The sequence below is a fragment of the Salvia hispanica genome, chromosome 2 (assembly GCF_029641045.1).
Source record: "Salvia hispanica isolate PSC_SH4W2 chromosome 2, Shi_PSC_v1, whole genome shotgun sequence".
Lineage (NCBI taxonomy): Eukaryota > Viridiplantae > Streptophyta > Magnoliopsida > Lamiales > Lamiaceae > Salvia > Salvia hispanica.
The window spans coordinates 26,590,347-26,734,525 of NC_142693.1; the positions used below are offsets into that span (position 1 = coordinate 26,590,347).

The 144,179-nt window shown below is 36.6% G+C and overlaps 6 protein-coding genes and 6 pseudogenes across 11 annotated transcripts; 8 read left to right on the forward strand and 4 right to left on the reverse strand.

The window, feature by feature from the left end:
• The first annotated feature begins 799 nt into the window (after positions 1–799).
• Positions 800–3,030, forward strand: LOC148931959 (uncharacterized; annotated as a pseudogene).
• A 72-nt stretch (positions 3,031–3,102) lies between these two features.
• Positions 3,103–5,221, forward strand: LOC148931960 (uncharacterized). Its single transcript, XM_089064967.1, has 4 exons — positions 3,103–3,201; positions 3,279–3,749; positions 4,919–5,056; positions 5,213–5,221. The coding sequence occupies exons 1-4, from the start codon at positions 3,103–3,105 to the stop codon at positions 5,219–5,221; spliced, it is 717 nt and encodes a 238-aa protein (XP_088921093.1).
• Positions 5,222–31,088: 25,867 nt separating this feature from the next.
• LOC125200861 (uncharacterized) lies at positions 31,089–31,983 on the forward strand. Its single transcript, XM_048098671.2, has 2 exons — positions 31,089–31,143; positions 31,379–31,983. The coding sequence occupies exon 2, from the start codon at positions 31,381–31,383 to the stop codon at positions 31,915–31,917; it is 537 nt and encodes a 178-aa protein (XP_047954628.1). The 5' UTR covers positions 31,089–31,143; positions 31,379–31,380; the 3' UTR covers positions 31,918–31,983.
• A 535-nt stretch (positions 31,984–32,518) lies between these two features.
• On the reverse strand, positions 32,519–39,229 carry LOC125200858 (uncharacterized; annotated as a pseudogene). Its single transcript, XR_016135141.1, has 7 exons — positions 38,578–39,229; positions 38,367–38,438; positions 37,236–37,385; positions 34,708–34,753; positions 34,364–34,534; positions 34,012–34,300; positions 32,519–33,949 (listed from the first exon to the last, which is right to left on the reverse strand). The product of XR_016135141.1 is annotated as an uncharacterized LOC125200858 (transcript).
• A 4,973-nt stretch (positions 39,230–44,202) lies between these two features.
• Positions 44,203–46,959, forward strand: LOC125200860 (putative leucine-rich repeat receptor-like protein kinase At5g05160; annotated as a pseudogene). Its single transcript, XR_016136023.1, has 5 exons — positions 44,203–44,756; positions 44,839–44,985; positions 45,086–45,230; positions 45,300–45,515; positions 45,751–46,959. The product of XR_016136023.1 is annotated as a putative leucine-rich repeat receptor-like protein kinase At5g05160 (transcript).
• A 6,168-nt stretch (positions 46,960–53,127) lies between these two features.
• On the reverse strand, positions 53,128–53,634 carry LOC125190973 (receptor like protein 27-like). Its single transcript, XM_048088415.2, has one exon. It carries the CDS (start codon positions 53,632–53,634, stop codon positions 53,128–53,130), a length of 507 nt encoding a protein of 168 aa, XP_047944372.2.
• An 8,947-nt stretch (positions 53,635–62,581) lies between these two features.
• On the reverse strand, positions 62,582–98,207 carry LOC148931961 (uncharacterized; annotated as a pseudogene).
• Positions 98,208–99,895: 1,688 nt separating this feature from the next.
• Positions 99,896–103,580, forward strand: LOC148931962 (uncharacterized). Its single transcript, XM_089064968.1, has 3 exons — positions 99,896–100,360; positions 101,731–101,856; positions 102,942–103,580. Exons 1-3 carry the CDS (start codon positions 99,896–99,898, stop codon positions 103,578–103,580), a joined length of 1,230 nt encoding a protein of 409 aa, XP_088921094.1.
• An 8,085-nt stretch (positions 103,581–111,665) lies between these two features.
• Positions 111,666–117,589, reverse strand: LOC125208119 (uncharacterized). Of its 2 annotated transcripts, XM_048107680.2 has the most exons (8): positions 116,890–117,589; positions 115,979–116,122; positions 115,758–115,898; positions 114,520–114,663; positions 113,765–113,980; positions 113,516–113,659; positions 113,275–113,418; positions 111,666–113,108 (listed from the first exon to the last, which is right to left on the reverse strand). In XM_048107680.2, the coding sequence occupies exons 1-8, from the start codon at positions 117,032–117,034 to the stop codon at positions 111,745–111,747; spliced, it is 2,442 nt and encodes an 813-aa protein (XP_047963637.2). In that variant the 5' UTR covers positions 117,035–117,589; the 3' UTR covers positions 111,666–111,744. The 2 variants fall into 2 exon arrangements, with proteins under 2 accessions (XP_047963637.2, XP_047963653.1); XM_048107696.2 differs by lacking the exons at positions 115,979–116,122; positions 116,890–117,589 and having other exon boundaries at positions 114,520–114,686; positions 115,758–115,886.
• A 2,904-nt stretch (positions 117,590–120,493) lies between these two features.
• On the forward strand, positions 120,494–123,751 carry LOC125208172 (putative metal-nicotianamine transporter YSL7). 2 transcript variants are annotated; one of them, XM_089064380.1, is made up of 6 exons: positions 120,494–121,150; positions 121,236–121,399; positions 121,597–121,690; positions 121,883–122,017; positions 122,173–122,323; positions 123,381–123,751. In XM_089064380.1, the coding sequence occupies exons 2-6, from the start codon at positions 121,262–121,264 to the stop codon at positions 123,391–123,393; spliced, it is 531 nt and encodes a 176-aa protein (XP_088920506.1). In that variant the 5' UTR covers positions 120,494–121,150; positions 121,236–121,261; the 3' UTR covers positions 123,394–123,751. The 2 variants fall into 2 exon arrangements, with proteins under 2 accessions (XP_088920506.1, XP_047963711.2); XM_048107754.2 differs by having other exon boundaries at positions 120,502–121,150; positions 121,562–121,659; positions 122,153–122,323.
• Positions 123,752–127,302: 3,551 nt separating this feature from the next.
• LOC125199894 (uncharacterized) lies at positions 127,303–131,051 on the forward strand (annotated as a pseudogene). The gene is made up of 3 exons (XR_016134957.1): positions 127,303–128,645; positions 128,917–128,988; positions 129,600–131,051. The product of XR_016134957.1 is annotated as an uncharacterized LOC125199894 (transcript).
• A 3,014-nt stretch (positions 131,052–134,065) lies between these two features.
• Positions 134,066–134,909, forward strand: LOC148931963 (secreted RxLR effector protein 161 pseudogene; annotated as a pseudogene).
• The last annotated feature ends 9,270 nt before the right edge of the window (positions 134,910–144,179 follow it).

The window sequence follows — 144,179 nt, forward strand, 5'->3', positions numbered from 1 at the left end:
CTTCTTCCATTTTACTTCTTCCATTTTCTCTCCAGCTCGTTTCTTCAGGTTATCCTACATATTTTCAATCTTACCTTTTTATTTCTTCGAATCATAGTAGTCTCTTTGCCCGTTGCCATCTTGCCTCATTATCTTTTTGTTATCTAAAGGTATAATTTATATTTATTAGTTACTCTCTCTAACTTCTATGTTAAATAATCTAAAATATTGTTATATCTGTTTTAATATATAGTATTAATTTATGTTATAGGATAGTAAAATGGATAAGTTACTAATATACAATGGACTTACCTATGAAAATAATAGTTAGCTAACTTAAGAATTTTAATAACTTGAAATAATATTTTTACTCAAGTAATGTTTTGATGATCAAGTGTAATTTTTATTTGCTAATTATTCTCTATAAACTCTTTGTTAATTTATTGAAAGTATTTTTTTTTCTTTGGATTTCATACTACAGGATAGTGAAATGGATAAAATTCTTGGACGAGAATGGATGTATGAGAGAAAGCATCCCACCGGAGAATTCAATCGTGACTTTATCGACGGGTTAGATATGTTTATGAATTTTGCTATGTCATTTCCCTCTAAAATGGATGGTTCGAAAATTAGATGTCCATGTAAACATTGTGATAATAGCAAATTTTTTCCTACTGATACGGTGAAAGAGCACCTTGTGAGAAGGGGGTTTACTCCAAATTACTATGATTGGAGATTCCATTGCGATGTGGAAGCGTCATCCAGTTCAATATCGGTTGAACCTATGCATTTCGATCCATCATCGGATCCATACCAACATATGGTACACAATGTGTGGGGACAGACAGCCATTCACAAGCCTTATCATTTCCAGGCGCAACATTCCGAACAATATGTCCCGCCTACTTACATGCCAGAATCCCCCACCAATGAGTTGCAACAGTTCTATAATTTATTAGAAGCGTCTCAGGCCGATTTGTGGGCGGGTTGTGATTATTCTGAGCTGTCAACAAATGCTCGACTGATGACTATGAAGTCTGAACATCGAATGTCTCAACGAGGTATTGACGAATTGTGCCAATTTATGGAGGAGCGCCTGCCGAAGCCAAACCGTATGCCTAGTAGCTTCTATAAGTGCAAGAAACAAATGCAGGCCTTAGATATGCCGATTCTTAAGATAGATTGTTGCAAGAGAGGGTGCATGATCTACTGGAGGGAAGATGAGAACCGAACTGAATGCAAAGTTTGTGGTCAGACCAGATTTAAGGGTAATGGCACAAGTCCACTCAAACAGATGTACTATTTCCCTTTAGGCTAAAGGTTGAGGCGTTTGTATGCATCCGAAATTACCGCTCAATCCATGTGATGGCATGCAGAGCACATCCAGACTCCAGGAGAGATGTCTCATCCGGCAGATTCTGTAGCCTGGAAAACCTTCGACAAGATACATCCTGTCTTTGCTTCTGAATCAAGAAATGTCAGGTTAGCACTTAGTACTGATGGATTTCAGCCATTTGGTCAGACCGGTTCGCAGTACTCATTATGGCCAGTGATTTTAACTCCATACAACTTGCCACCATTGATGTGCATGAAAGATCCATACATGTTTCTTACAATGATTGTGCTATTGATGTGTTTCTACAACCCCTGATCGCAGAGCTCAACGATTTATGGACCGAAGGAATCCCTGCATATGATATATCAAGAAAACAGAACTTTCAGCTACGTGCAGCGTTGATGTGGACTATCAGTGACTTCCCTGCGTATTCAATGTTGTCAGGGTGGAGCACATCTGGACACCGTGCGTGTCCATATTGTATGGAGGACTCACAAGCTTTCTCCTTGAAGCATGGACGGAAAACCACTTGGTTTGATTGCCACAAGAGGTTTCTCAACAGAAATCATCGATTCCGCAGAGACAAAAAGAACTTTAGAAAGAACACAACCGAGCATTCTGGTCCTCCTCCATTCTTAAATGGAGAACAAATACTTGATCATCTGGAACAATTTGAATTCAAGAGAGTATTTGATGAAGGTGCAGAAATAAACTCTGAGTTGAGCAAGATTTTTGGGTGGAATAAACGAAGCATATTTTGGGATCTTCCGTATTGGAAAACAAATGTGATTCGCCACAATTTGGATGTCATGCACATAGAGAAGAATATTTTTGATAATATTTTCAATACCATTATGAATGTAGAAGGCAAGACAAAAGACAACGCTAATGCAAGAAGGGATTTGGAATTGCTTGGTATACGACCAGAGCTTTGGCCAAGTGACGGAAAATAACATAAGGCTGATTACACGCTTGACAAAGAAAGTATGGAATTATTGCTCAAGTGGGTACAGGGTTTGAAATTCCCGGATGGTTATGTTTCCAATCTATCAAGGTGCATTGATATGAAGAAACACAAGTTGTACGGTATGAAAAGCCACGACTGTCACGTGTTTATGCAACGATTGTTACCAATCGGACTCCGTGAGTTACTTCCACACAGAGTATGGGAACCTTTGACCGAGTTGAGCAATTTCTTCAGAGATCTTACGGCTACGGTGATAAGGGAAATTGATATGACAAAATATCATGAGTCGATTGCAGTTACTTTGTGCAAGCTTGAGATGATATTTCCTCCGTCTTTCTTTGACTCCATGGAGCATCTTCCAATCCACTTAGCATATGAGGCGTTGATTGCAGGTCCGGTGCATTTTCGATGGATGTATCCATTTGAACGGTACATGCGCAAGTTGAAGTTAAATGTCAAGAACAAAGCTGCAGTTGAAGCATCTATATGCAATGCGTATTTGACTGAGGAAGCATCACATTTCTGCACTTATTACTTCGAGTCACATGTCCGTTGCCGAGGCAGAGATGTTCCTCGTAATGACGATGGAGGAGGTTCTACTCACCCCAAAGATATGCTTCCAATTTTCACATATGCTACGAGATGTGTTGGGAATGGACGAAGACGATTCTTGTTAGAAGTGGAATACAAAGCGGCACAAACTTATATATTAGTTAATACTCAAGAAGCAAAGGAATTCGAGCTGTAAGTTTGATTTCCTCAATACTCGTTTATTTAACTGATTAAATGTTAATTTAGTAATTGTTTTTTATAAAACAGTATGTTCATTGCACAATTGCGTGAGTGGATTCCGGGAATAACACCTCCTCAGATAGAGCAACAATTAGAAGATCATTATGCATCATGGTTCAAAGAATATGTAAGTTTTCTATATTTTTTTCTTTGTACTTTATTTGTCGAAAAAATAATTATTCATTAATTGTGTTTGGTACACAGGGCCGTAATAACTTGCCTCGTGATAGTCATCTATACTATTTGTCGCAAGGACCATTAATCGAGGTTACAAGTTACAATGTTTGTTTTGTCAATGGATATAAATTTCACACAGATTCCTATGGAAAGAGTAAATCTACAGTCAATAGTGGGGTATGCATCAGAGGGTCAAATTACAGCTATGATGAGGATGACTTCTACGGCATTTTGAAAGAAATTTTGGAAGTGGAATATCGGGCATTACCAATAAAGAAAGTTGTATTGTTTAATTGTGTGTGGTATAATCCGGCTCCGGCTCCACGCGGTGGTACAATTGTTCATCCGAAGTACAAAATTGTTGAAGTGAATATTCAGAAGGAGTATCCAAAATACGATCCATTCATCTTAGCCAAACAAGCATCTCAAGTTTATTTTGTATCTTTTCCGAGCAAGAAAAGAGACAAGGCGAATTGGCGAGCAGTGTTCAAAGTTCGAGTAAATAAATTTTATGCTAGTCATGCCGCTCCAAAAGAAAAAAATGAAGACACGGCTTTTCAAGAAGATGAAGTGGAAGTTCATGAAATTTCCGATGACGTTCAAATAGACCCTCCACGATGTGATCCTAGTGGTGCAATGATTCTAATTTTGAGAGAAGTTGCCGACAATGATGAATATGAAGATGGAGAAGAAGAAGAAGAAGAAGAAGAAGAAGAAGAAGAAGAAGAAGAAGAAGAAGAAGAGGAGGAAAATGAAGACAATGATGAAACGGTAAACATTGATTTAAATGTTATTTACAAACTCATTACTTAGTCATGCATATTTTGTGTCATTAAATAAATTCAGAAGCACTTACTTGATTCCCAAATTCCCAAATTAATTAGTAAGAATTAATTCCCAAATTCCAATTATTCTGAGTGACTCGAAGATGACTTGATTAACTATTTACTAAATTATTGACTTGATTAGGGATACTAAACCAAAGTCCAAAACATTTCTGGATCCCTCTCTCTCCTCTCGCTCTCTCTCACTCGCCGCTGCCGCTCTCTCTCCCTCTCGCTGCTCTCTCTCCGCTTGGCCGCCGCCGATCTCTCTCTGCTTTATAGTCGTTCTCTCTCCGCTTGGTCGCCGATCTCCGCTCTCTCTCACACCTGCAGGTTAGTGATTTGTCACGCCTCCAATATGCTTTGGAACCTTAGGTTTTCTGCTGTAGGTGTTTTGATTCTATGATTATCGCTTCGTGTGCTTTCACTGAGATTTTAGATTTTAGTTGAATTCGGTGTATTTGGTTTAGCTAGGGTTGGTGTAGGTTTGGTTTTTGTTTAATTTTGTTGCTAATTAGAAGAATTACTAGCACTTAAGGTGCTCGGAAATGTGCTAGGAAACCTCCATTTTTCCTAGCACTTTCGGGGTTTTCCTAGCACTTTCGGTGCTAGGTAAAAGGCACCGTTTTTTGTAGTGATGGCTTTGCTGGAGTGGATAAGATGAAGTTGCCTTGGTTATCTGAAAAGCACATTTCGGCGACTCTTGGCTTCAATGGTGCTTAAATGTTCATTTAGTGTATCACATCTCATGCTTTGCTCTAAGTACGATTATTTTAATATAGATAGATTATTGATTTTGTGTATTGCAAATTGATTTTGTTCCTTATTTTATTGTAGTTTTAGGTGAAGCGGACGACTTTAAAGATGACAAACGAGTTATTTTACTTAGGAGTTTTGTTGAATGATCACCTCGACAAGCAGGCAGTTATAGACCGAGTTCTTAACGTCATCAAGTCCTTCCCCAAAGTCGATTTGTCCAAGGTCTACCTCATTTTCTTCAATTCTTTTTTTATTAACTAACAATTTACTCTTTCTCGGATTTGTATGAGCGGATGTTTAGATATTTGTTTGACAAGGTTGGTTTATGCACCTTCGTTTCTCTTGATCTATTGTTAAATAGATGAATCATAAATGCAGATTGACTGACTTATTTTAAAGTAGCTGGACAAGTGATATCATTTTCACTTTAGTTTTTTGATCCATAGATCTTTTAGGTATTGGTTGCAATTATCCTTAATTCTTTATGATAGATTTTTATCATCCTACTCCATCGATCATTTAATGTTTAAACATTATATTATGTGATTTGTTTCAAATTTATTATGCTTCAATGTTGATTTGTATAGACTTTTTTATTCTCATATAATTAAAATTGTTACTCATATCGTTCATTATTATTATTGATTCTAATTTTGTTTAATTAATTTAAAATTAAAAATCAATGTGTTAAAATTATACTAATTTGTGCATAGCACATATGTGAAACTAGTTAAAATAAAATACAAGGATTTGAGCCCCAAATTAATTAATTAAAACATGAGATCTTTATATTGAGCCCAAAGACTTTCTTTGATTACAATTATGGAAAGAAGAAAATAATTAAATTAAAAATTAGCAAAGATTTCTCGTCCTCCATCTTCACCCCTTTGGCCCTTTCTCACTATCCATAACCGTTACCCACTCTACAGAATTTCTTCCCAAAATAAATCATCAATCAACTATCCATCAAGCAATATATAAACCCCCATACCCTAATTCCTCCATTCTTTCACAATCTCAAACACTCCAACAGTGAAGAATTCGACAAAGAAGAAGCATCACCCAACACCTTCATCTCCTTCCCGTCGCCAACGCTAGACTCCGAAACTTGGAGGAGCAAACGAAAGCGGCAGCAACAGCAACTCGTCCATCCACCAATCTGCTTCACGTGCAACCGGTATACGCCTCTTTCTCCCAATAACCAATTTCGATTTCGTACATTTTGCATCCTCCATGCTTTAGATCGCATAGACCGTAATTGATGAAAACAACCCCAATTCGGAAATCAAATTCGGAAGAAAGACTTTTAATTTAAAAACTTACCAAGATTTGGGAACGGCGACGGCGAGGTCGAACCCGGCGGCGCGACCTTCTGACGGCGGAGAATCGGGCAGCGACGCGCCTCCGGCGAGGCGGCTTCCTCTGGCTTGGCGGCTTCTCAATTGAATCCATCCTTGTTTGCTTGTTTTGATATGAGTTTTGTGGTGACTAATTTTTGTGGGGAATTGACGAGAGTTCAAAGGGGAAAGCTCTAATTTTCTGTTCTTTTTGTGTTGCAAATTTGAGAGAGAGAGAGAGCCGACGGGATTTTCATTTGAGAAGTGTAACTTGAGTTCTTCATCTTTAAATTTTTGTTTCTTTTAATTTAAATATCTTAAAGCGAAAAGGTCGTACGCGTGTTTGTATGTTGAAGTAGGAGTAAATTGTGTCCTTTTTAAATTCTTTTAAGTTCCTTGGATATTGAGTATTTAATTGGATATTGATAATTTTGGTGTTTGTTTTAAAATAAAAAGGGAGACCATACGTGTGTTTTGGAAAATGGAGTTAATGAGTTTTTGTTTTTGGCCAAATAAGTGAGGATGTGTTGTCTTATTTTTGAGTTGGACTGATGTGTTTAATTCTTTGGGTGGCCGAAATTAATCGAAGTACATAAGCTTCTAGTAATCTTGATCGAAAAAATAATTGAAATCTTAGGATGCATGCATCTTATTTTATTTTGATTCCTTGTTGATCTATGTGTTATTTTAAATTCAAAGGTGATATCTTGCAAGTGAATCGTGATCGCAAGGGAAATAATATATTTCGGATTAAGCACTCGAGGTGGGCTCTCTTTTTAAATAAGGACAATGTCCTAACTATTTTATCGATGGGAATGAAATTCAAATTGTTTATCATGCCGTATTTTTGTTTTAACGTGCCTATCTGAAATGGCTTTGCCATTTATTATTTAAATCGAATTCGGGTCCTTGTAGGGCCGCAAACCCTACTTGGATTAGTGTACACCTATGGTAGACCGTTTGTCAGCATATGGGTTGGCCGGTCTAGTGACTTGGTTTTTGGCCACATTCTATGTCATGTAGAGCAGATATGGTAAACGTCTATGAGAAAATGGCTGCGCAGCCGCGATTTTTGATCAATGGAATATTTTGGTGCCTCGGGCCTTTCAAAAGCTAATCCCCCGATGGTTACGTAACAATGGCATGATAAATATAAATATTTTTGATAAATTCTTTTCGGTATGAGTCCACCGAGTATCTTATAGTACTCAGCCCTGCATATGTTTTCCTTATGTGCAGGTTGAGCGGCAACAAGCTTGGGATGGTGTTGAGTCGAACCTTAATCATTGTTGGATTCATTTTGAACTCCGAGGGGCGTCGTGTCTTCATACATGGCGTCACTCTTACTCTTGAATGCTTCCGCTGAATTATGACTATTTTTCTCCATTATGTTTTTGAACCCCTTTATACTCTTGGATTATAAATATGATAATTGTTGACTTTGGTTTTAAAACCTAAGCATTTACTCTGATTTTCCCTCGCTATTTGAATATCAATAATTTTGGTCAAACTCTTCGTTGAAACCCTAGACTATTTCCCTTTCTTAAAGCTCCATTCTTCGCGATCACCCGCATTTATTAACCCTAAAAAGGGCGGTCGTGACACAACATGCTAGTGTTACAAATGAAACTCAAGTAAAGGACAACATGCTTGTTTTGAATCAACTTCTCCTTGTTGCTTTTGCTCTGTCTGTTCTCTTCATCTTACTATTATTATATCCAACCCCAAAAAAGAATTTCACTAACCATCTTGGCCTTCCGCTTCTTATATTCATGTAAACAACTCCAATTCCAACCACAAATCCACATCCATACCCAATCACCACACTTCGCCAACCAAATCCATCTATAAATCTTGACTCTTCATCATCATCTTTTGGAAGGAAACATTGGTTTACCATCAGTTGTTTCACACAGTTTTGCCAATGGAACTCCACACAATCCCAAGTTCCTATATATGACTCATTTTGAAAAGTAGAAAATTGTTTAGATTGTGGTATCGGCCCCACAAGATTATTCATTGATAGGTATAATTTCGAAAGAAACGTCAATCCTGTCAGATCACTTGGAATATTTCCACTTAAACTGTTCCATGACAAATCCAGTGACTCAAGAATGCTTATATTCCCAAGAGACACAGGAATCTCTCCGTGAGAGTGTTACTGGACAAATTCAAGTATCTAAGAGAATTAAGATTGCCGATGGAAACTGGAATATTCCTGGAAAATCTATTGGAAGATAAGTCAATCATTGTAAACGTATCCAACAATCTTTTCAATTCCTGATCCAAACCTTTCAAAGTGACATCTAAGTCTAAATATGTTTGGAGCGCATCCTTCTCAACACGTGTGAGATTATCCTTGGCATCTATCATACCTTCAAAATTCTTGAAATATCTATCAGGTAAAGAGCCAACAAATTCATTTCTTGTTATATCCAAGACTTGCAACTTTGGAAACGGATGCTCGGTCTTTGAAGCCTCCAACATAGTACCATTCAACTTGTTAGACCTCAAGATGAAGACGCGATGTTGAGGAATGTTTCCATCCAGAAGGGAAATGCACCTCGTATTTCATTATCACCAAAATCAATGCTTTCCAGGCGTTGGCAGTTGATTAGGGAATGTGTTATTCCTTCCAACTTATTGCCATTCAGAATAAGGGCCTCAAGACTGCAACCTTTTGCAAATGTGGATTGAAGGGCTGTGATTTGGTTTTGAGCCAAATTAAGAGCCAACAATGAACTATTGAAATTTCTCAAGCACTTTGGAATCTGTCCTTCCAAATGATTGTCTGCTAAATGGAGGAGTGTTAGTAACCTCAAGTCGCAAATGGATGATGGAATCTCTCCAATTAGTTTGTTATGAGGGAGTACTAAATAATCCAGTTCTGACATATTCCCAATGGCGAATGGTATAGGACCTGAAATTGATTTTGAACAGGGATCAAGAATGACATATTGATATATGAGAGAGAGAGAAAGAGAGTATGTTACCATTTAAATTATTGTCGTGAAGCCATAACTCAATGAGGTGTTTCAGGTTTCCAATATCTTTTGGAATAGTACCTACTCGTACAAATTTTGAAAATGACAATCATAACATCCAATGGGTTAATAAATACAGTACAACTTTGTATCCAATAATATATAAAGATATATGAAATCATGCTACTCAAAATATGAAGTTGTGACACTTATATATGTATGTTTAGGGTTCAGTAAAACATGTACACAATGTTTCTTCATCCACCCACAATAAGAGTTCTATTTTGTCATTTGAGTTCATCCCACAATCAGAGATTATTTCACTTTTACCATAAATAGTAAGTAGGCCTCGCATTCCACCAACTTATTCCACTCACATTTTATTATAAAACTAATATATATAAGTGCGACTCATATTTTACTAACTTAATCAACTTACTTTTCTTTATATTTCTTAAAACTCGTGTCATAACTAAATAGGACTCTACTATTGCGGGATGGAGGGAGTACTTTATATAACTCTGTGGAGCATATAACAATGAAAGAGAAAATATTATACCGGTTAATGTATTATTGCAAAGCCTTAAGTAGGAAAGAGATTTCATGTTCCCAATTTCCTTCGGTATGTATCCATTTATTAGGATATTGTCTTGCAACTGCAGCTCCCATAAATTAACAAGGCGACCTAGCTCTTTTGGTATAGGGCCTCCAAGAATATACAAGAAACATTGTGCAAGCTTTATAAACATAGGAATTGCCACTTGACAAGATAATGATTTATTTATAACTAATAAATTATAATTTTCATTAATACCAAGTTAACATCAATATACCCGATTGATCCGATTGATGACATATGGTAGTAGTTACTACCTCCGTTCCATATTAATTGAGACATTTTTCTATCTTGAGAAGTTCCAAGATAATTGAGTTTCTATTTTTGGAAAAAAGTAACATTCTCTTTTCTTTTATTCTCTCTTACTTTATTCACCATCCACTTAACACACTATTCTTAAATTTTGTGCCAAAAAAAATGCCTCTATTAATAAGGAACAGGTGGTAGTATCATATTATGGGAAAATGTGACGCATTCACATTGACACAAAATTGAACGACTTAAACTAATTTTAGTAGCACTAAATGCAATAAAACGTTACGATAAAGTAAGTTATGAAGGGTTGGAATTGTACCACTTAAAGCATTACTGGAAAGGTATATACCAACCATGGCTGTCAAGTTACCAAGTTCTCTTGGCACTGAACCACTAATTTTGTTGCAACACAAGTTCAATCGCTCGAAATTAGTAAGATGACCAATCTCTTTTGGAATTTCGCCTATAGGATTATGATAGAAATCATAAACTTAGCTCAAATTAAGCATCAACAAGTGATTTGCTCATTCCAGTAAGATTATTATATTCAAGGCCTATTCTGAGAAAGGATGTCATGTTTCCAATTTGTGGTGATAATGGTCCACTTAGTTCATTGGAAGCAAAGTCAACATATTGCAAGAATGGCATGCCAAAAAGAGTTGCAGGCAGTGAGCCTTTTAACTTGTTGGAACTCAGCTAGTGACATATAGTAATAGGAAATTTTTATTTCTTAATCTTTGTATATAACATTAAGCATACAATAGCAACTATGCACAACCCTATAATCCATATATATGAGTTAAACGAGTGGGTTTCATTGTTTCATTTTAATTAGTTCTTATGGTTTCCTAACTTATTATAAAAAGTGGGTTTCATTAATGTTTTGAAGTTGAAGTTTGATTATTAAGAATGTTTTCATTTCCAAAAGGTTAAGAGGGCATTCCATACATGTGTTTTGCATCATCAAGAATATCATGTAATAGGGGATTGTGTCATGTGTATGTGTGAGAGAGAATATGATACCATTTAAATTGTTATTGTTGAGCCATCAGTAGCGAAGGTTTGTCATGTTTCCAATCTCTCCTGGCAATGGTCCACTGAAATTGTTTACTTCCAATTGTAACTCTATCAAATTAACAAGGTGACCAATCTCTATTGGAATGAAACCTGGACAACATGAATTTTGAAAATCCAATTTGTTTAATTCTACTATGGTAGATATTCCTAAAATTCAAGACTTGCAAATAAAATGACAAGATCTTACCACTTAAAGCATTGCTGTTAAGGAACAATCCATACATGGTTGTTAAGTTCCCAATTTCTCTTGGCAACGATCCGCTAAACATATTTCGAGACATGCTTAAGCGCTCGAAATTCCTAAGATGATCAATCTCCTTTGGAATATTGCCTAATGTAGCAAAATCATCAGCTCATTTTTAGCTAAGTACAAAATATTTGAGTAGTTTAAGTTCCTGCCCAATCATACCAGTGAAATTGTTGAATTCAAGGCCAATTCTGAGAAGAGATGTCATGTTTCTAATATCTCTTGACAATGACCCACTTAATTCATTGAAGGCAAAGTCAGCATATTCCAAAGATGGCATGCTAAATATAGTTGATGGCAATGGGCCTTTTAACCTGTTGTAACTCAGGCCCAAACCTTGTAAATTAGTTAGACGACCAATCTCTTCTGGTATATTACCTAACAAGTTGAAAATTTATGAAATGACATCAAAAACATAATCAAATGTAAATTGCATCACATCTACATCGAATTATATATGAGTCAATACATGAAGGGCAATATTATAATTATTTCTTAAAGGAATACAGTAAAATTGATAAAGTAGAAGAGATATAGAAAGAAAAATGATTAGAGTATTGTTAGTAGAAAATGAATCTAACCTCGTTAGAACTTAGAAAGAACAACATATCTAAAATGGAGGTTGACTAATTTTGTAGAGGGAGGTCTAGGGTATAAAGTGTATTTCTAATAAGCATTTTTGTGCATCTTATTCGGATCATACGTTTTAAACCATTTCGAAAATAGTTTGTAAAAATCTATCTAGTTCCAAAGTATAGGGAATTGTTAGTATGCCTTGAATCTGTATAATATTAGGTTTCCTAATTGGGATAGGATTATGTTTTCTAGGCCTAGTCTGTCTCATGTGTGCCTATTTATATGGGAGTAAAGCACATAATTCCGTGATCTGAAATCCAATCAGATCCAATCTGTAGCCACAATCTGAAAACACTATGAATAAAATTTGTTCTCCGTTTCCTACCCGTGGACGTAGCCATCGCAACATTGGTGAACCACGTAAATTCTGTGTCTATTTACGTTCTTTTGTTTCTCGATTCACAATTTCCCTATTTGTCATAACAAACTGGTATCTAGAGCCTTGGTTTTCGAACTAGGGTTTTGAATTCCGCTGCGAGGGTTTTGTCCGGTAAATCGAGATGTCTGCTCTGAACGTGAAGGTTGACAAATTCACCGGGAGAAATAGTTTTGGTTTATGGCAGATCAAAATGTGATCTCTGCTGAAGCAGTAGGGTTTGTGGGAGCCGCTCAAAACAAAGAAGGCTACGGAGGATGATAAGGAGTGGAAAACCCTAGATGAAAAGGCCCACTCGACCATCATATTGAGCCTGTCTGATGATGTTATCATCGAAGCTGCGGATCAGGAGGAGACAACTGCTGCTCTTTGGGCGAAGTTGGAGAGTCTATACATGACGAAGTCTCTAACCAACAAGTTGCTCTTGAAGCAACGTTTGTTTCGGTTACGCATGCAGGAAGGTACGCCCCTTCGGGATCATCTGGAAAATTTGAATAAAATTTTGCTAGATTTGCGTAATGTTGAAGTTAAAGTAGAAGACGAGGATGCTGCTTTAATTTTGCTTATGTTTCTGCCTGAATCTTACGAAAATTTTGTTGAGTCTTTTATGACTGGCAAGGAAACTCTTTCGTTGGAGGATGTTCGATCTGCTCTCCACATCAGAGAGGATCGTGAACAGGCAACGAGTTCAGCCACAGAAGATCTGCCATCGGGATTATCTGTTACGGGTAAAGGACAGAAGAAATTCGAACAAAAGAAGCAGAACTCAAAAGGTTCAAAAGGTCCTAAAGGCCCTAAGCCAGATAACATCTGCAGATATTGTAAAGAACCAGAGCATTGGAAGGCTGATTGTCCAAGGATAAAGAAGAAATTGGGCAAGAAGGAAGATGCTAACGGTTCTGCGAATGTGGCAGAAGCTGATGACACAAATTCGGAAGAAGAATTGACCTTAGTTGCGGATGAACAGCCACACTGTAATGATGTGTGAATTTTAGATTCTGGAGCGTCATATCATCTCTGTCCTCACAGGGAATATTTCAACACTTATGAGCAGATAGATGGAGGCAATGTTACCATGGCCAACAGTGTTGTCTGCAAGGTGGTTGGCATCGGCTCAATCAGGATTATGATTCATGATGGGGTCTTCTGTACCTTGAACGATGTTAGGCATGTTCCACAGATGACGAAGAATCTGATATCCCTAAGTACATTTGATAGTAAGGGGTTCAGTTTCAAAGGTGAAGGTGGAATAATGCGTATTTTGAAAGGTTTGAAGGTGGTTCTGACAGCTTTGAAACGAGGTACCTTGTATGTTCTGAGAGGTTCCATCGTGGCAAATTCTGCTGATATTGCATCATCCGAGGTTGCAACCAAGGATATGACCAAGCTGTGGCATATGAGGCTTGGTCATATGGGAGAATGTGGCATGAGAATCATGTCGAATCGTGATTTTCTTTCGGGCCATAAGGTGCAGAAACTTGATTTCTGCGAACACTGTGTGTTGGGGAAGCTTCATCGCAGCAAGTTTCCAAAGAAAGGTGTTCATCGAACGAAGGGGGCACTTGACTACATTCATATGGATTGTTGGGGTCCCTCACGTGTTGAGTCTATTGGAGGACTGATAAGGCTAATTTCATGCATCGGTTATATGGTGAAAAGCACTATATTTTGCTGGGTTTAACACAGTTTTTAAGCCAGGTGTGTGACAGAATCGCTAGATCTAGGAGATGCTGGAGGAAACGGACTAGCGAAGGAATGAAGGAGAAGTGAGCATAATTTAAGGAAAAGAAGGCTAGAAGAAGGGAGTCAATAGCTGAGGGCAACAAAGTTTATCTATACCTCGTTGGGTCCCACTTCAACGCCTATAAATAGAGGAGCATGCAACACACAACAGATACAACTTTTCGCTCTTAGCTCACACACAACACACACACACACTTGGGAAATGGGAGTTCTGGGGTAGTTTAGGTTTTAAGGGGTCCAATCTTCGGAGGAAGTCCGTCGTAACACCGTCCGCGTGAGGGCGAAGATACAATCTATTTACTTTCGGTTCTTTTGCACTCTATTTCGTTCGAACTTCACTTTTGGAAGTCGATTTGGTTGTTGATATTACTGATTATCTATGCATTTCTTAGTTTTTTCTATATTTGTGTTATCTCGTGTTGATCTACGTTGATCCTGTTGTTAAAAGTTTTTATTTTGGCAAAGTTGCATGTTGATCTCTGTTTTTGTCACTTTGGTGCTTGATCTGGGGAATTTGGCTGTAGATCTGCGGTGTTGTTGTTAATCGGAGGTTGTTTGTTGAATCTGAAGTTATGGAATGTTTTTGGCTTGGAGTTTTTGTGTCGGATGCTTGGATCCGGAGTGGATTTAGCATCCGAGGTTGGATTTGAACAGCGGAAGTCGAGTTGTGCATGGATTTTAATTTTTCGGTTTACTTTCTGTTTTGCTTCGTCTAGCAGCCGTAGATCTGTTTAGTTCTTAATTGTTCTTCATTAAATCGTTAAAATCCAGTGTGCTCTGTTTTCCGATTACGTTTCATACCTGTTTCTTCTGAGTTTTTGTGAAATTTGATTTGAAGAAGATGATGTCGTTGTTATTTAGTACTTTAGTTAGTTGTTTTCTCAGCTTTTCGTCCGTACTTGCTTTTTCAGTCATGGTCCCCACCGTCAGTTTATTTCCCAGATCTAGGTAATTTAGAATAGTTTCTTAGATCTAGCGATTGTCTCGGTTCTAGTTTGCGTGCATGTTTTCTGTTTTGCCTAGATCTAGCTGTTAGCGTAGCAGATTTCAATACCAAGTCTAGTTTAATTTCCTCAACCCAAAAATGCGTGGCAGCAGCCAACCCAAAAATAATTTCCAAATCCTTGAGCATGTTCATTACGCATTCATCTCTGTGGGATCGATCCCTACTTCCCTGTGCTAAGTTTTAGTATAAGTGGTTGAGAGTTTTGAAGAAGTGATATGTGTGTCCGACGACCGAGATTTTCCAACGACCAGTGAGTTCCTAGACCTTGTGATCTAGTGGATTTGCTGGACCTAGGAAACTTGTTATTCTTTTCTGTGCACACAAGCTCACACTCGTGTCTTCAAGGACACAAATATTTTGTGTCGATGATTGATGACTACTCGAGAATGACTTGGGTGTTTATGATGAAACATAAAGGTGAGGCATTCAAGAAGTTCAAAGAGTGAAAGACTCTAATTGAAAACCATACTGGGAAGAAGATCAAGCGATTGAGAACAGATAACGGTTTGGAATTTTATTCGTCTGAGTTCGATGAGTTCTGTAGGAGTGAAGCGGTCATTCGCCATCACACCATTAGACATACACCACAGCAGAATGGTGTGGCAGAACAAATGAATCAAACGTTGTTGGAGAGAGCAAGATGCATGCTCTTCCAAGCCAGTTTGACTAGGAGGTTTTGGGCAAAGGCAGTAAACACGGCTTGTTATCTGATCAACCGTGGACCTCACACTAGCATTGACTGCAAGACTCCGTACGAGGTATGGTCTGATTCACCTGCAGATTACTCTATGTTAGAGAGTTTTTGGGAGTACTGTTTACTATCATGTGAGTGAAGGTAAATTGGAGCCAAGAGCTATAAGGGGAGTATTTGTTGGTTATGGAGATGGAGTTAAGGGATACAGAATTTGGTCATCTTCAGAGGGTAAAATTATTCTCAGTCGGAATGTGGTGTTTGATGAAAATTCTATGCTTAACTCTACTTGAAGTCTATTGCTACAGAGGATTTGGATGGTGTTGATAAACAGGTGGAGTTGCAAGTCACTTACGATGTGAGTGAATCACAACTCCAAGGTGGAGAAGATCAACACACTACTGCTGAAGTCGCTGATACTTCTAGTTCGGATGTTCATCCACAAGCTCGTCAGAGAAGCATCGCAACAGAGCCAGGAGGACAGATGTGAAGCCTCTGTTGAGGTATGGTTTTGAGGATATGATGGCATATGCACTGCAGGTTGCCAATGAGGTCTTAGATGAGCCTTCGGCATATGAACCACCTACCTACAAGGAAGCTGTTTCGGGCACTGAGCGTGTCAAGTGGCTCGCTGCAATGGAAGAAGAGATAGAATCACTTTTGAAGAACCTGACTTAGGAATTGGTTCCACGGCCTAAGGGGAGAAAGATTTTCACTTGCAAATGGATTTTCAAGAATAAGGAAGGCACTACACCAAATGAGGGCATTAGATACAAGGCTCGTCTAGTTACAAGATGGTTCATGCAGAAGGAGGGGGTAGACTATAATGAGATATTCTCACCAGTGGTCAGACACACTTCCATCAGAGTGTTACTTGTGATAGTTGCACATTATGATTTGGAGCTTGAGCAACTAGATGTGAAGACGGCTTTCCTACACGGATTGCTTGAGGATGATATCTACATGACTCAGCCAGAGGGATTTGTGGTTCCGGGCAAGGAGGATTATGTGTGCAAGTTGAAGAAGTCCTTGTATGGACTAAAGCAGTCTCCGAGACAGTGGTATAAGAGGTTTGACAGTTACATGATCAAGCTGGGATTCAGCAGAGTCCGTATGATTGTTGTGTCTATCACAACAAAGTTGATGATGGTTCTATGGTCTATCTTGTTCTGTATGTGGATGATATGCTCATAGCTGCGAAGTCGAAGTTTGAAGTAAAGAAGTTGAAAGCTCAGCTTAGTGCTGAGTTTGATATGAAGGATTTGGGTGTTGCGAAGAAAATTTTGGGCATGGAGATTTCTAGAGATAGAGAAAAGAAGAAGCTTTCTCTGTCACAGAAGAGCTACATTGAGAAGATTTTGTCAAGATTTGACATGTCTGCTTCTAAGGCTATTGATACTCCAACTGCCACAAACATTCATTTGTCATCTGATCTTGCACTGAAATCCGAAGTTGAGGAGGAGTACATGTCTCGAGTCCCATACTCTAATGCAGTAGGGAGTTTGATGTACGCCATGGTCTGTACTAGGCCAGATATAGCGCATGTTGTCAGCATTGTTAGCAGGTTCATGGGAAATCCTAGAAAGGAGCACTGGCAGGCTGTGAAGAGGATCTTTCATTACTTGAGAGGTACGTCTGATGTTGGTCTCATTTATGGAGGTGATACTCACTGTTTCGTGACTGGTTATTCTGATTCTGACTACGCTGGAGATGTCGATAGTAGAAGATCTATGACCGGTTATGTTTTCACTCTTAGTGGTTCTGTTGTTAGTTGGAAATCAACTTTGCAGGCTGCAGTTACTTTGTCTACTACTGAAGCAGAGTATATGGCGTTGACAGAAGCTGCTAAAGAGGGAATATGGTTGCAAGGGCTAGTTGGTGATCTTGGTTTACATCAAGATCAAGCTGTTGTGTTCTATGACAGTCAGAGCGCTATTTGTTTAGCCAAGGATCAATCCATCATGAGAGGACTAAGCATATTGATGTGAGGTATCATTTTCTAAGAGATGAGAAGAGAATTGAGGTGAAGAAAGTAGGTACTGTTGATAATCCTGCTAATATGTTCACCAAGTCGGTCCCGCAGAGCAAGTTCCAACATTGTTTGGACTTGCTTAATGTCATGAGCTGTTAGTTGCCCGTGGAGGGCAAATCTGAGGCAAGAATGAAGAAGTTTGTTTGTCTGGTGTTATGATGATGCGTCTGCAAGGGAGAATTCAAGTCAAGGTGGAGATTTGTTAGTATGCCTTGAATCTGTATAAGATTAGGTTTCCTAATTGGGATAGGATTATGTTTCCTAGGCCTAGTTTGTCTCATGTGTGCCTATTTATATGGGAGTAAAGCACATAATTCCGATCTGAAATCCAATCAGATCCAATCTGTAGCCACAATCTGAAAACACTCTAAATAAAATCTGTTCTCCGTTTCCTGCCCGTTGGTGAACCACGTAAATTCTGTGTCTATTTACGTTCTTTTGTTTCTCGATTCACAATGGCCCTATTTGTTATAACAGGAATGTTAGAGCATGAAATAAGATCTTACCATTTAAAGTGTTGTTAGCAAGGTCCAAAATTTGAGGCATTGTCAAATTCCCAATTTCACTTGGCACCGGCCCACTAAAGTTGTTGATACTCATGCCCAAATTTTGTAAACTAGCAAGAGCACTAATCTCTTTTAGAATAATACCTGAGTAAATTGAACAAATCAATCAAAACAAATATGGGGAATGTAAGAGCTTGACATTAGATCTTACCACTTAAATAGTTAGCACCCAAATTTATTAATTGCAGCTATGTCAAGTTTCCAATTTGTGTTGGCACATGTCCACTAAAACTATTGTTGTACAAAGAAAGATACTCAAGCTTTGAACACTGCCCCAAACTCGATGGTATTTCCCCATACAAATCGTTGTAAGAAACACGAAAATACTTTAGTCTATGCACGTTGTGTTTGCACATATCAAGAGGTAAACTACTAAACAAACTATTATTCCTCAAATTCAAAACTTCTAAAAATGACATGTTGAAAATAGAATTTGGAATAGGACCATGAAAAGAGTAATTGCTCATATCTAAAGAAACGAGAAAAGTAAGTTTTCCGATTTCTGAAGAAATGGTTCCTGCAAGACCCATGGATGATATATTTAAGTGAGTCACCCTGTTAAAGCGAGAATCACAAGTAACTCCGATCCAACTACAATAACTGGTCTCACTACTCCAATTTTTGGCTAATATATTGTGGGGATCAAAAGAGATTTGAGTTTTGAAAGCAACAAGGGACGAACGGTCAAGGTTGATATTTGGATTGGCTGAGCTATAATCAATCAACCATTGAAGTAGAAGCGAGAATCACAAGTAACTCCGATCCAACTACAATTACTTGTCTCACTACTCCAATTTTTGGCTAATATATTGTGGGGATCAAAAGAGATTTGAGTTTTGAAAGCAACAAGGGACGAACGGTCAAGGTTGATATTTGGATTGGCTGAGCTATAATCAATCAACCATTGAAGTAGTAAGAATGATGTTATACGGAGGTAGAGATGGGAAGATGTATCCATTAGGCTTGATTTTTAAAAGTAGCTAGATATGTGTGGTGTATATATACCTCAAAAGAGTTTGTGTATGTGTGTAAGTATATCTTTTGTTTTTGAAATAAATGAAACTCTAAAAGTCGTCTATTATCATAAACATAATGGTAAAGATTTTTCATTTACTTTAAAATTATATTCCTGTACACCAAAATTATTTACTTAGAAAAAGAGAAAATGGTTTATGTATACAAAAAGAACTCTACATTATGGACTGTAGATCTAATCTTGAAGTTGTGCTAAGGAAATTGAGGCTTTCAGTCCATTAAATATTTCCATGACATCAAGTAAAAAAATTAATTAAATTATATTCCTATACCTCTAAACTGAAATATTTACAATATTCAATTTGTTAATTTATTCCAAAATGAATTTAATTACAGTTTAACAGGAAAACTATACTACGTCGATCAATTTAATTCATCACCGAATTGATCACCGTTGTCATGTGATTAAAGATTGATAGTTACTTTTGACTTCGACTGCTTTGCATGACTTATGACAGACACTAGACGAAGACTTCTTAAGTCAAGTCAATGACTTTTTTCATAATGTTTCTCTCCATTTAATATTTACGCTAAATTTTTTTTCAATTAAATATATAAACAAGCAATTTTTATATCTTGTACCGATTAAGAAATGTGTCATTTCAGCTCCGACAAAGGCAGTATATCATTACAAATATTAATCAATTTTCAGTATCTTTTCATTTTTTTTTCAAGTATAGTTTAGTAATTTAATATCTATCTGTATAGTGATATTGGATATAAACTCAAATCCTTTAGCCTATGAAATTGGTATAAAATGCGATACTGTATAAAACTTATTCATTGTATGCATTATATATTTGTTTTTTATATTCATTACTTTTAGCTATTAAATCAAATTTTGTACCCCTAATTTACGTGATACGTTGAGAATAAAATACAACTATATAAATACAGAGATTGGATAATAGAAGAAAGAGATGTGTTTATGGTTCAAATCGTATCACCAAAATACCCTTAAAACACGGCATGTCTTAAGATACAGTCCAAATTTAGTGGTCTCAAGTCAAGTCTATGTTTATCACTAAAATAGTCGCTTTATGAATAGAAAATTAGACATATATATATTTATCAACATATAGCTGTGCTGGATTTGGACATGAAATATGGCATATATTGGAACTATACAACATGTTAACGAAAAAAGTATTTACTCCCTCAGAAGATAATCCATTCTTTGGGTGACACGAGATTTTGTGCAGCTTTATTTTACGTGTTAAGTGGAGAGAGAGTAAAGTATAAGAGATAGAATGAATTAGATATAATTGTATTTCCAATTATGGATCTGATTGAAACCGAAAAGGTAAATGAGTCATTTTAGTGGGATGGTGGGAGAGTTTTTTTTTTTTTTTTTTTTTATGGGTGCAATAATTATTGTAGAAATCAATTTTCTGTAGCGGTTAGTAGTTACTCATTATGATGTCCTAGTTCGAGTGATATTTGCTGATAAAATAATCTATAGATCAGTATAATTGACTCGAGTTTATTGGCGAAAAACTATCGTTATGGCTTACAAAGTGGTCCTTCGTAGACAAGTATGAAAATATATCTTAGTCATAGCCTCAATTATATATGAATTTTTCATTGCAGCAGCAAACCAGAACACGTTAAACAATCAGGATTACTTCATTACTTGTAATTAATTACTTAATTTAGAGGTTTAATTAAATAAATCGAGAAGTCTTATTACGTGGATAAATTATACAGGAGATTAATTTCTTGAGTTTCATAACTAAATCTAAAGATTTAATCTTGGACACCTCTTTGTACAAAGAGGCTCAATCACTTTTAAAATAAAAAAAGGGCCATACTCTCAATAGGAATCTCAAATCCAATAAAAAGGCCCAAAACTTCTCTTCTTCTTCTTAACAAAACAGGCCCAACTGAATTATTTAAACAAAACAAACTGGCCCAAAAGAGAGCCAACTCCAGAGAATAAGATTGTGCCTTAACACATACACAAAAATCAGATCATTCTCGCCGCTCCAGCTCTCGGCCGCCGGCGTACGATCTCCTCTGTGCCACCCAACCGCTGTCGTCGGTCACCAACGGGTCCAACTCCATGTACGGTTGTTCCCTTTTAACAATGTGCTTGAATAGATCATTATTTATCATATTCTACAGTGATGAAATAAAATTGTTGGTGATGAGACTTTAATAAAATAAAATTGTCAATTTTGAGCACATATACTGAGGATACATTTGTTTATTTTGGTAAAAGAATAGTAGGTACCATACATGACATGTCCAACTTGCCATTTGGGCCTGAGCTCAGACTTCGCCCATTATCTATACCAAAACCCAGGCTCAGCCCTGACCACCACAGTTATGGGTCTGGGCCAGCCCAAACCACTTGACATAATTAAGTCAAATTATGTGCCTTTAACTACTTTTTTATTCCCTCCGTCCCAAGGAAACCCCTTTCTTGGGCGGCACGGGATTTTATGCAGTTATATTTTGTGTGTTAAGAGGAGAGAGTAAAGTAAGAGAGGGGGAATAAAGTAGAGATAAATGTGTTTCCATTTTAAGTAATGGGTCATCTTAGTTGGGACAAACCAAAAAGGAAAGTGGGTCTTCAATGGGACGGAGGGAATACTTTATTAGATTCCTTACACTCACTGTGTCCCTTGAAAATGCCAAAAACTGCCATTCCAATCTTCGAAGACATATTTATTCTTTTTCCATTCTTGGTATTAAATCATTATACTCATTTTAATATACAATTAACATATAAAAATAGACTTGTAGGGATCAGATCACTCGGGATTCGCTAATTACCGGGACCTCTTTATTGATTGATCTCTGAGATGGCTAGTCTCAGAAATTACAAGCCAGGTACAACCGGTGATACAAGATTACAAGTAATCTAACCCACTGAGATATCTAACAATTACAGGTATCAAACCCTAATTGAGGCCCTAACACTTCCAAGATTTCAACCAATCTTGAATCCAAGTCCTTGCCCAATTAGTACCTACACACTCAAGGAGATATATCAGTAAACCAACACAAGATCCTTTCGGATCTTAGTAGCAACAAACAAATGCAACAAAGACAGAATAGTAAGGATATGACTCAGGTCACAACAGTGACTACACTAGGCCAAGGACCTCCCCACACGCTTCTACCACAAGTCACACGATGAGAAACCTTTGAATACTAGGTCAGAAAACCCTAGCTACACCGAATGTCACCCAAACTATCAGAACACTCCACAATCACCAGCAACTCACAAGATCCTCTCAAGTACTCACTTCTTGACCACTGCTCTTCACCAGATTCTAACCCTAGGTGAGAATCCTTCAAGCACTCTGTTGGAAACCGAGAAAGTCTCCAAACTCAAGATCTAAACCGATAAGATCCACTAAAACAAGGACCAATCGGTGTAACCCAAAGATCTGAGGAGTTCACCGGCGAAGTCACCTGAAAACAAGAGAGAGAAAGCAGAGAGAAGACGGAGAGAAAGTTCTGGTGTGTGAGAGGAGAGAGACTGAATACGAGTAAGTGAGAGGTCGGCCTCTCACTTAACAAACACAACACAGAATCAACGGCCACAAAGCTGGATCCAGGTGAGAGATACACGTGGCAGACATCGGTGCAGTCAAGGCAAGTCATGGATCAAGCCGGGTTGGGCCACCATTACACAAACATTGGGCCACAGCATTTAATCAATTGGGTCAGACCCAATGCAAGATTAAATACTTAAGGTCCAACTAAAAGTAGACCATCAATATTCAACATTCTCCACCTTGGATTACTTTGGGAGCATATGGGGAGAGCCTAAGTCTACTGTTGCTTCATCACAGCCTACAAGGCCTTCCTCAAGACACCAAAGAGTTTTGAAGCTCATTAGTCAAGAGATAAGACCAGGTTGCCTAATAAGACACCAGATGGCAAGCCAATTAGTCTTATAGGACTTTTACTGTCTTGTGATTTCAACTAAGCCAAGACTTAATGAATCATCAAGGTCTTTCCCCCGGGACATGCATATGCACATGCTAACCACAATGAAAATGCAGCCTTTATGCAACAAAACCTCACATTTTTCAACAACATCTCTAATGAAATGGAACCTAACATCTATATGTTTAGTTCTATCATGAAAAACAGGATTTTTGCACAATTGGATAGCAGACTGGCTATCAGAATAAACAACAGGAGTATTATGCAAGAATTTAAGTTCAGAGAGAACTCCCTTTAACCAAATAGCCTCCTTCATAGCCTCTGTGATGGCTATATATTCTGACTCAGTAGTGGAGAGGGCAACTATGTGCTGCAATTGTGATTTCCAACTAATACAAGACCTACACACAGTAAACACATAAGAAGTAATGGACTTTCTCTTGTCCTTGTCATTAGCATAGTTAGAATCAACAAAACCACATAGCTCAACACCATCATCACACTTAGAAAAACACAGACCATACTTGGAAGTATGTTTCAGATACCAAAGCAACCATTTAAGAGCCTCCCAATGCACAGGTCCAGGATTAGACATGTATCTACTTAAGCAAGAAACAGCATAGGCAATATCAGGCCTAGTACTAACCATGAGATACATAACAGAACCTATAGCATTAGAATAAGGGACCTTCTTCATATCTTTCACATCAGACTCAGACTTAGGACACAAGTCCTTACTTAGCAAGAAATGAGCGGCTAGAGGAACAGAAGCAGTTTTAGCACCAAGCATATTAAACTTTTCAAGAATTTTTTGCACATAAGGTTCCTGATGAAGAATCAGAGATGAGGACTTCCTATCCCTTAGGATATTGATCCCCAAAATCTTTTTGGCATCACCAAGGTCTTTCATGTCAAAATTATCACAGAGAGCAGATTGCACATGTTTAACAGACTTCATGCAAGGACCCATAATAAGCATATCATCCACATACAGCAGCAAGAACACAGGCACTTTATCAAGATCTTTCACATACAAACAAGCATCAAAGGAGCTCCTAACAAAGCCTAACTTCTGCATGTAAGTATTGAACTTAATATTCCACTGCCTTGGAGATTGTTTAAGACCATACAAAGCTTTCTTAAGTAAACACACATGATTGGGAAAGTTTGGATCCACAAAACCCTCTGGTTGTTTCATGTAAATGGGTTTATCCAAGTCACCATGAAGAAAAGCAGTTTTGACATCCAATTGCTTTAATTCCCAATTAAAATGAGCACATAAGGCAAGCATCACTCTCACAGTAGTAAACTTAACCACGGGAGCAAAAATTTCTGTATAGTCTACCCCCTCTTGCTGTGTAAAACCCTTTGCAACCAACCTAGCCTTGTACCTCAACCCCTCAATCTCATCTTTCAACTTAAATAGCCACCTGCAGTCAACCACAGAGGCACCAGGGGGCAGAGGCACAAGAATCCAGGTTTTATTAACATACAAGGAGTGGATTTCTTCTGTCATAGCTTTGAACCACATGTCCCAAAACTTGGACTTTTGAGCCTGCTTATAAGATTGGGGCTCATCTCCATCAGACTCATAAACATTAAAGGCAAGATTAACCAAATTAACAAGGCCTAAGTACCTAACAGGAGGATTATGATTCCTTCTGACTCTATCCCTAGACAGGAGGTAATCCTTCAAATCTGGACCAGGGTTAGGAACATGTTCAGACTCAATAACTTGGTCATCATGAAGAGTCACATTTTGGGGTTCAGGCTCAAGCTGAGGCTCAAGCTCAGGTTCTGGGTCAGGGTCAGGGGCTATAGGATTTGTATTCTAGAAGTGCTCCACCTCACTTGGAGCATCATTAGATGGCTCCACCTCAGTGAGAGTGTCAGTGGACTCCACCTCACTAAGAGGCTCATTGTCTGCACTTATAGGAGAGGTATCAGGGTCAGGCTTAAGACAGGGGAACTCATCCTCATTAAAGACCACATCCCTACTTATTATGACCCTAAAACCTGGTTCACTTCTATTCCAAATCCTATAACCCTTAACACCTTCTGGATATCCAAGAAATACCCCTTTCTTGGATCTGGGATCCAGCTTATCAGTTTTAGAGTGAATGAAAGCACTACATCCAAAAACTTTTAAATGGGATAAAGAGATTTTCCTCCCAGTGAATATAGACTCAGGACATTTACCCTTTAAAGGGACTGAGGGAGACCTATTCACCAGGTATGCTGAAGTCAGAAGGGCTTCACCCCAAAATTTTTTAGAAAGACCACTTTTAGACAAAAGACACCTAACTTTTTCCAAAAGGGTTCTGTTCATCCTTTCAGCAACTCCATTTTGCTGAGGGGTATAAGGAGTGGTCTTGTGTCTTTTAATCCAAACTTGGAGCACAAAGAATCCATTTGGGAATTACAAAACTCAAGACCATTATCTGTCCTAATGACTTTAATGGTTTTTCCAGTTTGATTTTCAACAAGATTTTTCCAAGTCAAAAAATTTTCAAAGACTTCAGACTTATTTTTCATTAAAAAACACCAAACTTTCCTGGAGAAATCATCAATTATGGACAGAAAATACACGGACCCTGAATGAGAAGAAACAGAGGCTGGTCCCCACACATCCATGTGGAGATACTCAAGAACACTCTGACTGACATTGTCAGTCATAGGAGTGGGGAAGGTAACTCTGTGTTGTTTGCCCAACACACAAGTGTCACAAAAGGGGAGACTATTTTGAAAATCATTTTCAGATAACAACTCATTTTTCTTCAAAATATTAAGACCCTTTTCACTCATATGACCAAGTCTATTATGCCACAACATGGCCTTATCAACCCTAACCATATTAGCAAAATTACTCACACAGGCCACAGATTGAGCAGAACACACATAGAGATTACACTTTTTCTCAGCTTTAAACAAACACATAGCACCCTTACAGATTTTCATAACACCCTGCCCCCACTTACCCTCAAAACCTTCTTGTTCTAAACATGTACAGGAGAGGTTGTAACACATATCAGGCACATATCTCACATTCTTCAAATTAAGCATATAGCCATTACTGAATTTCAAACACACTGTACCAATGCCAAGAATCTGACACTTTTTGTCATTTGCCATAGAAACAAAGGTATTTTCCACAGGTTTGAAATCAGAAAACACATTTTTGAAAGGAGAGATATGATAGGTGCATCCAGAATCAATTAGCCAGTCATTAATGGAAAAAGAACAGCCAAGAGTAGAGTTAACAGAAAGAATATCATGAGTCATGAAGCAAACACCTTCAGAATCACTATCCTTAGCTAGGTTAGCCATGGAATCCAATTGATTATTATTATTTTTCTTCTTTTTAGGATTAGGGCACTCCTTTTTATAGTGACCAACCTCACCACAGTTAAAACATTTTCTATTAGCCTTAGGATTCCTGCTCTTAGACCTGGACCTACTCTTGCCCTTCTTTTTACCATTCCCATTAGAGTTACTGTCCTCATTACCCCCTCTATTTTTAGATCTGCCCCTAACATTTAAAGCCTTTGACTGAGCAGTTTTAAAAGCTTGATTTTCCTTAAGCTCAATTTCTTTGGATTTTAAAGAACTAATTATTAAATCAAGGGGGACAGAATCCCTACCACACTTAATGGCAGCTTTAACATCATTATAAGAATCAGGGATAGCATTCATTAGGGCAATGCTAGTATACTCATCAATGGTTTTGTCACCAGACCTTTTAATGTCTTGAACAAGCTTTTGAAAAATGTCAATATTATCCTCAATGTCCTTTGAAAGATCAAGTTTAAACTTAAAGAGTTTTTCCAGCAAATACATTCTTGATGACATTGAGGTTTCAGTATACAGAGTATCTAGCTTTTCCCACAGCTCAGAGGCAGACTCAATGGTACCAACCTTTCTGATCACAGAGTCAGAGAGGTTGAGTATAATAATAGACCTAGCTAATTCATTCATTTCTGCAGCCTTATCTGCAGACTCAGTGTCAGGGACTAATCCCTCAACAGATTTGAAAACTTTATGCTGAATTAAAACACACTTCATTTTCTGTTTCCAAATCACAAAATCATTTTTCCCATTAAAGGGGACAATGCCAACTGGCTGAGACATTTTGAGAAAGATTTTAACACAAAAAGTACCAGTAACCCAGAGAGCACAACAAGCAACCCTGCTTTCACATAGAGTGGTCTTAAACACACAACAGTCAAGAAGATATGCAGGGATTTCTCATGCAAGAAACACAGAAGCACTTATACAGCAAAGGCGCACACGCACAGGAGTCACCTCAAAGTGATCTCAGACTCAAGATTCAAGTCCAGAAGGAGTTCCTCCCTATCTGTCACGTGTACCCCGGCAAGAGGATTTCCCAGTTCACAATCACCCAATGTATGGGGGCGCAGGGGTCACTCAAGACGGTTAAGGCACAGGGTGGATAGGTAATTTACTCAAGGACACAGAGTCAAGCTCTGAGATACACACTTTGAGATTAAAGAGACACTCAAAGAAAACAGCAACGGAAGCAAGGAAGCTGTAAAGAGCAACTAGAACATGCAAGACAAGTAGGAGAACAGAGAGCCTAAGCCACGGCCAGTGGCAACTACCAGCAACAAATGCATTGTATGACACATCCATTACTTGCAACTTTGGGAAAGGCTGCTTAGTTTTTGAAGACACCGACATCGTACCATTGAACTTATTTGACCTCAAAACAAGGACGCGAAGTTGAGGGAGTGTTTCCATCCAAAAGGGAAACTCACCTTGTATTTTGTTATCGCCAATGTCCACGATAACCAAATCTTGGCAGTTGCCCAATGTCTGGGGAAGTGTTCCTTCCAATTTGTTTCCATTTAGATTGATTGACTCAAGTCTGCAAACCTTTGGGAATGTTGATGGTATGATGCTGCTAAGTTTATTTGCATTCAAAGAGAGGACAAGCGCAGATGAGCCCAAGTTTCCCAGACAATCATGAATTGCTCCTTCCAAATTATTGTCTGATAAATAAAGTACTTCAACGGATCTCAAGTTGCAAATGGATGGTGAAATCTCTCCACTCAAGTTGTTGTACCATAGTCCTAAATTAAACAGCCTTGATTCACAAAGATGGATGGTATCGAACCTGAAAGTTTATTTTTTTTCGTGTTAATTTCTATTTAATCGATATGAACCAAATGCATTAAAACAAAAAATAATCTATTTTTGCCATAAATTAATGCATCATTATAATATATACAGGAACACGTGTAATCAAATGATAGCTAACTTAAAATAATACCATTGATAACTAATCAACTCAATAATTAAAAATGTCAACATAATTTTGAATTATCCTACTAAATGTGAAATATTAATATTTGTATTTAAATGTCAATACAAAGACACAGTATGTAAATCTAAAATTATGTTAATATACCAATGTTATTGTGTTTGTCATTTTTAATATACGAGTCCATAAGTTATCAAAGATATGAAACTAAGTTAGTTATCATCTCAAGATGACTCGATATTTGAGAAGAAAAGGTTGTAATATAATGAAAGAGTTAGCCAGATCAAATGACAAATAGTAGTCATTTACACTTCCTCCATCATAGTAAGATATAACAAATGGTGTTGAGTGATATAAGTACAAACAGAATAATGTAAATAAATGGAGATAGTAAAATGGAGTTAGCAACATTAATTGTTAAATCAACTTGATTAATGAAATGGGCAGAATTAACATTATGAAAGGAAATAAAAATTCATACCGCTTAAATTATTGTAGGTAAGATCCACATTTAAGATGGTTGTGTTACCAATTTCTATCGGCAATGATCCACCAAGTCGGTTGTAAGAAATTCCCAATTGAAATAAGTTATTGAGAAGAAAAATTCCATTTGGAATATGACCTGTGAGATTATAAATCAGCCACACAAGCAATTAGCTAGTAACATAACAGAGAGATACTATTCATAAGTACACTAAATTATTCAAATTGATAGAGGAGTAATGAAAGAGAAAATATCATAGTACCACTTAATTCATTTCTGTATAGGATTAACTTTGTAATGGATGTGCAGAAAAATGTAGGGATGTGCACTGGGTCCCGGTGGCGCACACCCGAACTCCACATTAGTATGATATTGTCCGCTTTGGGCAAAACCCTAACGGTTTTGCTCTTTCCACCGTCAGAGCCTTGGTTCAGGGGGGCTGGGCCTGTATAGCTCGGGGTTCGGTGGTTGTGCTTGCAAGTTCTCCGATGTGTGAGCTCGATCAATACCTGTGGTGACCTGATGACCTGTAACATGGGGTAGGCATGTGGTCTTTGGTCTGGTCGCCTTGGTTTGAAGAGAGGATTGAAAGGGAGCAAACCATATCCCACATCGGAGAATGAACAAGAGTTGCAAGCATATAAATGGGCTACCCCAACTCCATTAGTATGAGGCCTTTTGGGGAGTACCCCAAGAGCAAAACCGTGAGGGCTTTGCCTAAAGCGAGCAATATCATACTAATGTGGAGTTCGGGTGTGCGCCACCGATACCCAACAGTTAGATAATTTATGAATTACATATCTTTTCCATATCTTGGTTGTCTTGCTCATTAAGTTAGTATTTGTATAAATAGGGCTATTATTATTCTCTTCAATCAATCAATGAATATATGAATATACGTACCTTTCTATTTTATTTTACGCACTTTGTTTAGCTTGAGTTGTCGACGGGATTCCGCCTCCTGGGACTTCTCTTTTATCTTGTTTATCGTCTTCGGCATTGTGATTAGATAAATACCCTTATCATACTCCCTCCCTAGCTGAGTCGTGTTCCTTTTTTGATTGTCCCATTATAGCTGAGTCATTTTCTATTTTGTAAAAAAACACCAACTTTTCTTCTCTCTTACTTTATTCTCTCTTCATCTCTCTACCTTTTTCTTTTCCTACTACAAAGAGACAGAGGGAGTATTATCTACTTATAGATTATATAATTATATGCATTACTCCCTCCGTCCACCATTTTAAGAACCATTTTGCCATTGAGTTGTTCACGATTTACAGAACCATTTACTTTATTCCATTTTTAGTATGCAAATCTCATATTCCACCAACCCAATATAAAACTAATACTTTTAACGGGTCTCTAACATTCGGTTCCTATCACTTTCTCCCTTTATGAGAAAACAATATTTTTATTGCTTCTACAAAATCTCTAGGCAAAGATTCACTTTAAAATCAAACTCCTCACAAAATTCCTACTTGAAAGAATATTAAAAGCAAATTAGCTAAAATACATTCATAAAGAATGATATGCAATGATCCTAATGACGTTATTTATGTTCTTATTTTGCTCAGAAGACTTCAGTAATACATGATAATTAAATCAGAGAATTTAGGATCTCGACTTAAGGCTTGGATTCTCAATCACATTCAAAGATTCAATTACTTGGAATTAATTAATTAATTAAATCTAGAAGACTTATTACTTGGATAAATTATACAGGAGATTAATTTCTTGAGTTTCATAACTAAATCCGAAGAATTAATCTTGGAGACCTCTTTGTACAAGGAAGGTCAATCACTTTTAAAACAAAAAAAGGGCCATACTCTCAAAAGCAATCTCAAATCAAATAAAAAGGGCCAAAACTTCTTCATTCTTCTTAACAAAATGGGCCTAACTGAATTATTTAAACAAAACAAACTGGCCCAAAAGAGAGCCCAATTCCAGAGAATAAGATGGTGCTTTAACACACACATACAAACCATATCCAGCTCTCGGCCGCCGGCGTGCGACCTCCTCTGCGTCACCAAACCATATACGGTTGTTTTTTTAACATTTGTGCTTTAATGGATCTTTATAATTTTTTATTTGATCATAACATGTCACCATTTCATTATTTATCATATTTCACATGACAACATAAGAGGCACTCCAACCGTTTGCCGAAATGCCCGACAAAGTCTGGTGTAGTCTAAGTGTTCTTCATGTCATCAATGACAAAGATTACTCCATATTTTTCTAAACCCTAATCTTCTCCTTCATCAAAATTGTTCAGCCATGGCTCATGCTGATAATTCAAAGTCCAACAATTCGGAGCAGCGACCCTATCTTCGGCTCAATCCCCCGAAATTCAACGGAGACGACCCATGGGGATGGACTTTCAAGGTTGACATGTATTTCGACTATTACGGAATGTCGAAAGTGCATCGTCTACACTTTGTCGGACTACTCTTCGAGCAGCAGGCGCTGGATTGGCTCATTTACCGAAAAAAACACAAATTGCTGAAATCATGGTCTGAGTTCATGGAAGCAGTGAAAGAGAGGTTTGATTCAACATATCATGACAATCATTTCGGGAAACTGTGCAAGCTGCAACAACTCAACACGGTGATCGAATATCAGGACGAGTTCGAGAGGCTTTTGGTCAAGATTAAGGGTGCATCGCTATCGGAGACTCACCTTGTCTCCATATGTGAATCGGGCTTCAAAGATGCTATTCGTTGGGAACTACACTTGCGAAAGCCTTCGTCCTTGTGTGAGACTTTTGCACTTGCCCGCAAATTCGAGAAGATGTACGATGAAGGCTTCAAGTAACAGAGGTGTGTATTTGTTGTTTTATAGTTTTAGGTGTTTGATTTTAGTTATTTTTTTTGAGTTGAATTTTATGGGGATTGAATTTATTTGCAGTTGTTTCCTATTAGTCCTCATTAAAGTTTAACAGAAATTGCTAGTATTGTTAGAAACACACAAACACATTTGAATCATCAAGTTCTGAACAAATACTTCTGTTTAAGAGAAACAAAATCTCAGAGTTATATTTTGGTCTAAAGTCTAAGACAGAAGATTAGAATTTACTACCTCCGTCCCCCAAAATCCCCCAAAATTTGCTACACTTTGACCCGACACGGGTTTTAAGAAATGTAATGGAAAGTGAGTTGAAAAAGTTGGTGGGATGTGGGTCCTACTTTTAAAGTATTAGTTTTATAATAAAATGTGAGTAAGAATGAGTTAGTGGAATATGGGGTCCACTACCAAAAATGGTAAAAGTGAAGTGTATCAAATTTTCAGGGACGGACCGAAATGGTAATATGTATCAAATTTTCAGGGACAGAGGTAGTAACAATTTTGAACATTGAAATATTTGATTTTATTTAGCATCTGTGCAGATTGCAAGCAAGGGTTGCTTAATCACACATTAGAGACAATATGTATAATCTTATAAACAAAAGTAGCCTAACTTAGAAATACAACATTGGATAGTTTAAGATGCATTATTTGCAAAACATCAAACACAAATCATCATAGACACAACCAGCTAGTGTTCCAAATGAAACTCAAGAAAAGCACAATATTTGTCTTGAATCACCTTCTCCTTGTTGCTGCTTTTCCTCTATTTCTTCTCTTCATCTTACTATTACTATATCCATCCCAAAAAAGAAGTCCACTAACCATCTTGGCCTTCCGCTTCTTACAAACATGTAACCAATTCCAATTCCAACTATGCATCCACATCCATACCCCATCACCACACTTTGCCAACCAAATCCATCTATAAATCCTGACTCTTTATCCTCATCTTCTTGGGGAAACATTGGTTTACCATCAGTTGTTTCACACTGTTTTGTCAACGGGACTCCACACAATCCCAAGTTTCCTACATATGAATCATTCTGAAAGGTAGAAAACTGCGTAGATTGTGGTATCTGTCCCACAAGATTATTCATTGATAGGTTTAATTTCGAAAGAAATGTCAACCCTGTTAGATCACTTGGAATTTTTCCACCCAATCTGTTCCATGACAAATCCAATGACTCAAGAAGACTTATATTCCCAAGAGACACGGGAATCTGTCCCGTGAGAGTATTGTGGGACAAATTCAAGTATCTTAGAGAATTAAGAGTGCCTATGGAAACTGGAATATTCCCAGAAAATTTATTGGAAGAGAAATCAATCGTTGTAAACGTATCCAACAATGTCCGCAATGTCTGATCCAAACCTTTCAAAGTGAAACTTAAGTCTATAAATTCTTGGAGCGCATCCTTCTCATCGCGTGTTAGATTTTCCTTAGCATCGATCATACCACCAAAATTCTTGAAATATCTATCAGGTAACGAGCCAACAAAATCATTTCTTGCTATATCCAAGACTTGCAACTTTGGAAACGGATGTTCAGTCTTTGAAGCCTCCAACATAGTACCATTTAACTTGTTAGACCTCAAGATGAGGACGCGAAGTTGAGGGAATCTTTCCATCCAGAAGGGAAATGCACCTCGTATTTCATTGTCACCAACGTCAATGCTCTGCAGACGTTGGCAGTTGATTAGGGAGTGAGGTATTCCTTCCAATTTATTGCCATTCAGAGTAAGGGCCTGAAGACTACATCCTTCTGCAAATGTAGATTGAAGGGCTGTGATTTGATTTCCACCCAAATTAAGAAGCCACAGTGAACTATTGATGTTTCCCAAGCACTTTGGAATTGGTCCTTCCAAATGATTGTCTGCTACATGGAGGAGTGAAAGTAATCTCAAGTTGCAAATGGATGATGGAATCTCTCCAGATAATTTGTTTTGAAAGAGTAATAAAGTAGTCAGCTCTGACATATTCCCGATGGTGGAAGGTATTGGACCTACAAATTGATTCGTAATTAGGAACAAGAATGACATATGAGAGAGAGAGAGAGAGTGATACCATTTAAATTATTGCCCTGAAGCAATAACATACGCATGGCTGTCATGCTTCCAATCTCTTTTGGAATATGACCTGTACAAGCAAAATTGTGTAGCTAAAGATAGTATTCAAGGTCATGTAGCAATGAAAGAGAATATCATACCGGTTAATTTGTTACTGTAAAGCAATAAGTAGGAAAGGGAAGTCAAGTTCCCAAATTCCTTTGGTATTGATCCATTGATTAGATAGTTTTCTTTCAACTGGAGTTCCCATAAATTAACAAGACTACCCAACTCTTTTGGTATAGGACCTGCAAGAATTTCAAATCATGAAAGTTCAATTTGGTATCTTATCAGAATGGTTGGAATCGTACCACTTAAAACATTATTGCCAAGGTATATGCCAATCATGGCTGTCAAGTTCCCAAGTTCTCTTGGCACTGAACCACTAATTTTGTTGCAACACATGCTCAATCACTCGAAATTGGTAAGACGGCAGATCTCTTTCGGAATTTCACCCGTAGGTTTTATGACGAATACATAAACTTTAGCTCAATCTAACCATTATATGATTATAGGAAATGTAGGAAAGTGAGTGGAAAAGATTTGTTGTATGTGATTATAAAATGAGTTCGTGAAATATAAAATCCATTAGCAAAAGTAGTAAAATTTACACAGAAATTATTAAAATGCACAAAAGTGGTGGAATAATTCGTACCTGTTAAATTATTTTCTTCAAGACCTATTCTGCGAAGGGAAGTCATGTAACATCCCGAATTTCCGAACCCTAATTTTAGAGCCCTGGAATTTATTATTGATGACGTGGGAGATGTTAATTATTTGATAGATGAATTTATTGCATGAGTTTCTTTGACCGGGAAGTTTGAAAAGTCAAAATTGTAGACTATGTGATGTGGCATGTGATTTAATAAATTATGAGGTGAATTAATTGGTTAAGGGTGAGTGAGAATATTAGGGAAAATTTTCATAAATACTAGTCAACTAAATATTGAGATTTTCGAACCCTTGGACTTTTGGAGAAGGAATTCTATTTTTCCGGATTTAATTTAATTATTGGGATATTTATCCAAATTAAATCCAAACCCCAATTATTCTTTATTTTTATGGAGAAAAATCGAGCCCCTTATATTCCTAGGTGATTTTCGAAAATCACCTATGTTGGGAAGAAAATATTATTTGCTTGTTTAATTGATTCCTTACTTGATTTCCTTCCATACCTAGAATTTAAATATTCTACCAAATCTTTTCATACCTCAAGAGATCTTACCATATCTTATTTTAGTTGATATTAAAAATCCATGCCTTATTTAAAAGGCTACTACATGCCTATTTCCTTTCCTCCAATGGGAGAATTTTTATTTTATTTTGCTCCGTGATATTTTATTCTACTTCGTAAAATATACCAAAACAAAATCTTGGCTAATTGGGAGCCATATATTTCGAAAATTTCATGCCTTGATACTCTAGTCTATTTTTGTTAATTCTTCTTCCCTACTTCACAATAATTATTTATTTAATTGTGGAGAATAAAATCTTACCAAATATTCTATTTATTTACCTAAAGATTTTATTGAGTACTATAAATAAGAGAACCCCTAACCCTAGCCCCATAATTTTCACCCCCTTTCCCCATAGTACACGCCCCCTCCCTTCTTCACTCTCTCCAAATTTTTCTTCTTCTATTCTCCAATATTTTGTCATCTTTTGAAGAAGAATTGAAGTTTGATCCAAGAATTTTGAAGAACCAAGTCTAATACTTAATTTCTACCGTTCGTTTTTCTCACAAGGTATTTTTATATTCATCTTCTTCGTTCCTACTTGATTCCTCTTCTTTCTAACCGATTAATCGATATTCTTGAACCCTCATACATCTTGTTTGAGTGAAAGTGGGATAAAGGGGATATGGAAATATGTATACATGTGTGTGGCGTGTGTGTGTGTGGCATGTGTGTGTACGTGTCGTGTGTGTGTGTGTTGTGTTTGTGTGGTGTGTGTTTGATGGCTAAATACTCTTGTGTGACATATGTTGATGTTAGGTCTAGATTTGAGATGTGAATGGAACTTATGCGATGAACATAATCTTGATTGATTAATGATACTAAAATAGATCGGTGGGAAAAGGGAAAAACGTTGAGACATGCATGAGTTAGGAGTTTGTATTGAATCTGATTTGTGATATGTGCCTATGTGATTAAAAAGGTGAAACCTCAGTTGCAAAGCCAGATAACAAGGGAAAGAACTTACTTGAAATCTAAGCAGTCGAGGTGGGCTTTATTCTTAAACTCTTTATGTTGCAAATTTATGTATGTGGAGAAATAAGGGTGGTATAATTGTTATGCCATGCCTATGTCTGTTTTGTTGTGATATTGTGCGCCTGATGCCCAGTTTGAGACTTCGCTCCATTGGGCTATAGGGCTATGGATATGATTAAACGAATTCGGGTCTGAGTACGGGGCGCAAACCCTACCAGGCTGTGTACACGAGGGGATCGGGAGCCGTCCTTGCTAGTCGGCCGGTCTCGTGGGCGAAAAGTGTGGCCACACTTTCGTCGCACCATGGAAATGTTGAGTTTGTGGAAATTTGATGAGAAAAATGGGGAGTTGTTTGACTGGCCAGTCTATTGGAAAATATATTTTGTGATACTCGTGATATTCTCTTTTAACTTTTAACTGCTTAAAACTCGAGTTCACTTGGTAAGGGTGGCATAACTTATAAAATATTTTGGCAACGAGCTCACTGAGTATTTCAAAATACTTAGCCCTGCATGTGTTTTCCTTATGTGCAGGTTGAACGATGACGAGCGGTGGCGGGTGTTGAGTATGATAACTAATTAAGATGGTTGTTTTGAACTTCAAGCGTAGTTGTGTCTTCATACATAGCTACTCTTTCTCTTGGTCGCTTTCCGCTGAGTTTTTGATACACTTTAATACTTTTGAAATATTTTGCACTCTCCTTTCGGTTTAGAGGCCTTAGACTTTCGTGTGGTTTTTATCTTGGAAAGTATGTCATACTCTTGAGATTTTTTATCGTAATTTATGATATCTTCCTTTTTCTTATTTAAGCTTCTAGGTTAAGTTGTTGTTTTAAATGCTCTGATAGTTCCTTTAAATATTTTGGTCAAAACTCTTTAAATGAAACCCTAGCCTATGTTGAATTCTTTAAGTCCGTTTTAGTAGCAGTCGTCGCATTTATTGTACCCTAGGAAGGCGGACTGTTAGATGTCATGTTTCCAATATCTCTTGATAATGATTCATTGAAATCATTTAAAGCAAAGTCACAATACATCAACGAAGTCATGCCATATATAGTCGCGGGCAAAGGGCCAGCTTAAACTTTGTAAGTTAGTGAGATATCCCAACTCTTTGGGAATATTACTTGCGTATCATCTCCCGAAATGAGTGCTTACAAGAAGCGTCTCGCTTATAGTGGGACTGATGGAGTAAAAATATCATAGGATATCACAATCTAACGTATGAAATAGTAACATGTGGCCATCTTATCCACTTGATTTTAACATAAAGGATATTTTAATCATTTTTATACAAAATCTTTTATGGGGATTTCCTTGTTTTGTTTACACCGTGAAATTGAACAAGTTACGAAAATTTCCTTTAATTAGATTTCAAACATATACTCGGATATCTTGTGATGTGATCGCGATGAAAGCACCAGTTGATAAGGGTTCAAGTGAAAAAGGTAAAGAAAGTCGTAGAGAAACCTTGCTCTGTCGACAATCGGAATTTCTAAACGAAAAAAAATAAATAAAGATAAAAGACAATAATTACGATTTCATTGATTGAACAATGAGAATAACAATAGGGGGGCATGTTAGGGTGCCACCTCCCCTTAAAATAACACCATACCACCATTCCTAGCCAATCATTTGTACACGTGGACGAATAATAAGCTGCCACGTGGCAAAAAAAAAAAATTCTGGAAAAAGACGGTGTCTTGTCCAGCAATACCCGACACACTATACAACAATCTATAGATTGTTGTGTAGTGTTTGTAATATTGTTGTGTAGCGTTTATAATATTGCTGTATAAGCGGTGTCACGGTGTTATTTTAAGAGGGGTTGTCATTTTAACACAAACCTAACAATAGGTCCTATTTATAATGCAAATATGAAAGATAATTTCGAAGATATAATCGTATCATGATGGCATAGATTCGTCTCATAATGATTTATCTCTCCTATTTATAATAGAACCTCTGTTAAAGAGATGCATAACTATAAAACCTGCAAAGAAACAAAATGAATAATACCTCCGAAAATAATTATTGAAATGACATTAAAAAGATAATTTCAATGCAAAACAAGCCAAAATATAAGAGAGCTTGAGATAAGATCTCACCACTGAATTTATTGTCACCAAGGTCCAACAATTGAAGCATTGTTAAATTCCCAATTTCCCTTGGAATGTTACCTACGAGTAAATTGCATCAAATTATCATAAGATAAGTCAAACTAAACGGTAACACGTGACAATCATATCAATTGATTTTAACATAAAAGCATATTTAGTCATTTTGCAAAATCATTAAGATCATGATGTTATACCTTACCACTTAAATTGTTAGCACCCAAGAATTGTTCTTGAACCAATGTCAAGTTTCCAATTTCGGTTGGCACGTTTCCTCTAAAACTTTTGTTGTACAAGAAATATACTCAAGCTTTGAACACTGCCCCAAACTCGATGGTATTTCCCCATACAACTTATTGTAAGAAATACGAAGTCTCTTAAGCCTACGAAAATTATGTTTGCACACATCAAGAGGCAGACCACTAGACAAACTATTATTCCTCAAATTCAAGACTTCTAAAATTGGCATGTTAAAAATAGATGTGGGGATAGGACCATGAAAAGAGTTTTCGCTCATATCTAAAGAAACGAGAAAAGAAATATTTCCGATTTCTGGTGGAATGGTTCCTACAATACCCATGGACGATATGTTCAACTGAGTGACTCTGTGATAGCGAGAATCACAAGTAACTCCCATCCAACTACAAATACTGCTCTCTCGGCTCCAATTTTTGGTCAATATGTTATGGGGATCGAAAGAGATTTGAGATTTGAAGGCAGTAAGTGAAGAACGATCAGTGTTGAAATCTGAGTTGGCTGAGCTATAATCAATTAACCATTGAAGTAGAAAGAGTGATGTTATAAGGAGGTGGAGATGGTAAGATCTATCCATTAGGCTTGATTTCAAAAGAAGTAATGTGTGGGTGGTTAAATCGAGACATTAAAAGTGTATATATATAACTTAAAATTGTAAGCGTGTTTTTTTTTATGATTAATTAGGGAGTAATGACTGACTCTTGACCACGTAAGTCAAGTCAGTGCAATGTGGACAAAATAGTGATGATTTTTCACCCAAGTCAAAAATTTGGACTTCTACATTCGATGCTGAATAAATCAACGATAATGAACGTGGACAATCTTAAATATATGGCCGAAATACGAAGTTGGTCCAAAACAATCACATTTTGAAATGCGAATCCTAAACAACATAAAATCGTCGTGGGATCGGTCCTTTTATGACGGTTCCGTAAAAAACTAACGATCAACGGATGATTAGTGTAATTTTGACTAAAATACACAAAAATAAAAATTCACTTTGTCTCTATTTTATTTTAATTTAATTAGTCATGAATTTTTCTTTAGAAACCGTATAGAGAATGAAATTAATAACATAATTCTTCGTTATGTTAAAAAAAGGACTTCACACGTACAAGAAGATCTTCTATAAAAACCAAATCAAATACTAACCCTATGTAAATGTAAATCAAATCAAATCACCACAACTATATAATAAAGCATAAAATAAGTAAAATAATTATACAAATATATTATTAGCTCCCTTTCTATTAAAGGGTTACGACATTTAAGCTCTCTCCTTATGGGGAGTGATCAATTGCTAACTAATTAACAATCTCAAATTAAAACTAAATCTGAGCCATTAGACTAGAAGATTAGTGGTTAAAATAATGTCACATAAATTATATTTTTAATTAAGAAAATTATTAAATAAAAATTAGGGGTATTAATGTCAATTCCCTCTCATTAAAATCATCTTAAAACTTTAAATTTACGTAACTCTCTCGATTTAAATTATTTTTTCGCAAAAAATATATCAAATTAAAGATAATTTTATAAGGATTCTAACGAGATCTCAATTGCATATGTTCCAACGACGTTCGGATGATGAAATTTGATATTTTTTATTTTAGTTTTCGTAAATGTTGTAACCAGATTTTTATCAACAAATACATAAAAAAATTTCAATATAATGCATATAAAATCTTAATAAAATATGTGTTGATATTCTTATGTGATATTGTTGATATTTGTAATACACGTAGTGATATATGATAACATAATGACGATATTACCCTTTTGTTGATATTTTATCTACTATTTATTGAAATTTGTAAGGTTCATTCTCATCCACTCATTTTAAAATCTAAGGATGCAGATTTGGTCTTAATTTTGGATTATAATACTATAAGTAATGGAAGATGACCCCTCTCTCTATATATATAACTCAAAGTTGTGTTGTGTTTCTTTTTATGTGGAGGGAAGAGGGTTTGAGCACATAGGGAGTGACACTTGTTTGAAAGTGAAATAAGTGATACATGTACAGTTTAAATTTTATATAATAATTAATTAATGAGCACAAAGAAAAAGTCTTCGAAAAAAATCTTTAATATCATAAACAGAATAGTCTAGTGATTTTTCATTTGAATGGTAGTTGTAGAGTACTCTCGACTCTAAAAATGTCATGTTCAAACGAATAAGTTAAAATTTGTAATGATTGAAAAAAGTTATACACATCATAATAATAATGATCGATAGCTACATATATCTGTGATACATGATATCATATCTTAAATGAAGACTTTGTAATTCAAGTAGCCAATTGCAAATAACTGCATTAATTATTGTGGAAAATGTTTAATCATTTGGCGAAACAAACTCTTTCAAATACTAGAATATTCAGCAAGAGAGGTGGATCGATCCATCATCCATAGATGTATCACAATTCAAGTCAAGTAACTATAAATTATTGGTTGGAGATCTAATCATGAGAAAAGTATAACTTCAATTTAATGGAAGGAAGAATGGTGATTGAATATTTTCCACAGTCGTTAGTCATGACGATTAACTAGCAATTGGGGTATGACACCTATATTAAGTAACTGTTTGAATGTTAAGTTTACTTGATATTAAATGGCCAAGGTTTACAAATGGGGCACGATCAACATATACAATTTGACTTATACAGGGGACTCCATTTTTTTAAAGGTAAACAGCCGTTTAAATTACAAAGTTTGGTTAGAATTTGATTCATCCCTCAAAGTTTAATTGAAACCAGCTAATTAAATCACGTAGTTTAACGCAAGAAGTGAAGAACGATCGGTATTGATATCGGTGGCTAAGCTATTATTCATCAAATAATGAACTGACAAGAGTAGAGTAAGGAGGAGAAAATGAGAAGATTTTACCATTTTCGACTGCAGTATTTTTGTGATTGGGCTACGATGTATATACATGCATGTGTGTGATATTTATTATAAGAAGATTGTAACAAATGTGAATACATTAGGTAAAGTCAATGCTATATTTAGAGTTGTGTCTATCTGATTATTGATGATGCCGCGGCGGCTTCACTGATTAACAATTTAAGAATTATTTACTAAGTCAATGAAAGAGATCTCAATTTTTAAGGTATGTATCCACCAATTATTATTTTTGTCAACAGATTTTGTCATCAGATCTCAATTTTCTTGAACGATCTCATCAGATTTTGTCAAAGATTGAATTGTAAGAGATTGAATTAAATAGATACCACTAGTCTTGGTTACCACCTTCTCTAAATATGACGATTCCTACCGGCGGAACTACATGTATAGAGGGAGGGGCTTTAGCCCCTAACGAATTCATTTTTTAAACTTTTTTCATTATAAAATTCTATATTTTATACATATTATTATATAAAAGTCTCTATTAATAATCTAAATTACCTACACATTTATTTCTAAGATAAATTTTAAAATTTTAGCCCCTACTTACGTTCATTTCTGCGTATACCACTGTTGATTCTTAGTATTTAAGTCAAACTATATGAATGTTGACATCGTTAATATTTTTATGATAACTGAAGTGACATTTTAACAAGTTGACAGAATATTTAAACACGCAAAAGGGATGTAATCGTTTTTTATTTTTTTGTTTCAATTTATTAGTTGCATATGTGCTTTCACATCTTTATATTTTATTTATATTTTTGTTAATTTCCATTATTTGAATAACAGTTTGTCATCATGTACAGTGTCCATAAGTTGTGACTATTACGCTCCAACTTTTTGCTGAATTATTTGCTATTTTTTAGAAATGTCATTAGTGGCGTAGTTAGTGTGTTAGTATTTTAATGGCTTATGCAGATCGTGTTTAGTGGATAGCTACTACTTTTTCTCTGTATAAAAAATTGGGTGATTATCATCGATTTGATATTCAAGTTTTTTCATTCGGCCATCTGCTTCTTCAAGAGTGTGAGATTTGTGAGTTCGAAACAACACAAACAATTGAGAAAAATGCAGCTGATATGATTTGTGCGTTTTGACAACACCCCAAAACGAACAGAAACAGAATTTAGCATCAAACGGCTTCGATTCAACGAACGGCAGCTGATGTGTTTTGTTGGGATAATACGTCGAGATGTTATTTTGTTCAATAGTTGCGTAGGAGTAGCTTCGGCTCGGCAACAAAACCAAACACATGCTACTTCTATTCAGATCCAAGGAATTCATTGAAGCAATAGATCAAACAGCTTGCATTCATTCCTTCAGTTAGTTTTCAAAAAATATACACATACGTTTTTGTATATTTAATTGGATATTTATTGGAATATTATAAAGTCTTTCTTGTAAAATATTTATGTATTAAATCAACCCCTACATCTTCCACCCTACGGCCATCGGAATTCCATATTTCCGTCGTCTAATTAAGCTTTCCTTTCTCCGTCGGTATTTTTTCCTTTTCTCCGCCGCATATCCAATTTAGCGCCTCTTGTTCGGTTAACAGAATCCGCGATGTTAGAGCAAGTGCGAAATGCCTCGAGGTTATTCCCTGCTATCTCGATTTCTCATTGTGCTCCAATCGTCAATGAAAAAATTCAATGCTTTATGGAAAGTCAATTTCTCATTAAGGCCGAAAGTTTCTCAACGGGTGGCGGGGTTTGAATCCGTGACCTCAAGGTCACGGGAAAACTGTGCTATGACCCATTGGTAGTATCATTCTTCTTTCTTTCCCTTTTCTTCAAAATACTCACTCCGTCCCCCATAATTTGTCACCATTTGATCCGGCATGGGTTTTAATAAATGTAATAGAAAGTGCGTTTGAAAAAGTTAGTGACATGTGGGTCCTACTTTTATATATTAGTTTTATAATAAAATGTGAGTAAGTGTGAGTTAGTGGAATATGGGATCCCTGCTAAAAATGATAAAAGTGAAAGGTGACAAATTTTTAGGGACGGACCAAAAATGGTAATTAATTTTTGATAAAGAAAGATTACACATTATCTTCTTCCTTTTGCTGCATCTTATCACTTTTCTTTTCCACCTTTCTCCTTTCTATCCATTTTGATTTGGCTGGCTTAATGGTGTAAACATATTTTCCCTTTGCTTATTTTCCTTTACTTCTCCACCTTTAGCTTTTTCTTTTTGCCGCTTTGATTTGACTGGATAGACACAATTTCCCTTTATTTTTTCACCTTTAGCTTTTCATTTCCACTTTCATATGACTGGATGATCATCTGGTTTTACGCTATGTAATTGACTTGACTTGGAAATATTTTTTTAGCTTTGAACATAAAGAGTTTTCTATATACTCCCTCCGTTTCTTCATATTTGAGTCATTTTACCATTTTGGAAAGTTTCTTCATAGTTCAGTCATTTCCTTATATGGTAACTTTTTCCTCTCTCTTACTTTACTCTCTCTTACTTTATTCTCTCTACTTTATTCACTTTATACTTTATTCTCTCTACATTTTCCTGTCTCTTACTTTTTTTATCTATTTATTTAACACACCCAACATTCATTTCTAAAACTTCGTGCCGAAAATTTCTGCCTCAACTGTGAAGAAACGGAGGGAATAGCACATAACTGCAATTAGCACTGCATTGACAATATGGAGAGAGTTTCCCCATTTTTCCTACTTTCCATCCTCATATTGTTTCCTTCTCTTAGCCTTGCTATTACTCATCAAATCAATACTGATGAGTCTGCACTTCTTGCTTTCAAACCCCTCGTCCCTTCAGATCCTGACAATATTTTGAAAAAGAATTGGACCGCGGGGACCTCAGTTTGTACATGGTTAGGAGTTACTTGTGATTTGCGTTATAATAGGGTGACTTATTTAGATCTCTCGTGTATGGGATTCAATGGAAGCGTTCCACCATAAATCGGAAATCTTTCTTTTCTTGTTTCTCTAGATTTGAGTTGGAACCATCTTCATGGAGGCCTACCAAAGGACATTTGCAGCCACAACAAATTTTCCAAGACTCAAAGAACTTCACCTATCATTCAACGACTTGGAAGAAGAGATACCATTGAGCTTGGGTGAATGCCAACAACTCGAGTCTCTTGACTTGTCATACATCAACTTTGGTGGACATGTGCCTCGAGAAATTGGGAACATCACACGGCTTACGAAATTAGACCTTCATTGGAACAATCTATCAGGTTGGAAACAAAGTTTACCCTATACTAGTTTTATTATCATCAAATATAAATGTCTCACGACTTCATTATAATTATTGTCCAGGTATTATTCCAAAAGAGATTGACCATCTTAATAATTTAGAGTTCATGGGTTTAGGGTCCAACAAACTTAGGATCAATCCCAAGAGAAGTGGGGAACTTGACGGCTCTTATCTGCTTATGGCTTGACATGACAGTAATAGTTTAAGTGGTATGAAACTTGACCTCATTTGGAGGTGGTTTAACTTTGTTATCAATCAAGTTTTATTGACAAACTTATCCGTTTTGCTCATGATTTCATTATTCTACAGGTACTATTCCTAGAGAGATGATGTGGTCTGAATAATTTGGAGATGATGTGGTCGGATGATAACAAACTTAGCGGATCAATCCCAAGAGAAGTGTGGAACGTGACGACTCTGCTCCAGTTACGGCTCAAGAATAATTCTTTAAGTGGTATGATACGTTGAAGGTGAATTGCAATACTTTGCTATCTCATAATTATGCTAACATTTTGATTCATAGGAGTTTTTCCGCAAGAGATTGGTCGTCTTGATCATTTAAAATGGTTAGACCTGAGTTTTAACAAGTTATCAGGACCATTGCCGCCAACCATTTTCAATGTGTCTACTTTGGGAGGGATTCACCTATCAAGCAACAGACTTAGCGGGTCATTGCCCTCAGAAATTGGGAACATGAAACTACTGCTAGATTTATACCTTGACAATAATGTTTTAAGCGGTAAGATTTCTAACTTATTCATAAATGACTAATTACAAACTTGATAAGTAAAATAGAGGATAAGTTTAATCTTACTATTAGAATATATACCAATATCTGATGCACAATTAAGACATGTGATTATAATCAGTAAAATAGTCCATGACGCCAATATGTTTATGCATGTGCATTTTAAGATTTTACAAAGGAAATTTGAAATATATCCATCTTTGTAATTCAAATAAATTGTTTGAAGGTCCAATACCATCCTCAATTGGAAATCAATCAAGTTTGGTGGCCTTATTGCTCTCCTCCAACAAATTTGAGGGTGAGCTCCCATCCTCCATCAGCAACTTGACTTCATGGTTTGAGATACTTATTGTCTCAAACAATACTTTGGAAGGAGCAATTCCTCAATGCTTTGGAAACTTTAGCCAGTATATGAAAATCTTTCATTTAAATGCGAATAATTTTAGTGGTGTACTTCCGTGAACATTTAGCAATGATTGTCGGCTTGTGTCCATCAATTTGGGAACTAACAAACTGGAAGGACGATTACCTAGATCCTTAACCAACTGCAAATATCTAATGGGCCTCGACATTGGAAACAATAGAATACAAGATGGATTTCCGCTTTGGATGGAAGGCCTTCCCGATCTTTGAGTTCTAGCGTTGAGGTCTAACAAGTTTGGTGGTAACATGTCACTTCCTTCGTCAACCAATACTTCATTTCCTAAGTTGCAAGTTTTAGATGTATCCTATAATGAATTCGTGGGCAATTTACCTCAAAGATATTTTAATAATTTCATAGCAACGATGGAGACAAATAGTTCTTCCCCCGACAAATTCCATAAGAAATGTTAAGATTCTCAAATTCTTGAACTTGTCTCACAATATTCTCACGGGACACAGTCCTTCATCTCTTGGAAATATGAGTGAAGTCGAGTCGTTAGACTTGTCAACAAACAAATTGGATGGAGAAATCCAAAGTGAATTGATAGGGTTGACATTTCTTGCGAAATTGAACCTTTCAATGAACAATCTTGTTGGAGAAATACCGCGATCTAATCAGTTCTCCACATTTGAGAATGATTCATATATGGGAAACTTGGGATTGTGTGGACTTCCGTTGATAAGAAAATGCAAAGATGATAATGGAGAATCGATGCAGCCTGCTGAACAAGAAGATGATGAAGATGAATTCATAGATGGATTTGGTTGGAGAAGTGTGGTGATGGGGTATGGAAGTGGATTCGTAGTTGGGATTGGAATTGGATACATGATTATAAGGAGTGGTAGGCCAACATGGTTAGTGGAATTTTTTTTGGCAATGGATATAAATATAAGACGAAAAAGAGACGCAACAAAGCTGCACCTGCACCTGCACCACCACTCAGGGGAACTTTATTCTAAGCCAAAATGGAAACAGTGTGTTTTTCTTGTGTTTATATGAACTTCTTGCTTAAGTTGAGAGCTTGTGTTTGAATTGTGCTATCTCTTTCTTCGTAAATTTTGAACTGCTGCTTAACGTTACAATGAGTCAGGTTCAGGTTTTATAAATAATCAATCCTATTTTATTTCTCTCCATTTAATTTATTAAATATATTATTTTCTTGAATCTCTCTTTCAAAAGGATCGACTCAGTGCAATGTGACGGTATTTCTTTTATTATACTTGGGCTCATTTATATTATTGACGTTTCTAATCTCACAAAAGCCCATCAGTGTAAGAAATTAGGCCCAAAATGAAATTCTAATTTCTTCACCAAATATTTTCTCCAGGCCCAAAAAGCCATTTGTATAGAGGTCAAAATTAGAAGTTATTGATAAACTTGTTTTAATGATTAATTTGTTTTAATGATTGGCAAACATCAGCCTGACTTTCTAAAATGATGGTGTTTGAGCAGTATGCATTGCATAGAGGTCAAAATTAGAAGTTATTGTCAGCAATAAAGAGCAGAGTTGTGTCAAATAATGTGTAACTATTAAACACCTAATTAATCTAGATTTTATGTGCTTCGTAATTCATATATGTGCTCCAAGCCTCCAAATATCAAATTTATGGTATACTTGTCACAATCAAAGGTGGAAAAGCTTATAACAAAATAATGATTTGTTCAAACAAGTCAAATAATTTGACCTTATGACTTGACTTGTATATTGTCACTTATTGCTTTTGCCTAAAAATTCTACCTTTTCATATGAAAGTAGCCCCAATTTATATAGTTTTCACTTCTAATAGGAGAGACTATTTTTCGCTTTCTTTATCTAGATAGACAATCCAAAAGCCTATCAAACTTGAATCAGAAAAAATATATTTTAACTTTAAATAGTTACAACTACAATTATCACATAATATTGCAATTAATAAAAACGACATACGCACAATTATAGTAATTAGCACTCTATATTTACAGATTAGAGAGAATTTCCCCATTGTATCCTACTTCCACTACTCATATCGTTTTCTTTCCTAAGCATGGCTACTACTACTAATTAAATTATTTCAAATAATACTCAACATTTATCATCTAATTTAATTAGATTCATGCGGTTACTCAATGTTTATAACTTGTGTCTTTTAGGACCATAATTTGTATTTTCTATTTACATACACCACTAAATAAAGTATTTAACGTTCTCTCTTAGAGTCAATAGATTACTCAACATTTCAAGTGTTTTTAAACATCACAAAAAATCCCACTCCACTCATATTATACTTATGTAAAAATTACAAATTTTTATTATTTTGAGTTTTCAACAACACTAACACCAAAATATACTAATTGATGTTTTAGGAAGTAGCCATCCATTATATACGAGCTGTCACGACCACAACTCCCTAGTGTTAGTCAGCGTAGCTATTTCGCGACTAAACAATTCTCAATAATCAAGGGACATCATAAAAAGGGGTGAAATCACTTAAAGCAATAATAGTCTCAAAGGCATATAGGTACTTAGTCAAAAAGAATTCAGCGTATCAAGACTAAGTTCATGACTTTCTAGAACATAACTCTAGATTGCAGCGGAAGAGTCCAAGACAAAATAGCACGTATGAAGACATGCTACTTTGGGCTACCTAACTACTTATTTAAAAGTCTTGTCCCAACACCTTCGCCTCCTCGTCCACGTTCAATCTGCACATTTGAAAATAAGATGCAGGGCTGAGTATTTGATATACTCAGTGGGCACATTGCCAAAAACAGTTCTATTTTATTTGTCAAGCCATAGTTGAGTGATACGGGGTTTTTATTAAAAAGACCCGAGTCACTAAATCCTTTTCTTTCATAAAGATTTGATTGCGCAATCACGTAACATAGATATACCATATCTGAACTTTGTGTGTGAATCGGGAATGTGGCCACATTCCACGACGATCACTGGACCGGCCAACTCCTTTGTTAGCTCACGATCCCCTTATGTGTACACTAGTCCGAGTACGGTTTGCGGCCCTACTGGGACCCGAATTCGATTTAACTTAAATTGGCATAGCCAAGCAGATAGGTAATCATAAAACAAAACATGGCATGACAACATACTTGAGAAAAGATTCACATTTTCATACTGAAATCACGTTTTGAAAGAATGCCCACCTCAAAGACTATATCTTAGCCGAACAAACTCCTTAGCTTGATTTTTAGATGACGCGCGAAGACGCCTCATTAGTAACATGGAAATAATACTTAATTAGGCTTAAGAAGCCAAATGAACTCAAACGTGAATACATCCTAAGTGTGTGCTCTTTTTCTATTCTCTTTCTTATTTTTCTAGAAAAAGTTCTAGAATTCTTGAACATTAATTAAATCAGTAGATTTAATTTATTTGGAAAAATTATTCGCTTAACTAGAGAGTGTTACCTCCTATGCCATTTATTCAAGCACTAAAATAACTCGAGGTTTATTGAACGTTAGCGTATCAATTCTTATCATTAATTATTCGAGCACTTAAGCTAAGGTCCGGAAATTAAATTTATCATCGTGGAATTAATTAGCGGACCATTACTTAACCTCAATTATTTGATTGAGCAACATAGGTGGGCTCATGATTTAATTAGGCTAAGGCCCAACTCCTACTTTATTTTATATATTAGCCCAAGCTCATTCTCTATTTAAAACCTTAGCCATACTTTTAATTAAATAGGCACAGCAACACAAAATAAAATCAGGCCCAACACATTACTCCTCCCTTTTCCATCGGATCTTCTATTCTTCCTCATTTTCATTTTACTCCCTCTGTCCCACAAAAGTTGAGACAAAACTTTTGGGCACGGAGATTAAGAATTTATATTAAATAAATAGGAGAGATGAAAAAAGTAGAAAGATAAGAGAGTAAAGTAAATGATGGAATAAAGTAAGAATGATTAGATGTTTTGTCTTTAGTTAAAAAAGGAAATGACTCAACTTTGTTGGGACAAACTAAAAAGGAATACGATTCAACTTTTATGGGACGGAGAGGGAGTACAAGTTTTCCCCCAAAATTTAAAATGGAAAAATCCCTAGATTTCTTTTCTCTCTCTCTCTTCGCCTCATTCTCATCGCCGCTCGTCGCCATTCGCCGCTCTCATCCTCGGCGAAATTTCGGAGCTCCGTCGGTGGGAACTCCCTTCTCCAACGTGTCTCTCTCTCCGTCGAGTTCGGAGAAGTCCCCGGCTGCCCGACGAGCAGGGCTGCCGCCTGCTGCGTCGCTCGGCGCCAGCTCCAGCCATCTCCGCCTTTCCTCTCTTCTTCGGCGATTCGCCGCTGCCGTGTTCACCTCAGGAGCTTGGGCTCGCCGTGGAGTCCCCGCAGCTGCCCTCGTGGCTCCGCTGCTACCGGTGATCTCCGAGGCCCGCCGTCGCACCCTAGCCTCCAGCTTCGGCGAGTAGTGCCGCTGCTTGTGCCGTCTCCGGCGCGTCGGCGCCTCAACCTTAAGCTAAGTCCCTTCCCTTATCCCCCGTACTTATTCCGTTAATTCCCAGAGTTTTCGATTTATGATTCAGTTTGAACTTGTTTGTTCTCTAATCACTGGAAATGGCTTGTTGCCATTTTTGCTACACTAAGTCTTGCTCCTATGATTTAGATAACTTGGTTTTACTGATATGAGGTTTATTCCACTTGACTAAGCACTGATATCAGCTATTTATGCTTACTCCATTCTTTGCTACTGCTGAAATTTCCCATAGCTACGATTCTATATTTTTGTGTTGGTACTTTTGTGGGTTTGCTACTGAAGTTGAGCATTAAGGCAGCCTATTGTACTCTTATTCCATTTGTTAAGGCTCTAAGAAAGCTACTGTTGAGACTTATATGTTGAGGTGTTTCTACATGATGCTTGAGAAAAGATTGGGAATGGAGGGAAATACCTCTTGAGCTGGTTGCTTGAGAAAAGATTGGGAATGGAGGGAAATACCTCTTGAGCTGGTTGCTGCTTGAAATCAGCTCCTAAGGCACCAAGCTTTCTAACTCTCTCTAAATTTTTGCTGATTATTTTTAGATGTGTGGGAGGGAGTCCGAATGTGGTATGGAGGGGATCTTTATATGAGAACTTGGGGTACTTTGCTGCATTAAATGGTTGACTCCTCATTTGTTTTCACTCCCAACATATCTCTCTGTCTTGATCTTCAAAACAGTCTTTTACTTAAGAGGCTTGGTGTTATTAAACAGCCTTTTACTTAAGAGGCTTGGTGTTATTTATAGTACTAGGTGTTTGACCCATTAAACATTCTTGTCCTCACATGGCCTCATGGTGCTTGCTTAATAACTCATTTGTTTGTAAGCTGCAGGAGCATGTAGGGTGCACCTAGGGGGATTGAAATGGCTGCCCAACCTCTTTGTTTTCATGCTACAGAAAATCTCTTACTTTCTTGATCTCCACTTCTTTTGATTAAAATCTATCTCATTAACTGATTCACTTCTTTCTTGCCCTAATCTTCTCTGGACTTCTTCTCTCCCTCACATTAAATCATGACAACTCAAACTCATTCAAATCCCAGTTCTCAAGTAGAAACCCCTAATCTTCTCTTAACTTCGCCTTCACCCCTTCAATCATGGCAACTGAAACTCATGCTGATAATTCTCAAGAAGAGCTTCTATCCGCCATAAAATGTTTAAGGTTGGAACTTCACAACCACAGAGAAGAATATGCTGCCTTATCAGCATTGGAGGGCAAGGAAAGGCGGCCCAATCTTCACATCGATCCTCCAAAATTCAACGGAGACAGACCCATCAGTCTGGATTCACAAGGTCCAATCCTATTTCGACTATTTCGAAACGTCGGAAAAGGACCGTTTACGCTTAGTCGGCCTACTGTTTGAACACCGCACGTACAATTGGTTCCTCCACCAACATGATCACAATTTGTTGAAAACATGGCCTGAATTCTTGGAGGCCGTGAAGAGGAGATTCGACCCTCTCCGGACGTTGAGAATGGGAGGTGTGATTTCGGGGGAACATGTCGGTACCTTAATCAGTGGCGGCAGTACACATAATTTTATCCATTCCGATGTAGTCAAGAAATTAGGATTGAAGGTTACGCCAACGAGTCCTCCTTTTCGTGTTTATGTGGGTAATTGTTATGGGGAGTCATTATTTTGTAAGCAAAAGTGTAACAATGTCAAGTTTTCACTTCAAGGGCATGAGTTTGTTGCTGATTTATTTGTGATCCCCATTCATGATACAAAGATGGTCTTGGGAGCTCCGTGGCTGAAGAGTTTGAGTGAGATTTACCGAAACTATGATGAACGCACGATGGAATTTATGCATAACGATAAGATGGTTACATTGCGCGGCGGTTGGGAGAAAGGAAGACATATATTTTACAATACAAAGTGATTAGTATTGATCAAGTCACTTTTCCAAGTTTATCTATCATGGTTGATTTATTATTCCATTTGTTATCTTTATTTGAGATTGTCTTTTGAGTAGGACTAATCATTTAAAGTCACTAATCGTTGTGAATTCTCTTTTATTTGTTTTAAGAGTTACTGAAATTGGATTAATCCTGAGATTAGGATTTTTTTTTTCTTGGTTTGAATAATTGATCCTTTCTTTTTATCTATTCACGTGTTTTATCATCTTTATATATTCTGTTTGTTGTTTTCTTACGCAAGATCTCGAGTAGTAATTAACAAGGTAAAAGAAATAGAAATACAACTCTAATAAAAGCTCTCATAATATCCAAAAACGGAAAAAAGTGTAACATACTCGAAACAACTCAAGAAATAGTTCCAAACGAAACACAAGAAAAAAAGCATACAATCTTCCATTTTGTCTTCCAATCTAAGTCCCCCTTCGTGTTGGTGCGGCTTTGTTGCGTCTCTTCTTCGTCTTATGTTTATATCCAACCCCGAAAAAGAATTCCACTAACCATCTTGGCCTTCCGCTTCTTATAATCATGTAACCGATTCCAATTCCAACTACAAATCCACATCTATATCCTATCACCACACTTCGCCAACCAAATCCATCTATAAATCCATATTCATCATCATCTTCTTCGTCTTGAGGAAACATTGGTTTTTGATCATTCACCTTACATTTTTTTGTCAATGGAAATCCACACAATCCAAATGTGGAAAGTTGAGTAGACTGTAGTATTTGTCCCTCAAGATTATTCATCAAAGGTTTAACTTCGCAAGAAATGTCAACCTTGCCAATTCATTTGGAATTTCTCCATCCAACTTTTTTTGAAGACAAGTCCGACGACTCGAGGATACTCATACTTCCAAGAGATGACGGTATATGGCCTCCAATGGTATTGTGAGACAAATTCAAGTATCTAAGACATTTAAGGTTCCATACAGAAGGTGGAATGCTCCCAGAGAATCTATTGGAGGACATATCGATGGTTGTAAATGTAGTCAGCTGTCTCCCAAATAATTGTTCCAAGCCCTTCACTGTGATCTTCATCTCCATGAATCTCAGAAACCAATATGCTTCATTATCGGACATGTTTTCCTTCGCATCTATCATACCACAAAAGTTCTTGAAATATCTATCAGGTAGAGAGCCAACAAACGCATTATAGGATACATCCAATACATGCAGCTTTGGGAAAGGTTGCTCAGTTTTTGAAGACACGGATATCGTACCATTGAACTTATTTGACCTCAAGACTAGGACGCGGAGTTTAGGGATTGTTTCCATGCAAAAGGGAAACGCCATAAGCAAATTTTGGCAGTTGGCCAAAGTCTGGGGAAGTGTTCCTTCCAATTTGTTTCCATTCAGACTGATTGCCTGAAGACTGCAATTCTTTGGGAATATTGATGGTATGATGCCAGAAAATTTATATGCTTGCGAATTGATGATAAACGCAGATGTGCCCAATTTTAAACACCCTCCCTCTCTTCATTAATTACGATTAACTCTCTTCAATTTATTTCCATTATATTTGCTGTTTTTAATAAAACTATATACTACAGTTTCATTTCTTCATATTTAATGCTCACTTCGTCCATGAAAAGTATACACTTTTGAGTTGAATATGAGTTTTTATAGTATAATTGATAAAATCAGAGAGATGGTAGTGTAAGTAGTGTTACTGAAAAATGAAATCCACATTATTATTATCATAGTTTAAGTTTCAAAACTTAAAAGTCCATACTTTTCGGGGAGAGAATAAAAATAAAATAGTTCATACTACTACTTTTAGCAACAGAGGAACTATAACTCTTCAATTTCGATTTTAGTGTCTTTAATTTACATTTTTTTAGTGTTTTTAAATTATGATGAGCTTACAATTGGGCCTCAAAAATCTATTTAACTCATTTTTGTGAATGACATGTGATATTTCCATGGAATCAGTTCGAGCTCAATTGGCTAACATGAAAAGTGTGAGAGGATCAAACCGAGCCCGTTAGGGGTGGATTATAAATTTTTTGTCGAGTGATGATTATAATCTATAACTATCCGGGTCTGTTTGTTTTTTAGTAGGATCCTACCCTTAGAAAGTAATCGCATTCCAAAATTTTTAAATTTCAGAATTTCTTAAATTTTTATCAAACATGTAAAAGAATCTTAAGAAAAGTTATGCGGCAATTCTTATTCCTAGTTTTACTTAGATATTCTTTATTTATAACATTATTTTAATATTGAACACAACAAAATAATTAATGTTAATTTTTATTATAGCTAGTACTACTATTAATATCATTACTAGTATATTATCTATTACTAGTAAATAATTAAGAAAATTATAACTTAATTACTACGTGCTATTATTATTAGTAATTAATTAATTAGTTTCTCCACAACTTAGTTCAAATATTAAGAATAAAGGGGAGTGTTATATTGCTAACCCAATGCTTAATTGCTAACTACAACTCAATAATAGTTATTAGTTATTCAAATTAAAGGCCTAGATCATCAACCACAAAATGTCAATACTATCAATAAAAAACGTCAATAAGGCTATAGGATTAATTCCAATAAAAATCAATAGGGGTATTAATGTCAAGTTAGTTATAACTAACTTTTAAAAGAAATTCCAAAACTTTAAATTCATATAACATATATCAAATTAAAGATAATTTTATAAGGATTCCAACGATATACTACATGTATATGTTCTGACGTCAAAATTTGAAAAAAAAAATCTAGAATTTTCGTATTTTTCGTACACAGGTTAATGTCAATGCAGCTAAGATAATATGTCAATATAAAGCATATACAATGTCAATCCTAAATCTGTGTTGACATTCTCAAAGCATTGTGTTGATATTTTCGAAACACTATATTGACATTTTCATCCAAAACCCTAATTTGACGTTTTTTTTTATCTTTTTCGATTTAATTAATAAAAACGAAATTTACACGTGGCAAATTGTAGACCACACATTTTTTAAAATCATGTGGCCTTAAATTAGTTGTAGTTAGCAATTAAATTATGAGTTAGCAATTGATCACTCCCCTAAGAATAAATCTCTTTTCTTAATTTCTTGCGTCATATAAATACATGGCTATTCATATCATCAACGAGCACAATTAACTATTCCAAAACCCTAATCTTCTTCACCCTTGCCGCTCTCCCTCATGGCAAGAAAAACTGATCATGCTTGAAGAAATTCTGTCAGCCATAAAATCTTTAAGGTTGGAACTTGGATTGGAGGCCAAGGTAGACGGAGACGCAATTTCTGCCGCGAAGAAGGCCAAACTTCAGATTGATTCTCCAAAATTCAACAGAGACGACCCATTAGGTTGGATTTACAAGGTGCAATCCTATTTTGACTATTTCGAAACATCCGAAAAGGACCGTTTACGCTTAGTTGGACTACTTTTTGAACACCGGGCGTCCAATTGGCTCCTTCACCAACATGATCACAATTCGGTGACAACATGGCCTGAATTCTTGGAGGCGGTGAAACGGAGATTCGACCCTCCCCGGGCGTTGAGAGTGACAGGTACGATTTGGGGGGTTAATGTCCGAACCTTAATCAGTGGAGGCAGTACACATAATTTCATCCAACCCAAAATTGCCAAGAAACGTGGGCTGATGGTTATGCGAACCAATCCTTTCCTTGTTTCTGTGGGCAATGAGTCGACATTCCTATGTAAAGAAAAATGTTTCTACTCCACGTTATTACTTGGAGGACATGAGGTGGTTGTTGATTTATTTTTGCTACCCATTAGTGGTGCTGAGTGGTCTTAGGAGCTTCGTGGCTGAAGAATTTGGGTGAGATTTACCGAAACTATGACAACCACATGATGGAATTTACGCATAACGATAAGCTAGTTATATTGCCCGGCATTTGGGAGAAGGGACAGCATAGTTTTTACAATGCAATCAAGGAGTAGGAATATTGTTTCTAAGGGATATAGATCAACTGTGGAAGAAGGCATTTTGAGTAGTATAAAGTCATTTTTCCATTTTTGTTGTAGTTGATTTATTATTCCATTTGCTATCTTTATTTGAAATTTGGACTAATAATTGGTTAGTTAATTTATTCGAAGTACGTTTGGATTCGATTTTCGTTTTTGTTTCTATTATAGTTATTGAAATTGGATTAACTGATTATATTACATCCTCTGCCTGTGAAAAAATGTTTAAGGTATGTGGACCACACTCAACCAAATCATTACTCACATTCTATTATAAAATTCAATATATAAAAGTAAAGTTGAGCCCACGTTCCATTAATTAATTTCTCCATTTTACATTACAAAATTAAATAATTTTTTTAAAATATGTGTCAAGTCAAAATAACACTATATGTGGCGGATGGAAGGAGTATAGTTGGGGAAAGTCGTGACTTTGAAGGAAAATAGGAGAAATGGAAGGAGTATAGTTGGAGAAAGTCGTGACTTCGAAGGAAAATAGGAGAAATCGGCTTTCTCAGGGAAGAATTGAGGAAAAACAAATCAAATCTTAGTAAATACATAAAACAAATCAAATCCTAACAACAATATAACAATAAATCATAAAGTACAGTAAAAATGAATCTAACTTTTCTTGATATCTTCAAATACTACTATGGAAAAAGTAATCCACTAAAAATCATATTCTAAATAATCATATTTTCCGATAATATTTACTTTTTGTATTAGGTTTACATATCTTGCCTCCTATAAACACACGGATATTCATACCATAATGACAAAGATTACTCTTCATATTACTAAACCCTAATCTTCTCCTTCATCTCTCCGGTTGGTTTTATCTTCTTCAAACTCTATCAAATTCAGCAATGGCTAAAAACACGACGTGTCTTAATAGTTATCTCAAGTAAGTCTATATTTATCACTGAAAAGTTGCTTTTTTTAATACACAATTGGACATAAATATTAACATATTCGTGATGGATTTTGACATATAATATGACACATTTGGAATTATATATTAATGAGAAAAGTACTCCCTCTGTCCACCATTTAAAGAGCCATTTTGCCATTTTGGTTTTGTCCATGATTTATAAAACCATTTGCTTTATTCCATTTTAGTATGCATACCCCACATTCCACCAACTTTTTACACTCACAATCCAATATAAAACTAATATTTTAGATGGGTCTCACATTCCACTCACTTCCACCTTTTTCTTTTCTTCACAAAATCAAACAATTTCTAAAAACCCGTGCCGAGTTAAAAGTCTTCTTTAAATCGTGGACGGTGGAAGTATTAGTTTTATTTATATAATTATCATGGAAATTATCTATCAATTGACTTGAGTTCACTAATTCATTGGTATTCATTTCTCTTGCACTAAGTAATATTGTGAAATATGTTTAATCGCTTGACCAATCAAATAAAATTGAAGAAAAAGTTTTTGGTGAAATAGATAGCAATGTGATGAGAGTAATCTCTTAATTATTGCACCGGCAATCAAAAACCATAGTAAAGATTCTTGGAATCAAAACAACAATAAAATAAAATCCAAAATAATTAATCTTGAAGCTTTTCGTCATTTAATTTATTGCCTTGTTGCACCAAAGCCCGATTTCAATTTCCTCCATTGGAATAGCAAGCAGATAGGGATCTCAATAAAACAAAATATTTCTGAGAAAACAATATCTTATATATCACTCCCACAAAATCTCTGATCCAAGATCCACTTTAAAGGTCAAATAAAACTCCTCACAAAATATCTTTTTGAAAGAATACTAAAAAATAATTAGTTAAAGAACATTCATAAAGAATGATACGCTATGATCCCAACGTGGTTAATTTTGCTCAGAGGACTTCAATTCTTCATTGATAATTAAATCAGTGAAGTTAAGATCTCGACTTAAGGCTTGGATTCTCAATCACATTCAAAGATTCAATTACTTGGAATTAATTAATTAAATAAATCGAGAAGACGTAATCTTGGAGACCTCGATCTTTGTACAAAGAGGCTCAATCACTGTTAAAATAAAAATTCTCAGTTCAAATAAAAAGAGGCCCAAAACTTCTTTCTTCTTCTTAACAAAATAGGCCCAACTGAATTATTTAAACAAAACAAACAGGCCCAAAAGAGAGCCCAACTCCAGAGAATAAGATTGTGCCTTAACACACACAAATCAGAAAAGCCGTGGACTGCGGCACCAAACCGCCGTCGCCGGTCACCAACTCCATGTACGGTTGTTTCCTTTTAACATTTGTGCTTTAATACATCTTTATATTTTTTTATTTGATCATTTCATGTCACCATCTCATTATTTATCATATTTCACGTGACATCATAAGAGGCACACCAACCGTTTGCTGAAATGCCCGACAAAGTCTGGTGTAGTCGAATAACCGTATTTTCCAATGATATTTACTTTTTCTAATAGGTTAAGATATCTTGCTCCATATTTTTCTGAATTGTGATTTCATCTTCTTTCAGCTCTGTCAAATTCACCCTCACATTCAATCATGGCAACAGAAACTCATGCTGATAATTCTCAAGAAGAGATTCTGTCAGCCATAAAAAGTTTAAGGTTGGAACTTCACAACAACAGAGAAGAATACCTTGCCTTATCAGACCGGGCGGATCGGCTGTTTTCGGCATTGGAGGCCAACGTAGACGGAGACGCAATTTTTGCCAAACTTCAGAGGCCAACAACAGAGAAGAAGGCCAAACTTCGGATCGACCCTCCAAAATTCAACGGAGACGACCCATCAGACTGGATTTACAAGGTGCAGTCCTATTTTGACTATTTCAAAACGTCGGAAGAGGATCGTCTACGCTTAGTTGGACTACTGTTTGAACACCGGGTGTCCAATTGGCTCCTTCACCAACACGATAACAATTTGGTGACAACATGGCCTGAATTCTTGGAGGCCGTGAAACAGAGATCGACCCTCCCCGAGCGTTGAAAGTGACAGGTATGATTTCGGGGGTGTATGTCCAAACCTTAATAAGTGGCAGCAGTACACATAACTTCATCCAGCCCGATACTGTCAAGAAATTTAGGATGTTGGTTATGCCAACCAATCCTTTCCGTGTTTCTGTGGGCAATGAGTCGACATTTCTATGTAAAGAAAAGTGTTACTACGCCAAGTTATCACTCGGAGGGGATGAGTTTGTTGTTGATTTATTTGTGCTCCCCTTTCGTGGTCCTGAAGTGGTCTTAGGAGCTCCGTGGCTGAAGAGTTTGGGTGAGATTTACCGAAGCTACGACCACCAGGCGATGGAATTTAAGCATAAAGATAAGCTGGTCACATTACTCGGAGTTTGGGAGGACGGACAGAAAATTTTCTACAATGCAGTGAAGGAGTAGGAATGTTTCTAAATCAACTATGGAAGAAGACATTAATATTTATCATAGTTGATATACGTATTATTATGGAGTATTAAGTGTTCGAAATATAATATGAGAGTCTCAAGAATATTAGATGGTCACTTTAGAGTTTCAAGAAATATAACATTAATAGTGTTATATAAGTTCGGATTGTATAGTTCCTATGTGCATTTACTTTTCTAGTCCTATAAATAGAATGTATCGCAAAGAACAATTCAAGTCATTCACAGGATAGTCTTCAAAGTTCTTTAGTGTCTTTTATTTTCCGCATTTCACTTTTCAAACATTAAGTATTGGAGAAAGTCGTGACTTTGAAGGAAAAAAAGGAAAAATCGGCTCTCTCATACGAGAATTCAGTTCTCTGAATGATAAATTATTAGTTTAATTCCTCATTCTGATTTTAATCAAATCCTAATGAATATTGAACACAGATCAAAACCCAACAAATAATTATAAAATACAGTTAATTAGCTTACTTTCACAATAAATAGAGTAAAAATGAATACAACTTTTGAATATTGAACACAAATCAAATCCTAACAAATAATCATAAAATACAGTTAAGGGGAGTGTTGTATTGCTGATCATAACTTAATTGCTAACTCCAACTAAATAATAGCCATTAGATATTTAAATTAAGAGCTTAGATCATCAATCCCTAAATGTCAATGCGATCAATGAAAAACGTCAATAAGGCCATAGGATTAATTCCAAAAAAATATCAATAGGATATTAATGTCAATTAACTACACGTTTAGCTATAACTAACTTTTAAAAGAAATCCAAAAACTTTAAATTCATATAACATATATCAAATTAAAGATAATTTCATAAAGATTCCAACGATATCCTACATGCATATGTACCGATGACAAAATTTGAAAAGAATTTGAAATTTTTTAATTTTTTCATACAGCAAAAATGTCAACATACTATATAAAATATGTCAATATAATACATGTAGAATGTCAATATAAGCATTGTGTTGACATTCTCAAAGCATTGTGTTCATATTTTCGAAATACTATATTGACATTTTCATCCAAAACCCTAATTTGGAGTTCTTATTTTTATCTTTTTTATTTTATTAATAAAAACGAAAATTACACGTGGCAAATTGTAGACCACACGTTTTCTAAAATCCTATGGCCTTAAATTAGTTGTATTTAGCAATTAAATGATGAGTTAGCAATTGATCACTCCTCATAAAGTTAAATAGCTTACTTTCACAATATATAGAGTAAAAATGAATCAATTTTTCTTGATATCTTCAAATACTACTATGAAATAAGTAATCTACTGAAAAACATATTCTCAGTAACCATATTTTTCAATAATATTTACCTTTTCTAATAGGTTAAGATATCTTCCCCTATAAACACACGGATATTCATATCATCAATGACAAAGATAACTCCATATTTTTTTAAACCCTATCTTCGGCTCGATCCCCCGAAACTCAACGGAGACGACCCATGGGGATGGACTTTCAAGGTCGACACGTATTTCGATTATTACCGGATGTCAGAAGAGCATCGTCTACACTTCGACGGACTACTCTTCGAGCAGCCGGCGCTGGATTGGCTCATTTATTAAAAAAAAAAAACAATTTTCTGAAATCATGGCCTGATTTCATGGAAGCGGTGAAAGAGAGGTTTGATCCAACATATCATGAGAATCCATTTATACGACTTTTGGGAGTTTAATGAGTTTGTTTAGATTGTGCTAAGAATACATGTGAAACCGGCATGAAAAGCAAGAAAACGGACCTTGGATGAGATTCAAGGAATCTCACTCGAACCGAGTGATCGTGGTCTAACATTACCAGTTTGTGATGCAAATCATGCAACTAATCTATTTATTCATAAAGGATAAAAGCATTCATTATATTTAATCAAATATTCAGTTACAGTCATAGTAGTCTACGTTAAAGTTTAACAGAAGTTGCTAGTATTGTTAGAAACACACAACACATTTGAATCATCATCAAGTTCTGAACAAATACTTCTGTTTAAGAGAAACAAGTTATATCTTGGTCCAAAGTCTAAGACATAAGATTAGAATTTAACAGTTTTGAACATTGAAATATTTGATTTTTTAGCATCTGTGCAGATTGCATGTAAGGGTTGCTTAATCACACAATAGAAACAATATGTATAATTTTATAAACAAAAGTAGACTAACTTAGAAACCAAACATTGCATAGTTTAAGATGGCATTATTTGCAAAACATCATACACACAACATGCTAGTGTTCCAAATGAAACACATGAAAAGCCCAGTGCTAGTCTTGAATCACCTTCTCCTTGTTGTTGCTTTTGCTCTGTTTCTTTTCTTCATCTTACTATTATTATATCCAACACCAAAAAAGAATTCCACTAACCATCTTGGCCTTCCGCTTCTTATAACCATGTAACCAATTCCAACTACAAATCCGCATCCATATCCCATCACCACACTTTGCCAACCAAATCCATCTATAAATCCTGACTCTTCATCATCTTCTTCTGGAGGAAACATTGGTTTACCATCAGTTTTTTCACACTGTTTTGCCAATGGAACTCCACACAATCCCAAGTTTCCTATATATGACTCATTTTCAAACGTAGGAAATTGCTTAGATTTTGGTATCGGCCCCACAAGATTATTCATTGATAGGTTTAATTTAGAAAGAAATGTCAATCTTATAAGATAACTTGGAATTTTTCCACTAAATCTGTTCCATGACAAATCCAATGACTCAAGAATACTTATATTCCCAAGAGACACAGGAATCTGTTCCGTGAGAGTATTACGGGACAAATTCAAGTATCTCAGAGAATTAAGATTGCCTATGGAAACCGGAATATTCCCAGAGAATTTATTGGAAGAAGCAATGAAAAGCACACAATCTTCCATTTTGTCTTCCAATCTAAGTCCTCCTTCGTGTTGGTGCAGCTTTGTTGCGTTTCTTCTTTGTCTTATATTTATATCCAACTACAAAAAAGAAATCCACTAACCATCTTGGCCTTCTACTTCTTATAATCACATAACCAATTCCAATTCCAACTACAAATTCACATCCATATCCCATCACCACACTTCGCCAGCCAAATCCATCTATAAATCTATACTCATCAACTTCTTCTCCGTCTTGAGGAAACTCTAGTTTGTCATCACTCCCCTCACATTTTTTCGTCAATGGAAATCCACACAATCCCACATTTCCAACATATGATTCGTTACCAAATGTGGAAAGTTGAGTAGACTGTGGTATTTGTCCCTCAAGATCATTCATGGAAAGGTTTAACTTCGCAAGAAAGGTCAACCTTGTCAATTCATTTGGAATTTTTCCATCCAGTTTGTTTGAAGACAAGTCCAACGACTCAAGTAACTTCATATCTCCAAGAGATGGCGGTATACGTTCTATGAGTGTTGTTGGAAGATATCACGGAAGATACACCGAGATTAGGGAATAAATTAGAATGATCTCACATTAATTGTAAATTATCTTTTCCTAATTTATAGCTAGGGTAAATCATACCATATGTACATGATTCTCAACCTATTTAGGCGTGTATTCTCCTCACTATGAAATACACTTGAATGAATATATGAAACAATAGCAAACATGGCTTCAGAGCAGGAGATTCAGAGGCTCAGAAAATAGTTCATCATCGCCAATACCTTGTCCCGACCAGAAGGCGACGGAAAACCGAACCTGCAAAATGTCAGGGGATGAAGATGATGTTAAACCCGGTCAGACTCAAAACCATCAAGAATGTGATGGTAGTATTCAAACTAAATGGGAGAAAGTTGCCATTGGATGCAGACGGGCGTCGAGGCACATCACAGGAGTGTCGGCGCCCCCAGACCCAACAGATAAGGAGTATCTAGAGTGAGAAGAGACCGATTTGGTGGTCTTTTCTTGGTTGGTTGACAATATGGAGATCGACCTCGTCGAAGATTTCGCACATCACCAAAGTGCGAAGGCGATTTGGGATAGCTTGGCTTTGACGTACCAAAGTACGTTGGATGCATATCTGATATACAACCTAGAGGAGAAGGTCAGTCGAATTGTCCAAGGGGACATGGATCTGGAAACGTGCTGGAGAACCCTGCACGAAGTATGGGTGGAGATCAACAGATGCCAGAACAAAACCATCACCTGCTGCGACAAAGGAGTGTGTCAGTATCGAGAAATCATCAATACACGCGGATTATACAAGTTTTTAGCCGGATTAAATTCTCAATACGAAGGAGTCAGAAAGGATATCCTCAAAGATAGCCCAACACCTCCAGTGGACGTCGCATACGGCTGGGTAAAACGGGAGGCTATACGACATAAAATCATGCCGCTGGCCTACCCGAACCAAACTGGAGCGTTGACTGGAGAAGCGCCGTCAAGAGGAGTGGGCTTCGGATTCAGAGCCCGAAACCAGCGATCCTCATCCCAACTGGCGCCGCCCCGCCAGCAGACCCAACACCCCGCCGCCACCAACAACCGCCGCGGTGGAGCCAACAAGCCAGACAAAATCAAGTTGTGGTGCTCTCATTGCGGGATGAATAAACATACCAAGGAAACTTGCTTCAAATTAGTGGGATTCCCGGAATGGTGGGATGAAACTCAAAAGGGGAAGGCATGATTGGCCATCGGAGTGGAGGAAGCCGGTGGAACAAAGACCAATTACCGTGGGAGAGGCGCCGACGAAGACACTCCACGCGGTGGCGGCGGCGGCAGCAGGCAAGGCGAAGAACTCAGGCAGGCAGCCTTCGCCGGACGCGTCGGAGGAGAAGAGAGCGGCGGCAGGATTTTCCCAGGAGGTAATGGGCTGGGTTTGAGAAACCCTAGCCCAATTTTTAATTTTCCTGCCAGCCTCTCAATTTTGAATAAATTACATATTATACCCCATGTCTCACAATCTGACCCCCATAGTTTGAGTATTTCGAAAAATGACCCAATATTATGTGATAATGCATTTGTCAACCCCAATAGATTTGAAATCTTGCACAAATTGCCTATTGCATGTAATGTAGAATGTAAGCCGAGTGAAAAAGATAGAGGGTGGATTTTTTATTGTGGGGAGACTAATACTATGACTCATGATAGGAGGGATTTTTTGGATTTTTGTGGGAAAATGAAAAGTCAAATACGGACTGCAGATGGCGAATTAACATCAGTAGAGGGTAGTGGAACAATTGAGATTTCTCCCACGCTAAAATTGTCGAATTGTCTCTATGTTCCCAAATTATCTCACAAGTTGATGTCTATTAGTCACGTGATGACGAAATTAAATTGTACGCTACTAATGCATCCTAATCTCTGTGTATTACAGGATATCAGGACGAGGAGGATAATTGGGCGTGGCACTGAGCGTCAAGCCCTCTACTATGTTGACGAGATGGCTCACCAAGGGAGTGCTGCAATGCTGGCTCACGGATCTGCGACTCGAGAAGCTGTTAGGTTTGGTATACTGAAAAGCATGTTTCGAGCAAGTTTCGCGCGAATAGAATCTTGCTTGTATACGTAAAACTCTACAATTCATTTTTAACCCGATTCAGTATTATTCGAGCAGTCTCGCACGAATAGAATCATGATAAGTCGTATTCTAAGCCTTGGTTACTGGTCAGTATGTCGTGAAATGCATGCATTATCTGCAAAACAGTTGCTCAAGTGTGCAGGATTAAAAGATCCAAGTCAGTAGGAGACGATTCAGGTGACGCAAGTGAAAAGGGCGCCAGAAGGGTGCGATACTAACCAGGATGCATGCCAGAGAAAAGGCTCGAGATGGAGAAGGAGGATAGCTGGGATGATCATTGACAAGGGCAAAAAGGTCAAAACGCGGAGGAAGTCTACCCTAAAAGCAAGGGCAAGCCTCTCTATAAAAGAAGCCACTTGGAGAGAGAGAAGAGTTCGCCTTTAGAGTCCAGCCACCACACTTAGTTAGAATTCTCTCTAGAAGATCAGGTCCTTCAGCATTATCCAATCTCTCGTTCCTCGCCACAGCCATGGTCACTTGACGTCTAGAAGTCTGCCGGAGAAGTCATCAGTCCGCCGTTCCAGCCAGTTATCGCAGTAGTATAGTAGTATCATCGCCCGGAGTGGCAAAACAATCGTTACTTTGCTTTCTAGTTTAATCTTTACTTGTTTTCATCATTGTTTTTGTTGCAAACACTCTCGTTGTTGCCTTTTGAAGTACTTTGTTATTTTCCAATATTCACGTTATGAAGTTTCTATTTCGCATGTCACTTTGGTTCGAGTTTGCTTCATTCTGCCTAGGAAAGTTAGATCTAGTTATTGCTTTTAATTTCTGAGCGTTTTTTTATCTGGAGTTGTTGATTCGAAGTTGTAGCTATGTTTAATCAAGTTTTCTGTGCATGAGTTTCTTTTCTACGCCGTGATTACCACCTTGCATGTCAGTCAGTAAAAGTAAAGTTGCTTTACCGTTTAATTTAAGTTTAAGCATTTTAATCGATGGATCTTGAGTTTGAATTTATGAATCTGAAGTTTAGTTATGGTGTTTGAGTTTACATGATTCTTGTCAATACTTGGTGAAGAAGAAAACGTCAAAATCAACTTTAGTTGGACCACTTTTACTTTTAAGTTACTTTTGCTGTTGTTCCCTACTTTTCAGTTGTACTATCCAGACCTGTCAGAAAGCCCCCAGCCATCAGATATACCTTGTTGTCTAATTTTCCTCTTTTAGTAACTGTCTACTTTCCATATGTCTCTGATACACCTTGTCCCCTACTTTCACGAACACCACCACATGCCTGTTATTTTCACGCCTACTAGTCAGTAGAGTACCACCTTTATTTCTTGTCTAGGTAAAATCTCAACCCAAGCGTGGTAGCTAACCAAAAACACCCAGGAAAGTCACCACAGTTATCAAAACGTGTCCATCCTCGTGGGATTCGACCCTTACCTCCATTATACTAATCAGTAGAAGTGGGTTGAGGAAACTTGTTTGAAGCCAGATCCCGGTTATCGTACCAACGACTCAGCTGGGTCGGGAATCTCTTCCTGATCAGTTGGATACACTCCAAATTACATAGGAAAACCACCACACAAAGGGAAAAGGGAAAAGACCTGGACCGTCAAAATGGCGCCGTTGCCGGGGATGGATGGCGTTCATACCTGTTATTGTGTGTGATCTTTTTGGTGTACATACTGTTTATAATTTTTCTTTTCTTTTTGTTTTCAGTTTATGAGAAGGGGCTCGGCTCCTGGCCAGTGGAGACCAAGGATACTTCCCCGAGGAACAATACTCGTTACCACTCGTTCTGGCCTGTCGACAGCACTGTCCGACCTAGGCACGAGTAGCGACGAAGAAAAAGAGGAGCTAGAGTACCAACTCCCGGAGCTTCCACCCCAACCAGTAAGAACACTAGTGAGAATGGCTGACCAAGGTGAGGACGATCCCGAGCTCGCAACACTTACCGCGCACGCCAACGGAGATCCTCCACAAGCCATAGTGGTTACCCCAAGCCAGACCGCCTGTGATGTGAAACCCCACGTTATCGCAATCCTACCGACGTATTGTGGGAAGAGTTATGAAGGACCCTACGAGTTCTTAAATGAGTTCTGCAAGATCTGTAAGGCGCAGAGGTGGCCCGCAGGAGCAAGCGAGGACGATTATAGACTGAAGGCCCTACCTTTTGTCCCAAAAGGGAGAGGCCAACACTTGGTTCATGCGCCTTCCAGCCGACTCCATCAACACATGGGCCGATTTCAAGTCAGTTTTCCTGGCCGAGTTTTTCCCGTCTTCAAAGACAAGCGCATTGAAGAGGAAAATATCGTGCATAAGGCAAGAATATGATGAAACCCTGAGCGAGTACTGGGAGAAGTACATGAGCCTTCTGGAGTCATGCCCCAACCATCGCATGAAGGAGATAGAGGTGCACCACACCTTCTATGAGGGGATGAACAAGGAAACCAAGGATCTGTCGAATTCATCATCTGGAGGCGATTTCACCCAGTTGAGAGTAAGTGAAGCCAAGAAGGTGTTACGCAAGCTGTTGAATGCGAAGAAGACGTACGACAATGCGAGAGATGGGTACAACAGAGAAAGGGTAGCAAGTGCTTCGGCTACTGACCAGGAGGAGCGGATGGATTTGAAGATGGAGGAATTAAAGAAGGAATTGCTGACTGCAATCAAGCAGAACACTCCACCACCTTCTCCGGCTGGAGGCCAAGAGGCCCCAGCATTACCATATGATCAGCCGAACAACTCTCTGGATGTGGAGCAAGCAAATGCCGCAGGATACTACAATTCCAACGACAATTGGATTCCGAGGAAGCAAAGAGATGCACCATGGAGGGACCACCAAAATTTCCGATGGGGAGATGGAAATCAGAATCAGAACCAAAATCAGGCTCCAAATCAACCCAACCCCCACCCGAACCAAAATCCCAACCATGGCCTAACAAACCCTGACTACCAGTCTAACTGGGTAGGAAGATACCGGCATCCTCAGAACCAAAACTCTCAAAACCAGAACCCGAACCCTACCTATGTGCCACCTCATCAGCGAAACTCTCAAAACCAGAACCAGAACCAAAACCAAAACCAGAACCAATTTAACCCAGGGCCTCAACATAACACCCACCACCAAAACCAAAGTCAGTACCAGCATAACCACGACCTGTATAACCCTCCTGCCCAGTATAACCAGTACCCACCGAACCAAAACCAACAAAATTTCTCAGGCTACCAGTCAAACCCACCACCTTAGTATAACCAGCACCAGAGTTCGAACCAATTCCATTACCCAAACAGGTCGAGGAGGTCCATGGAGGACATGATGGGAGAGATGCTTGCCTCGCAGCAAAGCATTAAAAATGACTTGCAGTCCAGTAATGAAACTATGCAAGGAATGCAAAGTGCTCAGAAGGAGCATAGGGCAAATATGGATATGATGAACAGGCAGTTGGCCCAGCTCGCTAACTCGGTGGGCGAAATGAAAGGGAACTCAGGGAAACTCCCATCTACAGTCCATGTACCTGAAAAGGCAAATGTGAGCAAGATTACACTGCGGTGCGGAACAGCTTACAATGGACCTCAGCTCAAGAACCCTGTTGGGGAGTCTAATAGAGAAAGGGTGCTGGGCGACACCATCTCAGCCGAAGAACTCAAAAGGCCTCTGCCTCAGATGGAGGATCCGTTTTTTCTAAACAAGGAGCCTACCGTGGAAGGAAAGGGGGGAGAAACACAACCTGGAAATGAGCGACCGGAAGGAACAATGCCCACATCGGAATCTCAGACCCAGGAGGCACCAAAGGAAAATCCACAACGACTGATTGGAGAGGCTAAGGGAGAAAAACCGTTTCCATATCGGTTTGTGACGAAGAGGAAGAAGGAAAACCCTGTGGATTTCATGTCAATCTTTGGGAAGCTGGATGTCACCATACCATTCCTCCAAACCATGAGACTGCCCCCTCTGGGAAAGTTTATAAATGAGTTTATAGCCGGGAAGGCCCAGGAGGACGGAAAAATCATGGTGGAAGGAATAGCGTCAGCCAGTGTACAGGAGAAACTACCACCCAAGAGAGCCGACCCAGGTATGTTTACCCTACCCATAACGATTGGAGATGTGAAAATCGAGCATGCAATGTGTGATTTAGGAGCATCTATCAATGTTATGCCGTTATCCATTTATAATCAATTAAAGGGGGTAAAATTGTCGAATACTAGGGTGTTGATCCAACTGGCTGATAGGTCATGTATCAATCCTGAGGGTGTGTTAGAAAATGTGTTGGTCAGGATACAGAACTTTACTTATCCCGCTGATTTTTATGTCATTAAAATGAGTGAACCAGAAGCTAGGGAGTCTAGCGGGATATTGTTAGGAAGACCATTTTTAAGGACGACTAAGACAATTGTGGATATGGCTGAGGGGACAATATGCATTGACTTTAATGGTGAAAAATTTGTCTTTGACATCAATGAAGCCATGAAAATACCAATAGATTCTTAAAATCTATGTTATGTTGATGTAATTGACCCATTTGTCCAAGAATTTCTTGAGACCGAATTATTGCATGAAAAGCTCCAAGCCTTGGATGTGTGTGCCCAGGCTGATGTGGAAGCAGCTGCATGGTGTGATCTGATCAGTAGTCGAGGGTTGTCTGACGAAGAGATCGAAGAAGCAATTACGGAATTTTGTCAGAAGTCAGAACTAGCAGGATCCGCAGGGGCCGTGGTACCGGCCAGTATGGAGGAAAAATCAGATGCTGAACAAGAACAAGAGGAGGATTCAAAGAAGAACCCTCTACCTACAGACACACTGCCCCCCCGCAAGTGGAGTTGAAGAAGTTGCCAGCGAACCTTAAGTATGCCTACCTAGGGGAGGAAGACTCATTCCCTGTAATCATCAATAGCGGGCTGATTGAAGAGCGAGAGGCAAGACTACTAACGGTGCTGGGCAAAAACAAGAAGGCTATTGGATGGAGCCTTACGGACTTGGTAGGTATAAGCCCGGACGTCTGCATGCACCACATTAGGCTGGAGGATGGAGCCAAGGCACACAGAGACTCTCAAAGAAAGGTGAACCCAAACATGCGGGAAGAGATACTGAAGGAAATCTTGAAGTTACTCTCACTGGGCATTATATACTCGGTACCAGATAGTGAATGGGTCAGCCCAATCCATATGGTCCCCAAGAAATCAGGGATCCAGGTGGTCAAGAATGAGAGAAATGAGCTAGTGCCCACCAGACTAGTTACTGGGTGGCGAATGTGTATAGATTACAGAAAGCTGAACACTGCAACTAGGAAGGACCATTTTCCCCTGCCATTCATCGATCAAATGCTGGAGCGACTGGCTGGGAGGAAGTACTTCTGTTTTTTGGATGGGTTCAGTGGTTACTTTCAAATTTATGTGGAACCGGAGGACCAGGACAAGACCACATTCACATGCCCATTTGGAACCTATGCGTATAGGTGTATGCCATTTGGTCTATGCAACGCCCCCGGTACTTTCCAACGGTGCATGATGAGCATATTCTCGGATTTGATTGAAGATTGTATAGAGATCTTCATGGATGATTTCACTGTCTATGGAGACTCTTTCGACTCGTGCTTGCAACATTTGGATGTGGTACTAGAAAGGTGCCAAGCAAAGAGTCTGGTTTTAAATTTTGAGAAATGCCACTTTATGGTTACAGAAGGAATTGTCTTAGGACACGTGGTGTCAGAAAAGGGGATCCAGGTGGATCAAGCTAAGGTGGATGTCATATCCAAACTACCCCCCTACTGATCAGAAAGGAATAAGAGGTTTCCTTGGCCATGATGGATTTTATCGGAGATTCATCAAGGATTTCGCTAAGATTGCCCAACCCCTTACCAGACTTCTCCAGAACGAGGTGGAGTTCGTTTTCGACGAGCATTGCAAGGCTGCTTTCAACCTCCTTAAGGAAAAGTTGATTTCTGCACCGATTATTCAGGCTCCTAACTGGGATCACCCCTTCGAGGTGATGTGCGATGCTAGTGACTATGCAGTAGGGGCCGTACTGGGTCAGAAGATTGATGGGAAAAGGTACGTGATATTCTATGCATCAAAGACCTTGAATCAAGCCCAACGGAATTATGACACCACCGAGAAGGATATGTTGGCGGTTGTCTATTCATTCGAAAAGTTCAGGCAGTACCTACTGGGATCCAGAGTCATCGTCTATACTGATCATGCGTCGATCAAGTATCTCATTGCGAAGAAGGAGTCAAAGCCCCGACTGATCAGATGGGGGTTGCTTTTACAAGAATTCGACTAGGAGGTAGAAGACAAAAAGGGAGTTGAAAACAAGGTAGCGGACCACTTGAGCAGAATAATACAAGAAGGGAACAGTGAAGATGTGAGGGATCGATTCCCGGAAGAGCATTTATGTGAAGTGATTTTCTCCGCAAGGAAGATCGATTGGGAAGAAGTGATGAGACTTACTGGTCAGGACGCAACAACCAAGGGCAAGGAGAAAGTGGGACAGGAACCCTGGTATGCGGACTTGGCAAACTACCTAGTAACGGGAGAGCTACCAATGGTGCCAAACGTGACAAAGGCTCAGAGGATGAAGATCAAGAGCGAAGCAAAGTATTATTTCTGGGACGACCCATACTTGTGGAAGGTAGGACCAGACCAGGTCATTAGAAGATGTGTTCCTGACTGGAAGCAACGGGATGTACTGACGCACTGCCACTCCTTGGCATGTGGAGGACATTTCAGGCCAAGAAAGACTGCCAGGAAAGTGCTAGATAGCGGATTCTACTGGCCGACCCTGAATAGAGATGCATACGAGTTCTGCAAGGGCTGTGACCGTTGCCAACTGACCGGTGGGATCTCCGCAAGGGATGAAATGCCGCAAGTTCCAGTAATAGTTTGTGAGGTGTTCGACATCTGGGGTATGGACTTCATGGGTCCTTTTCCCTCATCTTATGGGATCTCTTACATCCTGGTGGCGGTTGACTATGTATCGAAGTGAATAGAAGCCAAGGCCACAAGCACTTGTGAATCTAAAGAAGTCACCAAGTTCCTCAAGAGTCATATATTCAGCCGATTTGGGATACCAAGGGCAATCATCTCCGATCAAGGGACTCATTTCTGCAACCGAACGGTCGAAGCGTTGATGAAGAAGTACGGAGTTCATCACCGCCTATCCAGTCCTTACCACCCTCAAGCCAACGGGCAAGCAGAGATCTCGATCAGGGAAATAAAGAGCATTTTAGAGAAGACAGTCAACCCCTCCAGAAAAGATTGGAGCACAAGGTTGGAAGATGCTCTGTGGGCATATCGGACAACCTACAAAACTCCTATAGGGATGTCCCCTTATCGCATCGTCTTTGGGAAGATGTGTCACTTGCCAGTAGGAATTGAACATCGAGCATACTGGGCAGTACAACAGGTTAATGTGGATGCTAAGGCCTGTGAAGAGGAAAGGAAGCTACAACTACAGGAGCTGGAAGAACTCAGATTGGAGTCGTTCGACTCAGCCATGTGGTACAAGGAGAAAACAAAGATGTGGCACGACAAAAATCTGAGAACCAAGGATCTCCAAGTTGGTCAGAAAGTACTACTCTTCCAGTCAAGATTGAAGCTAATGCCTGGAAAGCTCAAGTCCAAATGGGCAGGACCTTACATTATCACTGCATTACGTGCTAATGGAGCGGTCGAGATTTCAGGGAGTATCCCTAACTCCGAACCTTTTGTCGTTAATGGACATAGATTAAAAATATATAGGGAAAATGAAGAGATGTGTGTAGTGGAAGAAATTCCACTACACTCTAATGGCATCTAAATGACCAGTAGTAAAGGGGTTTGGAGTTCCACCTGGTCAACATCATATGATCTGAACTTACTGACCGGGTAAAACTTCAAACACCCTTAGTAATGATGTAAATATTGTAAATATTTAGTAAATTAACTTAAGTTAAAAAGGAAAACAGCAAAAAGATTTTCGGATCTTAAATATTAATTCAGAGCCCGTACTGATCAGAGGATACTATTTGGGTGAAACTCTGAATTATATTAAAGAGCCATTTAATTTCTTATTTTCTAATTCTAGCTAACTGAGAAAAGGGGGGATGAGTAAAATTTGAAATTTTGGGCGTGTTGCAGCTTTGCAGGCGAGTGCAGAGACTGGGAGGGCGCGTTCCACAAGGAACGTGACAGGCAACGTCCAATTAGCTGCGAGAACTCGCAACCGCCTTCCACACGAAGCGTCTCAACCGGGCGACCGCCTACTACCGGTCAAAACCCTCAACTACCCACCCCTCTATAAAATACCGCACCGCCTACTCCCCTTCACTCTACAAACCCTTACCTGCATTCTCTCACCCACAACCACCACCCCACTCCGAAAACTACCACCCACTACAGAAACCACCGTGAACCAACACCGGTACAGCCATGGCAAAGAGAAAGGTAACCAACAACTCAACATCTACCACCGGCGAAGCCCCGTCAGAAGTCCAAGCAACAATCGAGTCGCAGCCGCCAAGCCCACAACGATCACAGCCACCGCCGACGACACAAATTCCGGCGATGGTTCCTTTAGACGCACTGGCGGCGTTTCTAAAGCAACAACACCCCAACAAAGACTGGACAGCAACCCTGGCCGGATTTAGCTTGACTGGAGGAATGCCGGTGACATCAAACCCTACCCCATCTGCAACCACAGAAAACCCACCCACCACCACCCCAAAAACCTCAATTCCGACATCCGAAAAGATTTCCCCAACAGTAACTACACAATCAGAACCCTCCCACCCTTATCCCATACACCAACAAACAGAGCCGCTCGACGTCAGCCCTCTATCCGCCTATCAAGATCCCAACTGGGGAGAAACAGAAGAAGAAAAGGAGAGTGGGGGGAGAGCAAGCGAGAGCGAGAAAGGAGAAGAAGAGGAGATTATGGCCACCGAAGCCAAAATCGATGAAGCGGAGAGGGAGGAGATAGATCTGAACGAGATGGCCAGGAAGCAAGGGTTAATGACGGATGATGAATTCCAAGCAGTTCTGGCCAAAGGGGATAGGATCGTGGTAAACCCTGAAGGGGTGGCTGAGGTATTGGACCTCGCATCCCAGGCAGTAGGGAAGGGGGAAGTAACAAAGGAAGCGGAAAGGTCGGAAGGGGTAGTCCACCAATCAGTGGAGGAAAAGACAGACGAACAACTCTATATATTTGTTTCGTGTCGTAAAATCGCGTGACTTGGAGTCTTACAAACACAATTGTGAATTGTTACGTGATTTCCTTGTTGTCATCTCTTAAATTGAAACTAGTTATTCAATGCGTAATGATTACGTGGATTGAATTTGCTATTGTTTCATGTACTAAATTGAATCACGTAGTCGGCCATTCTGGTGTTCTGCAGCGCAGCGTTGAGTGGGAGCAGCGTCGGCAGGCTGGCCAAGCTGTGTCGGCAGCCCAAGCTCCAGAGCTAGGCAGTTTGCGCGACGCAGAACAGCAGCAGCCATGGTGCGAGTGGGAGCCCTTCGTGGGCAGATCCCAGACTCGTGTTCCACCGTCTCGCATAGCTCAGCAAATAATCGCTTTCCAAATTTAGAGTAGGGTTTCCTAACCCTTGAATTAATTTTGGAAATAATTCAAGATTAATTTAGAATTAAGATTTGAATATATCTTGTGGATTTTATATATTAAGATTTGATTTTGTATTAAATCATGGATTAATTATAGATTTTATCCTTATTTTATGGATTAGTAGAGATTTAATTCCTAGATGAAAATCCTAGTTAAATTTGGATAATGACAATCTAACATTTATTTATATCCTATGGATTAATGTGGATTTATCCCTAGACAAATCCTAGTTGGATATAGATAATGATAATATTATTTTATTCTTATCATATGAGTTTATATGAATTATATTAATAGATAAATTCTAGGTGGATTTGGATAATGATAATATAATATTTTATTCTTATCTTTTAGATTTATATGGATTTGTTCCTAGTTAAATCTTAGATAGATTTGAATAAATATAATATAATATTATCTTATTTTATGGATTTATATGAATTTATTCCAAGATAAATCCTAGATCAATTAGGATAAAAATTTATATTAATTTATTTTATCTTATGGATTTGAATAGATTTAATTCTATTAAGACAAATCCTAGATGGATTAAAATAAGTATTAATCCAATTTATCCTTATCTTTTGGATTTATATCCTAGAAGAATTAGGATAAAGATGATATATAAGAAATCCTTATTTAATTGGATTTAGATAAATTTATTTATCTAAGAAATTCTAAGAAATGTATGATATATTCTGGATGTCTATTCTAAATAGAATTAAGATTTGTATAAATCTTGGCTGATAGGATTTTATTTTTATCTTATGGATAATGATGGAACTGATTCTATCTAGTAATATCCTAGTACAATTTAAATAATGATAATCCTAGATCAACGTTATCTTGAATTGCTTGTATACAATAAATTTTACAATCCACTTTTAAGCCAAAGCGAGAAGAAGTAATTTTATCGCATTGATGTTTGCTTGTGCATTTATAAGATGTTTCTCAGACATTTAAATGTATAAGAAGCAAACAAGTCTACTTTTTCTACATAGTAGACTGGTCGTGAACGATATTCACAGAAGGTGACGCAGTCGGTCCTTTGTAGAAGAGAAATAGAATTTCACAACCTAGATAGGCTTTGGCTACCTATCGTGAAAGGTTGCAGTGTCAGTCCGCATGTTTTCTTACCTTAGGAAATAAACGACACTGGTGTGGTATAGCACTGAAGGATCTAACAGTTGAGATAAGTCTTTCTTGCTATTTACCGAAAGACAAAGTCACGGTGATTATTATTTCTTAATCATTGTTGACATAACATTGAGCATACGATATTGATTATGCACTACTTTGATTTATCAAATGGTGCGGATTTTTCGCAATCCAAGAATCCTGATATCTTGGGTAGTGGTGATCAATGTCTAGAGGTGCTAGTATTGTTATTGCAATGAATCGTGTGCTGGGTGAGTCCAGTTTGATAATATCCTCAAGAGGTGTTCGAAAAAGGTTTTATTATTCAGAAACCCGGCCGGTTGGAATTTATTCCAGAATAATAAATAAAGATGTTGAACTAGAAAACTCTTGGAAAAAGATATTAATTAATTAAAGTCAAATAGCAGACTTAAATTGATTAATGGATATTTATATCTTTAACACGGGAAATAATAAATTAAAGAGGTAAAAGCCCGGATTACTCGTAATTTGGGATTGGACGGGCAGTCAATATTATTATACTATAGTGTATGATAATAATATTCTGTTTGGACTTGTATTAAATTGGGGCTCAATTTAATTAGTAAATGTCCAACAGGTTTGGCCCAAGTCCAACCTCCATGGATCCCTAATCTGGCCCATCATAACTCAATATAAAAGGAGATTAGAAAGGAGATTTAAAGTGATTTTAACACATAAATTTCGTTCTCCCCTCTCTGGAGTGAACGGTTTTCTCAGTTCTTCATAGAACTGAAGTTCTGTCTTCTTTCTAATCAAGCCCTTTTCGATTCTGACAAGCTTTGCCCACCCAATGGTCATTATCTGAGTTCGGGATACAGATGAGAAGATTTGTGGTCGAGTACGAAGATCTTGATGTGGAGAAGGAGCAAGCAATCGTCGATTCTTTGGAGAATCAGATCGGTAACTCTAAACCGTAGGAAATCACGAATTAGATTTTTAATTCCTTAAACATGATTTATTTGTGTTCTTGAATGCAATTTGATTTGTTTAACATGTAGATAATTAATCCCATAATCGGTCAAATGATTTATTTGTGTATGCATGTCTTCCGTTGTGCAAGGGGGCACCAATCCCCAGCAATTGGTATCAGAGCCAATTTTTGGCTCTGATTATGTGGATTAATTTCATGTTATATGAATTGCTTGATGGCATACTTCTATTGCATGTTCGTTGTTTATGTGTTTTTTAACGTGTAAACAAAGTTCGAACTTTAAGATCACGATATTCACGTTTTAGCGATGACGACGCTTGACCAATTCAATCTCGTGAATTGGTTTGTGTAATTCATTATATTTTTGTAATGAGTATGCTTAATATTTAATTTGTAATCATTATGTACATGTAACGATTACATAGTTTTGAATTTTTTTTTATGTTGTTGCCGTAATTTCGAATTGTGAATTGATATGCATGAATTGTCGTCTGTTAATTACATATTGCGGTGCATAATAATGAGATCGCCCTTATAACTTTTTTGATGGGTTTTCAATCATGTATTGGGATCATTAGTTAGACGTAATGATTAGATCCATACATATTATTTGATGATGTATTCAGTTATGTATCACCGCATGTATCCACCGCGAAAATTTGTTTGTTGGTTGCAATTATTTCGCGTGAATATGGAATAATTCGCGAAGTGGAGAATTGCACCGCGATGTTCGCGGAGACGGTTTTCACTGCTGAACAGATAAGGGAAGCTGAACAGGTTGCTACTGTCGCAACGTTCCGATCAGCGAAGTCAAGCACTCCAGCGGCGACTGTTCGAGTGGGAGCCCAGCAGCTGCGGTCCGAGTGGCAGCTCGTCGGTGGCATTTCCGGGCTCGAGGCAGCGCAACTTTCCAAATTAGTTAGGGTTTCCCTAATCTTAGGAACTAATTTGGAGAAAAACATTGAAATTAGTTAGGGTTTCCTAACCCTTGGAACTAATTTTAGAGTTAATTTTTCAACATATATTTTAGAATAAGATTTGAATATATTTTGGATTATCCAAAATTTAAATTATGAATTAATGGGATATTTATCCTTATTTTATGGATTTAGATAGAGTAAATTCTATCTAGATAAATCCTAGATAAATTAGGATAATAATAATTAATTTATTTTATTATGTCATATGGATTTATATAGATTTAATTCTATTGAATAAATCCTAGATAGACTAGATAATGTAATTAATTATATTTGGATTTTTTATCCTTATTTTATGGATTTAGATATATTTAATTATATCTAGATTAAATCCTAGTAAATTTGGATAATAATTAATTTTATTGTCTTATGGATTTATATAGATTTAATTCTATGTGAATAAATCCTAGATAGACTAAGATAAGTTTTAATTATGTTTATCCATATCTTGTAGATATTGATAGATTTAATTCTATCTAGAATATATCTTAGTTGATTTGGATAATTAAAATCCATGTTTATCTTAATCTTGTGGATATTTATAGAATTAATTCTATTTAGAAAATATCCTAGTAGATTTAGATAATTAAATTTGTCTATATCTCATAGATATTGATAGATATAAATCTATCGAGAATATATCTTAGAAGAATTAGATAACTATTTACTGTATTATCATTTGGATTTAAGATAGATTTAGTTCTATCTAGTTAAATCATAGTTGAATTAATTAATATTAATTCTAGTTTATCCTAATTTTATGGATATAAATAGATTTATTTCTATTTAGAATATATCCTAGATAAATTTGGATAAAGATAATACAAGATAATCCTTATCTAATGGATTTCTAATAAAATTAATTTTATCTAGAATAAATCCTAATAGATATGATATATTCTAGTTTCTTATTCTAAATAATCTAAGATTTTTTTTAAAATCTTAGAATGATTGGATTTTATCTTTATCTTATGGATTTGGAGAAATTTGTTTTTATCCTGAAATATCCTGGTATGATTTAGATAATGATAATACTATGTCAATCTTATCTTGAATTTAGGATTTGATTTTATCCATGTAAAATCTAGAATAATCCTAAGAGGATTTAGATAGATTATATTCTATCTAGATAAATCCTAATTAATTTGGATAACCATTATCCAAGATAAATTTATCTTCCGCAATTTTTATTTTGGAATAAGATAAGGAATTAATTGTTTAATTAAATCTCCCTAGATTTATTAAATAATTTGAATAATTATCCAGTGTGATTAATTATCATGAAGTAAATGGATTTGTCTACTTATTTGGTGATTATCTATTATAAGTGGATTAATCTGCCGTATCTGCTTATGTGATAATTATGCAAAAGTCATGTTCAAAATAACTAAGCGATAATTACAACAGTGCGTTGTATATGGTCTCCATAAATTGGTCTATATATGAAGCAATTTCTAATATTATCGCGACCCACCTTAGTGGGAGCAATAATCCTACGAAATAACAAGGTCATAAGATTAGACTTCTTAATAGTAAATTGTTTAAACTAGAAGCATGTTTCTAATATTATCGCGACCCACCCTAGTGGGAGCCATAATCTTACGAAATTGCAAGTTCATTTGTTTAAACTTATTTATAAGATAGCTATGGAATTTTGTTAGTGGCGTACGACCTTCCCTAGAAGGAGTATCAAAACAGAAATGAAATTCCTAGATGCAAATATTTATGGTAAAAGCTTAGGCAATATTTGGCGGCCATGCCACCTTAGTGGTCTCTGGACTATTCGTCGGTATTGTGACCAGGAAATTGTTGGAATCCGAATTTGTATGACCTCCCTAGAGACGTACTTATTTTGGTTTTGGCAGTTACGAGATACATAAATTGTTTTGTGGTTGTTTGCGATTATGTATCAAGCATAGTATGTGATAAATAGTTTTATTTCTTCTCAGCCAAATTCTTAATAATGTCTGCGAACCTTAAAGAAATCAAACTCGAAGGCCAAAATTTATGTAGACTGAAAATGTAAATGGATAAGATTCTCATTGCTGAAAACTTAAAGTTTGTATTCACCAATTCATGTCCTCTATTTCCTTGACAAAATTCTATAAAGAAAATTCAAGAATGCATTTTATGCATGTACTTCACAAGTTCTTTGAGATAGAAGGTCAAAATACTTTCTGTTAAGTAGTAAGACACGTCTTGGTTTATATTGATGAAAGAAGAATATCCAATAAGGACGATGTCCAGATTCTATTGGAATATCCACGAGAGATAGAATATTTTGAGGAATCTTCTGATTCAGTTACTCAAATAGTTTCTACACTAAGTTCTTCATCAAATGTAATAGGAAGTGATAGTATGAAGGTTGTTACTTAAAAGTTGGAAACCTTCTACATGATATTCACTTTATTAATAATAGAGGAAGATAACATGATAGATGACAAATTCGTTAAAGCTGCATCTTTCCTATGTCTTAGTTCAATCGAACAAAAGACTAGCTATGGAAAGAGGGAAGAGCTGAATTGTCATCAATGCCTGCTGAAAGCAAGAAAGGCAAGATAAATAAGGTGAAAAGGCAAAGTGAAGATGCATTGTAAGTCAGATTGACCTCTTCTAAAGAAGGACAATGACTTAGATAACAATGTAACTTCTGAAGGAGAGATCTTAATCCAGTTGGGCAGTTGTTGCAGTGGGAGCTATTTATTTAAGCTCACTTAATTGTTTTGTTTTGATATTAGAGTTTTGTTTTATTGGTACAGTCGTGTTTAGAGTGAATTTATATTCAGTTTCTAAACTTGTTTATGATTAAATGATGTTCGATGTCATTTTATAATGCGTGCATTATTAAGAAATGTGATTCGAATATCTATCATAGTACCATAGAAAAACAAATTATACATCATAGTATCTAAATAATATAAATGCAACAAGATTGAGTTTCGAACAACAGTTCAACTTCTTATACAATGAATGATAAAGTATTTATGGCACTTAGACATAAGGCCAAGAAACTACTTAGTAATTGTTCAAACTGATTTTGTCTAACTCAAGTGACTATCGAGATTTTAACAACTTGCTTGTTAAATAGCTCGAAAGTCAAGTAAGTCTGGTTGATGCACTATAAGTAAGGATCCTTTGGTGGTTCAAGGGATTCAGAATACTTATAGAGATGCAACATAGAAAGACTAGCAAGTCTCAATGGTCTACACCATGGGAGACGAGCAATGAGTTAAGGTCAGTAGTGGGAGTTAAATCCTAGTTGACTACTCCAAGCATTCTTCTAAAGAATGGGATAGTCATATAAGAAGATATCGAAGTCTCTCTAAGACAAGTTTGATAAGGGAACAATTTCACTCAATGATACCTTATCATTAATGGGATTTACGTTGGAAACAACGAGTTTTATCTTAAAGAAACTACCATAACATCAGTACCTTCTACAACACACGAGTTGTGGACTAGAGGTAAGTCTAGTCCAGCACATCTCAAGGTGTGGAGTTATTCCAACACATGTTTTGGAAAAGGTATCCAAGTAATTGGAGTTGTGTACTGAGGTATGTTTTAAGATTGTCCCAATTGATAGAAAAGGTACGGGTTCTATAATCTTCACGGCAGATAAGTGTTTGTTTACATCAATACTAGATTCTTTGATGAAGATTATGAGAAGAACTACAAGCCTAACAAGCATGATAATTCTCAAGATAATGAGAATATCTATTTTCCATCTTAACCAAGAAGTCATACCATTAGATGCTTATGCACTTAGAAAATCAACATTTGTACCTAAGATTATAAGAGTCATGTCCTAGTGGGAGCGTTCCTTGCGAACATAACAAGTTCATGGGTCTAAGAGAGTCTTTAGACTCAGTTTTAGATCGACTTGAATCTAATCCCTGTAACTACAAGGACACATTGACTCATTCAGATAGTCGTTCTTGATAAGATGATAGATTCTGAATAATAATCTAAGATAGACAAGAATGTTTGCAAGATTTGCGATACTACCCATAGACTATTTTAGCCAGTGGGAGCTAGTGGATCTGCAAGTGTAAACATGGATCTTGAAAGGCTAGAATAATGGCTAAGGGTTATACCCAGAAAGAATGATATTCTCGCTTGCAATTATGCCTAAGACGATCTATATCATATTGTCTATTGTAGCTTACATAAATTAGGATGTATGTATTATGATTGTCAAGACAATTTTCTTTAAGTAGAAGTCTTGAGGAGATCATCTACATGGAACATCTTAATGGTTATGTGCTACAAGTACAAGAAAGTTGAAAGTGCACTATATATGGTATTCTTGGTACTCTACGATGATGACATCTATAAAAGTTGATAAACAACTCAAAGGGTTATCTAGCGTAGGAAACTGGTCGTCTACCCAGTTTAAGAATGATGGATTTAAGATAAACTAGTTACATTCTAAGCATCGAAGTCATTAGATTGCTAGAAAAAGAATGTTAAGTTTTCTTAAAGAATCTTACATCTACATCATACTTAGACACTTTAGCATTGAAAATTCCAAGAAAAGTTTTTACTTCTCTGGATGGAATTATCTTGTCTCTAGTCAAGTGTTTTTCGACACTGAATGAGATCAAGAAGAATGAGACAAGTTCTGTAATTGGAAGTCTCATGTATGCTATGATGTGAATTAAGTTAGATATTAGCTTTGCCGTTGGCATAGAAGCTTGATATCATATTAACCATGGCCAAGGACATTGGATTGGTAAAGAATATACTATAGTACTTGAAGAAGGCTAAACGGTATGCTCTAGTTTACCAGACATCTATGTTATGTCCTTTAGGTTACATCGACTCGATTTTATTATTGATCGGTGATCGAGTTATCCTCTGACTATGTGTTCACTTTAGGAGTTTAATACTGAGACATGAAGTAGTGTGATCAAATCATAGACTCCATAATGAAAATTACAAGTGTGGTTTCGTTGGAAACTACTAAGGTAGTTGTTCATCTCAATAACTTCCTAATAGCTTTGACCGTGATTCCGAGTATTCCTATGAGTATTATATTTTATTATGGTTACTCTAGTCATGTGTCTAACTCAAGGGAAACACGATCTGATAAGGCTAAGCAATCACATAGAGAGGAAGTATGAAATTAATTAAGGATTAAGTGCGCAGCGAAACATTATGGTTACCAAGATATCATCAGAGAACAACCTGGCAGAATTTTTCACAAAATGCCTATATGGCAACATGTTTTACACATGAGGTGAAAAGTATGGTAGTTCGATGTATCATGGTCCGAGACCTGCTTAGAGTATAAGTGGGAGAGTTTTGGCAGTAGGTATACTCGAAAGCATGATTTTGAGTATAAGTGGGAGATTGTTAGGATTGGTATACTGAAAAGCATATTTCGAGCATGTTGCACGGATAGAATTGCTTGTATACAATAAATTTTACAATCCACTTTTAAGCCAAAGCGAGAAGAAGTAATTTTATCGCATTGATGTTTGCTTGTGCATTTATAAGATGTTTCTCAAACATTTAAATGTATAAGAAGCAAACAAGTCTACTTTTTCTACATAGTAGACTGGTCGTGAACGATGTTCATAGAAGGTGACGCAGTCGGTCCTTTGTAGAAGAGAAATAGAATTTCACAACCTAGATAAGCTTTGGCTACCTATCGTGAAAGGTTGCAGTGTCAGTCCGCATGTTTCCTTACCTTAGGAAATAAACGACACTGGTGTGGTATAGCACTGAAGGATCTAACAGTTGAGATAAGTCTTTCTTGCTATTTACCGAAAGACGAAGTCACGGTGATTGTTATTTCTTAATCATTGTTGACATAACATTGAGCATACGATATTGATTATGCACTACTTTGATTTATCAAATGGTGCGGATTTTTCGCAATCCAAGAATCCTGATATCTTGGGTAGTGGTGATCAATGTCTAGAGGTGCTAGTATTGTTATTGCAATGAATCGTGTGCTGGGTGAGTCCAGTTTGATAATATCCTCAAGAGGTGTTCGAAAAAGGTTTTATTATTCAGAAACCCGGCCGGTTGGAATTTATTCCAGAATAATAAATAAAGATGTTGAACTAGAAAACTCTTGGAAAAAGATATTAATTAATTAAAGTCAAATAGCAGACTTAAATTGATTAATGGATATTTATATCTTTAACACGGGAAATAATAAATTAAAGAGGTAAAAGCCCGGATTACTCGTAATTTGGGATTGGACGGGCAGTCAATATTATTATACTATAGTGTATGATAATAATATTCTGTTTGGACTTGTATTAAATTGGGGCTCAATTTAATTAGTAAATGTCCAACAGGTTTGGCCCAAGTCCAACCTCCATGGATCCCTAATCTGGCCCATCATAACTCAATATAAAAGGAGATTAGAAAGGAGATTTAAAGTGATTTTAACACATAAATTTCGTTCTCCCCTCTCTGGAGTGAACGGTTTTCTCAGTTCTTCATAGAACTGAAGTTCTGTCTTCTTTCTAATCAAGCCCTTTTCGATTCTGACAAGCTTTTCCCACCCAAAGGTCATTATCTGAGTTCGGGATATAGATTAGAAGATTTGTGGTCGAGTACGAAGATCTTGATGTGGAGAAGGAGCAAGCAATCGTCGATTCTTTGGAGAATCAGATCAGTAACTCTAAACCGTAGGAAATCATGAATTAGAGTTTTAATTCCTTAAACATGATTTATTTGTGTTCTTGAATGCAATTTGATTTGTTTAACATGTAGATAATTAATCCCATAATCGGTCAAATAGATCTATAGATCTGATTTATTTGTGTATGCATGTCTTCCGTTGTGCAAGGGGGCACCAATCCCTAGCATATAAAACTTAATTATTTAATTGATTCTCCCTTGACTAGATTAAATAATTGTCGATAATTATCCTGTGTGATTAAATGCCATGCATTAAATGGATTTATCTGTTTATTTGGTGTTTATCGATTTTAAGTGGATTATCTGTTTTATCTGCTGATGTTATAATTATGCAAAAACCATATAAAAATATCTAAGTGATGATTACAACAAATGCGTTGTATACGGTCTTCATCGGTTGGACTGCCAAATTTTGTGAAGCTGATTTTCTAATATTATTGCCACCTGCAAAGTAGGGACAATAATCCTACGAAAACAGTAAGTTCATAAGGGCGGACTTCTCACATAATAAATAGAATGAACTAGAAAGTGGTTCCTAATATTATTGCCACCTACAAAGTAGGGACAATAATCCTAAGGAACTGCGAGTTTCAGGGTTCAATCAGAATTTATGAGATAGCTTGGTTTTGTTATCAGCATATGAACATTGTTATGGGAGTGTGTTGTAGAAATAAAATTCTGTAATGCTAAATCTGATGGTCGTGTTTAGGCAACATTGGAGGATACAATTTAATGCGTCGGTGTTGTGACCAGTAAAATTGTCAAAATGTTAATGCGTATTAACCTCCAAAGGCGGATACAATTTATTAATTTTGTTGTTGTAAGATACATAATTGTTTTATGGTTATTTGTGATTATGTATTGAGCATGAGTATGTGATAATAAGTTTATTTGCCAAATCTTCATTATGTCATTTAATATTTGTCTGCGATCCTTAAAGAAAGAAAACTCGAATGCCTAAATTATGTAGACCGGAAACGAAAATTGATAAGTTTCTCATCGCTGAAAACCTTGAGTTTATACTCAATGATTCATGTCCTCCATTTCCTCGACATAATTCCACGAAGAATGTTCGAGAATGCATTATGCATGTACTTGACAAGCTCTTTGAGGAATAAGGTCAAGCTATTTTCCTTTAAGTAGCTCGACAAGTCTTGGTTAATAACGATGAAAGATGGATATCAATAGAATCTGTCAAGATGATTCGATTGGAATATCCTAAAGTGACAGAATGTTTTGAGGATCTTTTGATCACTCAAATAGTTTCTGACACAAGTCATCGCCTAAAGTAACAAGAAATGACTACAAGAAGGTTTAACTGAAAAGTAGAAAATCTTCAGAATAATACTCGTTATGTTACTGTTAGAGCAAAGTAACATGATAGATGACAAATTCATAAAGGCTGCATTTTTTAAGTCCTAGTTCATTTGAACAAAAGACTAGATGTGGAAATGGGAGAACCTGAATTGTCATCAAAGTTTGTTTAAAGCGAGAAAAGATGCTTTGTGAGTTGGATTGACATATATTATCGAAGGACAATGACTTACATGACAATGCAACTTCTAAGTAAGAGATCTTGATCCAGTTAGGTTTTTGTTGCAGTGGGAGCTATAAATGCTCAACTATTGTTTTATGGTTGATGCTTAAGGCATCATAGTATTAAAATAATATAAGTGCGGCAAGGTTGTGTATTCAACAACACATCAACTTCTTAATCATTGAATGATAAAGTATTTATGGCTTTAGCCTTAAGGCCAAGAAAATACTTAGAAATTGTTCGAACTGATCTAGACTATCAAGATTTTAACATTTCGTTAAATAGCTTGACAGTTGAGAAAGTCTGTTTAATGCACTATGAGTTAGAATCATTTGATTTTTCAAGAGATTCAGAATACTTATAGAAGTGCAACATAGAAAGACTAGCAAGTCTTAATGGTTTACACCATAAGGAGACGAGCAAAGGGTTATGATCAGTAGTGGGAGTCTAATCTCCATTAACGAATCCAAGCATTCATCTAATGAATGGGATAGTTATGTACGAAGGAATCGAAGTCTTTCTAAGACAAGTTTGATTATGTGATGAGTTGTACTCATTAAAATCTTATCATTGATGGGATAAACATTAAAGAAACTACCAACATCAGTACCTTCTAAAAAACACGAGTTGTGGACTAGAGCGACTCTAGGCTAGCACATCTCAAGGTGTAATGTTGTTCCAACACATGTTGGAAAAGTGTCCAAGAAATTGGAGTTGAGTACTAAGGCATGTTTTAAGGTTTGTCCCAAATGATGTAAGGTTATAAGTTCTGTAATCTTCAAAGATATAATTCTTGTATGAAGATCTAGAGATGAACTACAAGCCTAACATCGTGATAACTCTCAAAATAAAGAGAGAGATATCGGATTTTCCACATTACTAAGAAGTCATACCATTAAAAACTTTTGCACTAATAAAATCAACTTCAGTACCTAAGATTGTAAGAACCATATCGTAGTGGGAGCGTTCCACTGGAACACAACAAGTTCTTGGGTCTAAGAGTGTCGTAAGACTCAGTCTTAGATCAACTTGAACATAATCCCTTTAACTACAATGTAGTATTGGTTCATTTGGATATTCATCCTTGAAAAGGTGATAGATTCCAAACTACAATCTAAGATAGACAACATGTTTTACAAGACTTGCAAAACTACCTATAGGCTGTGTCAGTCAGTGGGAGCTAGTATATTTGCAAGTGTAAATATGGATCTCAAAAGGCTAGACAATGACAATGGGTTATGCCCAAACAGAATTATCTTCTCGCTATCGTTGTGTCAGGATTTATTCGATCCTATTGTCAATTAGAACTTACATTAATTAGAATGTATATATTAAGATTGTCAAGACTGCCTTCTATGAATAGAAGTCTTGAGGAAATCATCTACTAGAACATTCTAATGGGATATGTAATTAAGGGCAAGAAACGCATGATTGGAAGCTTATATAGACCTTCGTGGTCTTAGGCAAGCATCTAAATCAGAGTATATGTGTTTTATCAAAATTGTCAAATATTTGGAATTTGACATGTGTCCTTAACAGTGCTGTAAGCACAAGGAAGTTGAAAGTGCATTACATAGGAAACTGGTTGTCTACCCAGTTTAAGATAAATGATTTAAGAGAAACTAATTACATTCTTAGCATCTAAGTCATTTTAAGATTGGTAGAAAGAATGTTGAGATTCTCTTAGGAATCCTATATCTACACATGGCTTGGAACATTTAAGCATTAGAATTTCCATGCAAAGGTTTTACCTTTCAAGATGGAATTATCTTGTCTCTAGTCGAGTGTCGCTTGACACTTAAGTGAGATCAAGAATAATGAGACTAGTGTTGGAGATAGATGTCTCATGTATGCTGTAATGTGTACTAAGTTTGATATTAGTTGTGCTTTTGCATAGCAAGTATATATCATATTAACCATGGCAAAGGATTTTTTGAGGTAATGAATATACCCTAGTGCTTGAGAAAGACTAGTAACTATTTTCTAGTTTACCAGTCATTCATGTAATGTCCTTGAGGTTACACTGTCTTAGTTTTATGACCAATCAGTTATCGAGTAAGTCATCCTTTAAATATGTGTTTACCTTAGGAATAGCTTCCTAGTAGCTTTAATCGTAAGTTTGAGTTTGCCTATGAGTATTATTTTTTATTACTCTAGTGAAGGTTCACTCAAGGGACACGCGAGTTTATTAAGCTAAGCAATCACATATGGGGATGAAATTAATTAAAGATCAAGTACGCAGCAAGGACATTATGGTGAAAAAGATATAATCAGAGAACAACCAAGCAGATTTTTCTTTCACCTTGTGAAATGAATGGTAGTTCGATATATCTAGTATCAATACCTGCTTTGTGTATATGTGGGAGAGTTTTTGGCAGTGGGTATACTCGAAAGCATGTTTTGAGTATAAGTGGGAGATTGTTAGGTTTGGTATACTGGAAAGCATGTTTCGAGCAAGTTTTCGCGCGTATAGAATCTTGCTTGTATACGTAAAACTCTACTAATTCACTTTTAACCCGATTCAGTATTATTCGAGCAGTCTCGCACGAATAGAATCACTATTATTATTACATTGTGTTTGCTTGTGCATTTATATGATGTTTTATAAACATTTAAATGCATAAGAAGTAAACAAAGTCTAAGTCTTTTGCTTAGTAGACCGGTTGTGGGCGTCGTCCACTTTAAGGTAACACGGTCAAATCTATTCTATGCTTTGCAAAAGAAAAAGAAGAATTTCACAACCTAGATAAGCTTAGACTACCTATCGTGAAAGGTTGCAATGTCAGTCCGCATATTTCTAAGCCTTACTGAAATAAGATGACATTGGTGTGGTATAGCACTGAACGGATCTAACAGCAAGACGTGTCTTTATGCTATCTACTGAAAGACTAGGTCTTGATAAAATACTATTTCTTAATCTACATATGTTAGCATTGAGCATACGGTATTGATTATGCACTACTTTGACTTATCAAATGGTGCGGGTTTTTCGCAACCCAATAATCCTGATATATTGGGTAGTGGTGATTAATATCTGGTGGTGCTAAGATTGCTATTATGTTGAAACGTGCGCGAGGTGAGTCTCGTTTGATAATGTCCTCAAGAGGAGCTCGAACAAGGTTTTATTATTCGGAAAACTGGCCAGTTGGAGTTTTATTACTCTATGAATAATAAATAAATGTTTCTCGCTAAGTCCACTCTTGGAATTAATAAGATATTAATTAATTAAGTCCATAGCAGACATTAATTAATTAATGGACATTTATATCTTAAGCGCGGGAAATAAATAATAAACAAAGTGGAAACCCAAATTACTTGTAATTTCGGATTTGGATGGGGAGAGTTCAATATTACTTCTGTAGTGGCTGCTCGTAATATTCCAATATAAGCTTGTATTAAATTGTGGGTTCAATTTAATTAGTAAAAAGCTAATTGGGCGAGCCCATATCCAAAACCTTCCATAAATGCCTGTCTGGGCCCAAAAGGAACTTTATATAAATAGGAGAATAAAGGAGACATAAATTATTATTATCATTACTCATAATTTTCGTCCCCCTCTACCTAGAGGAGTTCGAATTTCTCTCCTAATTGGAGAAGGATTTCTTCTATCTTCTTTATTCGAGTCCTAGTATTTTGATAAGATCAACCCACCCTGATATCGAGATACAGTTCGGAAACCAGAGAGAAGATCTGTGGTCTAGTATCGAAGATCATCACGCGGAGAAGGCGCGAGCAATAGTCGATTCTTTGGAGAATCAAATCGGTAACTCTAAACCGTAGTACTCATGTTTAGGATTTATATTTTCTAAGCATGAATTATTTGCGTTCTAGCATGCAATTATCAGTTTAACATGTGAATTGATTAATCGCATAATCGGTCAAATAGATCCACGTCTGATTTATTTGTTTTGTACAAGTCTTCCGCTGTGCAAGGGGCACCAAACCCCATTAATTGGTATCAGAGCCAATTTTTGGCTCTGATTATGTGGATTAATTTCATGTTATGTGAATTGCTTGAATGCATGTTTTTCTTCGGAGCGTGGTTGTTAATTTTCGAATGGTTTAACATAATTTTGTACGAAGAACTCGAAGGGCTGCATGATCTCGTAATCTGCCCAAATTGAATGTATTGGGAGATAAATTCTCCAGGATTATTTCTTACCAAGTTTTCAATCATTACGTGGATTGGGTTTTGGTTGACAAATGTTATTTGTTGGTAATCATTACCTAGGCGTTAGATATGGTTAGTTAATTAATTTATGTCATGATACTTTAGAGTCTCATTATCCACAAATCCACTCTTAAAGACCGAACCACCGAACCCTACTAAATTAGGGCTTTTAGATCTAGTTTTTTACGGATAACATACAGAAATTTATAAATTATTTTCACCTTCATCACGAGCCTATTTTAATTCATCTGAAGGTAAATAACTCATACTAACATGTTACGAAGATTTAACTTCGTTCCAGAATATATTACTTCATTCTAGTAGGTTTTTACTTCATTCCAGTAGGTTTTTACTCCATTCCAGTACGTAAATGTGGTTTCGCCGTCGCGTGCCGTTCTTTCTCTCTACAATATCTATCACCAACGCCATGGCGCTAATATGGTTTAATAAACACATGGAATAATGTAATAAATTATTGGAATGAAGTATGTGTAGAAGCATTTGAAGTCCTACGGGAATGAAGTAAAAATCTTATCCAATGAAGTAATAACTTTTATGAATGAAGTAATAAACTCACTTGAATAAATTGCATTTTTATATGTTAATCAAGCAAAAACCCACGTCAATGAATTTGAATGAAGCATATGTTGAATCATTTCAAAACCTATTGGAAGCAAGTAAAAACATGTTGTAGTTTCAAGGTATTACGTACAGAATAAAGTAATAGACCTATATAATGAAGTAAAATGGGCTTGTAATGAAGCCGAAAAAATTTTCATAGCAGCACATCTCATCAAAAAAACTAGATCTAATGGCCCAGATTTGGTCTCTAGTTCGGTTTTTAAAATTGGTTCGACATTAATCACAACTCTATATATTTGTTTCGTGTCGTAAAATCGCGTGACTTGGAGTCTTACAAACACAATTGTGAATTGTTACGTGATGATTACGTGGATTGAATTGAAACTAGTTATTCAATGCGTAATGATTACGTGGACTGAATATGTTATTGTTTCATGTACTAAATTGAATCACGTAGTCGGCCATTCTGGTGTTCTGAAGCGATGCAGCGTTGAGTGGGAGCAGCGTCGGCAGGCTGGCCAAGCTGTGTCGGCAGCCCAAGCTCCAGAGCTAGGCAGTTTGCGCGACGCAGAACAGCAGCAGCCATGGTGCGAGTGGGAGCCCTTCGTGGGCAGATCCCAGACTCGTGTTCCATCGTCTCGCATAGCTCAGCGAATAATCGCTTTCCAAATTTAGAGTAGGGTTTCCTAACCCTTAAATTAATTTTGGAAATAATCCAAGATTAATTTAGAATTAAGATTTGAATATATCTTATGGATTTTATATATTAAGATTTGATTTTGTATTAAATCATGGATTAATTATAGATTTTATCCTTATTTTATGGATTAGTAGGGATTTAATTCCTAGACGAAAATCCTAGTTAAATTTGGATAATGACAATCTAACATTTATTTATATCCTATGGATTAATGTGGATTTATCCCTAGACAAATCCTAGTTGGATATAGATAATGATAATATTATTTTATTCTTATCCTATGAGTTTATATGAATTATATTAATAGATAAATTCTAGGTGGATTTGGATAATGATAATATAATATTTTATTCTTATCTTTTAGATTTATATGGATCTGTTCCTAGTTAAATCTTAGATAGATTTGAATAAATATAATATAATATTATCTTATTTTATGGATTTATATGAATTTATTCCAAGATAAATCCTAGATAAATCCTGCACCGTTACTGGTGATCATGGTTTTAAATATTTTTTATTGTTTGTGGATGATTGTTCGAGAATGACGTGGGTATATTTTTTGAAAAACAAATCTGAAGTGTACGAAAAATTTGTCCTTTTTTACAAACTGGTTCAAACTCAATTTCAGACAACCATTAAAATTCTTAGGTAAGACAACGGGAGGGAGTTTGTAAATCGGGAAATGTCAAATTTTTTCGTGGATAAAGGGTTAGTTCACCAAACCTCTTGCCCATATACCCCCGAACAAAATGGAGTAGCTGAAAGGAAAAATAGGATCATTTTGGAAATTACTCGTGCCTTGTTTTTTGATTCTAATGTTCCAAGATTTTTATGGCCTGAGACTGTTGCTACATCTGTGTATTTAGTTAACCGTCTACCTACAAAAATTTTAAACATGAAAACTCATTTACAACTTTTATCTTCCCTAGCCAAAGTACCTGAACCACTTACCTTACCACTTAAAATTTTTGGGTGTTCCGTGTATGTCCATGTTCCAAAACACGAAAGAACTAAATTTTCCGCTTGCGCCATAATGTGTTTTTTTGGGATATGGAATCAACCAAAAGGGGTATAGGTGCTTTGATCCATCATCTAGGAAAATAATAACCACTATGAATTGCAATTTTCTTGAGTGTGAGTATTACTACACCAACCTTAGTGGTCAGGGGGAGAGTAGAACTATTGATAGGACGAGTGGACCTCTATGTTGGTTTGTGTCACCACCAAGCAACTCTGCCACGGAACCAACAGAGACAGTTAGTACTGTCGCCGAGCCTGTCTTGTCAACAGCGGAGCCTCCTCACTCGCCTTCTCCCGATAGTCCTCCTCCGTGATATCTGAGGTAATTACTGAACCTGGAGTCAATAGTACGAATATTCCTAATGACTCTGTGACAGAACTGGAACCGGTAGAGACTGCTGCAATTGATGGAGATACAGGACAATACATACTCCCTTATCGAACCACAAGGGGCGTCCCACCCAAGAGGTACAGCCCAAAACGTATCTCGAAGAAGAGTAGATATTCGGTGGCGAATCTGGCTAAAGCAAATTTGACGGAGATGGCAAGGTCCTTCACAACAGCTCTATATGATGAAGAGGAAATTCCCAGAACTGCGGAAGAAGCGATGAAAATCAAACATTGGAGGGAAGCAATGCTCGTAGAAATGAAGGCACTAATGAAAAGCAGAACGTGGGAAGTGTGTCTGGGACCCGAAGGGTCTAGACTAGTAGGATGTCGTTGGGTATTCACGATCAAGAGGAAGCCAGACGGTTCAATTTAGCGCTACAAGGCGAGGTTAGTGCCAAAGGGCTATACTCAAACCTATGGAGTCGATTATTCAGAGACCTTCTCACCAATGGCCAAGATGAGTACTATTCGTGTGTTTTTCTCTATTGCCGCAACAAAGAACTGGCCGCTACATTAGTTTGACGTGACTAACGCCTTTCTGCATGGCGAACTCACTGAACCAATCTATATAGAGGCTCCACCAGGATTTGATGGGGAATTCAAGGCAGGAGAGGTGTGTAAGCTAAGAAGGACTCTTTATGGTTTGAAACAATATCCAAGGGCATAGTTTGGGAGGTTTACTGAAGTAATGAAGAAATATGGATACCAACAGAGTAATTCAGATCATACTTTGTTTCTCAAGAAGAAAGAAGGGAAGATCACGTGACTCATTATCTATGTGGATGATATGATCCTTACTGGAGATGACGAGGAAGAGATAAGCAAGCTAAGGAAGAATCTTTTTTCTGAATTTGAGATGAAGGATTTGGGTCTCTTAAAGTATTGAAGTGATGCGATCCAAGAAAGGGATATTTATAAGCCAACGGAAGTATGTTTTGGATCTTTCGGCCGAAACAGGGATGCTAGATTGCAAGCCTGCAGAGACTCCAATGATGCAGAACCATGGTCTTCGACTCAATAAAGGAGCCGAACTCACGCACCAAACGAGATACCAACGTCTGGTGGGTAAGCTTATCTATTTATCCCATACTAGACCAGAAATTGCCTATGCAATGGGAATAGTTAGTCAGTTTATGCATAAGCCTCAAGTCGATCACTGGGAAGCGGCTTTGAGGATTGTGCGTTACTTGAAGGGGACTCCGGGACATGGAGTTATGTTTGAAAACCATGGGAACTTAGAAGTGCATGGGTTCACAGATGCGGACTGGGCAGGGAACCCAAATGATCGAAGATCGACTGCAGGATATTTTACCTTCGTGGGTGGAAATCTCGTGACTTGGCAAAGTAAAAAGCAAAAGGTAGTAGCTCTATCAAGTGCAGAAGCAGAGTTTCGTGAAATCAAAAGTGGATTGACAGAGATCCTATGGCTGAAGAAGTTGATGACAGAATTAGGCTTGATGTCAAAGGAGCCATGCAAGCTCTTTTGTGACAACAAGGCAGCAATAAGCATATCTGAAAATCCCGTGCAACATGATCGAACGAAGCACGTTGAAGTAGACAGCCACTTCATCAAGGAGAATATAGAAGCTAGAATTGTGGACCTTCCATTTGTTCGTTCAAAAGACCAGTTAGCAGATATTCTTACGAAGGTTGTGGATTCAAGAAGCTTCCATGAAGTATTGGGCAAGTTGAAAATGGGTGATCCCATTGTTTAACTTGAGGGGGAGTGTTGGAAGATATCACGGAAGATACACCGAGATTAGGGAATAAATTAGAATGATCTCACATTAATTGTAAATTATCTTTTCCTAATTTATAGCTTGGGTAAATCATACCATATGTACATGATTCTCAGCCTATTTAGGCGTGTATTCTCCTCACTATGAAACACACTTGAATGAATATATGAAACAATAGCAAACAAGTGTATTGTGAGACAAATTCAAGTATCTAAACGAGTTAAGATTCCCAATAGAAGATGGAATGGTCCTGGAGAATCTATTGGAGGACATATCGATAATTGTAAATGTAGTCAGCAGTCGCTCAAATAACTGTTCCAAGCCCTTCACTGTGATCTTGAAATATGCTTCATCATCGGACATGTATTCCTTGGCATCAATCATACCACGAAAGTTGTTGAAATATCTATCAGATAGAGAGCCAACAACTGCATTATATGAGACATCCAATACTTGCAACTTTGGGAAAGGCTGCTCAGTTTTTGAACACGGACATCGTACCATTGAACTTATTTAGGTTCAAGATGAGGACGCGAAGTTTAGGGAGTGTTTCCATCCAAAATGGAAATGCACCTTGTATCTTATTTTCACCAATGTCCAGGATATCCAAATCTTGGCAGTTGCCCAATGTTTGGGGAAGTGTTCCTTCCAATTTGTTTCCATTCAGATTGATTGACTGTAGATTGCAACCCTTTGGGAATATTATTGATGGTATGATTCCAGAAAGTTTATTTGCTTGCAAATCGAAGATAACGCAGATGTGCCCAATTTTCCTAGACAATATGGAAGTGCTCCTTCCAAATTATTGTACGATAAATCGAGTAATTGGAGGGATCTCAAGTTGCAAAGGTTTGGTGGAATCCTTCCAGTTAAGTTGCAGGAATAGATTGCTAAATAAAGCAGTTTTGATTGATTCACAAAGGTAGATGGTATCGGACCTGAAAGTTTATTTTGTCTGTGTCAATTTCAATTTTAATCGAAATATATGAAACAAATGCATTAAAACAGAGATTGATCTGCCGTTGCCACAGATTAATGCATCATTATAATCAACATACACTCTCTCAGTCTCACTCCAAGTGGAACATTTCTAATTCGCCATGAGATTTTACGTAGTGTTGTTTTGTAAGTAAAGTAGAGTGAATAAAGTAAGAAAGAGGGAAAAAACAGAAAAAGTATTGTTTCTATATTTAAAAATGTGTATTTTAGAATGTGACATCTTAAAAAATGGATAATATGTCACTTAAAATGGAACGGAGGGAGTAGTACTATATATGGTAAAAAAATTGTAATTGCAATTAAAAGACTTAGGCAAATCAAATAACATGGTTACAAAAAATTTTTGTGTAAGGTATAGTAGTAATTAATCTAAAATGATCATTTTTTATTAATCTAAAATGATGAGTATATCATATGGAGTATGTAGTATTCCCTCCGCCCAATAATAGATGTCACACTTGGGGATTGGCATGAGATTTTAGGAGGTGTTGTTTTATGTGTTGAGTGGAAAGAGAAAATAATATATTTATATTAATGTGAGAGATAACTTTTTTTCAAAAAAGGAAATGTGACATCTTTTGTGGGACAAACTAAAAAGGAAAGTGTGACATCTACTATGAGACGGAGGGAGTAGTATCTAAGATGGAAAAAAAGCAACATTTAATATCTAATAAACTTTGTTAATGAAATGGGGAAGAATTTACAGTATGAAAGAAAACAGAAAATCATACCGCTTAAATTATTGTAGCTAAGAAACACATTTGAGATGGTTGTGTTACCAATTTCTGTTGGAAATGATCCACCAAGTCGGCTGTTAGCCATTTCCAATTGAAATTAATTATTGAGAAGAAAAATTCCATTTGGAATATGATCTGTGAGATTATGAATCATCCACACATAAATTTAGTGAGGTATTACTCTTACTAATAGCAGAATTGGACCATCTCTAATAGTAATAATATCACATTTTTGGTGTAGAAAATTTCTCCAATCATACTGCAAACCCAAACCTATTTTTGTGTTTTTCTACAAAACAAACATTAAATATAAAGCTACTGCACATATTTCATGAGAGATATACTCAAAAAAGAGTTTGAATTAGTGTAAAAGGTTGAAGATTCTCAAGAGATGCTATTCTTAAGTGCATTAAATTAAATGTTCAAATTGTTGAGGCGACAGCAGAGACAGAAATAATCTGTATCAACCTAGTCAAAACTCAAAACCATAGAACTGAAGATAAATGCTCTATTCATGTTTATGATGAGAAGGCAAATAACTTTTACAACAATATTTGGATCCTCCCACCCAAAATCTGTGTACTGTATATATTGAAACTTAATTAACAGGATTACAAAAACTGGAAGGTTATACCTTAATTATTGATTATTTATCAATCATAATATTAATTACTTACATGCTACAAAATGGTAGAAGATAAAGCAATGAAAGATAAAAATATCATACCACTTAATTTATTGTTGTTAAACAATAAGTTGGTAAGGGATGTCATGTTCCCAATTTCCTTTGGCAATGATCCTGACAACTTATTGGAACTCATGTCCAAAACTTGCAAGTTAATAAGATGAGTTATCACTTTTGGAATATTACCTGCCATTTCGGAAAAGAAGCAAAAAATTAAAATGCAATCATGTGAAGAGAGTTGTATTTATTCGGAACTACTTCTTATATCATAACTGAGAGATTGAATATCAATACTTAGAAATGAATGATTTTGACACGTGATTGCATATATTTATCAGAGGGATTTTTATTTGATAGGAGGAAAAATAACGTAAGTAACTTTGGACTAATCTGAGTTTCACTATGAACTAACACTACTTCAATTACTTTTTCTCTTTCTCTCACACACTTACCCAAGTAGCATTAAAACTTCATGTCGTCCCAAAGTACCTACTTCTAGTAGACAAAGGAAGTATTATCTAATCGTAGTATATGAAAGTGTTGAAGCAATGTCAAGTTTCCAATTTGTTTTGGCACAACTCCACTAAAACTGTTGTTGTACAAAGAAAGATACTCAAGCTTTGAACACTGCCCCAAACTCGATGGTATTTCCCCATACAACTTGTTGTAAGAAATACGAAGTCTCTTCAGTCTATGCAGGTTGTGTTTGCACATATCAAGAGGTAGGCTACTAGACAAACTGTTATTCCTCAAAATCAAAACTTCTAAAAGTGACATGTTGAACATAGATGGGGGAATAGGACCACGAAAAGAGTTCTGGCTCATATCTAAAGAAACGAGAAAAGAAAGATTTCTGATTTCTGGAGAAATGGTTACTACAAGACCCATGGATGATATATTCAACTGAGTCATCCTGTGATAGCGAGAATCACAAGTAACTCCGATCCAACTACAAACGTCGCTCTCACTGCTCCAATTTTTGGTCAATATATTATTGGGATCGAAAGAGATTCGAGATTTGAAGGCAGTAAGCGAGGAACGATCAGTGTTGATATCGGAGTTGGCTGAGGCAGAACAAATCAGCCATTGAAGTAGGAAGAACGATGTTATAAGGAGGTAGAAGTGGGAAGATCTATCCATTGACTAGGCTTGATTTTAAAAGCAGTAATGTGTGGAGGTACACAAGAGTTAAGCTACTACTATGCATATATATGCCTCAAATGTGTGTGTGTGTGTGTGTGTGTGTGTGTGGAAAGGGAATTTGGGCAATTGGAGAGTGACAATTGTTTAAGAGTAAAATAAATGCTATGTAAACATATTTTGAATTTTGCGTGAATTATGGCACAAAACATTAGTTCACCTTTTGATTATTGCACCCTAAAATAAAGAAAATTGGTGGCACATATCATATCGACCTTTCTACAAGCTTGACTCATCATTACTGACTTTGACGAAGACTTCGTAAGTCAAGTCAGTGGCAAATGGGAGGGGTGACACTTGTTTTAAGCTGAAATAAATGCTATGAACGTAGATTTAAAAATATTTTTAAAAATTATTTTATCATAAATGTTGGAATAAAGGTTGAGAAATGATTCAATTGGGTTGGCAGTTAATTCGGTTATGAAGAAGCTCAAGATTAAGTTAGAGAGTTGGTTGTTCTCTCAATCTGATTGGTGGAGCTTCTGTGCATATAAGGACTTAATCCAGCTCATTTTTGGGATTCATTATTCAGCCATTCAACATTCCAAGTAGAAGTCGATCTTCTTCTACATTCAATACAACATACAAATCTTCTCTCTTCTCTACAACTTCTTGATCGAGAGTTTCTAAGGAGTGATGCAGAGATGGTGTTGAGTTAGTGAGTGTGTGTTGTAACTCGTTTCTGAGAGTGTATTCGAGTGTGTGTGTTGTACACGATTAATCAATAAAGCTATTCCCTTCTCTCCCATGGACGTAGGCCTACAAGGCTGAACCACGTAATTCTCTTGTGTTCTTTCTTATTTCTTGGTGTTTCGATTGTTCTTGAGAGTTCTTCACCAAAGCAATTCTTGTTCAGATTGAATCTTGTTCACTGATTCACAATAAACAAAGTAGTGATGATCTATGCTGAATAAATCAACGATAATCAAAGTTGAAAATTTCGACCAATAGTTTATATGATTACAAATGTTGATTATTTACGCATAAAATTAAGTGGAAACGTAGGAAGAAGATTCACTTTTATAATTCTTCCCAAGTTTTGAAGTTTTCAACTTAACCAAGAAGTATTGGGGAGAATCATTGTACATGACTAAGTCCCTCTGCCTAAAAGTTTCGCGTAGTTCAAAGATGCCATTCTTCTTGGCAGGGATTCTAAAATCACTTATGAAGAAGTACATTCTGCTTTAAAGATGAAGGAGTTTCAGAAGGCAGCCACAAAAACTATTGATCCTGCTGCAGAAAGTCTCAATGTGAAGGAAGACTCAATGAAATCTGGGAAGAAAAAATCCCAGAAGAAGCAAAAGCCATGGAAAGAAAAGGGAGGAGAGGAAAAGGAGACAAGGTCATGTCACTACTGCAAGAAACCTGGGAATCTAAAGAAACACTGATATGCATTCAAGAAGAAACATCAAGAGCAGTTGACTGCATCAAACACAGCAGATGTTGTAGAGGAGGTTCAATGTGCAGAGGCCTTGAATATTGCTGATGTAAATATTAGGAATGTGTGGATTATGGACAGGGGATGTAGTTTCCACATCTGCCACCACATCGAGTGGTTTGAGAATTTGCAGAAATCAGATGGGGTAGTGCTGTTGGGGAATGACTAGGAATGCAGAGTGATTGGAGTTGGAAGTGTCAGACTAAAGATGGCAGATGGATCCACAAGAGTTCTCTCTGAAGTGAGATTTATACCACACATCAAGAGAAATCTTATATCTCTCGGTGTACTTGAGAAGAAGGGATGCTCCTTTGTATCTTCTAATGGTCTGATGAAAGTAATCAAGGACTCAAAAGTGGTCATGACAGCAACCAGAAAACAAAGCCTCTATTATCTGCAAGCTCAAGTTGTAGTCAGTGGAGAAATTAATGTAGTAAAAAAGTCTGATATGGATCTCTGGCACCTCAGATTAGGACATGTCTTAGAGGCTGGTCTGAAGATTCTTGCCAAGAAAGGGGTAATCAAGATAGAAGGCTCTGCTAACTTGAAGGCTTGTGAAGAATGTGTACTAGGAAAGAGCAAGAAGCAGCCCTATGGGACTGGAAAACACACATCAGAGAAGCCTCTGGATTACACACACAGTGACATATTGACTCGACTTATTTTAACACAAGTGACACCCGCAAGTGTACGGGGCTAGTGTAGCAATTAGCAAGCAAGAGTATCGTATCCCACAGAGACTAATTTGTATCAACTTAACTACCACGAACAAATATTGACTACTATCTAGAGAATCGGGAAAGGTTTGGTTTTGTTCTAACACTACGGAAAGCATATAATGAACGAATAGATAAATAAAAGCAAGTAAACACGGAGTGAAAAGATATATGGAGAAAATTGTAGAACTCAAGGATCCGATGCACAACTCCAAGCTCTTATCCAATCAAATTGTCTTACCTTTTGGTGTCTCTAGAATTACTAAGTCGACCACAATTATAGATTAAACCCCCTCCCGAGGTGAGAAACCTGTAGATTAGGTCCTAGGATTGAAGTCCCCTTCTAATCCTAAAACCCCTAACTCCCAAAGCTCGATTAGGTCAAAGACCTCACTCAAAACCTCAACTCTCCCGAGTTTTATTGCATCAAGGTGTGAATTATTCTTATTTCCAGATTAATTATATCATCTCCCGATTAATCTAGTTAATCCTACACAATCAAATGGTGATCAAGCAATTGAAAGGAATAAACCCAAGAATAATCAAATAACTACAAGAGCAAGGTAAGAACAAAATCAATTGGATAAAAACTATGAAATTAATGCATCTTCACCAAGAATTCTACAAAAAGGTGTTTAGCTACTCATGTTCTTCACAAAAACCATGTTTAAAACACAATATTCAATGAAATACATGGAGAAAAGATTAAGATACTCCTGAGAGAATGAATCCATGGAATTGCAACTTCAATCTTCCGATTGGAAGTCTTCAATCTTCAATTCTCTCTCTCAAAGGTGTTCTTGGGGGTGTGTGTGAGTGTTGGAGGCGGTAGATGTTGAATGGATGTGAACCCTAGGCGTTTTCCCTTTAATCTCCTATCAAAAATTGCGTTTTTGGCAAAAGAATACGCCAAAATAGCGTACCCGGCCGGGTGGTCATTTTCGACCCCTTTCTGGCCATTTCCGCGCATAATTACAGTACCCGGCCGGGTGAATTTACAGTGTAAAAATTCACCCGGCCGCGTGTAAGTTTTTTGATAGCACAGTGTTCTTGTAACGGCCATAACTTCTTCTACCGAACTCCGATTGAAGCGTGCAAGATACACACGTGAAGCTCTTTCGAAGACGAAGAGATTGATATGCATCATGAGCTGATTGGACTTCAAAATCTCCAGTAAATATTGTCTCAAAGCAAGGCTGCAGCACATCAACATATTTTGTACCTTTTTCTACACATTCTTAACAAAATGGTCAACAATAAAGTCATCATCAGTCGGGATGTGACATTCAGGGAGCTGGAGATGCCCTATATTGAGCACAATAAATAGAATGAAGCAAGCAAGGATAACAATTCAGTGGAGGTGGAGGATAACACTTCAGTGGAGAAGGAGAGCTCAGATTCTGAGGTGGATTCTGAAGTGAATGAAGATCCTCAGATAATATCAAATGATGAAGTGAGTCAAGAAGTGTTGGAGATTTAGGGATTACAATAGATAAACTAGCCGGGCGTAATACAACCCAAGAAGAAATACAAATGGAAACTGAAACGAAATTACAGTGGAAAACTCGAAACAAATAGATCGTAAAGGAATTAGCCGAGTCGAGGAGGCCTCTTTCTGCAAGACGAGATACGCCCCGGTAGTGCTCTTCGGATTGACATTTCGTCCCCAAAGATAAAACGGCTACGTCTCTATGAAGCATCAACAGAGCTCCGGCGAACTGGATGGAGGAGAGGGCAGAGCTTCGACAGAAGAACTATGCAGAGGGAGGAGAGAGTGTATGGATGCAGAGTGTGGATTCTAGTTTCTGATGTAGAGAATGCTAGAATGGCTAGCCTATTTATAGGCTCAGTCCACTATAGGGGTCAACGCAGCCTTGATGGCTGTCATTAATGCCAGACCGTAACGGTCGTCGGTTACGAGCTGTAACGTTCGGGAGTTACGAGCCGTTACACGCTCAGAGAACAGACCCACTAGACTCGGGCCAAGCCCGCAACTAGGCCCAAGCACCAAGCCCACGACCAGGCCCAAAGACCACCCAAAGACCAATTGTCAGGATCCAATTCCAAGGACAAGGACAAGGACAAGGACAAGGACACGGACACGGGCACGAGCACGAGCACGAGCACGGGCACGGGCTCGGGCTCGAGGCACGCGGCTCGCGGCGGAGCGAGCGGCGCGCGCGTGTGGGCTCTTACAGCCCATCTTAGTCCACTATAATTATTACATGTAATAATCCTTCTTATTAAATACTAGTTTAATAAGGTTGTAACTTCCAATGTGGGATAATTAACTCTCTTAATTATTCCCTAAGCTTCTCTCATAGCTCATTAAGTTTGCAATTTTGCACAACTTTAATCCATTATTTCTCACTCACCGGGAATCGGATTTGAGAAAATAAATATACCACGGTCATCTACTCCGAACGTAGATCGACACTATATTATTTAATTTCACAAAATTATATATCTGGAATCCGGTCAATGAACTTTGACCAATTATAATTTCAACAAGAAGTTGATGATCTGAGAAACTATCAGCTTGCCAGAGACAGGCAAAGAAGAGTGATAACTCCTCCAGCCAGACACAGCATCTCGAGCTTGGTCTATTATGCTCTTTGTGTGGCAGAAGGGATAGAATGTTCAGAGCCATTGAACTACAAGGATGCATTGAGAAGCAATGAGATAAGCAGATGGATTAAGGCAATGAAGGAAGAAATGGAGTCACTCATCAAGAATAAAACATGGGTTCTGGTGACAAGAACAAAACTTCTGAAATTGATTGGATGCAAATGGATTTTCAAGAGAAAGGTTGAAGCTACTCTTGGAAACAAAGTCAGATATAAGGCCAGGCTGGTTGCCAAGGGATACACACAAAAAGAAGGGATTGACTATAATGAGGTCTTCTCTCCGGTGGTCAAACATAGTTCTGTTCGAATTCTAATGTCAGTGGTATGTCAAAATGATTGGGAATTGCAGCAAATGGACGTGAAAACAACATTTCTACATGGAGAACTGGAAGAGAGTATCTATATGGAGAAGCCAGAGGGTTTCATCGAGCCCGGAAATGAAGACAAAGTTTGTCTCTTGAAAAGAATCCTCTACGGGTTGAAGCAAAGTAGCCGGCAGTGGAACAAGCTATTCGATGAGCATATGTTGAGCATTGGATTTGATATATGATAGTTGTGTCTATATGAAAAGGAAGAATGGAAAAACAGTAGCATATCTTCTCCTTTACGTAGATGACATGCTCATTGCAGGCTCGGATAAATCATAAATTGAGTAGATAAAAAGAGACTTGAGTGGCAGGTTTGAAATGAAAGATTTGGGTGATGCTAAAAGGATATTGGGGATGGATATCATAAGAGATAGAAGGAGGGGAACATTGTGGCTAACACAACAAGACTACATCAGCAAAGTCTTGAAGAAGTTCCAGATGACTGAGTCAAGATAAGTCACAAGTCCACTTGGGTAGCATTTCAAACTAAGCTCAGAGTAGAAGTCCAAAACTGAAGAGGAAAGAAAAGAAATGTGCAATCTACCTTTTGCTAGCATTGTAGGAAGTGTGATGTACACTATGGTGTGTACGAGGCCCGACATAGCTCATGCTAAAAGCTGTGTGAGCAGGTACATGTCAGATCCCGGGAAGACTCATTGGCAGGCATTAAAATGGATTTTGAGATATCTTAAGGGATCTGAGAATGCCGGGATATTGTACAAAAGAGGATATGATCTAACCAAGGATGCAACCTTGGGTTTCTGTGACTCGGATTTTGCCACCAACTATGACAATACGAAGTCACAGACAGGATACATCTTCACTTTGTATGGTTCTGCCATCTCTTGGAAATCTGGTCTACAATCAGTAGTAGCGCTATCAACAACAGAGGCCGAGTACATTGCACTTGCTGAGGCTGTAAAAGAAAGTTTTTGGGTTAAGGGATTTCTCAGAGATTTTGGGATTTGTCAAAAGGTTGTCACTGTGTATTGTGATAGCAGCAGCGCGATCAGTCTAACTAAGCATCAAGTGTTCCACGAACGGAGCAAGCACATAGATGTAAGGTTGCATTTTGTTAGAGATGAGGTGAACAAAGGGGAAGTCAAGAGCAGAGGACAACCCTGCAGATATGCTCACAAAGGTGCTGCCTGTGTCCAAGTATGCACGTTGCTTGGATCTGGTGGCTGTGGTTCAAAGATAAGACAGTAAGGTGGAGACAAAGGGGGAATAGAAGATTGATCATTTTCCAACCTAGGTGGAGATTTGTTGGAACAAAGGTTGAGAAATGATTCAATTGGGTTGGCAGTTAATTCGGTTATGAAGAAGCTCAAGATTTAGTTAGAGAGTTTGTTGTTCTCTCGATCTGATTGGTGGAGCTTCTGTGCATATAAGGACTTAATCCAACTCATTTTTGGTATTCATTATTCAGCCATTCAACATTTCAAGTAGAAGTCGATCTTCTTCTACATTCAATACAATATACAAATCTTCTCTCTTCTCTACAACTTCTTGATCGAGAGTTTCTAAGGAGTGATGCAGAGATGGTTTTGAGTTAGTGAGTGTGTGTTGTAACTCGTTTACGAGAGTGTATTCGAGTGTGTGTGTTGTACACGATTAATCAATAAAGCTATTCCCTTCTCTCCAGTGGACGTAGGCCTACAAGGCTGAACCACGTAATTCTCTTGTGTTCTTTCTTAGTTTCTTGGTGTTTCGATTGTTCTTGAGAGTTCTTCACCGAAGCAATTCTTGTTCAAATTGAATCTTGTTCACTGATTCACAATAAACAAAGTAGTGATGATCTATGCTGAATAAATCATTGATAATCAAAGTTGATAATTTCGACCAATAGTTTATATGATTACAAATGTTGATTATTTACACATAAAATTAAGTGAAAACGTAGGAAGAAGATTCACTTTTATAATTCTTCCAAGTTTTGAAGTTTTCAACTTAACCACTTTTTTAATTAAACGAGTAATTAGAATTAGGGAAAAGCTATACAGCCACATTATGTACAACCATAAACAGGTTCAATAAAGAAAAAACCGGTTTAGATATAAGTTCTGGTTTTCTAGCAATTAAGTTTACTCTTTTATCCTTTACTAAAACTTATTCTTTCTTTCCCAAAAATAGCGACTAGTTTTCCCTCTCTCTCATTTCCTTCTACAAATGGCGTCTGTTTTTCCCTCTCTTCCATTTCCTTTTTCCTTGATTTCCGATAGAAGATAATAATGGCAACTATCCATATTCATTCCTATATTATAGGATTCAGTTTGTAATCTTCCATTTTGAATAAGATAACACCATCTTGTTTAAAATCAGTTTTCTTATTTATGCATATTTGTATGATTAATTTGCCCTCTACAATTGTAGAGGAAAAACCATTTTAAGAAATAAAATATGCAATTGATTCATTTCTAAAAAATAACCACTATTATAAAAAAACATTCGTGTCAAATTTTAGATGAAATATTGTTCATAGTATTTAAATGGGAGTGAGTCTTTTCTATTACTTAAACTATCATAATCAAATGACGATAAATAAATTTTACTTTTTCATTAGTTAAAATTTAGGTAAAATATTGTACTCCATTACAGCATATAGTACATATTTACATAATATGTTTTTACTATTTTTCAAACGTTCTAGAATTATTAATATTTAACTATTAATTATTCAAAAATAGATATGTGAATATTTTTTAATTTTAATTTACTTTTAATGATGAGTATGTTTATCGTAAGGAAATATTAATTATTATATCTTCCTTAAGTATATATACAACTAGTGGTCAATTTTATGTTTATAAATTTTAAAATTATTTAATAATTAGATAGTTGGATACCAATGATTATTCACAATATTTTTTACTATCATACATCCAATTAAATATGATTGTGAATTTTAAGTTGATTATATATATGTGGTCGATTTTATATTTTACAAATTCAATATTTAATAGTACTCCACAGTTGAGAGCAAATGAATCTAAAGTCCATCTTACTTGTTCAATTAAATTTAAGTCACGTTGAATTTAAAATTAAACACAATTGTTTAATTAAATCAAATATTCAATTATAGTAGTTCAATTCAAATTAGATATGACATTAGTATAAATTGAGATATAATGTTACAAATATATAGTTCAATTAGTGAATTATTCTCATCCGACTATTTGGTTAGCATGAGTAATACTGTGACATAAGTCTTGGTTAGCATGAGTAATACTATGACATAAGTCTTGATTGAAATTTAATGTTGCGAAAAAATACATCAATTAGTGATTTGATTAGATGATATAGTAATTTCTTAATGTTCTTGGTATCTAATAATGGTAGTTTATTATCATCCAACCTTTTGACTATTAGAGAAATCCAATTGATATGGGTGGAAAAAGTTAGTGGAATGTGTATACTACTTTTTGTATTGGTTTTATAATAAAATATGAGTGAAAATAATGAGTTAAGTAGAATATAAGATACATTATTAAAAGTATTAAAAGGTAACTGCGATAAGTATTGGCGGATAGACCGAAAAGGAAATTAGTGACAAACAACAACAGACGGAGGGAGTAGTGATTTTTCATTTGGATGGTCTAGTTGCAGAGTACTATGACGCTAAAAATGTCATGTTCAAACGATTAAGTTCAAATTAGTTATGATTGATAACTACATATATCTTTGATACCTATCATATCTTAAATGAAAACTTTGTAAGTGAATGGCAAATAACTGCATTAATTTATTGTGGAAAATGATACAAACTCTTAGAAATACTAGAATTTTCAGCAAGAGAGGTGGATCATCATCCATAGACATATCACAATTAAAGTCAAGTAACTATAAATTATTGGCCGGAGGTCTAATTATGAGAAAAGTATTACTTCATTTTAATGGAAGGAAGAATTGTGACTGAATAAATTGTCCATATTAGTGGTTAGTCAATGATATATATTGTGGAAAGTAAATGTATGAAGGTAAAGTTTTCTTGATATAAAATGGTGCAAGGCATCAGTACAATTTGACTAACAGGGGACACAATTTTTTAAATATAAAGAAACCTAGGACTTTTCTTATATTGAAAAATTTTAAACGTAATACTGTCCGTCATTAGGAGTCTCATTTGTTGGCAGCACAAGTTTTAAGAAATGTTAAAAAAAGTGGATGGAAAAAAGTTAGTGGAATAGCGGTCCCACTTGTAGAGCATCCCTATCCGTGCTCTTAAATAAGAGCACGGAGGTGGGCCCGAACCCACTTTTACTCCTTGTCCTTAGGCAAGAGCAAAATACCCACATCCATGCTCTTCCGCAAGGACAAGCTCAAGGGTCACACCATTCTGTTATTCAATTTAAGTAATTCAATTACTAAAAACATTTCTACAATATAAAAATATATAATTAAATCCTAAAAAATAAAAATTACATAATTAAAATCCTAAAAAATAAAAATACATAATTAAAATACTAGAAAATAAAAAAAATACATAATTAAAATCCTACAAATTAAAAATTATATAATTAAAGACTAAAAAATACCCATGTGGAAGACTAGTGCTCTATCCCCAATGTTCTTTGGAGACCCCGTATCATTGCCACATGTGTTGCAAGTTGGTCGGGAGTCATGTTAGACCTATCGGTCACATTGAGTTGACCCAAGAGGGCCCACAACGAATTGGTTGGGGGTTTAGGTGGCATAAAGGGAGCGGGAGGGGGGGCGGATGGAGTCGGGGCGCGACGGTGGTTCGCCGTCACCTTATTCCTTCCTTGCCGCCGGCGGGAACTGCTCTGGCCAGCCTCGAGGCTACCCAAGTTAGTTCCAGCAAGCTGGGTAGCCACTTCATCGGAGGCGTCGTCAGATAGGGCTACCGACCTCGACCGTTTGCTGGAGGAGCTGGAGGAGGATGCTACTACGCCACTCCTATACTTCTCATGATGGCGCGCCTCCTGCCAACAACTGAGTTACTTGAACGGTTTCAAGTTCAAGAATTGGTAGGTCGCCAAGGCGGCACTGATGATGTCGAGCTTGCTCTAGCCGCTCCCTGTCGACCACTCTTCCTGGAGGTAATACCCCTGGAACTTACCGATTGCGTCATTGGCTCTATAGATGAAATTGCGCACCATACTATCATTGTGATAGATGGTTCCCCTGGCCAGTTTTCATTGTACAAACGAGTGACGCGCCACCAAAACGTTTCTCCGCTTTGGTTTGTGCCAACGTCCGGATCTTCGGAGACTGCCAAGTAGGCTTTGAATAACTGGATTATCTCATCCGGAGTGTACAGGGTGCGGGTACCACGAGTAGGAAGAGTAGGAGTAGGAGTAGGAGTAAGATTAGGAGTAGAGTTGCCGCTCCCTCCCGATCCGGGTTCGGGTGCCCACCCGTATCGCCCATCCGGGGCATCTTGCTCGTCCACCGGGTAAGGCCGGTAGCCACCCGGAACTTGAGAACCTTGGGTTTGAAGAGGGGCTGTGAATTGCGTTTCCGGACTAGAAAATGGTTGTGAGCCCAACCATTCGTGGTTCTAACCGCGGGAGTCGAAGAGGTGATCGCCGGAGCCAGACATTGTGTAGTATGGTGGGAATTTAGATGAGAGAATAGATGAAAATAGATGAGAGAATAGATGAGGGAATAAATGAGAGAATTTAGATGATAGAATAGATGAGAATTGTGTAGTGTGGTGGGAATTTTTTTTTGTTGAAGTGGGGGTATTTATAGATGAAAATGTAAATTTTGGGGGAAAAAAATTGAAAAATAAATTAAAAATGTATACAAAACTGATATAATTTATTAGGAAGTGGCAAAAATATATTTTTTTAATTTAAAAATGATTTTTTAATTAATTTTGAATTTTTTTATAAATAAAGAAAAAATCAAATTTGCCAACGGCAGCCCACCCCGTAAGCCTGCTCAGCGGCACGAACGTGCTATTATTTAAGAGCAGCACCGTGCCGCTGGCACGGACGGACAACTTACCGCTGCGGATGCTCTTAGTTTTAAATGAAATGTGAGTGGAATGAGTTATTGGAAGGTGGGACTCTATTATTGTTTACGGTAAAAGTGAATCGGGACCCCTATTCGTGGACATACTAAAATAGAAAAATGAGACTGCTATTCATATTTGGAGGGACTAATTATCTCATGTTTCAGTAATTTACTAAATTAGGTATCATTTGAAGATTTGGCCCACTGTTAACACCTGTGATCTCTAAATGGAATCTGACGGGCCTGGTAATGGAGCCCAATGAACTAATGAGACAAGAGGATGGACATGTATGGGCCGATAATGCGTAAGGATGGGCCGAGAAGATCAAGCAAAGCCCACTAGCCGTGGACTAGACTAAGGAATAATGATAACTAAATAACTGAAATATTCTCAAGAAGAGCTTCTATCCGCCATAAAATGTTTAAGGCTGGAGCTTCACAACCACAGAGAAGAATATGCTGCTTTATCAGCTCGGGCTGATCGGCTGTTTTCGACATTGGAGGCCAAGGCAAGGCGGCCCAATCTTCACATCGATCCTCCAAAATTCAACGGAGACGACCCATCAGTCTGGATTTACAAGGTCCAATCCTATTTCAACTTTTCCAACTTTATCTATCATGGTTGATTTATTATTCAATTTGTTATCTTTATTTGAGATTGTCTTAGCAGTAGGACTATTCATTTTAAGTCACTGATCATTGTGATTTCGTTTTTATTTGTTTTAGAGTTACTGAAATTGGATTAGTCCTTATGTATTATCTCATTGGTTCCTTCACCAACATGATAACAATTTGCTTACAACATGGCCAGAATTCTTGATAACAATTTGCTTACTGAAATGTATTAGTCCCATTGGTTCCTTCACCAACATGATAACAATTTGCTGACAACATGGCCCGAATTCTTGGAGGCCGTGAAACAAAGATTCGACCCTCTCCGGACTTTGAGACTGGGAGGTGCAATTTCGGGGGTACATGTCGACACCTTAATCAGTGGCGGCAGTACACATAATTTCATCCATTCCGATATAGTCAAGATATTGCAATTGGATGTTACGCCAACCAGTCCTTTTCGTGTTTATTTGGGCAATTGTTATGGGGAGTCATTATTTTGTAAGCAAAAGTGTAACAATGTCAAGTTTTCACTTCAAGGGCATGAGTTTGTTGCTGATTTATTTGTGATCCCCATTCATGATTGTAATAGTATGGCCCTTATAGGCCCAATCTGCTCCACCAGTAACCGGCCCACACTTTGTTGGCTTGAGTCCAATCTCCAGTGATGCCCTACACGTGGCAGAATGTGGTGGTGAGTTGGGGCTGTGTCTTTTATATACTAGATCCTTCTCTCTTCCGCCTCATTTTGACTCTGCCTCTCTCTCTTTTCTCTCTCGGTTGTGAGTGTGGTCCTCTGGAATTCTCTCTGTGCTGTAGGCTTGAGAGTGTGATCTCTCTTCTTCCTCCTCTGTGTGGGTATACACTGGTGAGTGAGTAAGTTGAGTGTTGGGGAAACCTCTGGTTGGTTTCTGGTCAGACAAATTTGTCTGTGTATGAAGCGGTTTCTTGTGGTTCCCGAGGATTGGGTGACTGGTGTTTGGCCATGGCTTTGCCTTGGATTGTCTCTGCAACGAGGTGGTTGCTGGATCTAGGGTTTCAGTGGATACGGTGGAGTAGATTGGTTATCTGCTAGGGTTTCTCCATTGAGGGGCAAATCAATTGGTGACTAAGGAATTAGAGGGTCGGATTTACCTGCTGCAACTTGAGCCAATAAATTGTTCTTGATCTTGTTTCTCTTCTTTGGTTATTAAGTGTTTTAGGTACAACCAGAAGGAGTTGAAGACTGTAGATCTAGTAGTGAAATAGCTAGATAAGTTTCTTGATTGTATTACTTGTAATCTTGGCTGAAGTATAGACTTTACAATGATACAAAGATGGCCTTGGGAGCTCCGTGGCTGAAGAGTTTGAGTGAGATTTACCGAAACTATGATGAACGCACGATGGAATTTATGCATAACAATTAGATGGTTACTTTATGCGGCGTTTGGGTGAAGGGAAGAGATATATTTTACAACACAAAGAAGGGCTAGGTATGTTCTATGGAATGTGATTAGTATTGATCAAGTCATTTTTCTAGTTAATCATGGTTGGTTTATTTGAGATTGTCTTTTCAGTAGAACTAGCTAATAATTTTAAATTACTAATCATTGTGATTTCTTTTTTATTTTTTTTATCGTTGTTCCTTTCTATTTATATATTTGGCTTGATTCTAATATTTTAAAAACTGATAATGAACCTTACAAAACATTGGATAATCAAAGCAAACATATTCATACTATTACAAGCACATTCTTGGATAACTAAGCTTCATCACCAACTCCATCTATTCATACTGTTGTCTCTTATAACTTGATTCCACCCAACTCCGTCTATCTCCTCTTTCCGGCGTTGGCAACACTCAAAGATCTTCTCAAAAACATCCTCAAGTTTCTCGAAGTATTTATACCTGAAACTTCGACAAAGTAAAAGCACCCAAGAGAAGCCTCCTAAGCCCACAACATATCCAGCCGCAGCAAACACATAATCCCACTCAACCTCCCTATCCGATTCCACATCCACAAACCGCGGTGATGGATTCGTGCAGCTAATGTTGAGAGGGAGACCACACAATCCAATGTTCCCTTCAAATGAATCAGCAGAAAATGTTTGCAACTGATTCCCAATCGGAATCTCTCCAACTAGCTTATTGTGAGATACATTCATCACAACGAGGAATGTGAGATACGCGATCTCCTTTGGTATCTCCCCCGTGAGCTGGTTCATCGAGATGTCAAGCGATCCAAGCTGCCTCAGCTTGCCAAATGACTTTGGGATTCGACCGCTGAGGGAATTGTGGGATAAGTTGAGAAGATAGAGTGAGCTGAGCTCACCAATTTCCACGGGGATTTCGCCATGAAAATTATTGCAAGAGAAGTCAATAGAGATAAACTCTGGCCAAATCTTGACAAGCTCAAGCTCAAGTCCTTTAATGGTTAATGTCACCTCGTTCCCATAGTAGAATTCCATGTACGAAGCCATGAAACCTAAGTTGATACGCTCCAACTCTGCATCGCGATCCAACACCATTCCTCTCCAATATGTGAAGTTAAAAGGATTTAGACTGCCACTGAAATTATTGGAAGCTATGTCAATGATTTGATGACTTGGCCAGCTCTTTCGACATGTGATCTCTCCGTGGAATCTGTTCGAGCGCAACACAAGCAACCGCAAGCTAGATGGGAGCATACATGGAAATTTACCAACTATGTGATTGTTTCTCACATTCATAACTTCTAAGGAAGTGCAATTCTCTAGGGAAAGTGGAACACCTCCTACCAAATTGTTGTGACTCACATCTAAAGTCTTTAGGCTGCAATTGGAAGAAATATTATCAGGGATCCAACCAGTCATGTTGTTTCCACCCAGATTAAGAACTTGAAGATTCTTCAAGTTTTCAAATAGACAAAGAGGTATACTTCCACTCAAGTTATTGTTTGAAAAATCAAGAAATTCAAGACTTGTATTGTTGCAAATGAAGGGTGGAAGTGGTCCCCATAGACGGTTGTTTGCAATGGATAAAAACTTAATGTCGGGGGAGAGAAGAATGAACGTTGTAATCTCTCCACTTAAGTTGTTCGAATCGAGCACTAAACTAAGCAGTCTTGATTGATTCACAATGGTGGATGGTATCGGACCTGCAAGTTTATTTTGAGAGTGTCAAGCTTGAAATTCATCAAAACAATAGATGATCTTAAAATGTAGTACTAGTGGTAGCACTCTATAGTAGCTAGTGACATAAAAAAAAGTGGGTTTCATATAGTGGGGGAGTGTCATTAGTATGTGTGAGAGAGAGTATGATACCATTTAAATTGTTATTGTTGAGCCATAAGTAGCTAAGGAGTGTCATGTTTCCAATCTCTTCTGGAAATGGTCCATTGAAATTGTTTTCTTCCAATTGCAACTCTATCAAATTAACAAGGTGACCAATCTCTCTTGGAATGTGACCTGGAACAACATGAATTTTGAAAATCCAATTTGTTTAATAAAGAATGGTAGATATTCCTAAAATTCAAGACTTGTAAATAAAATGGCAAGATCATACCACTTAAAGCATTGTTGTGAATGAACAATCCATACATGGTTATTAAGTTCCCAATTTCTCTGGGCAACGATCCGCTAAACATATTTCTAGACATGCTTAAGCGCTCGAAATTTCTAAGATGACCAATCTCCTTTGGAATATTGCCTATTGTAGCAAAATTATCAGCTCAGTTTTTGTTAATTACAGTCACATGCTATATATTGATAGCTAATTACAAAATACTGGAGTAAATGAAATGCAGAATCATACCAGTGAAATTGTTGAATTCAAGGCCAATTCTGAGAAGAGATGTCATGTTTCCATTATCTCTCGATAATGACCCACTTAACTTATTGAAGGCAAAGGAAGCATATTGCAAGGATGGCATGCTAAATATAGTTGCTGGCAATGGGCCTTTTAACCTGTTGTAACTCAGGCTTAAACCTTTTAAATTAGTTAGACAACCAATCTCTTCTGGTATGTTACCTATCAAGTTGAAAAGTTATGGAATTACATCAAAAACACAATTTAAAAACCAATCAAGTCAAACACTAAAAAAAAGCGCTAGATAGTGGTGGATATTGGTGACGGCTGCTAGCTCAACAACTAGTGACGGAAAAAAGGCTGAAAAGCGCCAGTCACTAAATAGTGACGGAAATCCGTCACTAAAGCAAATCATTCATCTTTGTTTCCCGTCATTTGGTGGATTAATAGCTTTAATGACGGACAAATCCGTCACTAATATTTTTTATTGACAACTTTTTCAGTGACATAGTAAGTTTGGCAGATCCGTTATTAAAAAACTTGTCAATAAAAAATATATCCGTCACTAAAGCTAGTAATCCACCAATTGACGGAAACATAGACGAATGCTTCGCTTTAGTCACAAACGCTTTTTAGTCATTTTTCTATCACTAATTGTTGAGATAACAGCCGCCGTCACTATTTCCGTTACTATCTAGTGCATTTTCTGTAGTGTTTGACTTGATTGGCCACTTAAAATAAATATAGCATGAGATTCTCACCATTTAAATTGTTCCTTGTAAGAAGCAAGGAATTAAGCATTGTCAAGTTCCCCAATTCACTTGGCAATTTGCCACTAAAGCTGTTGTTACTCATGAATAATGACTGTAAATTGGTTAGAGCAGCTATCTCTTTCGGAATATTACCTGCAAAGTAAAGTGCATCACATCTACACCGAATTATATATGAGTCTAAAAATAAAATAAAATTATATACTCCCTCCATTCCATAGTAATGGAGGCGTTTCATTTCGGCACGGAGATTAAGAAAAATTGTGTTAGATGAGTTAAGTAAAAGGAGAGTAAAGTGGAAAATGAAAAAGGTAAAGAGATGAAGAGAGAATAAAGTATGAAAGAGTAAAATAGGTGTGGAAAAATGTGTTGACTTTTGCTAAAAAGATAAATGACTCTAATGCTATGGAACTGAGGGAGTATGAGTCTATATATGCAAGGGCAATATTATAATTATTTCTTAAAGGAATAAAGTAAAATTGATAAAGTATGAGAAATATAGAAACAAAAATGATTGGAGTATTATTAGTAGAAAATGGATCCCATCTCGTTAGAAGGAACAACATATCAAAAATGGAGGTCTAGAGCATTTTTGTGCATTTGATTCGGATCATACGTTTCTAACCATTTAGAAAAGAGTTTGTAAAAATCTATCTAGTTCCAAAGTAAGTATAGGGAATGTTAGAGCATGAAATAAGATCTTACTGTTGAAGTTTGCCTACAAACTTTGACTAATTGTCAAAATTTGTTATCCCACATCGGTGGGTATTAGAAACTTTGGGGGAGTGGCTGCCTATAAATGGAGCACTCCTCCCACATTTGTTATGTACCCCAAATATTGTATTTCTTCTCCATTTAAATATATAAGCTAGCTCTGCAGAGGGTGGTCGGAGACAGGCAATTTGGCTGAACTTCGTTGTCAAAGTTTCGGGTGTGTTCTTTCTTTATTATTTATTTTGTTTCGCATTTATTTTTGGGTTTTCTTTTCTGCAGTGATATTGTATTCAATATTATTTGCGGGTTTGGTAGTAGTGTTTTTGTACACCGACTAATAAATTCTGTTTGGAGTCTGGTATTTAAGAGAGGACAGTGTCCCCACCAGTCTTTCCGCAGAATTTATTTGGGGAAGTAATTTTATCGAGATAGACCCTGTTGGATTAACTCTGAAATTACTGAATCGGTTCATTTCACTATTTGAGAGAAAATTACCCGGTTTTCTCAACACTTACCACTTAACATGTTATCAAGGTACAACCATTGAAGCATTGTCAAGTTCCCAATTTCAGTTGGCACCGGGCCGCTAAAGTTGTTGATGCTCATGTCCAAATGTTGTAAATTAGTAAGAGCACATATCTCTTTCAGAATAATTCCTGTAATTAAATTGCATCAAAAGCAATCAAAACAAAATTAACAAAGAGTACAGAATGCAAGAGCTGACATAAGATCTTACCACTTAACATGTTATCATCAAGGTCCAACAATTGAAGCATTGTCAAGTTCCCAATTTCACTTGGCACGGGTCCAATAAAGCTGTTGGTACTCATGTCCAAATTTTGTAAATTAGTAAGAGCACCAATCTCTTTTGGTATATTACCTGTGAGTAAATTGCATCAAATCAACATCCAATTATAAATAACTTTGTACATGCGGGTAGTGTTATATTGCTAACTCAATACCTAATTGCTAACTACAACTAAATAATAGCCATTAGATATTCAAATTAAGGGCCTAGATCATTAATCAAGAAATATCAATACGATCAACAAAAAACGTCAATAAAGTCATATGATTAATTCCATAAAATATCAATAGGGGTATTAATGTCACTTAACTACATGTTTAGTTATAACTAACTTTTAAAAGAAATCCCAAAACTTTAAATTCATATAACATATATCAAATTAAAGATAATTTTATAAGGATTCCAACGATATCATATATGCATATGTTCCGACGTCAAAATTTGAAAAAAAAAATCGAAAATTTTTCAATTTTTTCGTAAAGCAGAAATGTCAACATACCATATAAAATATGTCAATATAATACATGTAGAATGTCAATATAAGCAATGGGTTAACATTCTTAAAGCATCGTGTTGACATTCTCAAAGCATTGTGTTGATATTTCCGAAACACTATATTGACATTTTCATCTAAAACCCTAATTTGACGTTTTTTTTTATCTTTTTTGATTTTATTAATAAAAACGAAAATTACACGTGGCAAATTGTAGACCACACGTTTTCTAAAATCCTATGGCCTTAAATTAGTTGTAGTTAGCAATTAAATGATGAGTTAGCAATTGATCACTCCCCTTGTACATGCAATATGAAGTCTTGATATCATGGAGATCAGATCTTACCACGTAAGTAGTTTGCACCCAAATATAATTGTTGAAGCAATCTCAAGTTCCCAATTTGTATCGGCACTCGTCCACTGAAATTGTTCCTTTGCAAAGAAAGATACTCAAGTTGCGAACAGCCCCAAACTCGATGGTATTTCCCCATACAACTCGTTGTGAGAAATACGAAGTCTCTTGAGCCTATGGAGATTGTGTTTGCACATATCAAGAGGTAGGCTACTAGACAAACTGTTATTCCTCAAATTCAAAACTTCTAAAAATGGCATGTTGAACAAAGATGGGGGAATAGGACCATGAAAGGAATTCTCACTTATATCTAAAGAAACGAGAAAAGAAAGATTTCCGATTTCTGGAGAAATGGTTCCTACAAGACTCATGGATGATATATTCAACTGAGTCACCCTGTGATTCAAATCACAAGTAACTCCGACCCAACTGCAAATACTGCTCTCACCGCTCCAATTTTTGGTCAATATATTATGGGGATCGAAAGAGATTCGAGATTTAAAGGAAATAAGTGAAGAACGATCAATGTTGATATTTGAGTTGGCCGAACTATAATCAATCAACCAATGAAGTAGTAAGAATGATGTCATAAGGAGGTAGAGATGGGAAGATGTAACCATTAGGCTTGATTTTAAAAGTAGCTAGGAATGTGTGGTGTATACAAGATTTGAGCCACCACTATATATACCTCAAAAGTGTGTGTGTGTGTGTGCGAGAGAGAAAGAGAGAGTTTATCATTTGTTTTTGAAATAAATGATACTCCAAAAGTCGTCCATTACCATAAACATAATAGTGATGATTTTTCATTTACTTTTAAAATTATATTCCTATACACCAAAAATTATTTACTTAGAAAAAGAGAAAATGGTTTATGTATACAAAAAGAACTCTACATTAAGGAGACTGTAGATCTGATCTTAAAGTTGTGTTAAGAGTGTCCACAGTGGTCGCAGCGACTCCACAGTGGTCGCAGCGACCACTGCTGGAAACGTGGCACCGCGGCGGGAAGGGGCGGGGGTGGCGGAGGGGGCCGGGGCCGCAAACACGGCGTGGAAGGGCGGTGGGGGCGGTTTACCGGGAGCAGCGGCGCCAGCGGTGTAAATTTTTTACTTTTTTTATTTTTATTTTATTTTTTCTGAATTTATTTCAATAAAATACCTATTCTCAATTTATTTTTTTCACTCCGTTCCATTCTATTTATTTGTGTTCAATTAATTTTGTTCTAGTCCAATTAAAATATATCAACAATTGATAAAATAATGTGATTTTGTGATTGTAGCATGACTGTCTATTGAGCGGGATAAATTTTTATGACTGTGGAAGTGTTTGTGTGGCTGTAGCGTGGTTGTTCCGTAGCTATTGTCCACCAATGTGGACCCTCTAAGAAAATTGAGGCTTTTAGTTCTTTAAATATTTCCATGACGTCAAGTAAAAAATTAATTAATTTATATTCCTATACCTCTTAACTGAAATATTTACAATATATAATTTGTTAATTTATTCCAAGATGAATTTAATTACTGTTTAACTGGAAAACGATGCTATATGTCTACTCAATCAATTCATCAATCGTTGCCATGTGATTAAATTCCTTTTTTCTTCGACTGCTCTGCATGACTTATTACAGACACTAGACGAAGACTTCATAAGCCAAGTCAATGTCCTTTTTCATAATTTTTCTCTTCATTGATATTTACATTCACATTTTTTTTTCAATTAAATACATTAACAAGCAATTTTGATATCTTGTACGGAACTAAGAAATCTGTTATTTCAGCTGCAACAAAGACAAGTATATCATTACAAATATGAATCAATTTTTAGTATCTTTTCAATTTTATTTCAAGAATAGTTTAGTAATTTAATATCTATTTGTATGGTATATTGGATATAAACTCAAATCCTTTAGCCTATGAAATTGGTAAAAAAATGTGATACTATAAAACTTATTCGATTGTATGCATTATATATTTGTCGTTTATATTCACTTTTAGCTATTAATCAAATTTTGTACTCCTAATTTACGTGATACGTTGAGAATAAAATACAACTATACAAATACAGATATTGGATAATAGAAGAAAGATGTGTTTATGGTTGAAATCATATCACCAAATGACCCTTAAAACACGGCATGCCTTAATATGTAGTCCACATTTAGTGGTCTCAAGTCAAGTCTGCGTTTATCACTAAATAAATAGTCGCTTTATGAATAGACAATTGGACACATATATTTCAACATATAGCTGTGGTGGATTTGGACATAAAATTCTCGATAAAGTCGTTTTCGCAGTTATTAAGGCTAAATTAATTCTTACATTAAAATTAAAGCCAATTTAGAGCTCTTTAAAATTAGGGTAATCAAACACCAAAATTGCACAACGTAATTATAGGTATGGAATAATCGACAATGTTATAGATGCATTTGAATAGTATTATTGTTTTCAAGAAGAATACCATTAACCCATAAAATTATAGCCCACAAAGAAGCCCAAAGAACTTAAAAAACAAAAAGCCCAAGAATTTTTTTTTCTTGCCCCGTATAAAAACATGGATGTATATATTGTTATTCATGTCATCAAAATGGATCATGCGACTGGAAATAGCCACAGATATAGCTATGGAGGAGTGCTTGTCCTGTCCAAAATGTTAAATGAGGGACTGAGGAAAGAGATCATTAATTGCTCTTTAACGAAATGGAATGGGTTCCTGCAGCTTCTGTCCTGAATTGTGAGGATATACCAAAAATAGCAAATGCACATAGAATAAATAATACCAAGATATAATCTAGAATTGAGTTGTGAGATTATTTTAGTTATAGGGGATTAGCTATGACTAATTATCCCATGATTATCCATCTAAGATCGAGTTGAGGAACTAAATCTCATGAACCAAAGACACTACTAAAGACACTACTAATTTAAAATTTGCTCATAACATTGGATTGACTTTAAGGATACGTATTCATACAATAAGAAAAATTTGCATATAAAAACGAAGATTTATATTAGAGAAAAACTAGCATATGAAACAAATAAGCTTAAATAAAATAATATATCAGAGATATTTTTTGTTGAAACGATATAATTGAGGCTCTGATTAAGTCAAAATATATATACTTCTCTACATAGAACCACCACTTGTAATCACGGCATTTTAATTTCCCCAACAATTTTTTTGATTCGTCAATCAATTTTAAATATTTTTTTTCTAAATATTACTTTGTGCAAGATTTGCAGTTTTTAGCCACTAAACTAAACTATTGACCTGAAGTCAATTGATAGAGAATTTTATAAACAAATACTACTTATTATTTCGATCAAAAAATAAAAGTAATATTTTTCTCGGTCCATATACCATTCCAAATGTGTCATATTTTATGTCAAAATCCATCACAATTATATGTTGAAATATATGTCCAATTGTGTAGGCTTGACTCTTCAGCGACAAATAAGGAATGCCGTGTTTTCAGGGACGATGACTTGAAAAAGGACAATAACTAGTGAAGATTTCTTCTTTATATCCCTATGTCATATTTTAAGTGGAGCATTTCATTTCTAGCACGGGATTTTATGCAGTACACGTACCATTAGTAATGAAACATTTATTTTTCCGTAGGAGATTTTATGTAGTGTTGTATTAATGAAAAGAATAAAGAAAGAGAGATGAAAAAGTAAGGTGGGACTGAGAGAATATTATTTTATGAGTTAGGTAAAGAGAATAAAGTAGAGAGACTGATGTGTTTTTAGAAATATAGAGTATCATTTAGAGTGAGACATCTTCGGAAGAAAAATGTATCACTGACTGGACGAAGGGAGTATATATATGTTTAATATTTCAGACACACATACATGTCTCTGTTCATTGTGATTAAACCCAAACACTAATTTCTGAAGAATCAAGAAACCTTATGGATGAGAGCGAAAGGAGTACCACTGCCGGCAGCGAGGATGATTCGGTGGAGAGAATATTCGAGAGAAAGAGGTGCCATTGAGGTAGAGACAGCTGACGCTCCGGGCGATTGCAGTGAGCTTCATTCTGGCCATTTTGTTCACGTTCATCGTGATGAAGCTGAATCTGACGGCAGGGATCATCCCATCGCTCAACATCTAAGCTGGCCTCCTCGGATACTTCTTCGTCAAGACGTGGACCAAGTTTCTCGAGAAATCTGGCTTTCTCAAGCAGCCATTTACTAGGCAGGAGAACGCCGTCATTCAAATTTGTGTGGTCGCCTCCTCCGGCATCGCCGCCAGCGGTCTCTCCCTCTCTCTCTCTCTCTCACACACACACATATAAACACACTAATTATATCTGCAATTGACACTCCATTCCCAAAATAGGAGGCTTTGGAAGCTACCTTCTCGGTATGAGCGAAGTTATCAGCAATCAAATTAGTGAAGATAATAGCCCTCAGAATACTAAAAATCCTCAACTTTCATGGATGATTGTGTTCTTGTTTAGCGTTAGCTTTTTGGGTCTCTTCACTATTCTACCTCTTCGAAAGGTACAATTCCTCTCTTTCATCATGCATTTGTGGAACAACCGAGCGCATATTTGGTAGGGTTGACAACCCATTTAGGGGATGGAATTCTATGAACAACATGCTATGAGAATCAAGTCAGTTCTAGATATACTGACAAAACAGTGTTTCTCGTATTGGTTTCAGATCATGATCATTGATTATAGACTTACTTTTCCAAGTGGTACAGCAGCAGCTCATCTCATCAACAGTTTTCACAGTCCCAAGGGAGCCAAGTTAGCCAAGTTAGTCACTTTTTTCAGTACGATACAATTGGTATACCATTTTTTCGATATATTTACGCAGCCCTAGTTTTAATCACCCCAAATTTGGTCAGAAGGGATAAAATTGAATTTTTTTATGAAACTTCATGATTTGTCATTAATATTTACACGGTTGCAGTACAAATGAGAAATGGCCTATTCTTCATGATATTATTGGAATCTAACCTTATATCCCTATATGAAGGAAACAAGGAAGAGCTTTGGGGAAGTTCTTCACCTTCAGCTTCCTCTGGGGTCTCTTCCAATGGTTTTTCACAGCTACCTATTCATGCGGATGCAGCAGTTTCCCTACATTTGGCCTTAAAGCATATGATAACACGTGAGTTTCCTTGGTTTTACATTGTAACAAACTTACGAGAAAGAGAGCTCATTCAGTCTATATGGGACACCAAAATCCGCAACATACATATATTCATAAGGCAACATAAGTGTTTATTACATCTCTCTCTATCAGGTTCTATTTTGATTTCTCAGCATCATATGTTGGTATTGGTATGTTATGTTCGTATAGCATTACCATATCAATGCTGGTTGGCGCTATCCTGTCGTGGGGCTTTATGTGGCAGCTGATAAACAACCAGAAGGGCGACTGGTACTCTGCCGACTATCCATCTTCCAGCCATGAGTAATCCATTTTTCCTATTCTCTTTCTTGGAAAATGAAACAAATAGCCATAACAAATATTCCAAGGGTTAAAAAGAAATTTTTGATTGGTTGGACCACTGCCCAATTTTAAAGCCCAAATACATTGTTGGGTCGGTTAAATATGGCCACAGTCCGTGACTTGCTCTGATACCATAATAGTAATCCATGGGTTCCTTCATAAAATCAACTTCAGTTCTATCTTCACACTTATGGTGGATAGTTATATTTTTATTTTTAATTTCAATTGCCAAGACAACTCCATAAAAAAGCTCAACTTTCGTAACAGAACCCATAACTTCTACCTCTCTTGAATTTCTAACTAATTCCAATTAATTGTTTAGGTCTTCATTGCCATAGCCATGATTCTTGGTGATGGCCTCTACAACTTGGTTAAGATCTGTTAAATATTGGCCTACAATATTTGACTTTTGTCAAAGTTTTTAATCCCACATCGGTGGGGACTTTTGTTTCTGTTCTCCGTTTAATATAATATCTGCAGAGGGTGCTCGGAGATGTAGGCAATTTGGCCGAACTCCGCTAACAAAGTTTTGGGTGTGTTATTTCTTTATTATTTATTTTGTTCCGCATTTATTTCTAGGTTTGCTTTTCTGCTGTGATTTCGTATTCAATATTATTTGCGGGTTTTGTAGTAGTGTTTTTTACACCGACTGATAAATTGTGTTTGGAGTCTGGTAATTGAGAGAGGACAGTAGTGTCCCCAGTCCCCACTACCAGAGAATTTATTTGGGGAAGTAATTTTATCGGGTTATACCCCATTGGGTTAACTCTAAAATTACTGAATCGGTTCATTTCACTATTTGAGAGAAAATTTGCCCGATTTTCTCAACAAGTGGTATCAGAGCAAGGTTCGTCCTTGGTTCTATTTGTTTGTAATACTTTATTTTGAGTTTGTAATGGCGGGTAATGATCAAGAAGTCAAGGCTAGTTCTTCGTCATGATGGTCGAGGATTCCACTGTCAAATATGAAATTGACGGTGGAGATATTTGACAGTACTGGCCATTTTGGTATGTCGCAGGGGGAGGTTCTAGACTCACTTTTCCAGCAGGGTCTTGACATTGCCATTGAAGAAAAGAAACCAGAAGATATAGATGATAAATATTGGAGTACCATAAATCGGTTAGCTAGTGGAACAATTCGGTCGTGTCTAGGTTTGGATCAGCAATATTCCAGAATTCAAATATTCAAAGCTCCAATCGCAGTGTGAAGCTAGGTTTGAGTTCCCCGTGCCCGGGCTGGAGTTGGGGCTCTCACAAGAGGGGCAAATGGGGCTCCTAATGGCGGACGGAGGGAGTACCTGTTATCCACTGTCAATTTTTTTCAAGCATGAAGTTACATGTTGTAGTAATTTTTAAAAATCAAACTATAAACTAGTTTTTACATCATAAATTCTACTATAAAATACTCCCTCGTCCAAAAAAAATAAATCACTTTGTGTATGGCACGGGTTTTAATGTAGAATTGGTAAAGTAAGAGAGAGGGGGAGAAAAAGTAGGTAAAGTAAAAGAGGTAGGGAGAAAAAGTAGGTAAAGTATGAGAGGAGGAAGAAAAAGTGGGAAAAGTATGAGAGATAAACTTTTCAATTTAAGAAAGTGATCTATTTTTTGTGGACGTCCTAAATGGCAAAAGTGATCTATTATTTGTGGACGGAGGGAGTAATGTTTTTTTATCAAATTTCCATTAATTATCGCCGACAGGATTTACTTGAAAAAATCAAGCAAATCAAACTTCAATTTATAAGTATATAACGCCGACATGATCTACTTAAAACACAGCTAAATATGTAGAAAAAGAGTACTCTGCTAAATTTCCATTAATTGCAAAAAACCATTTACGTATAACTCAATGGAACAGTTCGTGTCACAGGTACTCGATGAAAGGCTTGAAAGAATACTGTAGCTGAGGAAACCTATAGAAAAAGGCAAGCAAAATGAACGATCCACATGAAGGACTATTAAAGTGCAAGATAATTGGCTCAAAAATAAAATTCTACTCTTTTCACCAAATAATTTCTCAACAGGCCCAAAAAAAGTCTAATTCCAAGGTCGATTCATGAGATTACTCAATTCTTATTACTTATGTCTTGGACTATTAAATAATTGTTTGTTTATCTTAGACTAAAATCATAGCAAATTTCATATAATGAGATAGTAACCGAGACTTTAGGGGTATATATTTAAACTTAACTTACTAAAGATAATAAGATATGTATAGAATTTTCATAATATTCATTACAAAATTATTTTAATTTAGCACTGCCCTATACATCGTATATTCGTAGCTAAATCTCAAAATTACAGCAGCTGAAATTAACCCCAAACTGCGAAATTCAATTGAAACTTACTCTACGTGACAAAATAAAGACATGCAAAGTTAACAGGTCAACAAAGTTAAGTAGAATTCATTAAAAAAGCTTCACTCATTTTCCATTAACATGTGACTTTACAGAGTGAGAACTTTGTGGAAAATTGTCACTTTCCAGTTGTCACATTTGGAAAGCAGCCCCGGTCAAGCTGCTGTCTTAAGACCAATTGTCCCGATCGTTATCAAGATTTTACCGATAGTTGAATTTCTTTTTTCTTTATTATTATTGCATTTAATTTAATGTAAGATTAATGCGAAATTATCAGCTACACTCTGTGTTATTTTTATTTTATCAATTTTTTCCCGAAACGCAAAAGAGACTAGAACGTTGTATAACTAGGATACATTGTATCCATTAATATTTATTAAGAAGCTACCCTCATTTTCATTTATAACATGTGAGTCTACAGAGTGAGATCAGGTGGGACAACACATATAGAAAATTGTCACGTTGCACTTGACTTGACTTGACTTGACTCGTGAAAGACTTTGCATTTTTGCTTGGAATATATTTAAAGTTGCAGGTTTTATCTTCTTAGTCCCAATCACGCATGTTTTTCTCTTGGTTGATGAATTAATGTCTTTTTTTTTTTTAAATAACATGGATTTTAAGAAATGAAAATGTAAGGGAAAAGTTAGTTTAATATAAATCCTTTATTTTCTTTTCACTTCTATGCTGGGTTCTTATTTCGTTCATTTCTTCAAGCATCATTTTCATATAATTGATGTCCGAAATGAAACACCTTACTTTTGATAGAATGAAAGAAATAATAGTTTTATGCTCCTAACAAAATAAGGGTGGAATGATTTAGTGGAATGTAAAGTCCAATTACTACATTAAATATAGTAAAAATGAAATGAGACCTTTAATTGAGGGTATTTAAAAATTGCAATATGAGATATTTAATATAAACGGCTAAGGACGTAGGATACTACTCTAATATCACGAAAGCACAAAAGATTAACATATAATTTGACCCAAAATAAAATTATATTTAATACCGCTCTAATATCACGAAAGCACAAAAGATTAACACATAATTTGACCCAAAATAAAATTTTACTTTCATTACTAAATAATTTGACAAAGCCTTGTGATTATAATACAAACTTGGGTTCTCGTATATTTTCCATGACCACTCTTATTTTCCAAAAACATATTAGGTAGTAATTTGCCAAAAGTAACTTTTATTTTCATAACCAAATAATTTATCAAAGCCCAAAATAATAACTACACTCGTGTTTATACTTCAAGTGGGACTTGATTACATAAGCTTCACTCGTTTTTCCAGTGGGACAGCACAATTTTGGAAATTTTCTCTTTTTAGTTGACTTGACTTGGAAAAGTTTCTCCAAAATTCTACCTTCTCTGCAATTACTTTAGCTTTTAATACAAATTGTCTCAGCCCCAATCACACTTCAAGTAAGTTACTCTATTTCTATTTTAAATCAACACATATTTTAAGAATTATACTATAAGAAAAGTTAGTGGAATGTAATTTTTATTTTTATAATATTACTATTAATTTTATAACAAAATTCGGATAAAGTGAATTAATAAAATTTAACATACAATTAACAAAAATAGTAGTAAAAGTTAAATGAGAATTTTAATTATTGATATTTGTAAATGGCAATATGAGATAGTAATGACGGATGTAGATAGTAAAATTGATCGGAGAAGCGTAACTCATTTTTTGTACTGCGTATTAGTTTTGTATAATTTAAATACTAGTCTTCTTGTTTGCGCACTTTAGCACTCTCCATTTGCAATGTGGAGAGAGTATCCCCATTCTACATATTTTCCCTACTCCTAAAAATCCTCTCAAAACCAAAAAAATGACATTTTCACCCCTTGAACGATGTCCTCCCATTTTCCAAGCTCGGTGCGAATTTTAAATGATTCTGAATCAGTTGATGTTTTCATCGTCGTTTGCATCGATCGCTGGAATTCCATCATTAATAGGCTTCTGCATTAGAAAAGCTTCTTTGATATTTAAATAATAGGACAATAAAAAATTGGAAATGTGTATCTCTATTACTAGAGTTAATTTATTTAATCTAATTATTTCTTTTTAATGGTTTTTATATTATTCATAAAACTGAATTATACTATTTACATTTATTTAGGCTTCCCAAATAACATGTATATTATATCTAAAATTCTTGTGTTTGTGTTTTCTTCATTATATAAGTGTAATCTGTCCTTTGCAATTGAAAGCTGAGTAAAGTACCCCGTTTCTTTTTGTGTATGTAAATAAATTATTAAAGCAATCTGTGCTCAAACTTCAAACACGTTTGAATCTTTATTGTAGAGTTAATTTATATAATCTAATCATTTGTATCAAAGCTGGCCTATTTTATCATTTCTGTTTTTACTCTTAATTTTGTGTTTCTGTTTTTACTTTTATTGTTTGTGTAACATTAAACACCAAGATTCCCTCATTTTCCAGTGGGGCAACACAAGTATGGAAATTTTACACTTTGTTGGAATATATTATTCTAATTTTGAGTAAAAGGGCATCTCCTAGTTTGCATATAAGTAAGCAAATGAAGCAGAGTAGATAGACAAAAACATCAGCCATGAAAACATCATACCTTTTTCTTACATATCTTTCTCTTCTAACCCTGTGTCTCTGTCTGTGTCCTTCAAGAGCAGCAACAAGTGAAGCGGAGGCTTTGATGAGATGGAAATCCAGCCTATCATCTTCTGCTTCTCTCAAGTCTTGGTCCGTCAACAACATCAGCAACCACTGCAGATGGATTGGCATTCGCTGCAACGATGGGGGATCTGTCTCTGGGATTGATCTCTCCGGTGCAGGCCTTGCAGGGACATTGCACCTGTTCCATTTCACTGCATTGCTGAATCTCACCACTTTCAAGCTAAATGGGAATGCTCTCGGAGGCTCCATACCAGCTGCTCTTGGCAACCTCACAAGCCTCACTCTCTTGGACCTCTCCAACAATCTGTTTTCCAGCGCCATTCCACCAGAGATCGGCCGCTTGACAGAGCTTCGATACCTGAGCTTCTCCAGCAACCGTATGGTTGGAGAAATCCCATATCAGATTGGCAATATGAGGAAGGTGCGCTTCTTGGATTTGGGCTTCAATCACTTTGAAACTTCTGACTGGTCTCGATTTCCCACTTTCCCTTTCCTAACTCACCTTAATCTTGGTTGGAATGAACTCAACTCGGAATTCCCACACTTCATAACCACATGTCTCAACCTTACTTTTCTTGATTTGTCCGTAAACACCTTCACAGGCCAAATTCCTAAATCATTGTTCACCAATTTGGTCAAACTTGAATATCTTAACCTCACCAGCAATAGTTTTCAAGGCTCCCTGTCACCAAATATCACTAACCTCTCCAAGTTGAAGGAACTTCGCCTTGCCGACAACCTCTTCTCTGGCAACATTCTTGATTCAGTAAGCCTTATTCCAAGCTTGCAAATTCTGGAGCTGATTGATAATTTGTTTATAGGAGAAATCCCTCCTTCTATAGGCCTACTCACGAATCTCCTAACTCTAGACCTTCGAATGAACAGATTCAATTCCTCCATTCCCCAAGAGCTCAGCCTGTGTAACAAGCTGACCTACTTAGTTTTATCCGATAATTCACTCTCGGGGCCATTGCCGCCATCCTTGTCAAATCTGGGCAATTTATCTGAGTTAAGACTATCTCGTAATAGCCTGACTGGTGAAATATTGCCCCGTTTCATCAAGAGTTGGAGAAAACTAATCTATCTAATAATTGAAGACAATAAATTCAGTGGGGAACTTCCACCAGAAATAGGCTTGCTCACAAACCTCAAGGTTTTGTCTCTTATGAATAACTCATTTTCAGGCAGCATCCGACTGGAGATAGGAAACCTAATAAATTTGTGGGAGCTGGACCTTTCAACCAATAACTTTTCAGGTAAAATACCTCAACTAATAAACCGATTAAGTTGGAACTTGGATAACAATGCTATATATATTAATTTGCATGCTTGGCATGTCCTTAGTGAATTTCTTATTCTTTTTAATGTGTCATAAGTTTGAATTAAATACTACTAGTACTTTTTAAAAAGAATTGCAATGCATTAATCATAAATGGGCTATTAAAATGCTATTCATATATCTACATTTTTTTAAGTAAATAATTTTGATTTATATCCTTATTTATCTTTAAAATAAATTGTTTGAAGGTCCAATACCATCCACCATTGGGAATCTATCAAGTCTAATGGGCTTATATCTCTCTTCCAACAAATTAAATGGTGAGCTCTCATTCTCCATTTGCAATTTGATATCTCTTGAGTAATCTTGATTTATGAGTTATGGCTATATATGTCCCAACAAATTAAATGGTGCTTTTATCTACAATATGGAGTATTAGTTATATGCATGTACAATTTTAGACGTAAAGAAATTTGATTTATATCCTTCTTATATTTCAAATAAATGGTTTGAAGGTCCAATACCATCCATCATTGGAAATCTTTCAAATTTGCAGCACTTATATCTCTACTGAAAAATCTTGACAACAAACATATTGATTTTGTGTGCTCCCTCTACCACAAAATGTTAAGAAAGTGAGTGGAAACAAGTTATGAATCTTACTTTTATATATTACTTTTAAATTAAATGTGAGTGGAATAAGACAGTGGTATGTGGGGTCTATTTTCATTTATAGTAAAAATGAATCGACTCCTATTTGCAGACGGACCAAAATGTAAATATGGGCCTCCTAATTGTGGACAGGGGAGTAATATCTAACCCAGATAACAAACATATTGTTACGATGAGTAAAATGCCATGCATGTGTATTTTTGGTATGAACAAATTTGATTTTTATCCTTCTTTTATCTTCCAATTAAATTGTTTGAAGGTCCAATTCCATCTGCAATCGGAAATCTTTTAAGTCTGGAGTTGTTACAACTCTCTTCTAACAAATTAAATAGTGAGCTCCCATCCTCCATCTGCAAGTTGTCATACCTTCGATTTCTTCTTCTCTCAAATAATACTTTGGAAGGAAGACTGTCACAGTGCTTTGGGAACTTCAGCAGATCATTGACCATCTTTCACCTAAATGAAAATCAATTTAGTGGCCTCATTCCATGTACCTTTACCGAGGGTTGTAGTCTCATTTCCATCAATTTGGGTAATAACAAATTCCATGGACGATTACCTAAATCCTTAATCAATTGCCAAAATCTAAGGGGTCTCGACATTGGAAATAATAGTATCCAAGACGAATTTCCCTTTTGGTTGGAAGGCCTAACCGATTTCCGAGTACTAGTGTTGAGTTCTAACAAGTTTGGTGGTAACATGTCGCTTCCTTCACGAACCAACTTTCCATTTCCAAGGTGGTTGCAAGTTTTAGATGTATCACATAATGAATTGTGGGCGCTCTACCTCAAAGATGTTTCAACGATTTCAAAGCAATGATTGAGCCAATGGCAATTGAAGATGATGAGTTTCTAAATTACGTGGAGATGAGGCTCAACTTGAAAGGTCAGGATCAGTTAATTACGAGACTTTTGGAAACCTTTACAACAATTGATTTGTCCTCCAATAGATTCTCTGGGAATATTCCACCTTCCATAGGAAACCTTAAGATTCTCAAATACTTGAACCTATCCCACAATAGCCTCACAGGACATATACCTTCATCTCTTGGAAACTTGAGTGAACTAGAATCGTTGGACATGTCAACAAACAAAAACGAAAATCGAATCCAATTTCAAATAACTCTAATAGAAACAAAAACGAAAATTATGTGTGTACAGATTGGACCAAGCCGCCCTGCTTGCCCGTGTGACCGCTTGGTTTGAGAAGAACATTGATGATGAAAATATAGCTGAGAAGAACTTTGAGGATGCTCCTGTTGTAGCCGATGAAGAACAAAGAGGTCTTGGTAATTACTGAATCCGCACCTAATCTGATGCCTACAATGGTATCAGAGCCAAGGGGGGATTAGGTCGGCACGCCAAGTCGCAAAAGGAGGTGGGCAAGTGGAATCCTCCCTCGAGAGGGGATTCGCTCTGGTAAATTGGATGCATCTTCTGACTTTTCGTTTTCTTGTTTAGTGCCAAATATAGGCTTGGGCTATTGTTTTGTGGTAGACAGTCCCTGGTAAGGACTTAGGACTTTTTGTGTTTTCTGTTTCTGTCTTGCATCCACTGGTTCTTGTTCTCTATGATCTTGTGATCTCATTTTACTTGACCACCAAGCATCTTGTGCTGCCCAAGTGACCCCCTGCGTTCTCCAGTAGTGAGTGATTGCGAGCTGGGATAGCCTTGGCCAGTTTTGCTCGTGATAGTCAAGGATTTGAGGTTCTTTCTGTTGTGTGAAAGTTGTGTACTGTCCTTGTGCTTCTTGTGTATGTCTTTGTGTTCTCAGGTGTGTAAGGCTTTGTGTTTCTGTCTTGGTTCCTGTGTTCTTGCAAAATTTCTTGTTAAAATGGCTCAACCTGTTGGTTTGGTTCCCTATAATGGTAAAAACGATTTTTCTATTTGGAAAAAAAAATGAAGTGTGTTTTGATTCAACAAAAGGTTTTCAAGGGTGTTGAAGGTACTTTGTCTGAGGATATTGCTCAGGACAAAATGGAAGAAATGAATGAAGTGGCAAGAGCTACTATTGTGCTAAATCTTTCTGATTATGTGATTAAAAAAGTTGATCATAAGGAAATGTGGAAATTGCTTGATACTCTGTATACTGAAACCTCTATGTCTTCAAGAATGTATCTACTTGAAAAGTTGTTTAAGTTTAAGCTTGATCTTGCTAAAGATATTGATGACAATGTGGATAGGTTTCAGAAGCTTGTCCAGGACATTAAGAGATCAGGTAATAAAACTATAGATGAATAACTAGCATAGCTCTGAGGAATGCTATACCTGATTCCTATAGTGATGTTAAGGCTGCCATTAAGTATCGTAGAGATTCTGCTCCTCTAGACCTTATTATTAGCTCCCTGAAATCTAAAGAATTTGAGCTTAGGGAGAGAGCTGCTGATAAGAATGCTTATAACAAAGTAATAAATGTCAGAGGTAGATCTAAATCTGAAGGGGGCAATGAGCCCAATGGAGGTTCTGGTAATGGCTCAAACTCTAGGAAGAAGTTTAGGTCTAGGTCTAGAAGCAAGGACCCTAAATCCTATAGAAAATATTTCAACTGTAGAGGTTGGACACTATAAGAAAGATTTTACTAAGCCTAAGAAGAATAAGTTTCCCAACAACAACACCCAGCTTGAAACCCTTGTTATTGTGGCTACTTATGATAATATGAATGATTCTGTGTCCATGGTGCATGATCTGTAATTTGTGAATGCTTCTACTGCCTGTCCTTTTATATCTAATTATTGACTATGTGATTCTGGATGTACTTATCATGTGAGTCCTTTCAAGGAAGTGTTTTCTGAGCTGAAACCTGTAACTAAACTTTTGTGTCAATGGCTGATGACAAGAAATGTGAAATTCTTGGTATTGGCAGTGTGTGTTTGAAGTTTGAAAATGGTTATGTGCTCAACTTGAAGGATGTTAGATATGTTCCAGATCTGTGCTACAACTTGATGTCTTGTACTGCTCTTGAAAATGAGGGTATGGGGGCAAAATTAAGGCTATTAGAACTGATAATGGCCTGGAGTTTTGTAATAATCAAATGGATGATTTATGTGATGGTTTTGGAATCAAAAGGCATAAAACTGTGCCTTATACCCCTTAGCAAAATAGGGTTGCTGAGAGAATGAACAAGACTTTGCTTGATAAAGTGAGATGCAGGCTCTCTAAGTCTGGTTTGTCAAAAAAGTTTTGGGGTGAGGCTTTTTTAACTGCTACTTATTTGGTAAATAGGTCTCCTTCTGTGCCTCTGGTTGGTCAGTGTCCTGAATATGTGTTGTATGGAAAGCCTCTTAACTTTTCTCAACTAAGGGTTTTTGGCTGTACTGCTTTTGTGCATACTAAGTCTGATAAACTTGAGCCTAGATATATACTTGAGCCTAGATCTAGGAAAAGTGTTTTTCTAGGTTATCCTGAGGGTGTCAAAGGTTATAGAGTCTGGCTAAGGGATGAACCTGGGTTCAAGGTCATAATAAGTAGAGATGTAGTCTTCAATGAAGATGAATTCCCCTGCTTAAGACTGACAAGTAGCCCAGATCCTATAGATGTGGACAATGAACCCCTCAATGAGGTGGAGTCCACAGATACACTCAGTGCAGTGGAGCATCCCAGTGATGCTCCAAGTGAGGTGGAGCAGCCATTTTGGAACACCTATCCAGTCTATACACCTAATAAGACTTCTGATGAAGGAAATCCAAATGTGATGCATGATATTCCTGCCCAAAATGTTAATGAGCAATGTGCCTGATATGCATGATAGCCCTGTTAGAAATGATCCTCCTGCTCCTATTCAGAATGTGATTAATAGCCTGCTTGCATTCAGAATGCCATTGATGCTCCTAACTTACAGGATTATGTGCTTGCTAGAGATAGAACAAGAAGAACTAATGTGCAAAAACCTGTTAAGTTTGATGCCTTTGTTGGTTTAGTTGCTCTTATAAACTTGGCTTCCAATGTGCATGAATCCAATGGGGATGAGTCCCAAACTTATAAGCAAGCTACTAAGTCTAAATTCTGGAGTCAGTGGTATAAGGCCATGTTGGAGGAGATGCATTCTTTGAAAATCAATCTTACTTGGGTTCTTGTACCTCTACCTCCTGGTGCATCTATGGTTGATTGCAGGTGGCTTTATAAGTTGAAAAATGAGGTGGAGGGTTTGAGGTACAAGGCCAGACTTGTTGCTAAGGGCTTTACTCAACAAGAGGGAGTGGATTACACATAAATCTTTGCCCCTGTTGTTAAATTTACTACTATCAGGATTATGCTTGCTTTGTGTGCTCATTTTAATTGGAAATTGAAGCAAATGGATATTAAAACTGTTTTCTTACATGTTGATCTTGATAAGCCCATTTTTATGAAACAGCCTAAGGGCTTTGTTGATCCCAAGTTTATCAATCATGTATGCTTGTTGAAAAAGGCCTTATACGGTTTAAAACAGTCCCCTAGGCAGTGGAATATCAAGTTTAACACATGTATGCAGAAGTTAGGCTTTGTTAGAAGTACCTTTGATGCATGCTTATATGTTAAGAATCTTGATACGGTGCCTGTGTTCTTGCTTTTATATGTTGATGATATGCCCATTAAGGGTGTGTAAGCTGCTTTGAGTGAGAATTTTGACCTGAAGGATCTGGGTGATGCTCAGAAAATCTTACGAATTAATATCTATAGAGATAGAAAAACATCCACCCTTGTGTTGCATCAAGAGCCTTATGTGTACAAAATTCTGAAGAAATTTAACATGTTTGATGCTAAGCTTGCTTCTATGCCTTTAGCTGCTCATTTTATGTTGAGTAAAGACCTGTGCCCCAAGTCCCAGACTGAAGTTGATGCTATGAAGAGAATTCCCTATGCTAATGTGATTGGCTCTGTGATGTATTTGATGGTGAGCACTAGGCCAGACATAGCATATGTTGTCTCATGCCTGAGCAGATATATGTCCAATCCAGATCCAGTGCATTGGGAAGCTTTGAAATGGCTTTTGAGGTACTTGAAGAACACAACAAGTTATGGGTTGTGCTACTCCAAGTGTGATGAGGGTGTTATCCTTACTGGTTATGTGGACTCCAATTATGCTAATGACAGGGATAAGAGGAAGTCTACTACTTCGTATGTGTTTTCTGTTTACAGGTCATGTATTAGTTGGAAGTCTCAATTGCAGCATATAGTGGCCCTGCCCACTACTGAGTCAGAATATATTGCTATCATTAAAGCAATGAAAGAAGCTGTGTGGTTAAAAGGGGTACTCTCTGTACTCAAGTTTGTGAAGGATTCTCCTACTTTTTTTCTGATTCTCAATCTGCAATTCAATTATGTAAAAATCATGTTTTCCATGATAGGACAAAACATATAGATGTAAGGTTTCATTACATTAGAGATATTTTAGAAAAGGGTGAAGTGTTTCTTCAAAAAGTGCATACAGATAAAAACCCAGCTGACATGGGAACTAAGCCCTTACCCTTAGAAAAACTTCTTTTCTGCATAAAATACTTGCATTTTGATCTAGGATAGGCTGCATGTCCCGGGGGAAAGACATGAGCCTTCTTATCAGCTGTGGTAAGGGTGATAAGTGGCTTGAGGCATAAAGTCCTTTAGACTAATGGGCGTGATGTCAAAAGGCAACCTGGTGGTTTCCAAATTGCTTGTGGACTTAGTCCTTTGGTGCTGAGGAAACTGTCTTGTAGGCTGTGATGAAAATGCCTTAGCCTATAACATGTGATTGGTTTCCCAGAATAATGTCCTTTGGAGTATGTTGGATAATGGTGTTGACTATTATTTGGGCTATCTTTTCTTTGAGCCCAGAAGGAATTAATTGGGCTGAGCCCAATTACTTATCTCCTTACACCAGATGCTGCCACGTGCTTCCTCACTCGGATCAAGCTTCTGCACCGTTGGATGTAGGGTTCTCTTGTTATGTGTGTGAGGACCGATTGGGCTTACTTACTGTTCAATTCTGATACTCTCTCTCTTTCTCTCGAAGCTTTTTCTCTCTCTCCTGTTCTCCCTTCTTCTTCGATGAGTTCTCTGGTGGTTTTGGTGAGTATCTTCTCGGTATCTTTGAGAGATTGATCTTCTGAGAGTGCTGTGAAAACAATCCCTTCGATTGCTTGTGTTCTGGAGAAATCTAAGGTTTGGTGGAGATTGAGTGTTCTTCTTGAGAGTTGTTCGGTAGAACTTGATTCGGTTAGTGGAGGCTTTCTGGTGGAGGTATTGGTTGTGCGAGGGTAAACTCAAGCCTATCCATCTGTGTTCCCTTGGATCTTGTTCTTGGTGAATAGATCTGTGTGGTTTGGCGGGCTCTGAGCCAAAAGTTCTTCGATCTATTTGTTTGTGTTCGCTTCTTGTGTTAGTAATTGTTTAGATCCGCAAGGATCTGGTCTTAGTTTTGCTAACAAGTTACTTGAGTGTGCAAGATTACCAAGGAGTGAAGATTACTCAAGAACCCTAGCTAGATCTATCTACTGTGTTGTAATAGTTGTGAGGGATTCTAGTGTAATCTTTTGTACTTATCAGTCGCGTGGTTGGAGTTTGACTGAGCTCCCATAATGAAGAACAAAGAGGTCTTAGTAATTAGTGAATTCGCACCTACTATGATCCCTACAGTGAATCCGCACCTACTCTACTTATGGATCATATATTATTTCCTCCGTCAGTGAAAAAATGTTTTAGGTATGTGAATCACACTCTTCAACCAAATAATTGCTCACGTCCTATTATCAAATCCAATATATAAAGGTTGATCCTACATTCCGTTAACTCATTTTTCCATTTTATATTACAAAATTAAATAATTTTCTTAAAATCTGTGTCAAGTCAAAATTGAACTATAAACGGCGGACGGAAGGAGTATTAAGTATCGTCGGAGAAAGTCGTGACTTTGAAGGAAAATAGGAGAAATCGCTTTCTCAGGGGAGAATTCGGGTCTGACATATGATAATATGTAAAGATACAAATCCTAACAAATTGAGGAAAAGCAAACCAAATCTTAATAAATATGTACTAAAACAAATCAAATCCTATCAACAATATAACAATATAACAATAAATCATAAAATACAGTAAAAATGAATCTAACTTGTCTTGATATCTTCAAATATTACTATGGAAAAAGTAATCTAGTAAAAATCATATTCTAAATAACCATATTTTCCGATAATATTTACTTTTTCTATTCGGTTTACATATCTTGCCTCCCTATAAACACACGGATATTCATACCTTAATGACAAAGATTACTCTTCATTTTACTAAACCCTAATCTTCTCCTTCATCTCTCAGGTTGGTTTTATCTTCTTCAAACTCTGTCAAATTCAGCCATGGCTAAAAACACGACGTGTCATAATAGTTATCTCAAGTAAGTCTATATTTATCACTGAAAAGTCGCTTTTTTTAATACACAATTGGACATAAATATTAACATATTCGTGATGGATTTTGACATATAATATGACACATTTGGAATTATATATTAATGAGAAAAGTACTCCCTCTGTCAACCATTTAAAGAGCCATTTTGCATTTTAGTTTTGTCCACGATTTATAAAACCATTTGCTTTATTTCATTTTAGTATGCATACCCCACATTCCACCAACTTTTTATACTCACAATCCAATATAAAACTAATACTTTATCCATTCCACTCACTTTCGCTTTTTCTTTTCTTCACAAAGTCAAACAATTTCTTAAAACCTGTGCCGAGTCAAAAGGCTTCTTTAAATCGTGGACGGTGGAAGTATTACTTTTATTTATATAATTATCATGGAAATTATCTATCAATTGACTTGGGGTCACTAATTCATTGGTATTCATTTCTCTTGCACTAAGTAATATTGTGAAATATGTTTAATCGCTTGACCAATCAAATAAAATTGAAGAAAAAGTTTTTGGTGAAATAGATAGCAATGTGATAAGAGTAATCTCGTAATTATTGCACCGGCAATCAAAAACCATAGTAAAGATTCTAGGGATCTAAACAACAATATAATAAAATCCAAAATAATTAATCTTGAAGCTTTTCGTCATTTAATTTCTTCTTGTTGCACCAAAGCCCGATTTCAATTTCCTCAATCATTGGAATAGCAAGCAGATAGGGATCTCAGTAAAACAAAATATTTCCGAGAAGAGTAGTGATTTAGAGACATAATGTCTCTATGTCATAATACCCCTATGTCTCTATGCCATAAGTATAATTCTTACTTTGACTAATTTATCCTAAGAGTGCTATTTAAAGATAGATTTGTACCATTGAATATTACTCATTATACATATTCACTTCTTTGAATATTGAACAAGATTTGTATTTATAAATTACTAAGATAGATTTAAAAAAATTAATCCGATTATAAGATCTGATATTAAAACAAAAGTCAGTAAATAGTAATAACTAGCATCATGTTTATATATTTAATCTAAGTATAGATAAAAGTGATTTTTTTAGCTTATGAAAGCAAAAGTGCAAAACGTCTTCTTTTATTTAAAAGTTTTGTTTTGAAAATTGTAATGTTAATTTTTAGTTTTGAGTTAGGAATACCAAATTCATACCTTAATTTTCAATAAACAAATATCAACTAATTTTAATTTTAAAGTTAGTTTCTTTTTGAAACTTTCTCCTAAAACACAATCTTTTAAATATTATTTCGAATTGTTTCCATTAAACTTCACAAACGTAAGAATTAAAACTTTAGAAAGTAAGAATTAAAATTAAAATTAAAAAATTCTTAAAATTAAAACTATAAACTCAATTTGCATTAATATATTATATATTCCATAATATAGTGAATAATTATAAAATCTTTTTAAATAGAGTATTATCAAACAGATGAGTCAAAAACCATGTTATTATTTTATAATCAATGTTCAACATAATGTTCCAAAAATTCAGAAATGAAAGAAATCAAAAAAAATTTCAAGTAAAAAAATCAAATTAAAATTATAAAATTCTTAAAATTAAACCTTAAACATATTTACTATTATCATATAGTATCAAATTTTAATTTGTCAGATAACATAGTGAATTGAGCTAGGAACTCTAATATTTTACAAATAGATTAAAAAATATTAATTATATAGCTTTAAAATGTTAAATAGATGGGTTAAAAACATGTAAATACTTTAAACGTGGTTCGACTATAACATTCCAAGAATTAAAAATAAATAAATTAAATTTTTGTCTAAAATTCATAAATCAACAGTATACCACATCAGTATTCATAAACTACTCAACATATATCAAATTTTAATTTGTAGAATGTTATAGTGAATTAAGCTAAGAATTATAATATTTTACAAGAAACAAATAAAATAGTTGCAATATAGCTTTAAGATATAAAATACATGAGTTATGAGCAAGTGGTTATTTTTTGGAACGAAGTTTAATGTAACGTACTAAAATAAGAACTTAAAGAAACTAGAATTTTGGAAAGTGAAGAATTAAATTAAAAACTATGAAATCCTAAAAATCAAAATAGTAAATTAACGGTTTTTATTTACAATATAATACTAATATTTTAATATATTGCATATTATAATGAACTAAGATAGGAACTCTAATATCTTAGAAAGAAAAAGAGAACATATTAATTTTATAGTTTTAATTAATACCTCCTCCGTCCCACATTTGTAGTAACATTTAGTTATGGCACGGGTTTTAAGGAATTGGTGGAGTGTGTAATTAATGAAGTGAGAGGTGGAGTGTGTAATAAATTAAGTGAGTTGGTGGGCCTCTTTTTGACTTTTTGGTTTGTTATTTTTGTTTTGATTTATTTTAATGTAGATAATGTCATTTGGGTGTAATTTTAGTGAATAATGGGGTAAAATTTTATGTGCAAATATGGTAAATTCTAAATGTTACTCCAAATGTGGGACGGACTTTTATGGCAAAATGTTGCTACAAATCTGGAACGGAGAGAGTAAAATAGATGAGTTTAAAATATATAATTAGTATTTTTTATAAGATTCGATGTAATGTCTCAAAGATCAAGAATTTAAATAATTAATATTAGAAAGTGAAGAATTAAAATATTAGAAACTGTTAATTAGAACCATCAAATTTTAATGTATTGCATGATATACGGATTGAGTTAAAAGCTATAATATTCTAAAAATAAAAAGAGAAAGTATTAGATATATAGTCTTAAATAATAAATATATGAGTTAAGAATATGAGATTATTTTTATTAAAGTGACCATACCATTCCAAAATTTAAGAATTTATAGAAATTAATATTTTGAAAGGAAAATAATTTAAATTAAAACAAAATCAAACCGTAAACTCAATTAGTATTGTTGCATATATAAAAATTTAACTTCTTCCATGCTATACCTAAATTGACTTAAGAACTTTGATATTTTAGAAAGAAAAATAAATTATTAATAGCTTTAGTATTAAACAAATTAGTTAAAAAATTTGTTTTTTTATGAGGGTTGAAATCTAAATATTAATAGATAAAGTAGGAGAGGAAAAAAAATTGAGAATAGATTTTTATAAATAACAATAATATTGATATTAACTAAAATAAACTTGACCAAAAGAAAAAGTAGTACTCCATAAATTTTATATTTGTATAATAGTGAAATTATTAAACTTTTTCATACTATTCATTCTTACACATTAGAAAATTTTTAGGTATTCAATATACTTTTTCTTATAAATTTCTGAAAGATTTAATTATCAGAAGATTCACCCCAACTTTACATAAATATGCTGTCAACATATATTTCCCATGATTAAGGTATTCTAATTCATGACCTCATTTAATACTCCTTTTTAATGGTTTAGGGGCAACAAGGTATATATACAAAAATGTAAAAATAATCAAAAACTAAATATATGATGAAAATTACTATTATATCCCCATTATGACATTATGGCTTGGAGACATTATGTCTCTAAAACATTTATCTTCTAAGAAAACAATATCTTTATATATCACTTCCATAAAATCTCTAATCAAAGATCCACTTATCTTTATATATCACTTCCACAAAATCTCTAATCAAAGATCCACTTTAAAGGTCAAATAAAACTCCTCACAAAATTTCTTTTTGATAGAATACTAAAAAATAATCAGTTAAAGAACATTCATAAAGAATGATACGCTATGATCCTAATGTAGTTAATTTTGCTCAGAGGACTTCAATACTTCGTGATAATTAAATCGGTGAAGTTAAGATTTCGACTTAAGGCTTGGATTCTCAATCACATTCAAAGATTCAATTACTTGGAATTAATTAATTAAATAAATCGAGAAGTCTTATTAATTTCGAGTTTCAAAACTAGATCCGAAAACGTAATCTTGGAGACCTCGATCTTTGTACAAAGAGGCTCAATTTAAAATAAAAAATCTCAATTCAAATAAAAAGAGACCCAAAACTTCTTCCTTCTTCTTAACAAAATAGGACCAGCTGAATTATTTAAACAAAACAAACAGGCCCAAAAGAGAGCCCAACTCCAGTGAATAAGATTGTGCCTTAACACACACACAAATCAGATCCAGCTCTCGGCCGCCAATAAACCGCCGTCGCCAGTCACCAACTCCATGTACGGTTGTTCCCTTTTAACAATTGTGTTTTAATACATCTTTATATATTTTTATTTGATCATTTCATGTCACCATCTCATTATTTATCATATTTCACGTGACATCATAAGAGGCACACCAACCGTTTGCTGAAATGCCCGACAAAGTCTGGTGTAGTCGAATAACCGTATTTTCCAATGATATTTACTTTTTCTAATAGGTTAAGATATCTTGCTCCATATTTTTCTGAATTGTGATTTTATCTTCTTTCAGCTCTGTCAAATTCACCCTCACATTCAATCATGGCAACAGAAACTCATGCTGATAATTCTCAAGAAGAGATTCTGTCAGCCATAAAAAGTTTAAGGTTGGAACTTCACAACAACAGAGCAGAGTATCTTGCCTTATCAGACTGGGCGGATCGGCTGTTTTCGGCATTGGAGGCCAAGGTAGACGGAGACGCAATTTTTGCCAAACTTCAGAGGCCAACAACAGAGAAGAAGGCCAAACTTCGGATCGATCCTCCAAAATTCAACGGAGACGACCCATCAGACTGGATTTACAAGGTGCAGTCCTATTTTGACTATTTCAAAACGTCGGAAGAGGATCGTCTACGCTTAGTTGGACTACTGTTTGAACACCGAGCGTCCAATTGGCTCCTTCACCAACACGATAACAATTTGGTGACAACATGGCCTGAATTCTTGGAGGCCGTGACACAGAGATTCGACCCTCCCCGAGCGTTGAAAGTGACAGGTACGATTTCGGGGGTGTATGTCCAAACCTTAATAAGTGGCAGCAGTACACATAATTTCATCCAACCTGAAATTGTCAAGAAATGTGGGCTGATGGTTATATCACCAATCCTTTCCGTGTTTCTGTGGGCAATGAGTTTACATTCCTATGTAAAGAAAAATGTTTCTACTCCACGTTATTACTTGGAGGACATGAGGTTGTTGTTGATTTATTTTTGCTCCCCATTAGTGGTGCTGAAGTGGTCTTAGGAGCTTCGTGGCTGAAGAGTTTGGGTGAGATTTATCCAAACTATGACAACCACACGATGGAATTTACGCATAACGATAAGCTGGTTACATTAGGCGGTGTTTGGGAGAAGGGAAGACATTTTTTACAATCCAATGGAGTAGGAATGTTTCTAAGAGATACTATATCAATTATGGAAGAAGACATTTTGATAAGTATCAAGTCATTTTTTCCATTTTTGTCATAGTTACTTATTATTCCATTTGCTATCTGTTAGCTTAGCAAGACTCTCACACCTTGATTATCTCACACACTCACTCGGTATGAACAATCACTCACACACACAGAGAACACACACTAGAATCAGACTCTCACACCTTGATTATCTCACACACTCACTCGGTATGAACAATCACTCACACATAGAGAACACACACTAGAATCTTGATGAAAATTGAGAGAGTTTTCTTGGAGAAAGGGATTCTCTTTATTGACTAAAATCTTATTTCTAAGATACAAAAGCCGAGCTATTTAAAGCTGGCACAAGAGTGGTAACTGCCACTAACCAATCAAGAAACAAGAAACAAGAATTGTAACAAACTAACTAACTTTCTAACGGTTAGTTTCTAACTCTTGAAACTGCTTCCCTCTTCTATTTCTTCCAGAATTCTGAGTGTGCACTCATTCTAACAAATCTCCACCTGAGTACACACCTCAGATCTTACAGCAAACATTTATCAGTTCCTTGCAGTGATCAAACTTGTCCCTTCCTAACTTAGTAAGCATATCAGCTGGATTGTGCAAGGTGTCAATCTTGACCACCTTCACTCTTCCTTTCTCAACTTCATCTCTAATGAAATGTAGTCTCACATCTATGTGCTTGCTTCTCTCATGAAAATATTGATGTTTAGCCAAGCACATAGCTGAGCTACTATCACAATGTACCACCATGGTCTTCTGTTTCAAACCAAACTCTGAGATAACACCTTGAATCCAGAAACTCTCTTGCACAGCTGCTGTGAGAGCCATGTACTCAGCCTCTGTTGTTAACAAAGCCACAACACTCTGCAGCCCTGACTTCCAGCTGATCACAGTGCCAAATAAGGTAAAAAGATAACCAGTTTGGGACTTTCTATTATCAAGATTTGTAGCATAGTCTGCATCACAATATCCCACCACCAACTCTTCACTCTCCTTATCACAGCCACTAAACACAATACCCCAACTACTATTGCTCTTCATATACCTCAAAATCCATTTAAGAGCATTCCAATGCTCCTTCCCAGGATCAGCCATATATCTGCTAGTTACTGAGATAACATGGGCCAAATCTGGCCTAGTACAGATCATAGTGTACATGACACTTCCAACCACACTAGCATAAGGAATGGACTCCATCTCCCTTGCTTCTTGCATAGACTTAGGGGCCTGCTCCTTAGATAGTTTAAAACTCTGTGATAGAGGAGTTGAAGCAGCTTTGGCATTATCCATCTTGAACCTTATCAGAACCTTCTCAATATAATCAGTTTGAAATAGCCATAGTTTCTTAGAACCTCTGTCTCTCTCAATGTTAATCCCAGGATCTTTCTTGCTTCACCCAGATCCTTCATTTCAAAACAAGACATTAGATCTGCCTTAACCTTATTCATCTCTGTCGTAGATGGTCCAGCAAGGAGCATGTCATCCACATAAAGTAGTAGATAGGCAACTGGTGTACTCCCCTTCTTCTTTATGTAAATGCAGTCATCAAACTTTGATCTTACAAAGCCAATACTCATCATTTGCTAATCAAATTTCTTGTTCCACTGCCTGGGGCTTTGTTTTAACCCATAGAGACTTTTCTTCAACAAGCAGACCTTACTTTCCTCTCCAATCTTCACATACCCCTCAGGCTGCTCCATGAAAATAGTCTCTTCAAGGTCTCCATTGAAAAAAGCAGTCTTTACATCAAGCTGCTGTAACTCCCAATTGAATTTATTTACTACAGCCAGCAAGATCCTGATAGAGGTGTGCTTCACAACTGGAGCAAACACCTCATTAAAATCCACGCCCTCCTGCTGTGTAAACCCTCTTGCCACCAACCGAGCCTTAAACTTAATTTTGGTCTTGTCAGTGGCTTCAACTTCCCTCTTAAACACCCACTTGCAGCTCACAGGTTTCCTTTCTTTCCCACCAGAACTTAGCTGAGATTTATCCACCAAAATCCATGTCTTATTCTTGAGTAAAGACTTAATTTCATCATTCATAGCTTCTATCCACCTTTCTCTGTCTTTGCTCTTCATAGCTTCATTGTAAGTAAGAGGATCAGTAAGCTCAATGTTCTCAGCAGCACATAATGCATAATAGACCTCATC

Excerpts from the sequence above, each read along its gene's own strand:
- LOC148931960 (XM_089064967.1), top strand. The coding sequence starts at position 3,103 with ATGTTCATTGCACAATTGCGTGAGTGGATTCCGGGAATAACACCTCCT. Across the intron at positions 3,202-3,278 it reads CATCATGGTTCAAAGAATAT|GGCCGTAATAACTTGCCTCG; the intron begins GTAAGTTTTCTA and ends TTTGGTACACAG. Across the intron at positions 3,750-4,918 it reads GAGCAGTGTTCAAAGTTCGA|GTGAAGCGGACGACTTTAAA; the intron begins GTAAATAAATTT and ends TTGTAGTTTTAG.
- LOC125200861 (XM_048098671.2), top strand. The coding sequence starts at position 31,381 with ATGGCTCATGCTGATAATTCAAAGTCCAACAATTCGGAGCAGCGACCC.
- LOC125190973 (XM_048088415.2), bottom strand. The coding sequence starts at position 53,634 with ATGGCGTTTCCCTTTTGCATGGAAACAATCCCTAAACTCCGCGTCCTA.
- LOC148931962 (XM_089064968.1), top strand. The coding sequence starts at position 99,896 with ATGGCAGATGGATCCACAAGAGTTCTCTCTGAAGTGAGATTTATACCA. Across the intron at positions 100,361-101,730 it reads CTCGACTTATTTTAACACAA|AATGAAGCAAGCAAGGATAA; the intron begins GTGACACCCGCA and ends CACAATAAATAG. Across the intron at positions 101,857-102,941 it reads AGATAATATCAAATGATGAA|CTTGCCAGAGACAGGCAAAG; the intron begins GTGAGTCAAGAA and ends AGAAACTATCAG.
- LOC125208119 (XM_048107680.2), bottom strand. The coding sequence starts at position 117,034 with ATGGGGAAATACCATCGAGTTTGGGGCTGTTCGCAACTTGAGTATCTT. Across the intron at positions 113,981-114,519 it reads TACAAGGAACAATTTAAATG|GTAACATACCAGAAGAGATT; the intron begins GTGAGAATCTCA and ends TCAACTTGATAG. Across the intron at positions 113,419-113,515 it reads TCACAACAATGCTTTAAGTG|GTCACATTCCAAGAGAGATT; the intron begins GTATGATCTTGC and ends ATGTTGTTCCAG.
- LOC125208172 (XM_048107754.2), top strand. The coding sequence starts at position 121,262 with ATGAGCGAAGTTATCAGCAATCAAATTAGTGAAGATAATAGCCCTCAG. Across the intron at positions 121,660-121,882 it reads AAGGGAGCCAAGTTAGCCAA|GAAACAAGGAAGAGCTTTGG; the intron begins GTTAGTCACTTT and ends CCCTATATGAAG. Across the intron at positions 122,018-122,152 it reads CTTAAAGCATATGATAACAC|GTTCTATTTTGATTTCTCAG; the intron begins GTGAGTTTCCTT and ends TCTCTCTATCAG.